This window comes from Agelaius tricolor, unplaced genomic scaffold, assembly GCF_023055355.1.
Source record: "Agelaius tricolor isolate 1412-34295 unplaced genomic scaffold, bAgeTri1.0.p SCAF_49, whole genome shotgun sequence".
Taxonomy (NCBI): Eukaryota; Metazoa; Chordata; class Aves; order Passeriformes; family Icteridae; genus Agelaius; species Agelaius tricolor.
In genome coordinates this window covers 1,109,426-1,248,978 of record NW_027269309.1, presented here as the reverse complement: position 1 = coordinate 1,248,978, position 139,553 = coordinate 1,109,426, and the positions used below count along the sequence as shown (strand labels likewise).

The 139,553-nt window shown below is 54.0% G+C and overlaps 1 protein-coding gene and 1 long non-coding RNA gene across 2 annotated transcripts; both read left to right on the top strand.

The window, feature by feature from the left end:
* Window positions 1-62,614: 62,614 nt before the first annotated feature.
* Window positions 62,615-63,974, top strand: LOC139604341 (uncharacterized). The gene is made up of 3 exons (XR_011683945.1): window positions 62,615-62,744; window positions 62,923-63,092; window positions 63,834-63,974. It is a non-coding gene; the product is annotated as an uncharacterized lncRNA (long non-coding RNA).
* Window positions 63,975-64,308: 334 nt separating this feature from the next.
* LOC139604306 (centrosome-associated protein CEP250-like) lies at window positions 64,309-106,379 on the top strand. The gene is made up of 25 exons (XM_071455431.1): window positions 64,309-64,323; window positions 64,620-64,754; window positions 65,031-65,174; window positions 65,637-65,917; window positions 67,104-67,263; window positions 67,829-68,132; window positions 68,558-68,712; window positions 83,753-83,985; window positions 84,446-84,599; window positions 85,150-85,340; window positions 86,644-86,863; window positions 87,326-87,606; window positions 88,800-88,959; window positions 89,528-89,831; window positions 90,257-90,354; window positions 97,003-97,235; window positions 97,699-97,852; window positions 98,403-98,593; window positions 99,898-100,117; window positions 100,580-100,860; window positions 102,054-102,213; window positions 102,782-103,085; window positions 104,455-104,511; window positions 104,803-104,933; window positions 106,005-106,379. The coding sequence occupies exons 1-25, from the start codon at window positions 64,309-64,311 to the stop codon at window positions 106,377-106,379; spliced, it is 4,941 nt and encodes a 1,646-aa protein (XP_071311532.1).
* Window positions 106,380-139,553: the final 33,174 nt, after the last annotated feature.

Sequence of the window (139,553 nt, the reverse complement as noted above, 5' to 3'; positions counted from 1 at the left end):
GAGAGAGGAGATGTTCCCATATTTCACACAGGACAGAAGCTATCCCTCAGAAATCTCCATCTTGGGAAGCATCCTCAAAGCACCAGCAGTGCAGCTGCTGTTCAGCCCTCAGAACAAAACTGTGCTCACTTTAGTCCATTCCTCAGCTCAGCTGCTCCAGCCCTTGGCATGCCCAAGCCCATGTTGCCTCCCCTTGCATGGGGACAGGAGAAGCAGCTCCCCATGCCCAGCTTTTGGCCTGGAGCTGGTTTGAACAGCAAGCTCCAGAGCTGCATCAGTCATTCCACGTGTGCAGGAAACAATCTGGCAGTCAATGGTGTCAGGCTGGAGCCAGGCAGACAGACAAGGCTGCCTGCTGCAGCCCAGGCTGCTTTACCCAATGGGAGTGACGGGTAGAGACCCACCTCTTCATGGGAAACATCTCTGGAATAATTCAGGACACTGGAGTAGACAAGAAGGTCAAGGCCAGTGCCAGCCTGGATAGAAGACGTTCCCTTCAGGATGTCCAAGTTTTTCTTCAGAGACCCTTTGGAAAGTTCACTCTTGCTCCTTGCAGCACCCAGTACTTGAGCGTTTTCTCTACATTTCTTCAGTGCAGCAGACAGAATTTGAGCATTCTCTCTCCATTTCTTCAAAGCAGCAGCCCCATGCTCCAAATCTTCCTGCATGCCTGCCCTCTCCACTTCCAATTCTTGAGTATTTTCCTTATGATTTCTCATCTCAGGGGCATGCATTTCATTCTCCTTTTCCAGATTTCTCATCTGCTGCTGGTACAATTCCCGTTCATGCTGCCAAAACAGGGAGAAAAAGGCTCCCTGATTCCTTCTCTCACTTTGCTTTTCATACCACATCTGCACTCCTGCAGCAGGGGCTTTCCAGCTTCCCTTCTGCCCTTGCCTGACCTCCTGCAGCTCCACTCCAGGGCTCCTTTGGGGAGGAGCTGCCAGAACTGCAGCCAGGATTTCAAGTGCCCGCTGAGCAGGATTCAGGCAGTGCCACGAGGATGTGCTCTCCATCAGGGAGGAAGGGAAGAGCAAACAGCCGCAGCCTTTCATTCCCTGGGGCTGGGCTGACAGCAGTGCTTTTCCACCTCTCCTGTGTAGAGTTCCCATGGCTCCATGCCCCAGAGCCCCACTGCCCTCTCTGGGAGCAGCAATGGCCAGATCAGTCTGTCATTCTCTGCTGCCACTCAGGACCAGTTCTCCCCTTGCAGGCACACGTCCTGCTGGGGATCAGACCTTGGCTTTCCTCTCCTCTCTCCCCACTGGCTGCTCTCCCATGGCCAAGGCCAAACACCTTTCTATTAACAGCAAACTTGGGACTCTCCCCTGTCCTTCCAGATCCAGATAGTTAGAAATCTGAACATGGGTTTGGACACCAGGAATTCCCCAAACCATGCAATGTCAAGAGGGACACTGAGGACCTTGAGAACTAAAGACATTTCTAGGGCACAGAAGCCCAGCATGGAGGAAAATCAGCAGCCTCAGCATTAACTGGCTTTGCCATGACTACAACATCTTCTCCTCCTTATTCAGAAGAATGCAATTACAAAAGTTAAACTGGGAAAAGGTGCTCTTTAGAACTATGAACACAAGGCCCAAACGTAGCTAGGAAATGGCCCTTTGTGGCATCTGCCAATCTCACCAGCACATCCTTCCTTTCCTTCTCCAGCTTTTCCAATTTCCTCTTCAGAGATGCCACCTCCTGTCGAAGAGCCACAGCCTCTTCCTGCCTTTCAGTGGCCTCTTTCTCCAGGGCGATTTGGTGAGAGATGTGCTTGGCTTCTGCCTGCAACCACTCTGCAGCAGGGAAGGGGAAAGGAAAGGGAAAATGGGAAGGGGAAAAGCAAAGCAAAGGCAAACTGATGTGCATCCTGCAGAGACAACAGCACTGTCTTCTCTACCTGCCTGTGGTTGCCAGGCCCTAAGCCCACAAAGGCTCCAAAGCTGACAGAAATGAAGGAAACTTCCAGGCACAGAAAAAGGTAGGAATGAAAGGGGCAAGGGTTCAGAGGCATAGGAGAGTGTGTTTGTTCTTGGCCTTGTGCAGAGTGAGCAAGCCAAGAGAGACAAAGCACAGGAGATGCCTGTGCAGCCCTGCTCCAGAGAGGCCAATAGCCTGGAGGCTCTGGCAGGGCCTGGAGATTGGGGGGAATGGAGCTGAGGCATCCAGCTACAGCTCCTTAGCACAGACACGGCACCTGAGAGGCACCAGCTGTGCACAGGATCAGCCCTAGCACAGCCAGATGGCACTGCCAGCCACAGCACCTTTCTCAAGAGAAAGCTTTCAGTGGCACTCGGATGGAGAAATCTCCTGCTGGCTGTTTTTCCCTCTCTGCCATTTCAGGCCAGTGCCCTTTTCCTCTGCATGGCATCAGAGATCCCTGCTGGTGAGACAAGATGGGGCAGTGGCTGGGAGAGGAGAAGCTGTACCTTGCTCATATTCCTCCATCTGTTTCTGCAGCTCCTCATTGTGGGCTCTGAGATTGTCCCTCTGAGCCTGTGTCTTCCTCAGCTCCAGCACCACGGCCTTACACTGTGTGGCCATGGCCTCTGCTCTTTCCTCAGAGCTCTGGAGCCTCACACGCAGCTCAGACACCTCCGTTTCCAGCAGCTGCTTCTCTTGACTTGCCTGGTGATCTCTCTTCTCTATCTCTGCCAGCAGCGTGGCCTGCACCTGGAAGATGGATGCACACAACAGCCTCAGGGACAGGGCTGCTCCTGAGGCAGCAGAGTGGGCAGGAGGGAGAGAAACAAAGGAGAAATTATTTCAGGCAAAATCATGCCCAAAACCAGAAGGCACAGAAGCAAGGATTGCAATGGAGGCAAATGGAGAGAAAACAGGGAAAGGGAGGCAATGGGCATCCTTGGGCTGCAGCTCTGAACAGCGGCTGAACTGGCTGTGCTGGAAGTGCCCTGCCCAGCCTGCCACAGCCACCTCTGTGTCCCCACATTGCTCAGTGCCTGGCACAGGCACCAACTCTGTCTGCGACAACACTGCCAACAGAGGGACAGAGAAGCTCCAGAGGAGTCTGCTGCTGCTTCTCCTCCCACATTTCCTGCTGGGACCCGGGAGAGGATGGGGGGGGAAAACTTCTGCAGCAGACACCAGATCCAGGCTCAGCCTCAGGGTGCAGCAGCAGCCCTGGGCAGAACACAGCAGCTGTGGATGCTGCTGGCAGGGGAAAGAGGTTGGGGCCTGCAAGGCAAAGGTGCTGTTGTGTGTCCCTGGAGAAGAGGATGCCACTGCACAGCTTACCTGTGTGTTGACCGCCTGCATTTCTCTTCTCTGCTGAGAACGGAGCAGCTCTGCCTGCTTAAGAGCAGAAAATAACCCAGACACACGATTTTTCAGTGCCAGGTTCTGTTCTTCCAGCGTCCTGAGGCACTGATTCTTCTCCTCCAGAGATAGGATCAGCCTAGAAGGAAAGTATGCAACTCATTGTTACACGGTATCACATTTTAGCAACCCTTAGGACTTGCACCAGCTCAGGGAAAAACTGCTCTGCCTGATGAGGTTTCTCTCAACAACTTGGCTGTTTGTTCCCCCTGCAGTCTCAGCCCAGCATGTGCCTGCTCTGCTTTTATCCCTGAAAGAACAGCGAGTTCCTGCCTCCATGCTCTACCTTCTTTAGGAGATGGGAATGTGAATACAAACCTAACAAAGTCTTGCAATGAAGACATTAGGGGAGAGGAACAATTTTCTTCTGACTAACCAGGCTCCAAAGCGGGGAGGTTTGGTCAGCATGGAAGAGACATTTCCTTCCCCCATCTTACACATCCAGGTAGGAGGAGGAGCAGCACCCTAGAGCCAGGGAATCTCTGGCAAGTTCCCTAAGATTTACCAGCACCCATCCTACTTTCAGCTGGAGAAACAAAGGCCAAAGGGGCAACTGAGACTTGGAGCACAATCTCATGGAAGGCGCAGAAGGCTCCAGGCAAGCAGGAGTGCCCTGCCTTTGCTTTGTCTTCTTCTTGGAGGAAGAATCCTGTGGCACTGAAGCCTGGCAGGACTTGATTGGCTGCAGGAGCCCCCCATAGCTTGGTCCTGTTTCTTGCATTCTTTGCACAGTCAGAAATGCCTGTGACTGTGCAGGGTGGCAGGGACCCTGCTTGACCCCCTGCAGGCAGCGGGGGACATTGGATGAGGAACCATGCAACAGAGACATTCTTGTTTCTGGGCTGCCTCCAAGGCCAAGCTGGCCTAGAGCAGCACTCAGGGCCTTAAGATGGTTCTGCCCAGAAAAAGCATCAGATGCCAGGCTGATCCAGACCCCAAAGGCTTCAAGTTACAGGCCCCAAGGTGGAGCTGATGGATGTATCCAGCTCCTTACAGTGCACCTCGGGCAGTGTCAACACACCCACCTAACAACACAATAACCCCTAGAGGGAAAGGGCTGCCCCCAAAGCCTTTATCTTCAGAAAAACTCTATCTGAAGGCTTGAAAGAAAAGAAAATGAAAGAGAACCTCCAGAAAATGAGACGTGTCTGTACGGAGAGGTCAGAATCTGCCACTTAGGGAATGCTGCCAGAGCCCCTGGCAGGTGCAAAGATGGCAAAGAGGGAATCCATTCACCACATTGCAGAGTCCCCAAGGCTTTCATTTACCTGGTTTTTTCCCTCTCTAGGGCATTGACGGAAGCCAGCAATTCTGAATTTTGCTGAGCCATTTCTTCCCATTTAATCCATTCCCTGTCCAAGTACTCCAGATGAACTTGCAGCTCCTTTTTCTGATGTTCTGCCTCCTCCAGCGTCTTCTGGATCTGCTCAATCTCCAACAGCTTCTGCCTGGACTCTTCCTGAGCCTCCCTCCCATCTTGCTGGGCTCTCTGCCCAGTCTTTTCCTGGCACTCTCGGGAGGCTGCCAGCTGAGATGTCAACTCTGCCACCTCCAGTCAAACAGAACAAAGCAGTCAGAGGCTACAGCCACAGCTTCTCACACTCAGCCACAGCACAGGCTGTGAGCAAAGGTAAAGGACAACTTTCCACTCCTCCCTGTCCTGAGAGCACCAGATGCACAAAGGACATGGGCAACTTGTTTCAGTCTCTAAGTGGCCCACCCGCAAGGGCACCTGAGAAAGCACCTGCCAAAGCAAGGCTAGCAAGAAGAGGCCAGCAGGAATCCATGCTGCTGCTTGCTGGCCAGCAGCACAGAGGACTAGCCCAGCTGTCCAGAGCAGCAGCTGACATTCAGCAGAGCACTGAGTGTCCTTCAGAGCAGCTGCCATGGGGCCCCCAGAGCACGAGACAGCCCCAGGGCTCACCCCAGCAGCTGCTGCTCTGCCATGGAAAAGCAAGAAGGCCACAGACCCCTCGCTGCATGACTGCAGTGCCACTGCTCTTTCACTCACCTGCTTTTGTAGAGCCTCCCTCTGCTCAAGGAGGAGATTCATTTCCTCTTTGAAGTCTTGCAGATCTTCCTCATGCCTTCTCTGAGCTGCCTGGGCTTCTCTGCGAGCTCCCTGCAGCTCCCCTTGCAGCTCTGCCTCCACACGCTTCCAGGTCATCTGCAGCTGAGCCATCTGCTGCTGAGCAGCAAACAGCCTGGATTGCAGGCTCTCCTTTGCTGACCTACAAGTTGCAAATATGGACAGACATGAGTTGCTTGCTCCAGACACCCACAGCCGGTTATTCCAGGACGACGTGGCTCAAGATCCCCATGCCTGAGGATGGAAAATGGGTCAGCTGGAAACTCCTCCTGAGAAGGCACATCTGGGCCATTTCCAGAGCAGAGCAGGGCCTCTGAGGGACTGCCCAGGCCTTCCTTATGGCCTGCCATAGCACAGGCAGCCCAGCCCAACTTGGCCTCAACAGCCAAACCTTCACTTGCTGTTTCTGACCTATGACTCTGGGTAGCTGTGCCCAAACAGGCTGGAGCAACAAGCAAAAGCCCAGCCCCTGCTCACAGCCCTTCTCTCATCAGCACTTCCAAGCTGCTCTGCAGGGGGACAGAACAGACTCTTGTCCTGGCTGACTCCTGACTTTTTAATGCTCTTGATAATGGACAGAAAGGTACATCATCTTCCAGACACCCAGTATTTAATGAGGCTTCAGAACTACTTTGCAGATACAGTAAAATCTCATGATCATGGCAGCACTTGTAAATAATCAGAACAGCCTTTGGTCCAAATTGCAACTACTTGACTGCAGAGACTGCAGTTTCAAGTCTTGCAAGGTCCAGGAGTAGACTTGCTGCCTGTATTTGAGTGTTGCTGAACAAGCAGGCAGTAGCCCAAGGGACTTGTCCTTCCTTACACAGTGAGAGGGACCATCCAAAGGGACCTTGGCAGGTTTGGCAGCTGGGTGCCCATCAACAATCAGCAAGAATGCCCAGAGGCTGTTGAGAATTCCAGAGAGCTTTCCCTGCTGCTCTCTAACCAGCTCTACATCCTGTCCCACACTTCTCAAGAGTGTGCTTGGAAGCAGAAATGTCTCAAGATGGTCAGCAGGAGCCTCTGGCTTCACCCTGAATGGCAGCGTGCTACTCCCAACATGCCAAGGTAAGAGCCTGGAATGCTGAAGATGAAGCTTCCTGGTCTGAAGATCAGGATCATGTCAAGTGACTCGGAAAGGAAGGAGGGATGTTCAATGCCCAGAAGGAGGAACCAAACGTGAGAGAAACTTGAGGTTTCAATCAGCATCTGCATGGTTTAACTACTCCTCAGTTCAGGGCTGGCTGGATTGCTTTTGACATCCCACAGGAGTGTGCTCGGCGGCACAAACAGGAGCCCAAGGCTCACGAGAGCTTTGCTGGCTTTATGTGACAGAAAAATAACCCTCACATTGTGGCTTTTTTTTTTTTTTCTTTTGAGACTCATCCATTTTTTGTCCACGGAATGTAAAAACATCTGAAAAGTTTCAACTCCCTGCCTTTACCTGGTCTCCTCCAGCTGCCTGGCAAGGTCTTGTTGGAGCCCCTCGCTGGCTGCCAGTCGGCCCTCAAGGTCAGCCTTCTGAGCCAGCAGCTCCTCCTCTCGCCACGCCTGGGCCACTTCATGCCCTTGGCCAGAGGATTCCTGGCTCAGCTGCTCCAGACACCAGCCCGATGACTCTTGCTCCTGGGAAACCTGCAAGTGGGACAAGGTACAGCTGGAGCCCTTCCTCGGGAGCCCTGTGCAGAGCCAGCCAGTGCCACCTCACAGGCAGCCAGAGGACAAAGAGCACCTGTGCTCTGTCCTCAAAGATTCACAGCATCTGCCCCATGCAGCTCTGATAGCCTGGCCTGCCAAAAGCCTCTGGCACTGTTCCCTTGGAAGTGCTGTGGCAGGCCCTGCTGCCTTGCCTGGGCCCAGACAGCTCCTTCCCAACAAACATCCCTACTCCAAACTCTGTGTTGCCTCTCAAAACCACTGCATCTTCCACAACCGCCAATACAATTGACTCTATGCACCAGGAGTGCAGTTGCTTTTTCGCCATTGGTCCAAAATTCAGCTGGCTTTAGTCCATCACTCTGCTCATGTCCTCTAGTATTTCCCACACTAAACCCAAACCCCCCGGGGTTGGAGCCCTTTGCATGGGCACAGGAGAAACAGCTCCCCATGCCCAGCTTTTGGCCCGGAGCTGTTTTGAACAGCAAGCTCCAGAGCTGGATCACTCATTCTGGGTGTGCCAGGAATCAATCTGGCAGTCAATGGCCTCTGGCTGGAGCCAGGCAGACAGACAAGGCTCTTTACCCAAGCAGGCCTGCACTGACAGGGATAGAGACCCACCTCTTCATGGGAAACATCATTGGAATAATTCAGGGACACTGGAATAGAATGAAAGTCAATGACAGTGCCTGCCTGGATACAAGTCTTTCTCTTCAGCATGTCCAAATCTTTCTTCAGAGACCCTTTGGAAAGTTCACTCTTGCTCAGTGCAGCACTCAGTACCTGAGTGCTGTCCCTCCATTTCTTCAAAGCAGCAGCCCCATGCTCCAAATCTTCCTGCATGCCTGCCCTCTCCACTTCCAATTCTTGAGTATTTTCCTTATGATTTCTCATCTCAGGGGCATGCATTTCATTCTCCTTTTCCAGATTTCTCATCTGCTGCTGGTACAATTCCCGTTCATGCTGCCAAAACAGGGAGAAAAAGGCTCCCTGATTCCTTCTCTCACTTTGCTTTTCATACCACATCTGCACTCCTGCAGCAGGGGCTTTCCAGCTTCCCTTCTGCCCTTGCCTGACCTCCTGCAGCTCCACTCCAGGGCTCCTTTGGGGTGGAGCTGCCAGAACTGCAGCCAGGATTTCAAGTGCCCGCTGAGCAGGATTCAGGCAGTGCCACGAGGATGTGCTCTCCATCAGGGAGGAAGGGAAGAGCAAACAGCCGCAGCCTTTCATTCCCTGGGGCTGGGCTGACAGCAGTGCTTTTCCACCTCTCCTGTGTAGAGTTCCCATGGCTCCATGCCCCAGAGCCCCACTGCCCTCTCTGGGAGCAGCAATGGCCAGATCAGTCTGTCATTCTCTGCTGCCACTCAGGACCAGTTCTCCCCTTGCAGGCACACGTCCTGCTGGGGATCAGACCTTGGCTTTCCTCTCCTCTCTCCCCACTGGCTGCTCTCCCATGGCCAAGGCCAAACACCTTTCTATTAACAGCAAACTTGGGACTCTCCCCTGTCCTTCCAGATCCAGATAGTTAGAAATCTGAACATGGGTTTGGACACCAGGAATTCCCCAAACCATGCAATGTCAAGAGGGACACTGAGGACCTTGAGAACTAAAGACATTTCTAGGGCACAGAAGCCCAGCATGGAGGAAAATCAGCAGCCTCAGCATTAACTGGCTTTGCCATGACTACAACATCTTCTCCTCCTTATTCAGAAGAATGCAATTACAAAAGTTAAACTGGGAAAAGGTGCTCTTTAGAACTATGAACACAAGGCCCAAACGTAGCTAGGAAATGGCCCTTTGTGGCATCTGCCAATCTCACCAGCACATCCTTCCTTTCCTTCTCCAGCTTTTCCAATTTCCTCTTCAGAGATGCCACCTCCTGTCGAAGAGCCACAGCCTCTTCCTGCCTTTCAGTGGCCTCTTTCTCCAGGGCGATTTGGTGAGAGATGTGCTTGGCTTCTGCCTGCAACCACTCTGCAGCAGGGAAGGGGAAAGGAAAGGGAAAATGGGAAGGGGAAAAGCAAAGCAAAGGCAAACTGATGTGCATCCTGCAGAGACAACAGCACTGTCTTCTCTACCTGCCTGTGGTTGCCAGGCCCTAAGCCCACAAAGGCTCCAAAGCTGACAGAAATGAAGGAAACTTCCAGGCACAGAAAAAGGCAGGAATGAAAGGGGCAAGGGTTCAGAGGCATAGGAGAGTGTGTTTGTTCTTGGCCTTGTGCAGAGTGAGCAAGCCAAGAGAGACAAAGCACAGGAGATGCCTGTGCAGCCCTGCTCCAGAGAGGCCAATAGCCTGGAGGCTCTGGCAGGGCCTGGAGATTGGGGGGAATGGAGCTGAGGCATCCAGCTACAGCTCCTTAGCACAGACACGGCACCTGAGAGGCACCAGCTGTGCATGGGGTCAGCCCTAGCGCAGCCAGATGGCACTGCCAGCCACAGCACCTTTCTCAAGAGAAAGCTTTCAGTGGCACTCGGATGGAGAAATCTCCTGCTGGCTGTTTTTCTCTCTCTGCCATTTCAGGCCAGTGCCCTTTTCCTCTGCATGGCATCAGAGATCCCCGCTGGTGAGACAAGATGGGGCAGTGGCTGGGAGAGGAGAAGCTGTACCTTGCTCATATTCCTCCATCTGTTTCTGCAGCTCCTCATTGTGGGCTCTGAGATTGTCCCTCTGAGCCTGTGTCTTCCTCAGCTCCAGCACCACGGCCTTACACTGTGTGGCCATGGCCTCTGCTCTTTCCTCAGAGCTCTGGAGCCTCACACGCAGCTCAGACACCTCCGTTTCCAGCAGCTGCTTCTCTTGACTTGCCTGGTGATCTCTCTTCTCTATCTCTGCCAGCAGCGTGGCCTGCACCTGGAAGATGGATGCACACAACAGCCTCAGGGACAGGGCTGCTCCTGAGGCAGCAGAGTGGGCAGGAGGGAGAGAAACAAAGGAGAAATTATTTCAGGCAAAATCATGCCCAAAACCAGAAGGCACAGAAGCAAGGATTGCAATGGAGGCAAATGGAGAGAAAACAGGGAAAGGGAGGCAATGGGCATCCTTGGGCTGCAGCTCTGAACAGCGGCTGAACTGGCTGTGCTGGAAGTGCCCTGCCCAGCCTGCCACAGCCACCTCTGTGTCCCCACATTGCTCAGTGCCTGGCACAGGCACCAACTCTGTCTGGGACAACACTGCCAACAGAGGGACAGAGAAGCTCCAGAGGAGTCTGCTGCTGCTTCTCCTCCCACATTTCCTGCTGGGACCTGGGAGAGGATGCGGGAAAACTTCTGCAGCAGACACCAGATCCAGGCTCAGCCTCAGGGTGCAGCAGCAGCCCTGGGCAGAACACAGCAGCTGTGGATGCTGCTGGCAGGGGCAAGAGGCTGGGGCCTCCAAGGCAAAGGTGCTGTTGTGTGTCCCTGGAGAAGAGGATGCCACTGCACAGCTTACCTGTGTGTTGACCGCCTGCATTTCTCTTCTCTGCTGAGAACGGAGCAGCTCTGCCTGCTTAAGAGCAGAAAATAACCCAGACACACGATTTTTCAGCGCCAGGTTCTGTTCTTCCAGCGTCCTGAGGCACTGGTTCTTCTCCTCCAGAGATAGGATCAGCCTAGAAGGAAAGTATGCAACTCATTGTTACACGGTATCACATTTTAGCAACTCTTAGGACTTGCACCAGCTCAGGGAAAAACTGCTCTGCCTGATGAGGTTTCTCTCAACAACTTGGCTGTTTGTTCCCCCTGCAGTCCCAGCCCAGCATGTGCCTGCTCTGCTTTTGTCCCTTAAAGAACAGCGAGTTCCTGCCTCCATGCCCTACCTTCTTTCTGAGATGGGAATGTCAATACAAACCTAACAAAGTCTTGCAATGAAGACATTAGGGGAGAGGAATAATTTTCTTCTGACTAACCAGACTCCAAAGCAGGGAGGTTTGGTCAGCATGGAAGAGACATTTCCTTCCCCCATCTTACACATCCAGGTAGGAGGAGGAGCAGCACCCTAGAGCCAGGGAATCTCTGGCAAGTTCCCTAAGATTTACCAGCACCCATCCTACTTTCAGCTGGAGAAACAAAGGCCAAAGGGGCAACTGAGACTTGGAGCACAATCTCATGGAAGGCGCAGAAGGCTCCAGGCAAGCAGGAGTGCCCTGCCTTTGCTTTGTCTTCTTCTTGGAGGAAGAATCCTGTGGCACTGAAGCCTGGCAGGACTTGATTGGCTGCAGGAGCCCCCCATAGCTTGGTCCTGTTTCTTGCATTCTTTGCACAGTCAGAAATGCCTGTGACTGTGCAGGGTGGCAGGGACCCTGCTTGACCCCCTGCAGGCAGCGGGGGACATTGGATGAGGAACCATGCAACAGAGACATTCTGGTTTCTGGGCTGCCTCCAAGGCCAAGCTGGCCTAGAGCAGCACTCAGGGCCTTAAGATGGTTCTGCCCAGAAAAAGCATCAGATGCCAGGCTGATCCAGATCCCAAAGGCTTCAAGTTACAGGCCCCAAGGTGGAGCTGATGGATGTATGCAGCTCCTTACAGTGCACCTCAGGCAGTGTCAACACACCCACCTAACAACACAATAACCCCTAGAGGGAAAGGGCTGCCCCCAAAGCCTTTGTCTTCAGAAAACTCTATCTGAAGGCTTTAAAGAAAAGAAAATGAAAGAGAACCTCCAGAAAATGAGATGTGTCTGCACGGAGAGGTCAGAATCGGCCACTTAGGGAATGCTGCCAGAGCCCCTGGCAGGTGCAAAGATGGCAAAGAAGGAATCCATTCACCACATTGCAGAGTCCCCAAGGCTTTCATTTACCTGTTTTTTTCCCTCTCTAGGGCATTGACGGAGGCCTGCAATTCTGAATTTTGCTGAGCCATTTCTTCCCATTTAATCCATTCCCTGTCCAAGTACTCCAGATGAACTTGCAGCTCCTTTTTCTGATGTTCTGCCTCCTCCAGCATCTTCTGGATCTGCTCAATCTCCAACAGCTTCTGCCTAGAGTCTTCCTGTGTCTCCCTCCCCTCTTGCTGGGCTCTCTGTGCAGTCCTTTCCTGGCACTCTCGTGAGGCTGCCAGCTGAGATGTCAACTCTGCCACCTCCAGTCAAACAGAACAAAGCAGTCAGAGGCTACAGCCACAGCTTCTCACACTCAGCCACAGCACAGGCTGTGAGCAAAGGTAAAGGACAACTTTCCACTCCTCCCTGTCCTGAGAGCACCAGATGCACAAAGGATATGGGCAACTTGTTTCAGTCTCTAAGTGGCCCACCCGCAAGGGCACCTGAGAAAGCACCTGCCAAAGCAAGGCTAGCAAGAAGAGGCCAGCAGGAATCCATGCTGCTGCTTGCTGGCCAGCAGCACAGAGGACTAGCCCAGCTGTCCAGAGCAGCAGCTGACATTCAGCAGAGCCCCGAGTGTCCTTCAGAGCAGCTGCCATGGGGCCCCCAGAGCACGAGACAGCCCCAGGGCTCACCCCAGCAGCTGCTGCTCTGCCATGGAAAAGCAAGAAGGCCACAGACCCCTCGCTGCATGACTGCAGTGCCACGGCTCTTTCACTCACCTGCTTTTGTAGAGCCTCCCTCTGCTCAAGGAGGAGATTCATTTCCTCTTTGAAGTCTTGCAGATCTTCCTCGTGCCTCCTCTGCGCTGCCTGGGCTTCTCTGCGAGCTCCCTGCAGCTCCCCTTGCAGCTCTGCCTCCACACGCTTCCAGGTCATCTGCAGCTGAGCCATCTGCTGCTGAGCAGCAAACAGCCTGGATTGCAGGCTCTCCTTTGCTGACCTACAAGTTGCAAAGATGGACAGACATGAGTTGCTTGCTCCAGACACCCACAGCCGGTTATTCCAGGACGACGTGGCTCAAGATCCCCACGCCTGAGGATGGAAAATGGGTCAGCTGGAAACTCCTCCTGAGAAGGCACATCTGGGCCATTTCCAGAGCAGAGCAGGGCCTCTGAGGGACTGCCCAGGCCTTCCTTATGGCCTGCCCTAGCACAGACAGCCCAGCCCAACTTGGCCTCAACAGCCAAACCTTCACTTGCTGCTCCTGACCTATGACTCTGGGTAGCTGTGCCCAAACAGGCTGGAGCAACAAGCAAAAGCTCAGCCCCTGCTCACAGCCCTTCTCTCATCAGCACTTCCAAGCTGCTCTGCAGGGGGACAGAACAGACTCTTGTCCTGGCTGACTCCTGACTTTTTAATGCTCTTGATAATGGACATAAAGGCACATCATCTTCCAGACACCTGGTGCCACTGACTAATTTTATAAAAATACTTTTGATCGGACTTTTTCTCCTGAGAAGCTGAGAGGCCTCAGAAATGAAACGTAAACAATAATTATCTGCTGCTGTGCAGATGATTGGTGCATCTTTGATGTCTTTGATTGGCCTCATGTGGTTGGTTTTAATAAATGGCCAATCACAGTCCAGCTGCCTTGGATTCTGTGGTCAGTCGCAAGATTTCATTATCATTCCATTCCTTTCTATTCCTTGCTAGCCTTCTGATGAAATAATTTCTTCTATTCTTTAGTGAAGCTTTAATAAATCATTTTCTTTTAATATAATATATATGAAAAAAAATAAATCAGCCTTCTGATACACGGAGTCAAGATTCTCATCTCTTCTCTCATCCTGGGACCCCTGTGAATACCACTACACACCCGGTATTTAACGAGGCTTCAGAACTACTTTGCAGATACAGTAAAATCTCATGGTCATGGGAGCACTTGTAAATAATCAGAACAGCCTTTTGTCTGAATTGCAACTACTTGACTGCAGAGACTGCAGTTTCAACTCTTGCAAGGTCAAGGAGTAGACTTGCTGCCTTTATTTGAGTGTTGCTGAACACTCAAAGGCAGTAGCCCAAGGGACTTGTCCTTCCTTGCACAGTGAGAGGGACCATCCAAAGGGACCTTGGCAGGTTTGGCAGCTGGGTGCCCATCAACAATCAGCAAGAATGCCCAGAGGCTGTTGAGAATTCCAGAGAGCTTTCCCTGCTGCTCTCTAACCAGCTCTACATCCTGTCCCACACTTCTCAAGGGTGTGCTTGGAAGCAGAAATGCCTCAAGATGGTCAGCAGGAGCCTCTGGCTTCACCCTGAATGGCAGCGTGCTACTCCCAACGTGCCAAGGTAAGAGCCTGGAATGCTGAAGATGAGGCTTCCTGGTCTGAAGGTCAGGATCATGTCAAGCGACTCGGAAAGAAACGAGGGATGTTCAATGCCCAGAAGGAGGAACCAAACGTGAGAGAAACTTGAGGTTTCAATCAGCATCTGCATGGTTTAACTACTCCTCAGTTCAGGGCTGGCTGGATTGCTTTTGACATCCCACAGGAGTGTGCTCGGCGGCACAAACAGGAGCCCAAGGCTGACGAGAGCTTTGCTGGCTTTACATGACAGAAAAATAACCCTCACATTGTGGCTTTTTTTTTTTTTTTTTTTTTTTTGAGACTCATCCATTTTTTGTCCACGGAATGTAAAAACATCTGAAAAGTTTCAACTCCCTGCCTTTACCTGGTCTCCTCCAGCTGCCTGGCAAGGTCTTGTTGGAGCCCCTCGCTGGCTGCCAGTCGGCCCTCAAGGTCAGCCTTCTGGGCCAGCAGCTCCTCCTCTCGCCACACCTGGGCCTCTTCATGCCCTTGGCCAGAGGATTCCTGGCTCAGCTGCTCCAGACACCAGCTCGATGACTCTTGCTCCTGGGAAACCTGCAAGTGGGACAAGGTACAGCTGGAGCCCTTCCTCAGGAGCCCTGTGCAGAGCCAGCCAGTGCCACCTCACAGGCAGCCAGAGGGCTCTGTCCTCAAAGATTCACAGCATCTGCCCCATGCAGCTCTGATAGCCTGGCCTGCCAAAAGCCTCTGGCACTGTTCCCTTGGAAGTGCTGTGGCAGGCCCTGCTGCCTTGCCTGGGCCCAGACAGCTCCTTCCCAACAAACATCCCTACTCCAAACTCTGTGTTGCCTCTCAAAACCACTGCATCTTCCACAACCGCCAATACAATTGACTCTATGCACCAGGAGTGCAGTTGCTTTTTCGCCATTGGTCCAAAATTCAGCTGGCTTTAGTCCATCACTCTGCTCATGTCCTCTAGTATTTCCCACACTAAACCCAAACCCCCCGGGGTTGGAGCCCTTTGCATGGGCACAGGAGAAACAGCTCCCCATGCCCAGCTTTTGGCCCGGAGCTGTTTTGAACAGCAAGCTCCAGAGCTGGATCACTCATTCTGGGTGTGCCAGGAATCAATCTGGCAGTCAATGGCCTCTGGCTGGAGCCAGGCAGACAGACAAGGCTCTTTACCCAAGCAGGCCTGCACTGACAGGGATAGAGACCCACCTCTTCATGGGAAACATCATTGGAATAATTCAGGGACACTGGAATAGAATGAAAGTCAATGACAGTGCCTGCCTGGATACAAGTCTTTCTCTTCAGCATGTCCAAATCTTTCTTCAGAGACCCTTTGGAAAGTTCACTCTTGCTCAGTGCAGCACTCAGTACCTGAGTGCTGTCCCTCCATTTCTTCAAAGCAGCAGCCCCATGCTCCAAATCTTCCTGCATGCCTGCCCTCTCCACTTCCAATTCTTGAGTATTTTCCTTATGATTTCTCATCTCAGGGGCATGCATTTCATTCTCCTTTTCCAGATTTCTCATCTGCTGCTGGTACAATTCCCGTTCATGCTGCCAAAACAGGGAGAAAAAGGCTCCCTGATTCCTTCTCTCACTTTGCTTTTCATACCACATCTGCACTCCTGCAGCAGGGGCTTTCCAGCTTCCCTTCTGCCCTTGCCTGACCTCCTGCAGCTCCACTCCAGGGCTCCTTTGGGGTGGAGCTGCCAGAACTGCAGCCAGGATTTCAAGTGCCCGCTGAGCAGGATTCAGGCAGTGCCACGAGGATGTGCTCTCCATCAGGGAGGAAGGGAAGAGCAAACAGCCGCAGCCTTTCATTCCCTGGGGCTGGGCTGACAGCAGTGCTTTTCCACCTCTCCTGTGTAGAGTTCCCATGGCTCCATGCCCCAGAGCCCCACTGCCCTCTCTGGGAGCAGCAATGGCCAGATCAGTCTGTCATTCTCTGCTGCCACTCAGGACCAGTTCTCCCCTTGCAGGCACATGTCCTGCTGGGGATCAGACCTTGGCTTTCCTCTCCTCTCTCCCCACTGGCTGCTCTCCCATGGCCAAGGCCAAACACCTTTCTATTAACAGCAAACTTGGGACTCTCCCCTGTCCTTCCAGATCCAGATAGTTAGAAATCTGAACATGGGTTTGGACACCAGGAATTCCCCAAACCATGCAATGTCAAGAGGGACACTGAGGACCTTGAGAACTAAAGACATTTCTAGGGCACAGAAGCCCAGCATGGAGGAAAATCAGCAGCCTCAGCATTAACTGGCTTTGCCATGACTACAACATCTTCTCCTCCTTATTCAGAAGAATGCAATTACAAAAGTTAAACTGGGAAAAGGTGCTCTTTAGAACTATGAACACAAGGCCCAAACGTAGCTAGGAAATGGCCCTTTGTGGCATCTGCCAATCTCACCAGCACATCCTTCCTTTCCTTCTCCAGCTTTTCCAATTTCCTCTTCAGAGATGCCACCTCCTGTCGAAGAGCCACAGCCTCTTCCTGCCTTTCAGTGGCCTCTTTCTCCAGGGCGATTTGGTGAGAGATGTGCTTGGCTTCTGCCTGCAACCACTCTGCAGCAGGGAAGGGGAAAGGAAAGGGAAAATGGGAAGGGGAAAAGCAAAGCAAAGACAAACTGATGTGCATCCTGCAGAGACAACAGCACTGTCTTCTCTACCTGCCTGTGGTTGCCAGGCCCTAAGCCCACAAAGGCTCCAAAGCTGACAGAAATGAAGGAAACTTCCAGGCACAGAAAAAGGCAGGAATGAAAGGGGCAAGGGTTCAGAGGCATAGGAGAGTGTGTTTGTTCTTGGCCTTGTGCAGAGTGAGCAAGCCAAGAGAGACAAAGCACAGGAGATGCCTGTGCAGCCCTGCTCCAGAGAGGCCAATAGCCTGGAGGCTCTGGCAGGGCCTGGAGATTGGGGGGAATGGAGCTGAGGCATCCAGCTACAGCTCCTTAGCACAGACACGGCACCTGAGAGGCACCAGCTGTGCATGGGGTCAGCCCTAGCGCAGCCAGATGGCACTGCCAGCCACAGCACCTTTCTCAAGAGAAAGCTTTCAGTGGCACTCGGATGGAGAAATCTCCTGCTGGCTGTTTTTCTCTCTCTGCCATTTCAGGCCAGTGCCCTTTTCCTCTGCATGGCATCAGAGATCCCCGCTGGTGAGACAAGATGGGGCAGTGGCTGGGAGAGGAGAAGCTGTACCTTGCTCATATTCCTCCATCTGTTTCTGCAGCTCCTCATTGTGGGCTCTGAGATTGTCCCTCTGAGCCTGTGTCTTCCTCAGCTCCAGCACCACGGCCTTACACTGTGTGGCCATGGCCTCTGCTCTTTCCTCAGAGCTCTGGAGCCTCACACGCAGCTCAGACACCTCCGTTTCCAGCAGCTGCTTCTCTTGACTTGCCTGGTGATCTCTCTTCTCTATCTCTGCCAGCAGCGTGGCCTGCACCTGGAAGATGGATGCACACAGCCTCAGGGACAGGGCTGCTCCTGAGGCAGCAGAGTGGGCAGGAGGGAGAGAAACAAAGGAGAAATTATTTCAGGCAAAATCATGCCCAAAACCAGAAGGCACAGAAGCAAGGATTGCAATGGAGGCAAATGGAGAGAAAACAGGGAAAGGGAGGCAATGGGCATCCTTGGGCTGCAGCTCTGAACAGCGGCTGAACTGGCTGTGCTGGAAGTGCCCTGCCCAGCCTGCCACAGCCACCTCTGTGTCCCCACATTGCTCAGTGCCTGGCACAGGCACCAACTCTGTCTGGGACAACACTGCCAACAGAGGGACAGAGAAGCTCCAGAGGAGTCTGCTGCTGCTTCTCCTCCCACATTTCCTGCTGGGACCTGGGAGAGGATGCGGGAAAACTTCTGCAGCAGACACCAGATCCAGGCTCAGCCTCAGGGTGCAGCAGCAGCCCTGGGCAGAACACAGCAGCTGTGGATGCTGCTGGCAGGGGCAAGAGGCTGGGGCCTCCAAGGCAAAGGTGCTGTTGTGTGTCCCTGGAGAAGAGGATGCCACTGCACAGCTTACCTGTGTGTTGACCGCCTGCATTTCTCTTCTCTGCTGAGAACGGAGCAGCTCTGCCTGCTTAAGAGCAGAAAATAACCCAGACACACGATTTTTCAGCGCCAGGTTCTGTTCTTCCAGCGTCCTGAGGCACTGGTTCTTCTCCTCCAGAGATAGGATCAGCCTAGAAGGAAAGTATGCAACTCATTGTTACACGGTATCACATTTTAGCAACTCTTAGGACTTGCACCAGCTCAGGGAAAAACTGCTCTGCCTGATGAGGTTTCTCTCAACAACTTGGCTGTTTGTTCCCCCTGCAGTCCCAGCCCAGCATGTGCCTGCTCTGCTTTTGTCCCTTAAAGAACAGCGAGTTCCTGCCTCCATGCCCTACCTTCTTTCTGAGATGGGAATGTCAATACAAACCTAACAAAGTCTTGCAATGAAGACATTAGGGGAGAGGAATAATTTTCTTCTGACTAACCAGACTCCAAAGCAGGGAGGTTTGGTCAGCATGGAAGAGACATTTCCTTCCCCCATCTTACACATCCAGGTAGGAGGAGGAGCAGCACCCTAGAGCCAGGGAATCTCTGGCAAGTTCCCTAAGATTTACCAGCACCCATCCTACTTTCAGCTGGAGAAACAAAGGCCAAAGGGGCAACTGAGACTTGGAGCACAATCTCATGGAAGGCGCAGAAGGCTCCAGGCAAGCAGGAGTGCCCTGCCTTTGCTTTGTCTTCTTCTTGGAGGAAGAATCCTGTGGCACTGAAGCCTGGCAGGACTTGATTGGCTGCAGGAGCCCCCCATAGCTTGGTCCTGTTTCTTGCATTCTTTGCACAGTCAGAAATGCCTGTGACTGTGCAGGGTGGCAGGGACCCTGCTTGACCCCCTGCAGGCAGCGGGGGACATTGGATGAGGAACCATGCAACAGAGACATTCTGGTTTCTGGGCTGCCTCCAAGGCCAAGCTGGCCTAGAGCAGCACTCAGGGCCTTAAGATGGTTCTGCCCAGAAAAAGCATCAGATGCCAGGCTGATCCAGATCCCAAAGGCTTCAAGTTACAGGCCCCAAGGTGGAGCTGATGGATGTATGCAGCTCCTTACAGTGCACCTCAGGCAGTGTCAACACACCCACCTAACAACACAATAACCCCTAGAGGGAAAGGGCTGCCCCCAAAGCCTTTGTCTTCAGAAAACTCTATCTGAAGGCTTTAAAGAAAAGAAAATGAAAGAGAACCTCCAGAAAATGAGATGTGTCTGCACGGAGAGGTCAGAATCGGCCACTTAGGGAATGCTGCCAGAGCCCCTGGCAGGTGCAAAGATGGCAAAGAAGGAATCCATTCACCACATTGCAGAGTCCCCAAGGCTTTCATTTACCTGTTTTTTTCCCTCTCTAGGGCATTGACGGAGGCCTGCAATTCTGAATTTTGCTGAGCCATTTCTTCCCATTTAATCCATTCCCTGTCCAAGTACTCCAGATGAACTTGCAGCTCCTTTTTCTGATGTTCTGCCTCCTCCAGCATCTTCTGGATCTGCTCAATCTCCAACAGCTTCTGCCTAGAGTCTTCCTGTGTCTCCCTCCCCTCTTGCTGGGCTCTCTGTGCAGTCCTTTCCTGGCACTCTCGCGAGGCTGCCAGCTGAGATGTCAACTCTGCCACCTCCAGTCAAACAGAACAAAGCAGTCAGAGGCTACAGCCACAGCTTCTCACACTCAGCCACAGCACAGGCTGTGAGCAAAGGTAAAGGACAACTTTCCACTCCTCCCTGTCCTGAGAGCACCAGATGCACAAAGGATATGGGCAACTTGTTTCAGTCTCTAAGTGGCCCACCCGCAAGGGCACCTGAGAAAGCACCTGCCAAAGCAAGGCTAGCAAGAAGAGGCCAGCAGGAATCCATGCTGCTGCTTGCTGGCCAGCAGCACAGAGGACTAGCCCAGCTGTCCAGAGCAGCAGCTGACATTCAGCAGAGCCCCGAGTGTCCTTCAGAGCAGCTGCCATGGGGCCCCCAGAGCACGAGACAGCCCCAGGGCTCACCCCAGCAGCTGCTGCTCTGCCATGGAAAAGCAAGAAGGCCACAGACCCCTCGCTGCATGACTGCAGTGCCACGGCTCTTTCACTCACCTGCTTTTGTAGAGCCTCCCTCTGCTCAAGGAGGAGATTCATTTCCTCTTTGAAGTCTTGCAGATCTTCCTCGTGCCTCCTCTGCGCTGCCTGGGCTTCTCTGCGAGCTCCCTGCAGCTCCCCTTGCAGCTCTGCCTCCACACGCTTCCAGGTCATCTGCAGCTGAGCCATCTGCTGCTGAGCAGCAAACAGCCTGGATTGCAGGCTCTCCTTTGCTGACCTACAAGTTGCAAAGATGGACAGACATGAGTTGCTTGCTCCAGACACCCACAGCCGGTTATTCCAGGACGACGTGGCTCAAGATCCCCACGCCTGAGGATGGAAAATGGGTCAGCTGGAAAATCCTCCTGAGAAGGCACATCTGGGCCATTTCCAGAGCAGAGCAGGGCCTCTGAGGGACTGCCCAGGCCTTCCTTATGGCCTGCCCTAGCACAGACAGCCCAGCCCAACTTGGCCTCAACAGCCAAACCTTCACTTGCTGCTCCTGACCTATGACTCTGGGTAGCTGTGCCCAAACAGGCTGGAGCAACAAGCAAAAGCTCAGCCCCTGCTCACAGCCCTTCTCTCATCAGCACTTCCAAGCTGCTCTGCAGGGGGACAGAACAGACTCTTGTCCTGGCTGACTCCTGACTTTTTAATGCTCTTGATAATGGACATAAAGGCACATCATCTTCCAGACACCTGGTGCCACTGACTAATTTTATAAAAATACTTTTGATCGGACTTTTTCTCCTGAGAAGCTGAGAGGCCTCAGAAATGAAACGTAAACAATAATTATCTGCTGCTGTGCAGATGATTGGTGCATCTTTGATGTCTTTGATTGGCCTCATGTGGTTGGTTTTAATAAATGGCCAATCACAGTCCAGCTGCCTTGGATTCTGTGGTCAGTCGCAAGATTTCATTATCATTCCATTCCTTTCTATTCCTTGCTAGCCTTCTGATGAAATAATTTCTTCTATTCTTTAGTGAAGCTTTAATAAATCATTTTCTTTTAATATAATATATATGAAAAAAAATAAATCAGCCTTCTGATACACGGAGTCAAGATTCTCATCTCTTCTCTCATCCTGGGACCCCTGTGAATACCACTACACACCCGGTATTTAACGAGGCTTCAGAACTACTTTGCAGATACAGTAAAATCTCATGGTCATGGGAGCACTTGTAAATAATCAGAACGGCCTTTTGTCTGAATTGCAACTACTTGACTGCAGAGACTGCAGTTTCAACTCTTGCAAGGTCAAGGAGTAGACTTGCTGCCTTTATTTGAGTGTTGCTGAACACTCAAAGGCAGTAGCCCAAGGGACTTGTCCTTCCTTGCACAGTGAGAGGGACCATCCAAAGGGACCTTGGCAGGTTTGGCAGCTGGGTGCCCATCAACAATCAGCAAGAATGCCCAGAGGCTGTTGAGAATTCCAGAGAGCTTTCCCTGCTGCTCTCTAACCAGCTCTACATCCTGTCCCACACTTCTCAAGGGTGTGCTTGGAAGCAGAAATGCCTCAAGATGGTCAGCAGGAGCCTCTGGCTTCACCCTGAATGGCAGCGTGCTACTCCCAACGTGCCAAGGTAAGAGCCTGGAATGCTGAAGATGAGGCTTCCTGGTCTGAAGGTCAGGATCATGTCAAGCGACTCGGAAAGAAACGAGGGATGTTCAATGCCCAGAAGGAGGAACCAAACGTGAGAGAAACTTGAGGTTTCAATCAGCATCTGCATGGTTTAACTACTCCTCAGTTCAGGGCTGGCTGGATTGCTTTTGACATCCCACAGGAGTGTGCTCGGCGGCACAAACAGGAGCCCAAGGCTGACGAGAGCTTTGCTGGCTTTACATGACAGAAAAATAACCCTCACATTGTGGCTTTTTTTTTTTTTTTTTTTTTTTTGAGACTCATCCATTTTTTGTCCACGGAATGTAAAAACATCTGAAAAGTTTCAACTCCCTGCCTTTACCTGGTCTCCTCCAGCTGCCTGGCAAGGTCTTGTCGGAGCCCCTCGCTGGCTGCCAGTCGGCCCTCAAGGTCAGCCTTCTGGGCCAGCAGCTCCTCCTCTCGCCACACCTGGGCCTCTTCATGCCCTTGGCCAGAGGATTCCTGGCTCAGCTGCTCCAGACACCAGCTCGATGACTCTTGCTCCTGGGAAACCTGCAAGTGGGACAAGGTACAGCTGGAGCCCTTCCTCAGGAGCCCTGTGCAGAGCCAGCCAGTGCCACCTCACAGGCAGCCAGAGGGCTCTGTCCTCAAAGATTCACAGCATCTGCCCCATGCAGCTCTGATAGCCTGGCCTGCCAAAAGCCTCTGGCACTGTTCCCTTGGAAGTGCTGTGGCAGGCCCTGCTGCCTTGCCTGGGCCCAGACAGCTCCTTCCCAACAAACATCCCTACTCCAAACTCTGTGTTGCCTCTCAAAACCACTGCATCTTCCACAACCGCCAATACAATTGACTCTATGCACCAGGAGTGCAGTTGCTTTTTCGCCATTGGTCCAAAATTCAGCTGGCTTTAGTCCATCACTCTGCTCATGTCCTCTAGTATTTCCCACACTAAACCCAAACCCCCCGGGGTTGGAGCCCTTTGCATGGGCACAGGAGAAACAGCTCCCCATGCCCAGCTTTTGGCCCGGAGCTGTTTTGAACAGCAAGCTCCAGAGCTGGATCACTCATTCTGGGTGTGCCAGGAATCAATCTGGCAGTCAATGGCCTCTGGCTGGAGCCAGGCAGACAGACAAGGCTCTTTACCCAAGCAGGCCTGCACTGACAGGGATAGAGACCCACCTCTTCATGGGAAACATCATTGGAATAATTCAGGGACACTGGAATAGAATGAAAGTCAATGACAGTGCCTGCCTGGATACAAGTCTTTCTCTTCAGCATGTCCAAATCTTTCTTCAGAGACCCTTTGGAAAGTTCACTCTTGCTCAGTGCAGCACTCAGTACCTGAGTGCTGTCCCTCCATTTCTTCAAAGCAGCAGCCCCATGCTCCAAATCTTCCTGCATGCCTGCCCTCTCCACTTCCAATTCTTGAGTATTTTCCTTATGATTTCTCATCTCAGGGGCATGCATTTCATTCTCCTTTTCCAGATTTCTCATCTGCTGCTGGTACAATTCCCGTTCATGCTGCCAAAACAGGGAGAAAAAGGCTCCCTGATTCCTTCTCTCACTTTGCTTTTCATACCACATCTGCACTCCTGCAGCAGGGGCTTTCCAGCTTCCCTTCTGCCCTTGCCTGACCTCCTGCAGCTCCACTCCAGGGCTCCTTTGGGGTGGAGCTGCCAGAACTGCAGCCAGGATTTCAAGTGCCCGCTGAGCAGGATTCAGGCAGTGCCACGAGGATGTGCTCTCCATCAGGGAGGAAGGGAAGAGCAAACAGCCGCAGCCTTTCATTCCCTGGGGCTGGGCTGACAGCAGTGCTTTTCCACCTCTCCTGTGTAGAGTTCCCATGGCTCCATGCCCCAGAGCCCCACTGCCCTCTCTGGGAGCAGCAATGGCCAGATCAGTCTGTCATTCTCTGCTGCCACTCAGGACCAGTTCTCCCCTTGCAGGCACACGTCCTGCTGGGGATCAGACCTTGGCTTTCCTCTCCTCTCTCCCCACTGGCTGCTCTCCCATGGCCAAGGCCAAACACCTTTCTATTAACAGCAAACTTGGGACTCTCCCCTGTCCTTCCAGATCCAGATAGTTAGAAATCTGAACATGGGTTTGGACACCAGGAATTCCCCAAACCATGCAATGTCAAGAGGGACACTGAGGACCTTGAGAACTAAAGACATTTCTAGGGCACAGAAGCCCAGCATGGAGGAAAATCAGCAGCCTCAGCATTAACTGGCTTTGCCATGACTACAACATCTTCTCCTCCTTATTCAGAAGAATGCAATTACAAAAGTTAAACTGGGAAAAGGTGCTCTTTAGAACTATGAACACAAGGCCCAAACGTAGCTAGGAAATGGCCCTTTGTGGCATCTGCCAATCTCACCAGCACATCCTTCCTTTCCTTCTCCAGCTTTTCCAATTTCCTCTTCAGAGATGCCACCTCCTGTCGAAGAGCCACAGCCTCTTCCTGCCTTTCAGTGGCCTCTTTCTCCAGGGCGATTTGGTGAGAGATGTGCTTGGCTTCTGCCTGCAACCACTCTGCAGCAGGGAAGGGGAAAGGAAAGGGAAAATGGGAAGGGGAAAAGCAAAGCAAAGGCAAACTGATGTGCATCCTGCAGAGACAACAGCACTGTCTTCTCTACCTGCCTGTGTTTACCAGGCCCTAAGCCCACAAAGGCTCCAAAGCTGACAGAAATGAAGGAAACTTCCAGGCACAGAAAAAGGTAGGAATGAAAGGGGCAAGGGTTCAGAGGCATAGGAGAGTGTGTTTGTTCTTGGCCTTGTGCAGAGTGAGCAAGCCAAGAGAGACAAAGCACAGGAGATGCCTGTGCAGCCCTGCTCCAGAGAGGCCAATAGCCTGGAGGCTCTGGCAGGGCCTGGAGATTGGGGGGAATGGAGCTGAGGCATCCAGCTACAGCTCCTTAGCACAGACACGGCACCTGAGAGGCACCAGCTGTGCTTGGGGTCAGCCCTAGTGCAGCCAGATGGCACTGCCAGCCACAGCACCTTTCTCAAGAGAAAGCTTTCAGTGGCACTCGGATGGAGAAATCTCCTGCTGGCTGTTTTTCTCTCTCTGCCATTTCAGGCCAGTGCCCTTTTCCTCTGCATGGCATCAGAGATCCCCGCTGGTGAGACAAGATGGGGCAGTGGCTGGGAGAGGAGAAGCTGTACCTTGCTCATATTCCTCCATCTGTTTCTGCAGCTCCTCATTGTGGGCTCTGAGATTGTCCCTCTGAGCCTGTGTCTTCCTCAGCTCCAGCACCATGGCCTTACACTGTGTGGCCATGGCCTCTGCTCTTTCCTCAGAGCTCTGGAGCCTCACACGCAGCTCAGACACCTCCGTTTCCAGCAGCTGCTTCTCTTGACTTGCCTGGTGATCTCTCTTCTCTATCTCTGCCAGCAGCGTGGCCTGCACCTGGAAGATGGATGCACACAACAGCCTCAGGGACAGGGCTGCTCCTGAGGCAGCAGAGTGGGCAGGAGGGAGAGAAACAAAGGAGAAATTATTTCAGGCAAAATCATGCCCAAAACCAGAAGGCACAGAAGCAAGGATTGCAATGGAGGCAAATGGAGAGAAAACAGGGAAAGGGAGGCAATGGGCATCCTTGGGCTGCAGCTCTGAACAGCGGCTGAACTGGCTGTGCTGGAAGTGCCCTGCCCAGCCTGCCACAGCCACCTCTGTGTCCCCACATTGCTCAGTGCCGGGCACAGGCACCGACTCTGTCTGCGACAACACTGCCAACAGAGGGACAGAGAAGCTCCAGAGGAGTCTGCTGCTGCTTCTCCTCCCACATTTCCTGCTGGGACCCGGGAGAGGATGCGGGAAAACTTCTGCAGCAGAGACCAGATCCAGGCTCAGCCTCAGGGTGCAGCAGCAGCCCTGGGCAGAACACGGCAGCTGTGGATGCTGCTGGCAGGGGAAAGAGGCTGGGGCCTCCAAGGCAAAGGTGCTGTTGTGTGTCCCTGGAGAAGAGGATGCCACTGCACAGCTTACCTGTGTGTTGACCTCCTGCACTTCTCTTCTCTGTTGAGTACAGAGCTGCTCTGCCTGCTTAAGAGCAGAAAATAACCCAGACACACGATTTTTCAGTGCCAGGTTCTGTTCTTCCAGCGTCCTGAGGCACTGGTTCTTCTCCTCCAGAGATAGGATCAGCCTAGAAGGAAAGTATGCAACTCATTGTTACACGGTATCACATTTTAGCAACTCTCAGGACTTGCACCACCTCAGGGAAAAACTGCTCTGCCTGATGAGGTTTCTCTCAACAACTTGGCTGTTTGTTCCCTCTGCAGTCTCAGCCCAGCATGTGCCTGCTCTGCTTTTGTCCCTTAAAGAACAGCGAGTTCCTGCCTCCATGCCCTACCTTCTTTCTGAGATGGGAATGTCAATACAAACCTAACAAACTCTTGCAATGAAGACATTAGGGGAGAGGAATAATTTTCTTCTGACTAACCAGGCTCCAAAGCAGGGAGGTTTGGTCAGCATGGAAGAGACATTTCCTTCCCCCATCTTACACATCCAGGTAGGAGGAGGAGCAGCACCCTAGAGCCAGGGCATCTCTGGCAAGTTCCCTAAGATTTACCAGCACCCATCCTACTTTCAGCTGGAGAAACAAAGGCCAAAGGGGCAACTGAGACTTGGAGCACAATCTCATGGAAGGCGCAGAAGGCTCCAGGCAAGCAGGAGTGCCCTGCCTTTGCTTTGTCTTCTTCTTGGAGGAAGAATCCTGTGGCACTGAAGCCTGGCAGGACTTGATTGGCTGCAGGAGCCCCCCATAGCTTGGTCCTGTTTCTTGCATTCTTTGCACAGTCAGAAATGCCTGTGACTGTGCAGGGTGGCAGGGACCCTGCTTGACCCCCTGCAGGCAGCGGGGCACATTTGATGAGGAACCATGCAACAGGGACATTCATGTTTCTGGGCTGCCTCCAAGGCCAAGCTGGCCTAGAGCAGCACTCAGAGCCTTAAGATGGTTCTGCCCAGAAAAAGCATCAGATGCCAGGCTGATCCAGACCCCAAAGGCTTCAAGTTACAGGCCCCAAGGTGAAGCTGATGGATGTATGCAGCTCCTTACAGTGCACCTCGGGCAGTGTCAACACACCCACCTAACAACACAATAACCCCTAGAGGGAAAGGGCTACCCCCAAAGCCTTTGTCTTCAGAAAAACTCTATCTGAAGGCTTTAAAGAAAAGAAAATGAAAGAGAACCTCCAGAAAATGAGATGTGTCTGCACGGAGAGGTCAGAATCGGCCACTTAGGAACTGCTGCCAGAGCCCCTGGCAGGTGCAAAGATGGCAAAGAGGGAATCCATTCACCACATTGCAGAGTCCCCAAGGCTTTCATTTACCTGGCTTTTTCCCTCTCTAGGGCATTGACGGAGGCCTGCAATTCTGAATTTTGCTGAGCCATTTCTTCCCATTTAATCCATTCCCTGTCCAAGTACTCCAGATGAACTTGCAGCTCCTTTTTCTGATGTTCTGCCTCCTCCAGCATCTTCTGGATCTGCTCAATCTCCAACAGTTTCTGTCTGGACTCTTCCTGGGCCTCCTTCCCCTCTTGCTGGGCTCTCTGCGCAGTCCTGTCCTGGCACTCTCGCGAGGCTGCCAGCTGAGATGTCAACTCTGCCACCTCCAGTCAAACAGAACAAAGCAGTCAGAGGCTACAGCCACAGCTTCTCACACTCAGCCACAGCACAGGCTGTGAGCAAAGGTAAAGGACAACTTTCCACTCCTCCCTGTCCTGAGAGCACCAGATTCACAAAGGATATGGGCAACTTGTTTCAGTCTCTAAGTGGCCCACCCGCAAGGGCACCTGAGAAAGCACCTGCCAAAGCAAGGCTAGCAAGAAGAGGCCAGCAGGAATCCATGCTGCTGCTTGCTGGCCAGCAGCACAGAGGACTAGCCCAGCTGTCCAGAGCAGCAGCTGACATTCAGCAGAGCCCCGAGTGTCCTTCAGAGCAGCTGCCATGGGGCCCCCAGAGCACGAGACAGCCCCAGGGCTCACCCCAGCAGCTGCTGCTCTGCCATGGAAAAGCAAGAAGGCCACAGACCCCTCGCTGCATGACTGCAGTGCCACGGCTCTTTCACTCACCTGCTTTTGTAGAGCCTCCCTCTGCTCAAGGAGGAGATTCATTTCCTCTTTGAAGTCTTGCAGATCTTCCTCGTGCCTCCTCTGCGCTGCCTGGGCTTCTCTGCGAGCTCCCTGCAGCTCCCCTTGCAGCTCTGCCTCCACACGCTTCCAGGTCATCTGCAGCTGAGCCATCTGCTGCTGAGCAGCAAACAGCCTGGATTGCAGGCTCTCCTTTGCTGACCTACAAGTTGCAAAGATGGACAGACATGAGTTGCTTGCTCCAGACACCCACAGCCGGTTATTCCAGGACGACGTGGCTCAAGATCCCCACGCCTGAGGATGGAAAATGGGTCAGCTGGAAAATCCTCCTGAGAAGGCACATCTGGGCCATTTCCAGAGCAGAGCAGGGCCTCTGAGGGACTGCCCAGGCCTTCCTTATGGCCTGCCCTAGCACAGACAGCCCAGCCCAACTTGGCCTCAACAGCCAAACCTTCACTTGCTGCTCCTGACCTATGACTCTGGGTAGCTGTGCCCAAACAGGCTGGAGCAACAAGCAAAAGCTCAGCCCCTGCTCACAGCCCTTCTCTCATCAGCACTTCCAAGCTGCTCTGCAGGGGGACAGAACAGACTCTTGTCCTGGCTGACTCCTGACTTTTTAATGCTCTTGATAATGGACATAAAGGCACATCATCTTCCAGACACCTGGTGCCACTGACTAATTTTATAAAAATACTTTTGATCGGACTTTTTCTCCTGAGAAGCTGAGAGGCCTCAGAAATGAAACGTAAACAATAATTATCTGCTGCTGTGCAGATGATTGGTGCATCTTTGATGTCTTTGATTGGCCTCATGTGGTTGGTTTTAATAAATGGCCAATCACAGTCCAGCTGCCTTGGATTCTGTGGTCAGTCGCAAGATTTCATTATCATTCCATTCCTTTCTATTCCTTGCTAGCCTTCTGATGAAATAATTTCTTCTATTCTTTAGTGAAGCTTTAATAAATCATTTTCTTTTAATATAATATATATGAAAAAAAATAAATCAGCCTTCTGATACACGGAGTCAAGATTCTCATCTCTTCTCTCATCCTGGGACCCCTGTGAATACCACTACACACCCGGTATTTAACGAGGCTTCAGAACTACTTTGCAGATACAGTAAAATCTCATGGTCATGGGAGCACTTGTAAATAATCAGAACAGCCTTTTGTCTGAATTGCAACTACTTGACTGCAGAGACTGCAGTTTCAACTCTTGCAAGGTCAAGGAGTAGACTTGCTGCCTTTATTTGAGTGTTGCTGAACACTCAAAGGCAGTAGCCCAAGGGACTTGTCCTTCCTTGCACAGTGAGAGGGACCATCCAAAGGGACCTTGGCAGGTTTGGCAGCTGGGTGCCCATCAACAATCAGCAAGAATGCCCAGAGGCTGTTGAGAATTCCAGAGAGCTTTCCCTGCTGCTCTCTAACCAGCTCTACATCCTGTCCCACACTTCTCAAGGGTGTGCTTGGAAGCAGAAATGCCTCAAGATGGTCAGCAGGAGCCTCTGGCTTCACCCTGAATGGCAGCGTGCTACTCCCAATGTGCCAAGGTAAGAGCCTGGAATGCTGAAGATGAAGCTTCCTGGTCTGAAGGTCAGGATCATGTCAAGCGACTCGGAAAGAAACGAGGGATGTTCAATGCCCAGAAGGAGGAACCAAACGTGAGAGAAACTTGAGGTTTCAATCAGCATCTGCATGGTTTAACTACTCCTCAGTTCAGGGCTGGCTGGATTCTTTTGACATCCCACAGGAGTGTGCTCGGTGGCACAAACAGGAGCCCAAGGCTCACGAGAGCTTTGCTGGCTTTACATGACAGAGAAATATCCCTCACATTGTGGCTTTTTTTTTTTTTTTTGAGACTCATCCATTTTTTGTCCACGGAATGTAAAAACATCTGAAAATTTCAACTCCCTGCCTTTACCTGGTCTCCTCCAGCTGCCTGGCAAGGTCCTGTCGGAGCCCCTCGCTGGCTGCCAGTCGGCCCTCAAGGTCAGCCTTCTGGGCCAGCAGCTCCTCCTCTCGCCACGCCTGGGCCACTTCATGCCCTTGGCCAGAGGATTCCTGGCTCAGCTGCTCCAGACACCAGCTCGATGACTCTTGCTCCTGGGAAACCTGCAAGTGGGACAAGGTACAGCTGGAGCCCTTCCTCGGGAGCCCTGTGCAGAGCCAGCCAGTGCCACCTCACAGGCAGCCAGAGGGCTCTGTCCTCAAAGATTCACAGCATCTGCCCCATGCAGCTCTGATAGCCTGGCCTGCCAAAAGCCTCTGGCACTGTTCCCTTGGGAGTGCTGTGGCAGGCCCTGCTGCCTTGCCTGGGACCAGACAGCTCCTTCCCAACAAACACGTCTCCTCCAAACTCTGTGTTGTCTGTCGCTGTCGAGGCGGTCACGACATAAAGCAGAGACTACAAGCAGTCTCAGTTGGCAACACTTTATTATTGAACGTGGCTGACTTTTATACACTTTCTAATTTTTTATGCTTCTTCTCTCTTTACTATTGACTACAATAAATCAACAAAATACAATTGGTGAGAAGTTATTGTGACTTAAGTAACTTTCTAAAAATGCTTTGTCTAGCTGCAAAGTTCTTTTATCTTTCTTCTCTCGGTCTCCTTGGTTACAGCCTTGGAGAGATCTCGTTATCAGCTTCTTACTTCTCAGCTTCTTCTCGCTCCTTTAGCTGACAAGCCTACTGTTAGCCTCTTCCACAGTTGTCTCTCAAAACCACTACATCTTCCACAACTGCCACTTGGCTAACAAAATTGCTATCTGGATCTCTTTCAATGCTGGACATTTTCAGGAAGGTTTGGGAAAACAAATTTGCTTGCTGAATCAAGGGAAAATATACAGGATTTCTCCTTTCAAAAACAAAACCCACATCAAAGTGTCACCTCCTCACATATTCCAAGCAACTCTCTGCAACAAGAGGATGCTTGGCAGGGAAATGGCTCTTGTGCTGAGCAGACATTTAGTGACTGATGGATGTCTGGCTGATGTGGCCAAAGCAAAACCTCTGCTGTGCATTTGCCAAACCTACCACAATTCCCAGACCTGAGAGTGTCTGACAGAGACCCTCTGAAACACAGCCTTCTCTTGAAGCTATCCTGTAACACCCAATCCAAACCTCCCCTGCCACAGCTTGGGGCTGTTTCCTCTTCGCCTGTCCCTTGTTCCCTGGAAGCAGAGCCTGACCCTCACCTGGCTGCAGCTTCCTGTCACAGGGACTTGGAGAGAGCAAGAAGGTGCCCCCTGAGCCTCCTTTTCTCCAGGCTGAGCCCCCCCAGCTCCTTCAGGCACTCCCAGTCACACTTGTGCTCCAGACCCTTCCCCAGCTCCCTTCCCTCTTTTAGAGGCTCTGTGGCTGCCCAAAGCAACACATTTTGCAGAAGCATGCAACACTTTGCTGATGAACATGCACATCCCTGGCTAAGAAATGCGTGTGCCCTCTTGGGCCAGGTGTGCACAGCACTGTGCCTGTCTTCTAGTGCCAGAAAGAGCATGTGGCTGATCTGGCTGCCACAACTCCCACTGCCACAGGTGCTGCCTAGCAATAAGGTGTTCAGAGCCCTGCTACCATCATCCCTCCCTTGCTCCAGCACATCCCTCTGAAGCTGCAATTCCTCCAAAGTCTGCCTCTTGACTTCCAGCTGCCTCTGCAAGGATGGCCCTTCTCCCTCGAGTGCAGCCAAGTCCTCCACTGTACAAGAAGGGGCAAGACGACTTTTCAAGGGAAAACCAGTCTCATTTCCAAAACCAACCTCCATCCTGTCCTGCTGTTCTGCCTCTTCTGCCTGGGCTGACGCTTCCTTCCGCTCTGGAGCTCTGGAGGAACGTCCCTGGTGAGAAAGCCCTCGAGCTCCCTGCAAGTGCACAGGGAAGAGCACACTCAGACTGCATGGCTGCCCCTCAGGCAGTTGCCTCTAAGTGCTTCCCAGCCTGTCCCAGAGCACAGCACTTCCAGCTGAGCTCCTCCTCCCCTTCTTGGCAATATTTTCAGCCCAGGAGTTTGACAGCAGTGCAAAACAACATGCTGCAAGGTGTCTGATCACTTCTAAGAACACCAGAAGGGGAGCTGCCCAGAGCCCAATCCAACCTGGCCATGAACACTCCCAGGGATCCAGGGGCAGCCACAGCTTTTCTGGCACCCTCAGAGGGCAGAATTCCCTCCCAATATCCCATCCATCGTTGCCATGTCTGGCTGGGAAGCCTTGTCCTGTCCCTGCAGTTCCTTTGCTTAAGTCCCTCTCCAGCTCTCTTGCAGCCCTTTCATGCATTGGAAGGGACTCTAAGGTCACCCTGGAACCTTCTCTAGCCAGGACAACCCCAACTCTTGCATCCTTTTCCCTTGGCACAGGTGCTCCAGCCCTTGCAGCATCTTCCTATCATCCTTGTGACCTCCTCTGGGCTACTGGGGATCATTTTGGAGATGTCAGGGAGAAACTCATTCTTGACTCTGGGAAGTGCTGAGGCTGCGCTGTAATTTGGGTGAGGGGAAGGCAATGAAAAGCTGCTCCCTTGTTTGTGCCCACGGCCTCCAGTGGGACAAGGAGAGTGGAGGAGATGTGGCTGCGCTCTGGGATAGCCAGGAGCCCCCCATTCCCTCCCAGGCCTGTCCCCAGGGCAAGCACCCCAGCTGCTGCCAGCTCTGGAACAGCCAACAGTTAATCCCTTGCAGATCCCAAAGGGAACTGTTCCCCGAGGCACAGCCCAGGCCCACCCAGGTCGCTGCTGGGCTTGGCACAAGGAGAGCAGCGGCTTTGTCACTCACCCTCCGGGTCTCCATCTGCCCCTCGCACGAAGAGAGAGAGAGAATATCAGTGGCCAAAGGCCCTTGGTCTTTGCAGGGTCTAAACCCCGATATCCAAAGACCCTTGGCCTTTGTAGGGTCCAAACCCCAGTGCCCAAAGGCCCTTGGCCTTCACACGGTCTACACCCAGATATACAAAGGCCCTTGGCCTTTGCAGGGTGGAAACACCAATATCCAAAGGCCCTTGGCCTTTGCAGGGTGGAAACACCAATATCCAAAGGCCCTTGGCCTTTGCAGGGTGTAAACACCAATATTCAAAGGTTCTTGGCCTTTGCAGGGTCACTAGCACCCAATCAAAGTGCTGTTGGCCTTTGCAAGGTCCAAGCCCCAAAGTTCACGAGCTGTTGACAGCTCCAGGGTCCAAACCCCAATAGCCAGGAGCTGTTGTTTGTTGCCAGGATCCAACCCCCAGCATTCCATGGCCTTTGTGACACTTGCCAGGGTCATACCCCCAATGTTCCATGGCCTTTGTGATGGCTGCCAGGGCCCAAAGCCCAGCATTCCAGGGGCTGTTGGGAGGCCCTCCCTGGCTCTCCCCCCATCCCTGCTCCCTGCTGGTCCTGGCACTGGCCCTGCCTCCCCCATATCCCCAGAGCCCTCCTGGGCAGCTGGGCAGGGACCTGCCTCAGAAGTCAGTTTTAAGGCTCAGCATTCTCAAGACCTGCAGGCTCTTTAAGGATGTACTTCATTCCCGAGTCACAGGAATTCTTCTGTCTTCCCTGACAAAGGGGACGTGTAATGAAAAGCCTAAAAAGATTCTTGGTGTTACAAATATTCATGGAAAGAAAAGCTTTGTGTTTAGAACAGACACATGAGGAGGAAAAATGTTGTTTCAGGGGCTTTTCAAAATTCTACAGAGAAATGCCAAGAGCTGCAGTGTTTAAGGCTCACAAAATAGATTAAGAATTCTGAGACAGACATGAGTGCATTTTTTTCTCTGCTCTCTGTTTGGCAATGTATGACAAGATCTTGTAGGCAGAAGAAAAGTCTTGCTGCTTCCATCAAAGATTCCTCACTAGGAACAACCTTCAAGAACCAAATGGATCTGCTTGCAGAAGCTTTGGCAGCTACTTTTTGCCCTCCTCTTTGACAGTGTTCATCTGTGTCCTAGGGAGGATTTTTGTGCCCCTGTTGACAGGAATTGACTTCTGAGCAGGGCACAAATCCTGCGTGGAAGAGAAGAACTGCAGCTGCCTTCTGTAAGGCCTGTCTCTCCAGAGAGACACACGGCCCAAGGATGTCACTGCCAAGTTAAGGTTCAGAGAGCGATGCAGCTTCAAGTCTCTGCTTCCACAAGAGCAGCTTTGGGCTCCTTGCACAGCTGCAAAGGAGCAGCACAGCTCCTGGTGAAGGTCTGACAGCTCCTGCCTGGTCCTTGCACAGCTCTCAGTGGAGTTCTGCCACTGCTGTCGCTCTTGGGCCAGCTGTGACTGCAGCAGGGACACCTGAAAGAGGCACAAGGCCCGGCTCAGACAAGCCCACGCTGGCAGGAGCACCTGCAGCCCCACGGTACCGGCTCTCGGGGCAGACACAGCCTCCAACTCCAGCCCTCACCAACACTCTGCCCTTGGGCAAGGGCAAAGGAACAGGCTCCCAGACACAACAGAGCTCAGAGCACCAACAAGTCCACTTCCAGGCTGCCAAACCATTCCCACATACATCCCTCAGCCACCACAGGTCTATTACAGACACTTCCAACGGGATTTAGGAACCCAGCTCTGATTTCCAAAGCACACATTTGGGCCACTGACCCCTTTCTCCACAGGCTGTGCCTCAGCACGAGGGCTGCTGCTCCTCTGAGCTCCTGGAGGACTCTTCTACTTGAGCTGCTGGACCAGCAGCCCAGGCATGAGGGGAATGTGGTGCTTGGGGTTTTTTGGTGCTTTCTTGAGGCAATTGAACACCCCAAGCCTCATTTGACATGTCCCCATTTTTTACCTAGTTGTTAATTATGGCTTTAATTGATTTATATTTATTCATATTTCTTATGCTTCTACTCAATTTTACTTAATTTTGAGGGATTCTTAAAGGGGCTTTAGGGTTTTTCTTGGTTTTGCCACATTTTAGTGCACAGTCTACCTTTTGAACACTCTATTGCTTAAGTGTAACTAAAATATAGCCCTAAATATTTCATTCTTCTAATTTATTCCATTTTGGTCAGTTTTGTGTAAATTTCGAGGAGGTTTTGAAGTTTTTGGGGGTCATTTTGTGGAGCCTGAGGGGAGCTGGGCTGGGGCGGGCACTGCCCACGCCCCGCCCCTGTCCCGCCCAGCCAATCGCTGAGGGCACTTTTCCCCGCCCGCGCTTTGGGCGGGAGCCGCGGCCCGGTGTCAATCCCTGAGGGGGGTTCGGCTGAGGCGGGAACTTCTCCCCGCCCTCCCCTGGCCGATCCCTCCTGGCCCTGCCCTGCCTCGCTGCCCGTGGGCCCTTGTGCCCCTGAGCTTGCCCCAGCTGCCCCAGCAGCCTGGGCTGCTTTGTCGTGGTTCATTCTCCCCCTCTTCAGGTAGTGGAGCTCCAGCGCCCCCCACCCCCCGGAGCGGAACATTCGCGTCGCTAGAGGGTCCTGTCCACAAAGGAGACACAGGAGTCCTGTAAAAGTGCCTTGATAGGAACAAAGGGAGAGAGTCCATCAGGCGTGTGCCCAACGGGGTCTCTCTCAATCCCTTTGGATCAAGTAGCCTTCTTTGCTCCTTTCCCGGCTGCATTTTCTCCTTATTCCCTTTCCCCCTTGGCTGATGTGAAAAATGGGTATTTTATGATTGGCTTTTTACAAATATTAAAATGAATATTATATTTAGTTATGTTAGAAAGTGATGCTGTATTAATTTTCTTAAGTAGTGTGTTAAATATAGTTTTGGGTTATAACATAATGTTAAAATGGAAACTATGCTATGTAAGTTTTTTTTTAAAGAGAGGACTCACAGCAGATAGCAGCTACAGGACACCAAAATCTTTCAGAGAAAAAGAATTTATTGCTCTCTCATCAAGTTCTTCCCAACTCACTCAGCCCTGAAGATGCCGCTAGGATTAAGAGGAAGAAGTTGACACTGACCAGACAGAATCCTTTATTTGAATGGAATTTATGCATCATGTATGAGGTGTATGAATATACAACAGGCTATTTCTTTTAAGGGTTATTCTTCTGTCAACGTGTGTCCTTTTTCGGGCTTATTTTGCCCAGAAAGAGGTACTCAGACTGTCCATAATAACAATTAATAACAATTTTATTACTATTAAACTTTTAAAATTTTAAAAAACGTGATTGGTGTTATTCATTGCTGAGCTACTTGGGAGGCTCTTGGGACTTCCCGATCCGCCTATGCATGTCCCCCTTATTATGTGCCCTCTGTAAGACATACAAGCCATGATCATTGCAATCAGCTGAATCCATTAATATATTTTAGAAAGCTTTACTAATTGACATGGACTTCTTCTCGGGGAAGAAGAATAAAGACTTAATTGGATTTTGAATATTAACTTTATGAGAAATTATGCTCACTTTTAAAATTTCAAAGGTTTATTAAACCTTAACAAAATTACAACAAAAGACTGTGTAAAATGACTACATCATATTTGGCTTTTGCATTTATGTATTAGCTGTTGCCTGTTGTCAGTGATTATAAGTATTTAGAAACAGTACCAATTGTAACTCTTTTTATCTGCTTGTGAATATAATATAAACTATCAGCTTAAGTATGCACTGTATTGCTCATAGAAATAGTAGTGTAATGAATATAATATCTATGTATCGCTTATGGAGTATTGTCCTATAGAAAAGGCTTCTGTGTAACTAAGAACAGTGTAGGGCCATTCACTGACCGACCTGTCCAAGTGGTAAGATAACCGTGACACAAACCAGAGCACCTGAGGACAATTAGAGAATACCATGCTAAATTTAAGGAGGACATACTAAATCCTTATCAGGGGATGTAAAACAGCAGGATGGAGACACAAGAAAAAAAAAAATATTGACCTGATACCCAGGATGTCATGCAGATAAGCCGGAGTGAGAAGAAATCAAACAAAGGAGTTCCCAAAACATCAGAAAGTCCAAAGGAATGTTTGAATATGTACAAAACACCTGAATATGCATGTATCTCAGTGATGTAACTGTATAAAGATAACACTGTCTGTATATACCAGTGTGTTCTTTGGCTGTTGGCCAGTAGCACCCCAGCACTGGATTTTTGTCTCCTATTTTATCCCTTATTAAACTTTACAAAAAATTCTTTATCCTCAACTCTGTTTCTCACAAGACTGAATAAGGAAAAATTGCAGAGCTGGGAGCATGGAACCAAACTGCCATGTGCTCATCTACAAATATTTCTGTTCCTGGGGGTTGCGTCAGCCAGTCCTGGCCCCTCCTCTCTGGGGAGGTTTTGGGGGTCTGGGGAAGGTGACACAGGAGTTTGGGGGGGTTCTGATTTTAGCTTTAAGTTGACTCTGGGTGGAGAAGTTGTTATAGATGGGTAGCACGATGAATTGGCTTTCACAACTAAGAGATGAAAATTGTATATACATTAAAAGATATGTATTAATGTTATCATAGTCTTGTTGTTTAGACATCCTAGAACTAGAAGCAACTCTGTTTCTAATGCTTCCTTCTTCCTTCCTTCCCCAAACCTTGCTGCACTGGTGGATGAGTGACTCTATGTGTTTGGAGGTGGGGAGGGGGCTCGGGGGGTCCTGGGTGAATCCTAGGGGGATTTGGGGCAACTACAAGACCAGGGCACATGGGGAGTTTGGGGGAGTCAGGGAAAATTCAGAATGGGGGCAAGATAGTGGCGTCTGGGAGGCTGGGGTTGGCAGCTCTAATGATTTGAGGTCAGGAGGAGCCCTGAGGGGAGTTCTAGGGGGGGTTTAGGGAAAGTTTTGGGGTTCTACAGGACAGAGGGGGGCTAGGGGGTTGGAGGTGCTGGAGGAATGTGGGGAGGGGTGGTTGTGTGGTTTCCAGGGGCTGGGAGACAACTAGGTCTGCTTGTTTGGAGATGGGGAGGAGCTTCAGGGAGTTTGAGGGGAGGTCTGGGGAACTTTGAGGGGGGCTAAATGGGCTGGGAGACCTTCAGGGGATCTGGAGGGCTGGAGGAAATTTGGAATAGGGGAGATATGGGAGGCCTGGGGTGGCTGGTGGACGACTTGCTCTGTATCTTTGGAGGTGGGGAGGGGGCTGGGGAGGCTGATTTTGGGGCCCCTCCTGATTTTTGGGGGGAGACCACAGAGCTGAGGCCATTTTCTCCTTTCCTCTGGGTGGGGGCTTCAGGGGGCCCAGCTTCTTAGGGTGCAGGGTCCCTTCCTGATTTTGGGGACCCCTTAATTTTGGGGTCCCCTCCCCAGGTTGCACATCTGTGAACGTTTTCTCCTCAGAGATGTTCCAGTTCCTGCTGTGAAGGGGGGCGTGTGAGAGTCTGTCCGAATTTTCTCTCATCTGCCTCACGATCGTCATTTGAGGACCACTGAAGAGAAGACCCCTCCTGTCTAGAATCTCTGGCTCTGAAGGAGAAAGTCACATGCCAACAAGGCCCTTAGATCTGAGAGCATTGCTAAGTTATTGTTTTCACAGGTGTTGTTTGCTGTATGCTACACTGAGCCCAATGAGAAGAAGGGGGCACTGTGCCCTTTTTGCAACAATAGCCTTGGAAGCTGTCCCACCTCTCAGCCTGGGTGGAGTGCTCCTGAGTTCTGGGTGGTCATCCACAGAAGACCCTCACCTGTTTTACAACCACCGTGACTGACAGACTGAGATGTCAGAAGCCTCTCCATCAAGGACTGAGACATGAAACCCCCATGTGAAAAGGCCCCTCTCCTCCTTCCATGGACTGGGACTGAAACCCCTAAACCAGGGGAGGTGTGTGGGGGAGGCAAGCTGACCAAACCGAGATGTTTGCCTGCAGGTTGTGACCACTGGACCAAGAAAACAATGGCTCTCGTTTACTGTTGAGAACATGGACTACGTGTTACATCTATTCCTTATTGTATCTGTTCCCCCTCCTCCCTCACAATTTTCAAGAGAATTATCATAATAAAAACCTCTGAGTTACCTAGAGATTTTGAGATCTCCCCGACATAACAAGCGAATCCTCAACTGGACTGGACCAAAGGACTTCGTCTCTACGTTTGGTAGCTATACCCCCCTCTTTCTCTCTCTCTCTTTTCTCTCTTTCTCTATTTTTTTTCTCTCCCTTAATCTCTCTCTATCGCATTTTGCTGTGGTCATTAGATAAAGGTGCATTTGTTTTGATTATTACTGCAAATCCCCTGTGCTGTGTCGGTTTTTTGCACCCTGAGATCAGTCCACGAACCATCACGAAACCCGTCTGTGAGGACAGATCGTGACAGGGCCCTCGGGTGTGGTTGGGGCTTGGGGGAGGGGGAAGCCCCCTGCCCACCGCAGATACTCCATGGTCTTCCACCCCCCTCCCACACCCTCGTCCTGTGTGGGTGGCACTCCACTGCTGGGGGGGATCTGGGGAGGATCCTGGGGCTCTGGGGGGGTGATATGGGGAACACTGGCTCTCCACCATCAGGTACAAGTCATCCTGGAGCAGTCCTGGGGCAGGGCCAGGCAAATCTGGGACTATCTGGAGGGGGCTGAGGGGGTTCTTCAGGGGTCTAGTAGGGGAAATAAGGGGAGATATGGGGGGAATATGAGGGGATACAGGAAGCTAGGGGGTCCCAAGGGATATGGGTGGGGATATGGGTGGGGATATGGGTGGAGAAATTGGGGATGATACAGGGGGTACTGGCTCCTGGGGTGTCATGGAAGGGAGATATGGGATATGACAGACACAGGGAGCTGAGGACTCCTTGGGAGGTTTCAGGCAGTCCTGGAGGGGTTGGGAAGAGATATATGAGAGGCATATGGGTAGTACAGAGTCCTGGGTTGTGGGAAATCGGCGGAAGAAATGTGGCACTCAATATGAGTGATCAGCAAGTCTCGAAGTTTATTGATAGTTCACACATATTTATATTGGTGTTAATGAAGCTTATACATATTGCAAAGCTGAGCTCATTATTGGTTAATTACTTATCGGCCAACCACGCCTACTTCTATATTCTTATGGTTATTTTGTTACTACTTCTACATTCTTGTGGTTATTCTGATGAAACTGTCCTCATATTTTTGGCAAAAGATCCTCTCCTCTATCCTGTTGTTGCACCAAGGGCACAATGTCCTTGTCAGTGGTTGGACATTGACTGCTGAATCCTAGACTTGTCTCCTTCTAACTTAACCAATGGTATCATGTCTATGTGACCTTTCTCAGCTAGCCAACTGTCCACAAAGCTCTCCACATTTCCCCTGTTTTTCTGTTGAACAAGCATGGTCTGGTTAAATGCAGCAGATATCATCTTTTGCACCATGTTCTGTAGGCATATGCAAAAGCATGGCAAAATTAATACTACTAACAAAGCTATAATGCCCACTATAATGCTAACCTTAACAATAGAGCGTAACCATGATCCCAGGCCTAAAGATTTGAGCCATTCATCAATACCAAAGCCTGATTCTACCTGTAAGTTTCCAGTTAACCTCCACAACTCAGAGAGCTGGGAGTGAATGGATCGTGAATGGTCAGAAGGATTCATACAAGACATGCCCTCAAATTCTTCACAGCCATGGCCTTGTGCAAAGTAAAAGAAAATAAATTGCAGCTCTGTTTTTAAGCATTGCATGGCGAATAGAATCAACATCAAGCAAAAGGCTAGAAAGTGCCAAAGAGGTGGCATTGGTTTGCTTAGCAAGCCAACATCCCAACTTATTTAAAAGAGCATGAGCACCTGCTGCTGATACCCCTGGAGTCAAGAAAGATGCTGCAACTATGGACTCGGGACCAGAATTTTACATCGTCCCTGCAGTCTGCAGCAAATGCATGAGCCATTCATTTATTTTGATGATGGTAGGGGCTCATGTTTAGTATCATGCACCTGTTGGGTGTAAGAAGAGACAGCCGTCCAATTGTAATGGTCCCCCGCGCAGCATTGATGGGATACTGGACCAAGCACAGTCCCCACATATTAGGAAGTATCCTGCTGGCAATTGAATAAGGTCATTTAATGAGATTGACACTTTCTTTGTGGTATAATTGCACCAGGCTGTTGCATTATGGTAGACAGCCATGCTGGAAGTTACAACATTGGAATGGTTCTTGGCTGGCAGCTGGCTTCTATGGTTGAAATTAAGACATGCATCTGCCATCACTGAACCTAACAGCTCCAATTCTTGGGGTTCCTGTGGTGCTATGGGAAAAAAGGAAACCCACTGGTCCCAATTATCTACACTTGCCCTAGCATTGTTGGTCCTACAGGTGGGTACATGTGAGGGGCATGGCCAGGGATCCACTGGTAACCCAACCAAACAGGTTGTAAATGGATTACCAGGAGAAGATAATGACAGGCAAATAGCCTCCTGGTTGGTTAAGTTTTCCAGGGTGACCCAGATGTTAGTCTTGAGCTGAAATGGGGCCCATACTTGATGGGTTTCCACTCCTCCAGCAACATCTGTACTGTCTATTAAGAGGGTGAAGATTAGTAAAACAGCAGCATAAGTTTGCCACGTCACCCTGATCTTCCCAGGCACTGCTTTTTAATAACAAAGATAGGGGTATTCCATGGACTTGTTTACAACTGTAAATGACCTTGCTTATATTGTTTGTGTACTAGTATATGAGCTTGTTCCAGACTTTCCCTTTTTAACGGCCATTGCTTAACCCACACTGGAACGTCCGTGGTCCAAATTAGCGGGATTGGGAAAGTCCACGCAATGGCCATTAGCCTAAAGGTGCTCATTTGTCAGCACCACCCCTATTTGAGCCAAAATGTCCTGACCAATAAGGCACTGTACAGTAGGGGGCAAAGGTACAATTGAGAAAACACTCCGAAAAGGTTTTCCATTAATAGTTACAGATAACATGGGTGATTTTCTTGCAAGTGTTAGGCCTCCAACCCCGGTAACTGTCACTGTGGTTGGCTGTAATGGCCAGTTGTGGGGCCAGAAATCCGGACTAACAATGCTGGAGTCCGTGCCAGTATCCAATAAAATCCTTCCAAGGTTTGCCTCCCACCCCGATACTCCATTATTACAGTGCACTTTGGTCGATCGTTCAGGTTCATTGTTAATAGAGTGAGTCCTCCAGTGGAACCAAATCCTCGTTCCCCTCTCCACTGTGATTGACGAGGGGGTAAAGTTTTAGCCATTTGTTCCATTGGAACCAATTGAGCTATCCTTTGTCCTTTCTTGATTTGTATAGGCGGAAAAAGAGTATGCACCATAACACAAATTTCCCCTGTATAATCGGCGTCTGTTACCCCAGGTAAAACAAATAATCCCATCATGGTGGCCAATGATCGTCCCAGAAGCAAAGCTCCCATAGGTTGTCCATCAATGATGATTGGTCCCATTATTCCAGTCAGAACCTTTTCCGGTTGAGTGGTCATCAAGGTTACTGCTGCTGCGGCTGCCACATCCAATCCGAGGCTCCCGGTGGTGGCTGGTTGAAGGGAAGCTGTGCTGAGGTGTTGACAGCAGCTACTTGTGTCTGGGCGCAGCGGCTGGTGGACACGCTGGCTTTCCCATTTCCCGAGCGGCGTTGGCAGGCTCCGGTGTTGTGGGTATCCAAGCGACAATTTTGGCACCAGATGCTGGCTGCTTGACAAGCCCATCGTGTATGTCCTATGCCTCCACACTGGTAACATTTGAATCGGCCAGCAGATAGAGCCCGTGGAGTATTTATTGCTGCTGCTTGTAGGGGCGCAAGAGCAGCTAACACCTGACTCTGTGAGGCTTCTGCCTGTTTTTGTAATCTTACTCTTAACTCCTTAATAGCATCTACTAACATCACTTGATTCCCTATGGGCACATTCGCCAATCATTCTAAAGCTTCTTCTATAGACCAATTAGCTCCTAGGGTATTCAATACGTTCTTTGTAGCCTGATTACAGTTCTGGAGTGCACATTGTTTTAACAAAGTACCCTTCATGAAATCAGGGACTCCTGCCTGCTCAATAGCGTTGGCTACCTTATCTATAAAAGATCCGAATGACTCATCTCTTCCTTGCTTTATTCCCATATAAGAGGGAATCCCCCCGGCTCTTTTATCCTATCTATAGCCAACCGCACCAGACGCATTGCCTCCCGACATTTATCAGGGACGATTAATGCCTGTGCTTCTGTCCGAAGAAAAGGCCCTTGACCCATTAACTCCTCTAGGGTTATTCTGTGCAATGGGTCGCCTGGCTGCCATGCTACTGCTACACATTCCTGACAGAGTGACTGCCAGTGTGCATTAAACAAGAGCTGCTGATGCTGAGTGAAGATAAGTTTCGCTATTCCTCTGCAATCAGCTGGCAGCAAAACCTGAGTCCCCCAGATATAATCAAGCATTTGTTTTGTGGGCTCATCGGTTACCCCAAATTGACTAACTGTGGACTGTAATTGTGACAACACCTTCCAGTCTAGAGCAGTTATTGTTGCTTGAAACCCACCCCCTGTCACAGGTGAATATATCTCCGGACAAGCAACATCCATAGCTGCTTTTATAGCCTCTTCATCCCCCGTATCCACGATATCTTTTGCTACCGCTGCCCATGCCTCCCTTCGCCCCCGTGCAATGGCCCCTGCTAGGTCACTCTCTGACCCAGGGATCGGCTCATTACCAGGAGGAGGAGATGGAGGGTTTGACACAGGTGGCGCGGATGGTGCTGTTGTAGCACACGCGGGGGGTGAGCTGCTGCTTGAAGCAGGAGCTGATGTTGGTGGCAAAATGACTGTAGATATGGCAGGGGGTAATGGACAATTAAACCAGTCCCCATAACCCTTATTCTTCTCATGCGCCACGCTAGCTTGCTGAGCATCCTTCTTTTCTGCCTGATATTGTAATAACTCATCATGTACAGCTCGCCATAGCTTTCCCAACTTTTTTGCAGTTTTATCGTCATCTATGACTGCCTCCCACAGCTTGTCCCCAAATTTACGCCACTCCGTTAATTCATTTACTGTATGAGGGTTTTGAAAAACTCCCTGTGCATACCCCTAAGCTAACAACCCAGGAAGCTCTTTCTGCAAATCTATGGCCTTAACCTGACGCTTTTGTAAAAAGCAAGTAAATAAATCATATGCTGCTTGCCTTTCTCTATCCATTTTAAAAACGTCAGCGCTGTTGCAGCCCTACAAGGTCTCGGCAGCACGTATCGGCCGGGCTCTTCGTTGAGGTCACCCAGGGCGCGGCACCTACCCTTTTTCAGCAGTGCTTCTTCGCTGTCCTTGCTGCGACAGGACCCGAACTCCTACACTGATCCACTGTGGTTGCCGTTGCCGGTATCACATCGGGGTCACCATTCGTTGGATCAGCGGAAGAAATGCAGCACTCAATATGAGTGATCAGCAAGTCTCGAAGTTTATTGATAGTTCACACATATTTATATTGGTGTTAATGAAGCTTATACATATTGCAAAGCTGAGCTCATTATTGGTTAATTACTTATCGGCCAACCACGCCTACTTCTATATTCTTATGGTTATTTTGTTACTACTTCTACATTCTTGTGGTTATTCTGATGAAACTGTCCTCATATTTTTGGCAAAAGATCCTCTCCTCTATCCTGTTGTTGCACCAAGGGCACAATGTCCTTGTCAGTGGTTGGACACTGACTGCTGAATCCTAGACTTGTCTCCTTCTAACTTAACCAATGGTATCATGTCTATGTGACCTTTCTCAGCTAGCCAACTGTCCACAAAGCTCTCCACACTGGGTGGGAGATATAGGAGGGTAGATGGTCCTGGGAGGGTCCTGGGTGGCTCTGGGAGGTCCTGGGGGTTTCGGGGCGGATTGTGGGAGGAGATTGGGCAGGGACATATGGAGGGAAAATGCTTGGATGCAGTTTGGCCTGGTTTGGAGGAAGCACAAGCAAGGCCTTAGGAGTAAACTCTTTATTGATGGAACAAGGGTGTGAAGTTTGCTGTCTAGAGGCCCTTCAGCTCTCCTGCCACATGCCTCACTCGCCTCAGACAAATGTTAGGTGCACTGATCTGCACTGTGCTCTGGCCTGGGCAGGGGGCTTTGGACCCTCCGGAGGGATGGGCTGTTGGGAAAACTGTGGATCCACAGAGGGGAGGCTGTCCTCAGCAGCACAGCTCTCCTCTCCGCCTTGGGATGTGGCTGGGCTTGGGACAGGTCACTGGAAATTGTGTCTGCAGGTTGGTACAGGCCTATGCTGAACAACCCGCCCTAATACAGAGTGAACGATCCCATCTGCCATGGTCCTTATGTCCAAAGTGTTGCCTGAAATTGCTGGATTCCTTTCTCTCACCAAGCTCTCGTTCACCATTGCAGGATTCTCCGGCTCCATGGTTTTGGCATATCCAGTCCCTTTTGCATGAAGCTGTGGTCCTAAGGCAGGCAGCTTTACTCCTGCGCTTGCTTTCTGGCTCTGTTCTTCGGATGATGCAGGAAATCCTGGCTGCATCTGTCTGTTGGAGACCTTACCCTTGGGAAGCTTCAGGATTTCGACGTACTCACAGCTGGAGTCTTCTCCAAACTGAAAAGCTATCATGGATTTCAAGAGGCTATGAACATTCTTAACAACTTGGATGGTGAGATCATCAAGGCAAGCATGTATACGTTCTCTGCATGTTTCAGCTTCCTTGCATGTGTCTGCTTGGGCGGCTCCTCCATCAACAGGCTGCTCCTTCTGCCTGGCTGCCCTCCCTGGCTCAGAAGCTTTGGTCTCCACAAGGTCCCCCAAGATCTCCAACACTGTCGCTACAAGTTCCTTGGCCACTATTTCCAGTTCTTGACGGTGGTCTAGAGGTGTCTCTGCAGGCTCTGTTCTCACGGAGCTGCCAAAACCACTTCCTCTGATCCCCTGAGCGGCGTTCCTTAAAAAGCTGACACGCTGGTCCCCAGGAACCTTCAGCCTTGCAAACACTTTGTACACAACAGTCTTAACCAGCTCTTGGAGCTTCTGCACTTCTGCTGCGGTCAGCTGCTCAAAGACAGCTTTAAAGAGGCTGTCAGCAGTGTTGTCTGGCTTCTGCTGGGAGTCAGCAGCTCTGCTGGCATCTTCCTCACCCAGCTTAGCTGTGGAGCTGGTATGGCCCTCATCCAAAGGCATTTTCATTCTTCTGAATCTCCCTGATTTCAGGGAGGTGTCCTTGCTTTTCTGTGGAGGTGGGCAAGAAGGTTTCTGAGGCTGCAGCTGCCACTCTGCCCAGCTGGAAGTGTCAGTGGTTCCCGGCAGTTTGGAGCCATCCTTTAATGTGGCCAAAAGTGGCAGAAACCCTTCCTGAAAGGTGACACCAGCTTGTGGGTCATGGTGTCTGGACAAGCACTCAGCCCCTGCGTGCTGAGGATTCCCGCAGGCCCAGGCCGGAACCCTGCTTCAGCCAGGCCACGAGGGCCATGAGGGCCGGGGAGAAGGGCTTCCCTCAGCACGGTGTGTGCCTGCACGTGGCCCTGCTGCCCGTGCCCAGCTCAGTGCCCTGTGCTGGCTCAGCTCCCAGCCGTGGAGTCCTTTCCCCGCCACAGCGCCCGGCCCAGCAGCACCGCCCTGCACAGTCCCATGCCCCTGAACACAATGCTTTGCCTACCTCTTGCTGCCCCAAGATCTGCTCTGACTGCATTTTGGTCCTGGTCAGGTACTGCCTGTACTCGTTGAACTCCTTCACAGTGCAAATCACCTATGGAGGGTGAGGGCAGAATGCCCCAAAAACTGTCAAGCCATGCAGTCGGCCTTCCCCACAACAGCCCGAGCCCAGTGGGAGAGGAGCTGCCCCCAAGCCCTACCCCCATACCCTGGTGTTGGGGTCACTGCTGTGCCCCCAGCCAGGGCTGAACAGGCAGCGTGGGGCAGGCTGAGAAGGGCAGGACTGGGGCTTGCCAGGGGGATGTTGGCGCTGCTTCTGCTCCCAGGGACACCAACGCACAGCCCTGTCCTCTGGCAGCAGCAGCTGCAGCAAGGGCTGTGGGAGCCCTGCTTGAAGAGGGCTGCTCTTGATCAGCCCAATGTCCAAACCTACCTTGTTTTCTCTGGTGACACAGCCCTGTTTCTTCAGCATCCGCAGGATGTCCTTGCGCTTGTGGTAGTCCTGAAGGTGGGGGTCATGCAGGCAGTTGTATTGCAGGTTCAGGTGGTGCATGTAGGGGTCGTCCAGATTGAAAGAAGGACATTGCCAGTGAAGCTATAAGAGACATTTCCCAGAGTATGAAGGAGGCAGGAGAGCAGCAAAGGGGTGCCATGCGGTACTTGTGAGAAGAGCAAGGTACTTTGAAGACCAACACTCTTCTCTGTCCTTCTGAAGACACAGAGACCCTCACAGAAAGGCTGCAGGGCTGTGCTGGACCAGGCTGGGCTGTGATGGGATGGGCTGAGGGACAGAAGACAAACCCCAGCAGCAAACAGACACCTTAGGCCATCAGGAGGAACTGCTGACCCACCCACAACTGAAAAGGTCAGGCCCAGTGCTTCAAATGCAGCCAGTGGAGAGTGGATGAAACCAGTCTCCTCAGGTTAGGCAGGCTCAAGGGCTGTGTCAGCTGCCTCTGCCTTGGCCCCTGACAAGTCTCTGCCTTGGGAAGGTGCAGTGCAAGCTGGAGGAGGAGGAGGAGGAGGAGGAGGACAGTGTGTGCATTCCCCAGCCAGGAAAACCCAAGCTCTTCAGAATAAGCAGGAGAAGGTGGAAGTGTCCCTCAAAGGTGCACCAGAGCCTGACTCGACATGGCAGGATCAGCTGGAGGGACTCATTGCCCTGGCACCAGGACAAACACAGGTGCCTACTGCAGGCAGGGACCCAGCCACATACATGCACAGTGCCAGAAACCAGTGAGGAGACTGACAAGTGCTTCTTCTCTGTGTTCCAGGGAACCTGGAGCTTCCCTCTTCTGCCCAGCCCTGCCTGACTGTAGGGCTGCAGCCCTTGCTGTAGAGGAGGTGGCCACAAGAACTCTGTGCATGATGGGGACCCCATGAAAGAGGAGAGCTTTTCTGCACTCTTTTACTTCCTTTACCTTTTCCCCCAGCTTTTCCCTGCAGAAGACAGACTTGGACTTGGGCTTCACATAGATCTTGACTCCAAGTGGGAGGTCCAGCAGGTCAGGATCCATCAGCCTGGTGGCTCAGTCTCCCAGGTGTGGAGTTCTGGGGCTGAGCTGGGAAGACACAGACACTTGGGCAGTAGCTCAATAAGCCTCCTGCACAGCAGGTGCAAGAGAAGGAGCTGAGAGTCTTGAGGATCCCTGGAGCAGACCCCCAAGCCCCAGGCCCCCCAGCTAAGCTCTCTCTCTCAGCCCACTGCTCTCCTCCCTGTAATTGCCAGTGCACTCAGCAGTGCCTCTGCCTTTTGGCAGGACACCAGCAGTGAGATGGAGCTCCACAGCTCCTTCCAAGAGCTCTCATGGTGCTGTGATGCTGGGCGGTGCTCCTTCCAAGAGCTCTCGTGGTGCTGCAATCCCACGCTGACTCCTCGTGCTCCAGAGGTTTCCCAGCGATGGGGCATTGTTCCATCATGGTGATGTCACATCCCCGCATTGTCACATCACCGTGCTGACATTGTGTCACGTGGAAGCTGCCCACCAAGCCTGGGGGGAGGGGGGGCCACCTGGAGGCTCCTTTGGACAGCCCTGTGGGCCACCCCCTTCGTGTGACCCAGCTGTGGGAGCTCCTGTCCACAGGCCCCTTCCCCCCTCCCCTGTTGTGTCATTCTGTCAGGCAGAGCCTCCTCACCAACAGGAAGGAATGGGAGGAATTGCCTCTCCAAAGATGCCCAGTTTGGGGGCTGCTTTCCCCTTTTTAGACCTTCTTCCTTGTCATGGCCAAACAGCCACAACTGGGTAAATTGCAGCACACTGCATATTTGGCCCATCCCTGGCAACATGAGATTCCTTGGTCATGTTTTGAGAAACAGAAGAGAAGCATGGGCTGAGGGAAAGCCCTCTTCCCCCCCTTTCCTCAGGATCCCCTTCAGCCCAGACATCTCTCTGCCGCCTTCCTGACCTCCCCTCCCCTTCTGCTGCTCCTGTCTGCTCTTGTTATGAATGTTTTGATCAAATAGTCAGATAATATAAAAGGGTTAGCTAGGATTATAAGTAGACAATTGTGAAATATGAGGTATAGAAATATCAGGAGTCATGCTTACCAGTAACACTGCTGGGAAACCACTATCCTTCCCATCTTGATTTTAATATTAAGGATTCCAGTCAGTAGATCTCAGGAGAGATGACCAATGATTGTTTTAAGAATAAGAATATTGATGAAGTTATTAACTATTAGAACCAATGTAAAGGTTAAATTTAAGAGAGGGCATAGTATGCGTAATATGTAAAAGAACGCAGGTAATGATGATTCAGCAGAAAAAGTATATAAAATGGATGGGTTTTGTTGCTTCAGTGGAACACATTTCCAGAGGAGTTATCCCTGTGTTCCCAGCACCTGAATAAAGAAGTGTCTGCTTATTCACATCAAATTGGTATTGGATAAGTTTCTTTTTTCCTGTTTGGTGACACTCTCACTTCCTACCCCTTCTTGGCTGGATTTGGTGAGATCTCTGGTGCCCCGTTCCTCCAGCCTGTCTGGTTCCTTGGGGCAGCTTTTACACTGCAGAGCCCTGCCAGCCTCGCTCTTTGCACAAAGGCAAGAGACAGGCAGAGCAATCTGTTGGAGGTGCAGTGATTGATCACCACGGGGCTCTTGGGAAACAGCGAGGGGCGCAGCTCAGGGACGGTGTTCCTGGGCTCCCAAAGCCCTTTCTGGCACACGCTCCAGCTGCAGCTCTTCTCCATCTTGGCCAGGGGAGGAGCAGCATCGGCTGTGCCCCAGCTTCCCTGTGCCCCAGGTCCTGCTCAGCCCCGGGGCCGTGAGCCCCCGGCGCGTTCACAGCACCCGCACCTGGGGCAGGGCTCAGGCAGCTCCGGCAGCTCCAGCGTGCGGTCCCGGAGGCCGAGCAGGAGGCCCTGTGTGCAGTTCAGTGCTGTGTGCAGTGCAGGTGCTGAGGAATACACCTGGTGCAGGTAGCTCAGGGTGCAGCTGCACTGCCAGCTCCAGCCTGAGCTCTGGCTGGCAGGAGCTCGAGGGAAGAGCCCATGACCTGCTGACCCTTGGCAGGACAAAGAGCCCGAGGACCTGTGGCACGGCCAGGTCAGCGGCCACTCAGAGACAGGGCAGATGCCAAGCCCTGGGAGGAAGAGCTGAGACTTTGCTGTGCTCAGACTGTCAAGGCATAACAGCCCAGGGGTTCAAAGTCCCTCCCTGGAGGCACCGGCTCAAGCTGTTTCTGTGTTCTTGCACCGCAAATGAATTGTTTTGTGGAATGAGACACGTTAGACTCTGCTGTGGGAAACCTCGTCTGACTGTGTGAGAGTGGGGCGAGTGCGAGGAGTCAGTGGGGCCCCCCCTTCAGCTCACCTGAGCCACCCACTGCAAAGGGGATTTGGGTCCCCGCAGGAACAGTCTGGTAGTGGGAGTGTGACTGCCAGAGTGCCTTGGGGATGCTCAGACAGGGAAGTTTCCTTAACAACAGGGCTGCCTGAGAGCTGGAGCAGAGTCCAGGCCATGCTCTGCCTGTAAGAAACCGGGCAAGGTGCAGCAGGGTGCCCTGGTGTGGCAGGGCATCTCCCCTGCCACAAGAGCTTATCTATTGCTTGTTCTTGCTAATTGGTGGCATAACTCTCTAAAGACCGCTTGTCTCGTCAGGTGCCATGGAAGTGACACTTGTAGCTGACAGTAAATCTCTTGCTGTGGAAGCAAGATGTGGAAAGATAAGATGCAATTTGTGACTGGCAATCACACTGTTTTTCAAACTATGAAAGCTACATCAAACTTTCACATAGCAGAAGTTTTCTGCACATTCCCTGGAAATGTGTGGGGGTCTCTACCCAGAGATGGGATGCCACCTTGCAGTTACTCCTTTGAGGGTTGAGTGAAAGGACTCTGTGAACACCATCATCAATTTGGTGGTAAATTACATTGAGTCATAATCTATACTATTTCTTTGCTAGTATAATATAGGTACCTGTCTGGTTTGAAAAGACAGGTGTCTGTTAAGGAAGGCAGGAGCCTTCCTGAAACGGAAAATGCAAACCCCCTCCCTCCAAATTATTATAATTTTGAAATTAAGGGGCTCTCAGGAAAGATATGGGAGTAGGAATAACAGTTCTTTTTTAGGGGAAAAAATTAAAAGAACATATAAAAATAAAAACGCAGTAATACAAAACAGCACTGACAGAGTCAGAATACGACCTGACACCCTGTGGGTCAGGGTGTCGGCAGCAGTCTGATTGAATGGTGGCTGCAGTCCTCCTGCAATGCCAGCTGTGGTTCTGTCAGAGCAGTGATCCTGTAGAAGGGTGAACTTTTCCTCTGAAGTTCTAGTGGTGGTGTAGATGGGCCTGGTCTTCCTCTGGAAATGCAGGGGAGAAGAAAGCTGCTCCTCTGGGAATGCAGTGGAAAAAGACTGCTGTGATGTTTCAAATTTCAGATTATATCTAGGTAGAAATGCTTGGCTCCTCCTCTCGGGTCAAGCTTCTCACACAGGGATGATGTAATTTTATCAGTCATGCAGTGACACTCACTGGCCCACGAACAGAAGATATTTTCTGAAGGGAGGATTGGTTGCGGAAGAGATAAAGAAAACTGCCCCACCTGGATTTACCAGGTGACCTAATTAACAGAAGACAACTGCCCCACGTCTATCAGATGGCAATAGAACACACACCTGCCAGTTCTTTTGCATCTCAATTGCCCCATGGGAAATACATTCCTCACGGGCTGGTGTCAACTGCCCTCTCCTCGCCACATCCCCCCTTTCAAGTAACAAATGAGAGAAAATTCACCAAAAAACCACCCCAAACACACAACATTTTCCACCCTGACTTTTTTCCCATACCAACATGTTACATCAAACTTTGACTTTTAAACTATATACATCCATACATTATCCCAATTATATACATACATAGATACACAGATGCAGATATGGATACAGGCACAGTGTCTTGGGCAATTCACCCCACAAACAAGGTCCCCTGGAGATGTCCATTGTGTTGATCCATCTTTCTGCATCACCCACCAAGTCCAATCCAGTCCCTGAGCAAAGACAGGTGGGTTTGTCTTTGCTCGAGGCAGAATTAATCCCAACAGTCTTTCCTAGCACACCTCTCATGTGCATCACCAGAACTTTGTCCCCACCCGCTGTGCACAGGGCTTCGCATTGGGCATGGCCAGCTTGGTTGGTGGAATCTCTGCTATTAACTAACCATGCAGCCTTTGCCAAATGCAGCTCCCACTGCTTGAGGGTCCCATCCCCCCATTGCCTTCAATATGTTTGTGAAGAGTTCATTGCACTGCTGACCTTTCCTGGCCGCTGGTGCACGGTAGGGAATGTGATATACCCACTCAGTGCCAGGTTCTCTAGCCCAGGTGTTGATCAGGCTGTCCTTGAGATGAGTCCCTTTGTTGGTCTCAATTCTCTCACAGGTACTGTGCCTCCAAAGGACCTGTTTTTCAAGGCCCAGCATGGTGTTCTGGGCAGTGCCATGAGGCACAGGGTAGGTCTCCAACCATCCAGTGGTGGCTTCTACCATTGGGAGCATGTAGCACTTGCCTTGGCGGGCTTGAGGCAGCGTGATGTAGTCAATCTGCCAGGCCTCGCCATACTTCTGTTTGAACCATGGCCCCCATACCAGAGGGGCTTCATCTGCTTAGCTTGCTTGATGGCAGCTCACGTCTCACAATCATGGATAACCTGGGAGATGCTGCCCATGGTTACATCCAGCCCTGGCTCTCGTGCCCACCTAGAGGTGGCATCTCAGCCCCGATGGCCTGAGGCACCATGGGCCCATCGAGCTGGGAACAACTGTCCCTTGTGTTGCCAATCCAAACCTATCTGTAACACCTCGATTTTTGCAGCCTGATGCACCTCTTCATTCTTTCAGTGCTCCTCATTAGCTCAACTCTGGGGCACGTGGGCATCCACATGACAGACTTTCACAGGCAGCTTCTCTACCCGCCTGGCAATGTCTTGCCATTCGTCTGCAGCCCAGATTGCTTTTCCCCTATGCTGCCAATTGGCCTTTTTCCACCTTTCCAGCCAGGAAAGGCCTCCACAGAGCATTGTCTGGCATCCATGAGTCAGTGTAGAGAGACAGTGCTGGCCTCTTCTCTCCCTTAGCAATGTCCAGGGCCAAATGGAAGGCTTTGAGTTCAGCAAGTTGGCTCCATCCACCCTCTCCTTCAGTAGCTTCTGCAACCTGTGCCGTGGGGCTCCATTCAGCCGCTTTGCACTTTCAGTTTGTCCTTCCAATGTGACAGGAACTGTCAGTGAAAAGAGCACAGCGTGTTTCACCTTGTGGCGGTTGGTTCTAAGGTGGAGCTTCCTCAGCACACGACACCTGTTCCTGCCCCTCTTCTTCCAGTAGATCAAAGTTGTCCCCTTCAGGCCAATTCCTAATTATCTCCAAGACCCAACAGCAATTTGTGTATCCAATACTGGAGTACTGTGTGATGAGGGCAATCCATTTGCACCTGTGCCATGTGTTGCTGTACCTGGACAGCCCACAGGAGTCCCTGTGGCAGGCGGCCATCAGGTTCATCTATGAGCCACGAGCCTGGGCTTCCCCTACCCCAACCTACCTCATCCTGCCCCACCTGGCTCTGCCCCGCCCTGCCCAACCCAACCCCTCCCTGCCGCACCCAGCTCCACCCAACGCTGGCCTGCCACACCAAACCCCACTCCTCCCTTCCCTACCTCACCTTGTCCCACCCCATCCCAGCCCCACTCCGGCCCATCCCAGGCCTGCCCTACCATGCCCCACTCTGCCTCCCCCAGCCGTGCCCTGCCCTGTCAAACCCTGTCCCACCCTGCCCTGCTCCGCCCTGCTCCGCCCAAGCCTGTTCCTCCTCACCCCGCCGCAGCTCGGCCCCGGCCCCGGCTGCTGCCCCGGCAGCGCCATCCGTGCCCGGCGCCGTGGAGCCCCGCCTGGCCTCGGCGCTGCTGCCACCCTCTGGCAGCCGTGCCCTTGGGCGGCAGCGTGCGGCAAGGGCCCGGCCCGAGCCCTGCCGGGGCCAGGAGGCCGTGTGGCCACAGGGCTGGCAGCGCCGCTGGGCTGGCAGGGAGCTGTGCCGCTGGCGCCCTGACAGGCTCTGTGTTCTCAGGGATGGCCGGGCGGCACCTCAGGGGCTGCAAGCGACAGCTCCGCCACATCTGTCAGGGTGAGTGAGGCCAGCGGGCTGCCAGCCCCGGCTGCCGGGGGCAGCTGCAATCCCTGCCCCGCAGCCCATGGCTCTACTCCCTGTGCGCAGCAGGGCTGCCGTGGCCACAGCACACGCACCCATTTCAGGCCCACGTGGGGCAACAGTGTCCGCTAACTTCGGGCTCATCCCTTGCTCCCTGCTCCCTCCTGGCCATGGCCAGAGCCGGCTGGCATGGCCCTGCCTCGGGGGTCTCCTCGGCTCCCCAAAGATCCGGGATCTGACCGTGCCTCTGTTCCTCTCTCCCACAGCCCTTGAAGACAAGGCAGAGGACATCAGCCCTGCCACCAGAAGCCTGGCTCTCAAAAGAGCCTTTGTCCTCTGGGCTGTGGAGAGAGCTCCGGGCTCCATCTTGCAGAAGCTGCAAGATCAACTTCGCAGGGCCCGCAAAAAACGGCCTTGTCCCTGGGGCCAGAGCTGGCTGTGCTGCTGGAGCTCTGAGGAGAGCTGATTTGAGAGGCTCTCTGTCTGCTGGGACCTTCTGAGCTGGGGGGATTTTTCTTTTCTTTAAGATTGTTTTATTCCTTCTTTTTCTTTGTTCTTTAGGATATAAATATAGAATGTGTTCTAATAGCCAGACTCCCAGGAGCTCTCTTTGGTGCCCAGAGTCAACAGGGCACGGGGGAAGAGGGGAAAAGGGGTCCTTGTGCCAAGCGAGCAGCCCTGGTGTGTGGAGTGGGGAAGGAGAAATGGCCAGAAGCCCCTTGGCCTTGGGTGGTTCTGCTGAAGCCTTTGTGCTGGTGACAGAGCAGCCAGGCAGGGGCCGGAGCTGCAGGGATCCCTGCTGGACTGGTGCCTGGAGATGGCCACAAGCCCTCCTGCCCAGCCAGGAAGGGCCATGTGTGTCCTCCTGCCCGTGTCTTGCTGGCTGCATTGCTGACGCCTCTGAGGTGCCTCTCGATGCTGCTCCTCTGGAGCTCCCTCGGGCCTGCGCCGCTGCCGGGCAGCTTGGCCGGGCTGGGGGAGATCCTGAGGGGACGATGGGGCACTGGGAGGCCGTGAAGGGATGAGGTGCTGCGGAGGCCCTGACGGGACAAGGAGCTGGGAAGGCACGAGGGCCCTGTGGGAGGGAGTGGCTGGCAGGAGGCTCCAAAGGGACAGGAGGCCCCTGAGGGGCCGGGCTGCTGGGAAGCCCTGAGGAATTGGGTGTCAGCCTTGTTTCTGACAGCCGGGCGCTTCCCCAGAGAGGCTCCCACGCCTGGGGCAGAAGCCCTGGTGGCTGGGCCTCAGCAGGAGGGTGGGGACCCCCCGAGGTGTCCAGACTGGCCTGGCTGGGGACAAGGAGGGCAAGGGGGCCCTGCCGGGGCACGGTCACTGCTTGCTGCCAGGGCAGTGGGCAGAGCAGGGCTGGCGGCCAGCCCAGGCCCCCGCAGCTGCCCAGGCCATGGTGCTGAGGATGAGGCCCTGCTGACACAGAGCTCTGGGCCCACAGAGCTTCTGCCTCTGTGGCCAGGGCGGCGATGTCTCCTCAAGCAGGGCTGCTGAGTCGCTGCTGCCAAAGCGACTCTGGACACCACAGAAACAGCACCAGAGCGCACACAGGAACAGCAGCAGCCCCAACGCCGGCACCTGCTCCAGGAGGCGTCTGCACCAGCCGCCATTCCAAAGGGGCCATATTCTGGGCGCTATTGCATGTGATTTAGCAAAAGGCTTCAGCGCACTCGGCCACAATGGCTTTCTCTTGGCTTGCCAGCCTCACGGCAATGCTTGGCAGCTGCCGCTGCAGCCTGTGCCCCTGACTGACTACAGTGACTGTGCTTGAGGGCAGACTCGCCTTCCACTGGCAGGCGTCCCAAGGCAGCGGCATTGATGCCATCATGAGAGGGAAATGAGGCTGCACAGAAGCTGCCGTCCCTCTCCTTTTTGCAGGCACCTTAAAAACACCCGCATGAACTTCTAGAGCAAATCCTGGACTGGTCTGGAACAAAGGAAGCAGCAGCAGGCGCTGAAGAAAGGCAGGCACTTGTGGCCAACATTCAGGTCTGAAGGGAAAAACTTTGGTGTCTGCTGAGGACATGGCTCGTTTCACAAGCTCAGGCTTTGCTGCTGGAAGATCCTGCTTTGCTCTTGCTGGAGCCCGTTCCCTACCAATGCAGGGGCTTCCATCGTTCCCGGATCAAGTCTGGTGGACCTGTGGGCAACAAGTCTGTCCCGTGTGCATCTGAGAGCAGAAAAGAGCAGGACATGGCTGCTTCCAGCACTTGTCTTAGCCGTCCTTCAGGGGGCTGGCAGCATCATCAAAGACACAGAACAGCTTCTCCTGCCAGAGTTATCCCTATCCTCTGCACTTCCCCAGGTGTCTGTCTTGATGTTCACCGGGGACCTCCCTGTTTGTGGCCGTCCTTTGCCATGCTCAGCAGGCAGCCAGTTGTGTTTGCACATGAGCTGCCACAGGAAGACACACAGTAAGTGGAGTGTTGAATAGCAGAGGCTGGGCCAATTCTTTCTCTTTCCGAGTGCAAGAAGGACAGAAAAGCACAAGGAAACATGAGAGTGTTTTGGTGGAGTCTCTTTCTCCTGTGAAATTCTGTAGCTACTGGTCTTTCTGTGCTACTGCTAATCCCTTCCTTGAAAAGATCATTCCAGGACGGAGCAACATCATCTGACACGTACCAAGTGTTGCCACCAGTTGCTCCAGGTGCTCCTACCAAGAGCCCCTGTAGGATGGAGCCCAGGCCCCAGTGCACAAAGTCGGCTTTGGCTGCCCTCTGGCAGAGAAGCCCTCTGGAGGCACAGGTCCCTGGGGCAGGAGATGGGCACCAGCGCTGCCAGGGCCTCAGGGGGACTCTGCTTTGGCAGGGACTCTGCCACACCTGCTGATATCAGGGCTCCCTGGGCCCCAAGGCTCAGAGCAGCATTTGTGTCCTGGCTCACACATTCCTTGTCTCTGTCACACGGTCACACTTATCACCAGTGTCACTGAGTCCTGTTCAGACGATGTCTTTGCCTTTCAGAGTCACTTTGCATTGGCATGTGGGGCACTGATATGTAATACATTGTTTCCAAAATTTCTGCCGGACCCCTGTGGAACCAAACCCCCACCCCTCTGTTCACCTATCAGGGGTGCAGATATGGGTGCTGTTGGGGAAAGGATTGTTATAAATACATATTATAATATTGGCTTTTTGCAAATATTAAGATGGATTCTATATGTATATTAGAGTAACTTTGCTATAAAAATATAGGAGTTTTTCTGTTCTTAACTAAACCTTGACATAGTAGAGAAATAGGTGATATAGGATGCTTGTGTTAAACTGCCTGCTTGGTTGGGATAACATTCAATGAACATATGATGGAGACCCCTGCTGCTGACATGCCAATTATCAGCACCCTCTGTCTATAGAAAAATGGACCAAAGGCCAAACAGGAGGTGATAATAGGGGGGGACTAAAACCACAGCCATGAAATGCACATGCTCTGAAAAGGTGGATCCGAGGAGGAGCCATGCTAAACAATTCTTGGAACATGTAAACTAGTTTGGGGAAAAGTTTAAATATGCATGATTGGTTATGACTCTGCAGTAGACTGATGCAATCGAAAGGGTATGGAAAGGACATCTCTGAAATAGCAGGTGTGCTCTGGGCTGAATGCCAAGCATCTGGATGAAAAAACTTGGCTATAGTCTCTTTGTCTCTTATTGTCCTTTATTCAACTTTTAAATTTTTACTGGAGACTGAACCTCATTTTTCACAGTGGGGATGTGTAAAATGGGGCTTGGGGTGCTCAAATGCCTCAAGAAAGCACCAAAAAAACCCAAACACCACACTCCCCTCATGCCTGGGCTGCTGGTCCAGCAGCTCAAGTAGAAGAGTCCTCCAGGAGCTCAGGGAAGCAGCAGCCCTCGTGCTGAGGCACAGCCTGTGGAGAAAGGGGTCAGTGGCCCAAATGTGTGCTCTGGAAATCAGAGCTGGGTTCCTAAATCCCATTGGAAGTGTCTGTAAAAGACCTGTGGTGGCTGAGGGATGTACGTGGGAAGGGTTTGGCAGCCTGGAAGTGGACTTGTTGGTGCTCTGAGCTCTGTTGTGTCTGGGAGCCTGTTCCTTTGCCCTTGCCCAAGGGCAGAGTGTTGGTGAGGGCTGGAGTTGGAGGCTGTGTCTGCCCCGAGAGCCGGTACCGTGGGGCTGCAGGTGCTCCTGCCAGCGTGGGCTTGTCTGAGCCGGGCCTTGTGCCTCTTTCAGGAGCTTGGATGGGAGTTGAGCCAGGGAGGGCCTCTCCAACAGCCCCTGGAATGCTGGGCTTTGGGCCCCGGCAGCCATCACAAAGGCCGTGGAACGTTGTGGGTATGACCCTGGCAAGTGTCACAAAGGCCATGGAATGCTGGGGGTTGGATCCTGGCAACAATCAACAGCTCCTGGCTATTGGGGTTTGGACCCTGGAGCTGTCAACAGCTCGTGAACTTTGGGGCTTGGACCTTGCAAAGGCCAACGGCACTTTGATTGTGTGCTATTGACCCTGCAAAGGCCAAGAACCTTTGGAAATTGGTGTTTGCATCCTGCAAAGGCCAAGGGCCTTTGGATATCTGGGTGTAGACCCTGCAAAGGCCAAGGGCCTTTGGTCGCTGCTGTTTCCTCACTGCTGGTGCCAAGGGGCAGATGGAGACCCGGAGGGTGAGTGACAAAGCCACTGCTCTCCTTGTGCCAAGCCCAGCAGCGACCTGGGTGGGCCTGGGCTGTGCCTCGGGGAACAGTTCCCTTTGGGATCTGCAAGGGATTAACTGTTGGCTGTTCCAGAGCTGGCAGCAGCTGGGGTGCTTGCCCTGGGAACAGGCCTGGGAGGGAATGGGGGGCTCCTGGCTATCCCAGAGCGCAGCCACATCTCCTCCACTCTCCTTGTCCCACTGGAGGCCGTGGGCACAAACAAGGGAGCAGCTTTTCATTGCCTTCCCCTCACCCAAATTACAGCGCAGCCTCAGCGCTTCCCAGAGTCAAGAATGAGTTTCTCCCTGACATCTCCAAAATGATCCCCAGTAGCCCAGAGGAGGTCACAAGGATGATAGGAAGATGCTGCAAGGGCTGGAGCACCTGTGCCAAGGGAAAAGGATGCAAGAGTTGGGGTTGTCCTGGCTAGAGAAGGTTCCAGGGTGACCTTAGAGTCCCTTCCAATGCATGAAAGGGCTGCAAGAGAGCTGGAGAGGGACTTAAGCCTGGGGCCTGCAGGGACAAGACAAGGCTTCCCAGCCAGACATGGCAAGGATGGATGGGATATTGGGAGGGGATTCTGCCCTCTGAGGGTGCTGAGGCCGTGGCACAGGTTGCCCAGAGAATCATTGGCTGCCCCTGGATCCCTGGGAGTGTTCATGGCCGGGTTGGAATGGGCTCTGGGCAGCTCCCCTTCTGGTGTTCTTAGAAGTGATCAGACACCTTGCAGTATGTTGGTTTGTGGTGCTGTCAAACTCCTGGGCTGAAAATATTGCCAAGAAGCGGAGGAGGAGCTCAGCTGGAAGTGCTGTGCTCTGGGACAGGCTGGGAAGCACTTAGAGGCAACTGCCTCAGGGGCAGCCATGCAGTCTGAGTGTGCTCTTGCCTGTGCACTTGCAGGGAGCTCGAGGGCTTTCTCACCAGGGACGTTCCTCCAGAGCCCCTCAGGTGAGTAAACTGTGCTGAGCTGGCTGGCCTTTTGAAACTGGTTCTCCATGAATGGACACTGGTTCTTGTGGGATCAGAGGAGGCATCTCAGTGCTACTTTGGAACAGGAACAGAATACCTGACTAACAGCTGGATGTGGCCTTTCAGGTGCTGGTAGACGGCGGTGACAGCATGGCCAATTCCATCATCTGCACCGACAATCCTGGGAACATCCTCTCAACTCTGACATCCACTGATGAACAGCATCCCTTTGACTTGGCTCGGGAAGCTACAGAGAATTGTGAGCGCATGTGGCAACAGTTTGATCAAGTAGAGGAGAGAACCCAGAGGATCAGAAGCCAATACCAGCTCATAGACTCTCTGTTAGCAGAAATCAGAAGGTGAGCATTTCCTCCTCCTCCTCCTCCTCCTGCATTCCAGAGGCAATCTGCTTCCAGGTCTGGGAGGTCAGAGGTGTCCTGGGTGAAGAAATCACCTGCCTACCATGTGTAGGCCTCAGTGTGGCTCTCGAGCATTGTCCTGTCTGGGTTTTTCATGCTCTACTGGGACTCCCAAGGCTGTCTGCGAGATGCAGAGACATGTTGGAATAGAATATTCCTTCTTCTCATTGTGCTGCTTCCTTGAATTCTGTTCTTTGCGTGCCCCTGCCCAGCCACTGCTTGTCACTGAAGGAAGGAAAAATCCTGCCTTCCTTTCCCTTTGCCTCTGGAGGTTTCCTTGGGAGGGAAAGAGCAAGGTCTTCCTTAGCCCACTGCCCCCAGCTCCATCCTGGAGTGCTGAAAATGGCATTGCTGACTCTACAGGCCTCTTGCTTCTTCTGACTGGGCCTTGTCTCCGCAGTGACTGTGCAAAGTTTGAGAAGTCCAAGGAAATGCTGCTGCAATGCACTGGAATCCCGGAGACAGCAGCCTTTTGTCTGCAGCAGCAGAACACCAAGCAGCAGAAGGAAGCGTCAGCCCAGGCAGAAGAGGCAGAGCAGCAGGACTGGATGGAGGTTGGTTTTGGAAATGAGATGGTTTTCCCTTGAAAAGTCGTCTTGCCCCTTCTTGTACAGTGGAGGACTTGGCTGCACTCGAGGGAGAAGGGCCATCCTTGCAGAGGCAGCTGGAAGTCAAGAGGCAGACTTTGGAGGAATTGCAGCTTCAGAGGGATGTGCTGGAGCAAGGGAGGGATGATGGTAGCAGGGCTCTGAACACCTTATTGCTAGGCAGCACCTGTGGCAGTGGGAGTTGTGGCAGCCAGATCAGCCACATGCTCTTTCTGGCACTAGAAGACAGGCACACTGCTGTGCACACCTGGCTCAAGAGGGCACACGCATTTCTTAGCCAGGGATATGCAAGTTCATCAGCAAAGTGTGGCATGCTTCTGCAAAATGTGTTGCTTTGGGCAGCCACAGAGCCTCTAAAAGAGGGAAGGGAGCTGGGGAAACTTTGAGGCCAGAGCACAGGTGCTCCTTGTCCTCTGGCTGCCTGAGAGATGGCACTGGCTGGCTCTGCACAGGGCTCCCGAGGAAGGGCTCCAGCTGTACCTTGTCCCACTTGCAGGTTTCCCAGGAGCAAGAGTCATCGAGCTGGTGTCTGGAGCAGCTGAGCCAGGAATCCTCTGGCCAAGGGCATGAAGTGGCCCAGGCGTGGCGAGAGGAGGAGCTGCTGGCCCAGAAGGCTGACCTTGAGGGCCGACTGGCAGCCACCGAGTGGCTCCGACAAGACCTTGCCAGGCAGCTGGAGGAGACCAGGTAAAGGCAGGGAGTTGAAACTTTTCAGATGATTTTACATTCCATGGACACAAAATGGAAGAGTCTCAAGGAAAAAAAAAAAAAAAGCCACCATGTGAGGGTCATTTTTCTGGCACCAAAACCAGCAAAGCTCTTGTGAGCCTTGGGCTCCTGTTTGTGCCGCCGAGCACACTCCTGTGGGATGTCAAAAGCAATCCAGCCAGCCCTGAACTGAGGAGTAGTTGAACCATGCAGATGCTGATTGAAACCTCAAGTTTCTCTTGCATTTGGTTCCTCCTTCTGGGCATTGAACATCCCTCGTTCCTTTCCAAGTCACTTGACATGATCCTGACCTTCAGACCAGGAAGCTTCATCTTCATCATTCCAGGCTCTTACCTTGGCACATTGGGAGTAGCACGCTGCCATTCAGGGTGAAGCCAGAGGCTCCTGCTGACCATCTTGAGGCATTTCTGCTTCCAAGCACACTCTTGAGAAGTGTGGGACAGGATGTAGAGCCTGGTTAGAGAGCAGCAGGGAAAGCTCTCTGGAATTCTCAACAGCCTCTGGGCATTCTTGCTGATTGTTGATGGGCACCCAGCTGCCAAACCTGCCAAGGTTCCTTTGGATGGTCCCTCTCACTGTGCAAGGAAGGACAAGTCCCTTGGGCTACTGCCTGCTTGTTCAGCAACACTCAAATAAAGGCAGCAAGTCTACTCCTGGACCTTGCAAGAGTTGAAACTGCAGTCTCTGCATTCAGGTAGTTGCAATTTGGACAAAAGGCTGTTCTGATTATTTACAAGTGCTGCCATGACCATGAGATTTTACTGTATCTGCAAAGTAGTTCTGAAGCCTCGTTAAATACCGGGTGTCTGGAAGATGATGTACCTTTATGTCCATTATCAAGAGCATTAAAACGTCAGGAGTCAGCCAGGACAAGAGTCTGTTCTGTCCCCCTGCAGAGCAGCTTGGAAGTGCTGATGAGAGAAGGGCTGTGAGCAGGGGCTGGGCTTTTGCTTGTTGCTCCAGCCTGTTTGGGCACAGCTACCCAGAGTCATAGGTCAGGAGCAGCAAGTGAAGGTTTGGCTGTTGAGGCCAAGTTGGGCTGGGCTGCCTGTGCTATGGCAGGCCATAAGGAAGGCCTGGGCAGTCCCTCAGAGGCCCTGCTCTGCTCTGGAAATGGCCCAGATGTGCCTTCTCTGGACGAGTTTCCAGCTGACCCATTTTCCATCCTCAGGCGTGGGGATCTTGACCACGTCGTCCTGGAATAACCGGCTGTGGGTGTCTGGAGCAAGCAACTCATGTCTGTCCATCTTTGCAACTTGTAGGTCAGCAAAGGAGAGCCTGCAATCCAGGCTGTTTGCTGCTCAGCAGCAGATATCACAGCTGGAAGTCACCAGGAACCATCTGGAGGCTCAAGTGCTCACAGTCACACAGGCCAAGGAGGTGATAGAAGGTGAGAACCTCGTGTGCTTTGTTTGTGCTGCTGCACCTGACTGGAGAAGCTGAACACCCTGTAAAGGTGTCTCTGTCCACAGAACTTCTGAGGAGTGGTGGGGCTGGAGGCACTGAAAGGGCCTGAGGTCAGTAAAGTCAGTCAAGAACGTGAATCTTGCTGTTGGTCATGTTTGCAGGAGAAGTGAAGTGCCTGCAAGGTGAGCTGGAAGCAGAGAGAGCTCTCAGGAGGCAGGAACAGGAAGACACAGCTCAACAGCTCTTGCAGGCAGAGCAGCAGCCTCAGGAAAGCCTCAGGCTCCAGGGAACTGCTCAGCAACTGGAAATAAAGAAGCTCCTGCAAGACCTGGTAGGGGACAATATGCTTCTGAATTGTCCAAGCCAGCCCTGTGGGTTGGTGCAGCACAAGCAGAGGCTGAGGGTGTGAAAGGGCAGCAATCCTCTGCCAGAGGCCTCTCGCTGCTGGGCCGGGCAGCAGAGCCAGCAGCTGAGACTTGGAGGAGTGTGAAGGCCCCCAGGATGGTGCTGGGACAGTAAATGCAGCCATGGCTTCAGTGATGGTGTAAGAGGAGTTCCAGAGCAGGTTGGGCAGTGCCCACCCAAAGCGTGGCAGCCCAGGGCAGGATCATCCCCGAGTGCCACCTGCCACAGAGCAGATGCCAGCGTGGAGCAGATGCCAACAGTGCTGCTGGCTGCAGGCGTGGGAACTCGTTTCCTTTCTCCCTGTGCTTCCATGGTGGACAGAGGGATTAGCTTTGGTCCTGAAGCAAATGGAACAGGCCCCTTGTTCCTGGTCCTTCAGTCCTTGTGACTGGGGCATCAGAGAGGGGAAGGTGACACCTCCTTCTCTGAGTGCTTGGACTCGGTGCTTGGGAAGGTCTTTGCCAGCAGAAGAGATTCCACAAGTCTGTGATTCTTGCACCTGCTAAGCCTCCTTTTGAATTCCCTGACAGGACACAGCTTCTGGAGTGCAGAAAGCCAGTGCTGTTGTCTTTTCCAGTTGGGGGTTGTGGGAGGGATGGAGCTTCACATCTTTCAGCCAGGAGCTTGCCTGGGGCTTCATCTTGCAAATTTTTCCTCCTCTCCTCAGGCAAGTGAGCGTGAAAGGCACCGTGCAGAGATGGAGGAGACGCTGGAGCAATGGGAAAAAGAGAAGGCAGAGAGAGAGCAGGAGCACAAGAAGGTGCTGTTTGAGATGAGGCAGAAAGTTGCCACCCTGCTGGCCCAACAAGAAGAGCTAAAGAGATTTGAGAATGCCAAGCAAGAGGTAATGATTGTGAGAGGAGAGCTGGTGTGATTTTTTGCAAGGCTGGAGCTGTGGGAGATGGCAGGATATGGGGCTGTGTGGAGCATGCCCTCTGTGTCTCCTGCATTGAATTAGGGGAGGTGAAAGCTGAATGGGGCTGTCTTTGGCCCCAGGAATGAGCCCTCTCATAGGAAGCCAGGCAGAAACATCAGCTGTCAGCTGAGATTTTTGTGCTGCTCTTGTGCTCTGTTGTTCTAAGATGCACCTCAGGGTATCTTCACTGTTCTCCTTCTGCTGCCCTTTTGGTGTGTACTGGTAGATGTTCATGGCCAAGGTGAGTTTGTAGGACTTTTCTTTTGTGGGCATGGGAAGGGTGCAGCAGGAATGCTGACAAGAGAAAAATCTTTTAAAAGGCTTGCCTGGAGTATTTCTGAACAGTAACGCAGAGATGTCTTCTGGGCTGTGTTTTAAGTCACTTCCTGGGAAGCTGTGTCTCCCCCAGGGCAGGCAGTGGCCCAGGGGAGCAGCAGCCAAGTGCTCTGAGAGCACGTGAGCCCATCAGTCTTTGCCCATTGCCACATGCATGCTGCAGGAGGAGCGTGAAGCCTTCTGCTCTTTCCTCCTGTGCAGGTCCTGCTGGAAGAGCAGAAGGAGAAGAGTGCTTTATCAGAGGCACTGCTCCAAACTCAGGGAGAGCTCAGCCGAGCCCGCCAGCAGGTGCAGCAGCTCAGGCAGGAGGTGACAGAGCAGCAGGAGAAGGGGCAGGTAAGTGTGAGTAGGCAGGCAACAGAGGGCAGGGCAGTGACAAGGGCACAAAAGGCAGCTCCTGGGACTGAGGAAGCAAGGGCTCCTTCTGGACCTGGGAGCACAGAGCCTGGTAAGCTCCAGAGCTCAGCCCCAGGAAGGAAGGCTTGCAGTAGAAGCAGAGCTGGGTAGAGCAGCCAAAAGAAGCAGCTGAGGGAATGGGATTTCGAGGCAGCAAGTGGAAAAAGCTGAGCCTGAGGGTAGGTCCCAGGAGGTTGCTCTGCATTTTGTTGCCAGACCATCAAGGCAAATCTGCAAGATGAGCTGCAGGGAGCTCGCAGAGAAGCCCAGGCAGCTCAGAGGAGGCACAAGGAAGAGCTACAAGGCCTCAAAGAGGAAAGGAATCTCCTCCTTGAGCAGAGGGAGGCTCTACAAAAGCAGGTGAGTGAAAGGGCAGTGGCACTGCAGTCATGCAGCGAGGGGTCTGTGGCCTTCTTGCTTTTCCATGGCAGAGCAGCAGCTGCTGGGGTGAGCCCTGGGGCTGTCTCGTGCTCTGGGGGCTCCATGGCAGCTGCTCTGAAGGACACTCAGTGCTCTGCTGAATGTCAGCTGCTGCTCTGGACAGCTGGGCTAGTCCTCTGTGCTGCTGGCCAGCAAGCAGCAGCATGGATTCCTGCTGGCCTCTTCTTGCTAGCCTTGCTTTGGCAGGTGCTTTCTCAGGTGCCCTTGCGGGTGGGCCACTTAGAGACTGAAACAAGTTGTCCATATCCTTTGTGAATCTGGTGCTCTCAGGACAGGGAGGAGTGGAAAGTTGTCCTTTACCTTTGCTCACAGCCTGTGCTGTGGCTGAGTGTGAGAAGCTGTGGCTGTAGCCTCTGACTGCTTTGTTCTGTTTGACTGGAGGTGGCAGAGTTGACATCTCAGCTGGCAGCCTCCCGAGAGTGCCAGGAAAGGACTGCACAGAGAGCCCAGCAAGAGGGGAGGGAGACACAGGAAGAGTCCAGACACAAACTGATGGAGATTGAGCAGATCCAGAAGATGCTGGACGAGGCAAAACATCAGAACAAGGAGCTGCAAGTGCATCTGCAGAACTTGGAGAGGGAAAGGAGTCAATGGGAAGAAGTGGCACAGCCAAATTCAGAATTGCAGGCTTCCGTCAATGCCCTAGAGAGGGAAAAGGCCAGGTAAATGAAAGCCTGTGGGACTCTGCATTGTGGTGAATGGATTCCCTCTTTGCCATCTTTGCACCTGCCAGGGGCTCTGGCAGCAGTTCCTAAGTGGCAGATTCTGAACTCTCCATGTAGACAGATCTCACTGTCTGGATGTTGAGTTTCATTTTCTTTTCTTTTAAGCCTTCAGATAGAGTTTTTCTGAAGATAAAGGCTTTGGGGGTAGCCCTTTCCCTCTAGGGGTTATTGTGTTGTTAGGTGGGTGTGTTGACACTGCCCGAGGTGCACTGTAAGGAGCTGCATACATCCATCAGCTCCACCTTGGGGCCTGTAACTTGAAGCCTTTGGGGTCTGGATCAGCCTGGCATCTGATGCTTTTTCTGGGCAGAACCATCTTAAGGCCCTGAGTGCTGCTCTAGGCCAGCTTGGCCTTGGAGGCAGCCCAGAAACCAGAATGTCTCTGTTGCATGGTTCCTCATCAAATGTCCCCTGCTGCCTGCAGGGGGTCAAGCAGGGTCCCTGCCACCCTGCACAGTCGCAGGCATTTCTGACTGTGCAAAGAATGCAAGAAACAGGACCAAGCTATGGGGGGCTCCTGCAGCCAATCAAGTCCTGCCAGGCTTCAGTGCCACAAGATTCTTCCTCCAAGAAGAAGACAAAGCAAAGGCAGGGCACTCCTGCTTGCCTGGAGCCTTCTGCGCCTTCCATGAGATTGTGCTGTAAGCCTCAGTTGCCCCTTTAGCCTTTGTTTCTCCAGCTGAAAGTAGGATGGGTGCTGGTAAATCTTTGGGAACTTGCCAGAGATGCCCTGGCTCTAGGGTGCTGCTCCTCCTACCTGGATGTGTAAGATGGGGGAAGGAAATGTCTCTTCCATGCTGACCAAACCTCCCTGCTTTGGAGCCTGGTTAGTCAGAGGAAAATTGTTCCTCTCCCCTAATGTCTTCATTGCAAGACTTTGTTAGGTTTGTATTCACATTCCCATCTCAAGAAGAAGGTAGGGCATGGAGGCAGGAACTCGCTGTTCTTTCTGAGACAAAAGCAGAGCAGGCACATGCTGGGCTGGGACTGCAGAGGGAACAAACAGCCAAGTTGTTGAGAGAAACCTCATCAGGCAGAGCAGTTTTTCCCTGAGGTGGTGCAAGTCCTAAGAGTTTCTAAAATGTGCTATCCTTTAGTAATGAGTTGCTTGCTTCCCTTCTAGGCTGATTCTGTCTCTGGAGGAAAAGGATGTGTGCTTCAGAACGCTGGAAGAACAGAACCTGGCACTGAACCATCAGGTGTCTCAGTGTCAATCTGCTCTTCAGCAGGCCAAACAGATCTCCTCAAACCGCGCTGGACAACTGCGGGAGCTCAACACACAGGTAAGCTGTGCAGTGGCATCCTCTTCTCCAGGGACACACAACAGCACCTTTGCCTTGGAGGCCCCAACCTCTTTCCCCTGCCAGCAGCATCCACAGCTGCCGTGTTCTGCCCAGGGCTGCTGCTGCACCCTGAGGCTGAGCCTGGATCTGGTCTCTGCTGCAGAAGTTTTCCCCCATTCTCTCCCGGGTCCCAGCAGGAAATGTGGGAGGAGAAGCAGCAGCAGACTCCTCTGGAGCTTCTCTGTCCCTCTGTTGGCAGTGTTGTCGCAGACAGAGTCGGTGCCTGTGCCCGGCACTGAGCAATGTGGGGACACAGAGGTGGCTGTGGCAGGCTGGGCAGGGCACTTCCAGCACAGCCAGTTCAGCCGCTGTTCAGAGCTGCAGCCCAAGGATGCCCATTGCCTCCCTTTCCCTGTTTTCTCTCCATTTGCCTCCATTGCAATCCTTGCTTCTGTGCCTTCCGGTTTTGGCTTGAAGTAATTTCTCCTTCATTGCGCTCCCTGCGGCCCACTCTGCTGCCTCAGGAGCAGCCCTGTCCCTGAGGCTCTGTGCATCCATCTTCCAGATCCGGGCCCTGCAGGACGCAGTGCTGCAGATGGAGGCTTCCCAGGCAACTCAACAGAAGCAGCTGCTGAAGGAGCTGGAGGAGTCTCGAGCAGGAGAACGCTCTGTGAGGGACTCTGTGCACGTGCTGCAGGCTGAGGTGTCTGAGCTGCGTGTGAGGCTCCAGAGCTCTGATGACAAAGCTCTTGCCTTGGCCATACAGTGTGAGGCTGTGGAGCTGGAGCTGAGGAAGACACAAGCTCAGAGAGACAACCTCAGAGCCCGCAACCTGGAGCTGCAGAAGGAGTTGGAGGAAATTGAGCAAGGTACAGCTTCTCCTCTGCCACTCACTGCCCCATGCTGTCTCACCAGCTGAGGAGCTGTAGCTGGATGCCTCAGCTCCATTCCCCCAAACTCCAGGCCCTGCCAGAGCCTCCAGACTATTGGCCTCTCTGGAGCAGGGCTGCACAGGCATCCCCTGTGCTTTGTCTCTCTTGAGTTGCTCACTCTGCACAAGGCCAAGAGCAAACACACTCTCCTATCCCTCTGAACCTTGCTCCTTTCATTCCTGCCTTTTTCTGTGCCTGGAAGTTTCCTTCATTTCTGTCAGCTTTGGAGCCTTTGTGGGCTTAGGGCCTGGCAACCACAGGCAGGTAGAGAAGACAGTGCTCTTGTTTCTGCAGGATGCACATCAGTTTGCCTTTCCTTTGCTTGCCTCTTTCTCCTTCTCCTTTCCCCTTTCCTGCTGCAGATTGGTGGAAGGAGGAAGTCAAGCACATTTCTCGAGAAACTGCCTTGGAGAAAGAGGCCACCGAAAGGCAGGAAGAGGCTGTGGCTCTTCGACAGGAGGTGGCATCTCTGAGGAGAAAATTGGAAAAGCTGGAGAAGGAAAGGAAGGATGTGCTGGTGAGATTGGCAGATGCCACAAAGTGCCATTTCCTAGCTATGTGTTTGGGCCTTCTGTTAATAGTTCTAAGGAGCAGCTTTTCCCAGTTTAACTTTTCTAATTGCAATCTTCTGAATAAGGCGGAGAAGATGTTGTAGTCATGGCAAAGCCAGTTAATGCTGAGGCTGCTGATTTTCCTCCATGCTGGGCTTCTGTGCCCTAGAAATGTCTTTACTTCTCAAGGTCCTCAGTGTCCCTACTGACATTGCATGGTTTGGGGAATTCCTGGTGTCCAAAGCCATGTTCAGATTTCTAACTATCTGGATCTGGAAGGACAGGGGAGAGTCCCAAGTTTGCTGTTAATAGAAAGGTGTTTGGCCTTGGCCATGGGAGAGCAGCCAGTGGGGAGAGAGGAGAGGAAAGCCAAGTGCTGATCCCCAGCAGGACGTGTGCCTGCAAGGGGAGAACTGGTCCTGAGTGGCAGCAGAGAATGACAGACTGATCTGGCCATTGCTGCTCCCAGAGAGGGCAGTGGGGCTCTGGGGCATGGAGCCATGGGAACTCTACACAGGAGAGGTGGAAAAGCACTGCTGTCAGCCCAGCCCCAGGGAATGAAAGGCTGCGGCTGTTTGCTCTTCCCTTCCTCCCTGATGGAGAGCACATCCTCATGGCACTGCCTGAATCCTGCTCAGCGGGCACTTGAAATCCTGGCTGCAGTTCTGGCAGCTCCTCCCCAAAGGAGCCCTGGAGTGGAGCTGCAGGAGGTCAGGCAAGGGCAGAAGGGAAGCTGGGACTGGCTGAGTGAGCTGGGAAAGATGCAGCATCAAGGAGGGCCCAGCAAAGCTCTGCAGCATCCTGAGAGGCAGAGAGAGGGGCAGCCTGTGCCTGCCCCTGCAGCAGGAGTGCAGATCTGGTTTGAAAAGCAAAGTGAGAGAGGGAATCAGGGAGCCTTTTTCTCCCTGTTTTGGCAGCATGAACAGGAATTGTACCAGCAGCAGATGAGATATCTGGAAAAGAAGAATAAAATGGATGCACTCAACATGCAAAGTCAGCAGGAAAGATTTCAACACTTGGACAGTGAAAAGGAAACCATGCAGGAACATTTGGAGCATGGGGCTGCTGTTTTGAAGGAAGGAAGAGGGAGCACTCTGAGTGCTGCACTGGCCAAGTTGAAAATTGCCAAAGTGGCTCTGCAAAAACGCTTGGCCTCCCTGAAGGGAAAGACTTCTATCCAGTCTTGCACTGGCATTGATCTTCAGTCCACTGCAACATGCCTGAATTATTCCAGAGATGTTTCCCATGAAGAGGTGGGTCTCTATCCCTGTCAGTCCCGTTGGGTAAAGCAGCCTGGGCTGCAGCAGGCAGCCTTGTCTGTCTGCCTGGCTCCAGCCAGACACCATTGACTGCCAGATTGTTTCCTGGTATGCTGGAATGACTGATCCAGCTCTGGAGCTTGCTGTTCAAACCAGCTCCAGACCAAAAGCTGGGCATGGGGAGCTGCTTCTCCTGTGCCCACACATGAAGAGGCAATACATGGGGGTTTGGAATTGCGTATGGGAGGGAATAGAGCAGCTGAGCAGAGTGATGAACTAAACCCTGCTGAGTTTTGTACCGAGAGGGCTGAACAGCAGCTGCACTGCTGGTGCTTCGAGGATGCTTCCTGAGATGGAGATTTCTGAGGGACAGCTTCTGTGGTGTTTGAAATATGGGCATCATCTCCTCTCTGAACACCCAGCAGGCTGTTGGAGCACAAGAGGAGGAGCTGTTAGGTGGCTCAAGGACCAGCCTGGAATCTAAGGAACCACTTGCATCAGCAGAGAAGGAGGAGAGGCCTGAATTATCCACTGTGCCCAGGAGAAGTGGCCAGCAGGTAAACTGGGCTTTCACTGCCTCTGCAGAGCCTCATGCTCCTCTGGAACAGAAGCCTGTGGTGTCAGGAAAGAAGAGTTAGAGGAGTTTCAAGGCCTCAGCATTGCTTGAAGGTTCATTCTTCCCCTGGGCTTGGTTTCCCACATTGTGCTCTGCTCCATGTGGAATGTTATCATGTTTGGGAGAGGGAGAATTTGCTCCCTGACCTTGGGCTGCCTTTGCAGGACCATGCTGATCAAACATCTCCAGGCCAAAGCTGGGCATGGGGAGCTGCTTCTCCTGTGCCCACAAAAGGGGAGGCAACACGTGGGGGTTCGGATTCTGTGTGCAAAGGAATGGAGCAGGTGAGCAGAGTGATGAACTAAACCCCAATGAGTTTTGTACTGAGAGGGCTGAACAGCAGCTGCACTGCTGGTGCTTCGAGGATGCTGCCTGAGACTGAGATTTCTGAGGGACAGCTTCTGTGGTGCTTGAAATATGGGCATCATCTCCTCTCTCAACACCCAGCAGGCTGTTGGAGCACAAGAGGAGGAGCTGTTAGGTGGCTCAAGGACCAGTCTGGAATCTAAGAAACCACTTGCATCAGCAGAGAAGGAGAAGGGAGAGAGGCCTGAATTATCCACCGTGCCCAGAAGTGGTGAGCAGGTAAATTGGGCTTTGGCTGCTTCTGCAGAGCCTCAGGCTCCTCTGGAACTCTGCACCTTAGCTCAGGCAGTACTTTGGAGACCTCTGCTTGTTGCCTTGCCTCTCCCTGTCCCTGCTGTGGCACACCCCTTTGTTTGTTCTCTCTCTTGTGGCAGCCCATGGCTTTCACAAGGGCACCTTCACTGTGCTGCCTCCCTCCCTGGCCCCGTGTCCCTGCACACACACACTGGCCTCTCTTGCACAGCCTCCAGCGAGAGCTTTTTGCCCCCACTGTTGTCTGGTGCACTTCAGGGTCTCAGAGCAGGGATCTCCTTGCCTTGATGTCCAGAGGTCCTTTTGCTCCATGTTTGCTGGCAGGTTTCTGTGACCCTCTCTACCATCCAATGTGCAGGTGGACCCTGAAAGAAGAAGAATCAGAACTTTTAGGAGAGTGTTCCCCCCAGACTACTTTACCTTGCCTATCCATGAGTCTGCCGATCGAAATTGGTTGACTTTTGAAATAGAAGAGTCCTCCAGTATCTCAGAGGAGCAGCAGCCCTCATACTGAGGCACAGCCTGTGGAGAAAGGGGTCAGTGGCCCAAATGTGTGCTTTGGAAATCAGAGCTGGGTTCCTAAATCCCATTGGAAGTGTCTGTAATAGACCTGTGGTGGCTGAGGGATGTACGTGGGAAGGGATTGGCAGCCTGGAAGTGGACTTGTTGGTGCTCTGAGCTCTGTTGTGTCTGGGAGCCTGTTCCTTTGCCCTTGCCCAAGGGCAGAGTGTTGGTGAGGGCTGGAGTTGGAGGCTGTGTCTGCCCCGAGAGCCGGTACCGTGGGGCTGCAGGTGCTCCTGCCAGCGTGGGCTTGTCTGAGCCGGGCCTTGTGCCTCTTTCAGGTGTCCCTGCTGCAGTCACAGCTGGCCCAAGAGTGACAGCACCACCTGGAGAGCTGTGCAGGGAGCAGGCAGGAGACACAAGGTGCAGAAGGGACCTCCTTGCTTCCTGAACGTCTCAGAGAGGAGCCAGGCTGCAGCTGGATGCACTCTTAGACTTAGTCAGTAGTTTATGTTTAAAGGATGGTATAGGTGTAATTGAACCTTTATACAACTGTGTTCCATAGGATAAAGGATATATTTATAGGAAAATAAAGAGTTTATTATGATCATGATTAAACTAAAAGATCTTTATCAGGGTTATTTACTCCCCAGTGCAGAGACTGATAACTTCCAGTATAGTGCATTATATCTGAAGTAGCATTGAAGCAATCCCAGTCCAGCCAGCAAAAACCAAGTCTTAATTAAAGATTGATGCTACTCACCCAAACCAATGACCATAGGCAAACATTTCTCTCAGCCTCAAGGCGTGACCTTGAGGAGCATCCTGACTCCAGGGAGGAAGCTGCAGAAGGCAGACATGTGCCATGAACCACTTTGGTGAGGGCAGGAGAAACCTGCCATGTGTGGAGCTTTTTCATTTGTCCTCAGGAAGCTGCAGCCTGTTTGTTCTCAGAGTCACAGAATCTCAGGCTGGGGGAGGCTGGAGGCACCTCTGGAGGTCACCTTGTCCAGGCCCTGCTCCATCAGGGCCACCCAGAGCCGGCTGCCCAGGATGTGTCCAGGTGGCTTTTGAGTCTCTGCAGGGATGGAGACTCCCCCAGCTCCCCGGGCACCTGCGGCAGTGCTCGGCCACCCTCCCAGTGCAGAAGTGTCTCCTGAGCTCGGAGGGCCCCTCCTGTGGGTCACTTTGTGCCCGAGGCCCCCGGGGCTGTCCCTGGCCCTGTCCCCCCCTTCAGCCTCCCCCTGGCTTTTCATCCACAGGGATGAGATGCCCTGAGCCTGCTCTGCTCCAGGCTGGGCAGGGCCAGCTCTCTCAGCCTCTGCTCATGGCAGAGACGCTCCAGTCCCTCCATCAGCTTCATGGCCCTGTGCTGGACTCTGTCCAGTCTGTCCCTGTGTCCCGTCCTGGACAGCCCAGCTCTGGGCCCAGCACTCCAGGGCTGGCCTCACTGGTGTGGAGCAGAGGGAAAGGATCCCCTCCCTCTGCCAGCTGTGACACAGCTCCCAGTGCAGCCCAGGACGCTGTTCTGCATTGCTGCAGGAGCACATTGCTGGCCCATGGGCATCCTGGTGTTCAGCAGAACCCGCACAAACTTCAGTTTTCCAACTGGGTGGCCCCCAGCAGTCACCGCTGCCTGTGGTTGTTCCCTGCAAAGGACAGGACTCAGCACTTGTCATTGGACTGTCCCCCTTGCTGAACTGTCCCTCTGCATGGCAGCACTTGTCTCTGGCAGATCAGCCACTGCTCCTGGTTTGTGGGAAGGCACAGCCTGGCCCCCTCACCCAGTTTACTGACAAAGGACTCAGGAAGGACTGGGCTCAGCATTGTCCTTCCAGGGTCCACCGCTAGACTCTGTGCCACTGATCACCAGGGATCCAAGAAGGTAGAGTCTGCACAAGGCATCTTGGCTTGTATGTACTTATTCAGAAAGATTTGGCAGGATTTACAACAGAGATTTCTGCTCCATATCTTATGTGGGAAAAAATGGAATGATCCATGCTCCCTTTCAGTGGTGGTGGGTAAAGTGGTCCTTTTGTTGGTGGCAGTGGATGTCACCTGCACGGGAACTGTGCCAGACTGGTGTGACATACTGTGGGAAGGAGCACTCTGAGGCAGGTAAAAGCTGGGCTGTAGAGATCATTCAAAGACTATTCTTCAAGCCGTGGAAGCCCCTGTTTTGTGAAGATCAGGAACAATTCCTTGGCATGGGCTGAAGCTGCATATCTGTGAGTTCCTTTACCTCCTAGGTCTATTTCTCCATTAATGATAGCAGATTGTCCTGGTTGAAAAGACAGATGTCTTCCAAGGAAGCTGGGAATCTTCCTGGAATGGAGAGATAGCCCCCTCCCTCCAAATCATTATAACTTGAAATTGCAGGGCTTCCAGGCAAAGATATGGGAAGAGAAATATCACTTCTTCACTAGAATATACATATATATATATAGATATATATATATATATATATATATAGGTGAGGAAGAGAGAAGAAGCAGCAGCGCCCCCAAAGCAATGCCAGACTCTTCCCACCCGCTGAGCAGTTCTGCCTTTGCTGTAGTTCTGACCACAGCCGGCAGAGGGCACTGTGAGCTGAGGCCAGGCAGAGTGGCTGCAGTGACTCTGCCCTGGCTCCAGGGGGCGCTGTCGGCCCAGGCGGCTTCAGGGGCCACGGCTGCGAGCCCTGAGCCAGCCCAGGGGTTAACGGCAGCCTCGGGGACACAGGGAAGCTGGGGCTCTGCTTTTCCCAGCTTCTCACCTGGCTCTTGCAGTATCCTGGCCATGCCAGCTCTGCTCTGGTTCCAGCCAAGCAGCCCCTGGGGCTCTCTCTCTCCAGAGAGAGAGAGAGAATAGGTGGGGTGGTCCCATTTCCCCTCAAGCACCCACGCAGATGGTGAGGATCTTCCTTGGTGATGGCGAGTGTGGAAAAGTCCCCGTCAACCAGCAGCTGCAGCAACCAATGGGCTCACCTATGGATGGCAAGGAGAATTCTGAAGCAGTGCTGGGACCAGCACAAGTGCTGCCCAAAGTGCCCTGCTCCTAGCGTGGCCAGCTGGTTCTTCCCTTGGCAAGCCAGTGCCCAACCCTGCCCTCCCTCCCTGGAAGCTTCCAGTGGAATGGGAGAGTCATTTGCCAGTTCTTTTGAATCTTAGTTGCCCCATTGGCATAAACTGCCCTCTCCTCGCCACATATCCCGTTTCAGGTAACTATGGGTATACCCCTCATTGGGCCCTAGGGGCTGCCATGATGAGGGAAAACCTACTTTAAAAGTTCTATGCCAGGATTGAGAGATGCACGGGACTTTTTTTGGTCTTCAGGTTGCTGTTACTTTTATCTGAAACTTGGCATGCTGTCTGCCGCAGACTTAGGACGCCAGAAAGTTCAGCAAAAATGGTCACAAGATGTACTGTTTCAAGGTCTTTTAAAGCTGTTTTAGCCAATTAACTCTTAAAATGTACTTTATTTCTACCTTTCTACCAATAACTCATCCTTTGTCTGTCCACGTAACCTCTGCACTGCGGCTTCCCATGGCAAATCACACCCTCTGCCACCAACACTACAGAAAATGGAATAGATGAAGAAGAAGCTCGAGACAACATCCAAAATCCTCCATCTTGCTTCCTATCTACCTCCTTACTAAAATCCCAAAACTCTAAATTTCTCACCCTGTGACAAACTACATTATTCTCTATTCTCTATTTCACACACTTCTGGACTCCAATCCATCCCAAGTCTTGGAAGCCTTCTGCATGGGCAGAGGTTAAAAGCAGTGCTTCCCTGGGGGCCAGGACCCCTCAGGGCAAGCAGAGAAATACTCCCTGTGCCCTGGGTTCCAACAGGTAACGAATGGCAGAAAATTCACAAATTGCCCCCCACAAACAAACAAAAACCCTGAATTTTTCCCCATACCAACATGTTGCATTAAACCTTGACTTTTAAACTATATATATCCATGTATTATCCTACTTATATACATACATACATACATGCAGATATGGATACAGGCACAGTGTCTTGGGCAATTCACCCCAGAAACAAGGTCCCCTGGAGATGTCCATTGTGTTGATCCATCTTTCTGCATCACCCACCAAGTCCAATCCAGTCCCTGAGCAAAGACAACCCCACAGGTGGGTTTGTCTTTGCTCGAGGCAGAATTAATCCCAACAGTCTTTCCTAGCACACCTCTCATGTGCACCACCAGAACTTTGTCCCCACCTGCTGTGCACAGGGCTTCGCATTGGGCATGGCCAGCTGTTGGTTGGTGGAATCTCTGCTATTAACTAACCATGCAGCCTTTGCCAAATGCAGCTCCCACTGCTTGAGGGTCCCATCCCCCCATTGCCTTCAATGTGTTTGTGAAGAGTTCATTGCACTGCTGACCTTTCCTGGCCGCTGGTGCACGGTAGGGAATGTGCTATACCCACTCAGTGCCAGGTTCTCTAGCCCAGGTGTTGATAAGGATGTCCTTGAAATGAGTCCCTTTGTTGGACTCAATTCTCTCACAGGTACTGTGCCTCCAAAGGACCTGCTTTTCAAGGCCCAGCATGGTGTTCTGGGCAGTGCCATGAGGCACAGGGTAGGTCTCCAACCTTCCAGTGGTGGCTTCTACCATTGGGAGCATGTAGCACTTGCCTTGGCAGGCTTGAGGCAGCGTGATGTAGTCAATCTGCCAGGCCTCACCATATTCTGTTTGAACCATGGCCCCCATACCAGGGGGGCTTCATCTGCTTAGCTTGCTTGATGGCAGCTCACGTCTCACAATCATGGATAACCTGGGAGATGCTGCCCATGGTTACATCCAGCCCTGGCTCTCGTGCCCACCTAGAGGTGGCATCTCAGCCCCGATGGCCTGAGGCACCATGGGCCCATCGAGCTGGGAACAACTGTCCCTTGTGTTGCCAATCCAAACCTATCTGTAACACCTCGATTTTTGCAGCCTGATGCACCTCTTCATTCTTTCAGTGCTCCTCATTAGCTCAACTCTGGGGCACGTGGGCATCCACATGACAGACTTTCACAGGCAGCTTCTCTACCCGCCTGGCAATGTCTTGCCATTCGTCTGCAGCCCAGATTGCTTTTCCCCTATGCTGCCAATTGGCCTTTTTCCACCTTTCCAGCCAGGAAAGGCCTCCACAGAGCATTGTCTGGCATCCATGAGTCAGTGTAGAGAGACAGTGCTGGCCTCTTCTCTCCCTCAGCAATGTCCAGGGCCAAATGGAAGGCTTTGAGTTCAGCAAGTTGGCTCCATCCACCCTCTCCTTCAGTAGCTTCTGCAACCTGTGCCGTGGGGCTCCATTCAGCCGCTTTGCACTTTCAGTTTGTCCTTCCAATGTGACAGGAACTGTCAGTGAAAAGAGCACAGCGTGTTTCACCTTGTGGCGGTTGGTTCTAAGGTGGAGCTTCCTCAGCACACAACACCTGTTCCTGCCCCTCTTCTTCCAGTAGATCAAAGTTGTCACCTTCAGGCCAATTCATAATTATCTCCAAGACCCAACAGCAGTTTTTGTATCCAATACTGGAGTACTGTGTGATGAGGGCAATCCATTTGCACCTGTGCCATGTGTTGCTGTACCTGGACAGCCCACAGGAGTCCCTGTGGCAGGCGGCCATCAGGTTCATCTATGAGCCACGAGCCTGGGCTTCCCCTACCCCAACCTACCCCATCCTGCCCCACCTGGCTCTGCCCCGCCCTGCCCAACCCAACCCCTCCCTGCCGCACCCAGCTCCACCCAACCCTGGCCTGCCACACCAAACCCCACTCCTCCCTTCCCTACCTCACCTTGTCCCACCCCATCCCAGCCCCACTCCGGCCCATCCCAGGCCTGCCCTACCATGCCCCACTCTGCCTCCCCCAGCTGTGCCCTGCCCTGTCAAACCCTGTCCCACCCTGCCCTGCTCCGCCCTGCTCCGCCCAAGCCTGTTCCTCCTCACCCCGCCGCAGCTCGGCCCCGGCCCCGGCTGCTGCCCCGGCAGCGCCATCCGTGCCCGGCGCCGTGGAGCCCCGCCTGGCCTCGGCGCTGCTGCCGCCCTCTGGCAGCCGTGCCCTTGGGCGGCAGCGTGCGGCAAGGGCCCGGCCCGAGCCCTGCCGGGGCCAGGAGGCCGTGTGGCCACAGGGCTGGCAGCGCTGCTGGGCTGGCAGGGAGCTGTGCCGCTGGCGCCCTGACAGGCTCTGTGTTCTCAGGGATGGCCGGGCGGCACCTCAGGGGCTGCAAGCGACAGCTCCGCCACATCTGTCAGGGTGAGTGAGGCCAGCGGGCTGCCAGCCCCGGCTGCCGGGGGCAGCTGCAATCCCTGCCCCGCTGCCCATGGCTCTGCTCCCTGTGCGCAGCAGGGCTGCCGTGGCCACAGCACACGCTCCCATTTCAGGCCCACGTGGGGCAATAGTGTCCGCTAGCTTCGGGCTCATCCCCTTGCTCCCTGCTCCCTTCTGGCCATGGCCAGAGCCGGCTGGCATGGCCCTGCCTCGGGGGTCTCCTCGGCTCCCCAAAGATCCGGGATCTGACCGTGCCTCTGTTCCTCTCTCTCACAGCCCTTGAAGACAAGGCAGAGGATATCAGCCCTGCCACCAGAAGCCTGGCTCTCAAAACAGTCTTTGTCCTCTGGCCTGTGAAGAGAGCTCCGGGCTCCATCTTGCAGAAGCTGAGAGATCAACTTCACAGGGCCCGCAAAAAACGGCCTTGTCCCTGGGGCCAGAGCTGGCTGTGCTGCTGGAGCTCTGAGGAGAGCTGATTTGAGAGGCTCTCTGTCTGCTGGGGCCTTCTGAGCCGGGGGGGATTCTTCTTTTCTTTAAGATTGTTTTATTCCTTCTTTTTCTTTGTTCTTTAGGATATAAATGTAGAATGTGTTCTAATACCCAGACTCCCAGGAGCTCTCTTTGGTGCCCAGGGTCCACAGGGCACAGGGGAAGAGGGGAAAAGGGGTCCTTGTGCCAAGCGAGCAGCCCTGGTTTGTGGAGTGGGGAAGGAGAAATGGCCAGAAGCCCCTTGGCCTTGGGTGGTTCTGCTGAAGCCTTTGTGCTGGCGACAGAGCGGCCAGGCAGGGACCGGAGCTGCAGGGATCCCTGCTGGACTGGTGCCTGGAGATGGCCACAAGCCCTCCTGCCCAACCAGGAAGGGCCATGTGTGTCCTCCTGCCCGTGTCTTGCTGGCTGCATTGCTGACGCCTCTGAGGTGCCTCTCGATGCGGCTCCTCTGGAGCTCCCTCGGGCCTGCGCCGCTGCCGGGCAGCTTGGCCGGGCTGGGGGAGATCCTGAGGGGACGATGGGGCACTGGGAGGCCATGAAGGGATGAGGTGCTGCGGAGGCCCTGACGGGACAAGGAGCTGGGAAGGCACGAGGGCCCTGTGGGAGGGAGTGGCTGGCAGGAGGCTCCAAAGGGACAGGAGGCCCCTGAGGGGCCGGGCTGCTGGGAAGCCCTGAGGAATTGGGTGTCAGCCTTGTTCCTGACAGCCGGGCGCTTCCCCAGAGAGGCTCCCACGCCTGGGGCAGAAGCCCTGGTGGCTGGGCCTCAGCAGGAGGGTGGGGACCCCCCGAGGTGTCCAGACTGGCCTGGCTGGGGACAAGGAGGGCAAGGGGGCCCTGCCGGGGCACGGTCACTGCTTGCTGCCAGGGCAGTGGGCAGAGCAGGGCTGGCGGCCAGCCCAGGCCCCCGTGGCTGCCCAGGCCATGGTGCTGAGGATGAGGCCCTGCTGACACAGAGCTCTGGGCCCACAGAGCTTCTGCCTCTGTGGCCAGGGCGGCGATGTCTCCTCAAGCAGGGCTGCTGAGTCGCTGCTGCCAAAGCGGCTCTGGACGCCACAGAAACAGCACCAGAGCGCGCACAGGAACAGCAGCAGCCCCAACGCCGGCACCTGCTCCAGGAGGCGTCTGCACCAGCCGCCATTCCAAAGGGGCCATACTCTGGACACTATTGCGTGTGATTTAGTAAAAGGCTTCAACGCACCCGGCCACAATGGCTTTCCCTTGGCTTGCCAGCCTCACGGCAATGCTTGGCAGCTGCCGCTGCAGCCTGTGCCCCTGACTGACTACAGTGACTGTGCTTGAGGGCAGACTCGCCTTCCACTGGCAGGCGTCCCAAGGCAGCGGCATTGATGCAATCATGAGAGGGAAATGAGGCTGCACAGAAGCTGCCGTCCCTCTCCTTTTTGCAGGCACCTTAAAAACACCCACATGAGCTTCTAGAGCAAATCCTGGACTGGTCTGGAACAAAGGAAGCAGCAGCAGGCGCTGAAGAAAGGCAGGCACTTGTGGCCAACATTCAGGTCTGAAGGGAAAAACTTTGGTGTCTGCTGAGGACATGGCTCGCTTCACAAGCTCAGGCCTTGCTGCTGGACGATCCTGCTTTGCTCTTGCTGGAGCCCATTCCCTACCAATGCAGGGGCTTCCATCGTTCCCGGATCAAGTCTGGTGGACCTGTGGGCAACAAGTCTGTCCCGAGTGCATCTGAGAGCAGAAAAGAGCAGGACATGGCTGCTTCCAGCACTTGTCTTGGCCGTCCTTCAGGGGGCTGGCAGCATCATCAGAGACACAAAAAAGCTTCTCCTGCCAGAGTTATCCCTATCCTCTGCACTTCCCCAGGTGTCTGTCTTGATGTTCACCGGGGACCTCCCTGTTTGTGGCCGTCCTTTGCCATGCTCAGCAGGCAGCCAGTTGTGTTTGCATGTGAGCTGCCACAGGAAGACACACAGTAAGTGGAGCGTTGAATAGCAGAGGCTGGGCCAATTCTTTCTCTTTCCGAGTGCAAGAAAGACAGAAAAGCACACGGAAACATGACAGTGTTTTGGTGGTCTCTTTCTCCTGTGAAATTCTGTAGCTACTGGTCTTTCTGTGCTACTGCTAATCCCTTCCTTGAAAAGATCATTCCAGGACGGAGCAACATCATCTGACACGTACCAAGTGTTGCCACCAGTTGCTCCAGGTGCTCCTACCAAGAGCCCCTGTAGGATGGAGCCCAGGCCCCAGTGCACAAAGTCGGCTTTGGCTGCCCTCTGGCAGAGAAGCCCTCTGGCAGAGAAGCCCTCTGGAGGCACAGGTCCCTGGGGCAGGAGATGGGCACCAGCGCTGCCAGGGGCTCAGGGGGACTCTGCTTTGGCGGGGACTCTGCCACACCTGCTGATATCAGGGCTCCCTGGGCCCCAGGGCTCAGAGCAGCATTTGTGTCCTGGCACACACATTCCTTGTCTCTGTCACACGGTCACACTTATCACCAGTGTCACTGAGTCCTGTTCAGACGATGTCTTTGCCTTTCAGAGTCACTTTGCATTGGCATGTGGGGCACTGATATGTAATACATTGTTTCCAAAATTTCTGCCGGACCCCTGTGGAACCAAACCCCCACCCCTCTGTTCACCTATCAGGGGTGCAGATATAGGTGCTGTTGGGGAAAGGATTGTTATAAATACATATTATAATATTGGCTTTTTGCAAATATTAAGATGGATTCTATATGTATATTAGAGTAACTTTGCTATAAAAATATAGGAGTTTTTCTGTACCTTGACATAGTAGAGAAATAGGTGATATAGGATGCTTGTGTTAAACTGCCTGCTTGGTTGGGATAACATTCAATGAACATATGATGGAGACCCCTGCTGCTGACATGCCAATTATCAGCACCCTCTGTCTATAGAAAAATGGACCAAAGGCCAAACAGGAGGTGATAATAGGGGGGGACTAAAACCACAGCCATGAAATGCACATGCTCTGAAAAGGTGGATCTGAGGAGGAGCCATGCTAAACAATTCTTGGAACATGTAAACTAGTTTGGGGAAAAGTTTAAATATGCATGATTGGTTATGACTCTGCAGTAGACTGATGCAATCGAAAGGGTATGGAAAGGACATCTCTGAAATAGCAGGTGTGCTCTGGGCTGAATGCCAAGCATCTGGATGAAAAAACTTGGCTATAGTCTCTTTGTCTCTTATTGTCCTTTATTCAACTTTTAAATTTTTACTGGAGACTGAACCTCATTTTTCACAGTGGGGATGTGTAAAATGGGGCTTGGGGTGCTCAAATGCCTCAAGAAAGCAACAAAAAAACCCAAGCACCACATTCCCCTCATGCCTGGGCTGCTGGTCCAGCAGCTCAAGTAGAAGAGTCCTCCAGGAGCTCAGGGAAGCAGCAGCCCTCGTGCTGAGGCACAGCCTGTGGAGAAAGGGGTCAGTGGCCCAAATGTGTGCTCTGGAAATCAGAGCTGGGTTCCTAAATCCCATTGGAAGTGTCTGTAAAAGACCTGTGGTGGCTGAGGGATGTACGTGGGAAGGGTTTGGCAGCCTGGAAGTGGACTTGTTGGTGCTCTGAGCTCTGTTGTGTCTGGGAGCCTGTTCCTTTGCCCTTGCCCAAGGGCAGAGTGTTGGTGAGGGCTGGAGTTGGAGGCTGAGTCTGCCCCGAGAGCCGGTACCGTGGGGCTGCAGGTGCTCCTGCCAGCGTGGGCTTGTCTGAGCCGGGCCTTGTGCCTCTTTCAGGAGCTTGGATGGGAGTTGAGCCAAGGAGGGCCTCTCCAACAGCCCCTGGAATGCTGGGCTTTGGGCCCTGGCAGCCATCACAAAGGCCGTGGAACCTTGTGGGTATGACCCTGGCAAGTGTCACAAAGGCCATGGAATGCTGGGGGTTGGATCCTGGCAACAATCAACAGCTCCTGGCTATTGGGGTTTGGACCCTGGAGCTGTCAACAGCTCGTGAACTTTGGGGCTTGGACCTTGCAAAGGCCAACGGCACTTTGATTGTGTGCTATTGACCCTGCAAAGGCCAAGAACCTTTGGAAATTGGTGTTTGCATCCTGCAAAGGCCAAGGGCCTTTGGATATCTGGGTGTAGACCCTGCAAAGGCCAAGGGCCTTTGGTCGCTGCTGTTTCCTCACTGCTGGTGCCAAGGGGCAGATGGAGACCCGGAGGGTGAGTGACAAAGCCACTGCTCTCCTTGTGCCAAGCCCAGCAGCGACCTGGGTGGGCCTGGGCTGTGCCTCGGGGAACAGTTCCCTTTGGGATCTGCAAGGGATTAACTGTTGGCTGTTCCAGAGCTGGCAGCAGCTGGGGTGCTTGCCCTGGGAACAGGCCTGGGAGGGAATGGGGGGCTCCTGGCTATCCCAGAGCGCAGCCACATCTCCTCCACTCTCCTTGTCCCACTGGAGGCCGTGGGCACAAACAAGGGAGCAGCTTTTCATTGCCTTCCCCTCACCCAAATTACAGCGCAGCCTCAGCGCTTCCCAGAGTCAAGAATGAGTTTCTCCCTGACATCTCCAAAATGATCCCCAGTAGCCCAGAGGAGGTCACAAGGATGATAGGAAGATGCTGCAAGGGCTGGAGCACCTGTGCCAAGGGAAAAGGATGCAAGAGTTGGGGTTGTCCTGGCTAGAGAAGGTTCCAGGGTGACCTTAGAGTCCCTTCCAATGCATGAAAGGGCTGCAAGAGAGCTGGAGAGAGACTTAAGCCAGGGGCCTGCAGGGACAAGACAAGGCTTCCCAGCCAGACATGGCAAGGATGGATGGGATATTGGGAGGGGATTCTGCCCTCTGAGGGTGCTGAGGCCCTGGCACAGGTTGCCCAGAGAAGCTGTGGCTGCCCCTGGATCCCTGGCAATGTTCATGGCCAGGTTGGATTGGGCTCTGGGCAGCTCCCCTTCTGGTGTTCTTAGAAGTGATCAGACACCTTGCAGCATGTTGGTTTGCACTGCTGTCAAACTCCTGGGCTGAAAATATTGCCAAGAAGCGGAGGAGGAGCTCAGCTGGAAGTGCTGTGCTCTGGGACAGGCTGGGAAGCACTTAGAGGCAACTGCCTGAGGGGCAGCCATGCAGTCTGAGTGTGCTCTTGCCTGTGCACTTGCAGGGAGCTCGAGGGCTTTCTCACCAGGGATGTTCCTCCAGAGCCCCTCAGGTGAGTAAACTGTGCTGAGCTGGCTGGCCTTTTGAAACTGGTTCTCCATGAATGGACACCGGTTCTTGTGGGATCAGAGGAGGCATCTCAGTGCTACTTTGGAACAGGAACAGAATACCTGACTAACAGCTGGATGTGGCCTTTCAGGTGCTGGTAGACGGCGGTGACAGCATGGCCAATTCCATCATCTGCACCGACAATCCTGGGAACATCCTCTCAACTCTGACATCCACTGATGAACAGCATCCCTTTGAACTGGCTCGGGAAGCTACAGAGAATTGTGAGCGCATGTGGCAACAGTTTGATCAAGTAGAGGAGAGAACCCAGAGGATCAGAAGCCAATACCAGCTCATAGACTCTCTGTTAGCAGAAATCAGAAGGTGAGCATTTCCTCCTCCTCCTCCTCCTCCTGCATTCCAGAGGCAATCTGCTTCCAGGTCTGGGAGGTCAGAGGTGTCCTGGGTGAAGAAATCACCTGCCTACCATGTGTAGGCCTCAGTGTGGCTCTCGAGCATTGTCCTGTCTGGGTTTTTCATGCTCTACTGGGACTCCCAAGGCTGTCTGGGAGATGCAGAGCCACGTTGGAATAGAAGACTCCTTCTTTTCGCCGTGCTGCTTCCTTGAATTCTGTTCTTTGCATGCCCCTGCCCAGCCACTGCTTGTCACTGAAGGAAGGCAAAATCCTGCCTACCTTTCCCTTTGCCTCTGGAGGTTTCCTTGGGAGGGAAAGAGCAAGGTCTTCCTTAGCCCACTGCCCCCAGCTCCATCCTGGAGTGCTTAAAATGGCATTGCTGACTCTACAGGCCTCTTGCTTCTTCTGACTGGGCCTTGTCTCTGCAGTGACTGTGCAAAGTTTGAGAAGTCCAAGGAAATGCTGCTGCAATGCACTGGAACCCCGGAGACAGGAGCCTTTTGTCTGCAGCAGCAGAACACCAAGCAGCAGAAGGAAGCGTCAGCCCAGGCAGAAGAGGCAGAGCAGCAGGACTGGATGGAGGTTGGTTTTGGAAATGAGATGGTTTTCCCTTGAAAACTCGTCTTGCCCCTTCTTGTACAGTGGAGGACTTGGCTGCACTCGAGGGAGAAGGGCCATCCTTGCAGAGGCAGCTGGAAGTCAAGAGGCAGACTTTGGAGGAATTGCAGCTTCAGAGGGATGTGCTGGAGCAAGGGAGGGATGATGGTAGCAGGGCTCTGAACACCTTATTGCTAGGCAGCACCTGTGGCAGTGGGAGTTGTGGCAGCCAGATCAGCCACATGCTCTTTCTGGCACTAGAAGACAGGCACACTGCTGTGCACACCTGGCTCAAGAGGGCACACGCATTTCTTAGCCAGGGATATGCAAGTTCATCAGCAAAGTGTAGCATGCTTCTGCAAAATGTGTTGCTTTGGGCAGCCACAGAGCCTCTAAAAGAGGGAAGGGAGCTGGGGAAACTTTGAGGCCAGAGCACAGGTGCTCCTTGTCCTCTGGCTGCCTGTGAGGTGGCACTGGCTGGCTCTGCACAGGACTCCTGAGGAAGGGCTCCAGCTGTACCTTGTCCCACTTGCAGGTTTCCCAGGAGCAAGAGTCATCGAGCTGGTGTCTGGAGCAGCTGAGCCAGGAATCCTCTGGCCAAGGGCATGAAGTGGCCCAGGCGTGGCGAGAGGAGGAGCTGCTGGCCCAGAAGGCTGACCTTGAGGGCCGACTGGCAGCCACCGAGTGGCTCCGACAAGACCTTGCCAGGCAGCTGGAGGAGACCAGGTAAAGGCAGGGAGTTGAAACTTTTCAGATGATTTTACATTCAGTGTACACAATAAGGAAGTCTCAAGGAAAAAAAAAAAAAAAAGCCACCATGTGAGGGTCATTTTTCTGGCACCAAAACCAGCAAAGCTCTCGTGAGCATTGGGCTCCTGTTTGTGCCACCGAGCACACTCCTGTGGGATGTCAAAAGCAATCCAGCCAGCCCTGAACTGAGGAGTAGTTGAACCATGCAGATGCTGAGTGAAACCACAAGTTTCTCTTGGGTTTGCTTCCTCCTTCTGGGCATTGAACATCCCTCCTTCCTTTCCGAGTCACTTGACATGATCCTGACCTTCAGACCAGGAGGCTTCATCTTCAGCATTCCAGGCTCTTACCTTGGCACATTGGGAGTAGCACGCTGCCATTCAGGGTGAAGCCAGAGACTCCTGCTGACCATCTTGAGGCATTTCTGCTTCCAAGCACACCCTTGAGAAGTGTGGGACAGGATGTAGAGCTGGTCAGAGAGCAGCAGGGAAAGCTCTCTGGAATTCTCAACAGCCTCTGGACATTCTTGCTGATTGTTGATGGGCACCCAGCTGCCAAACCTGCCAAGGTCCCTTTGGATGGTCCCTCTCACTGTGCAAGGAAGGACAAGTCCCTTGGGCTACTGCCTGCTTGTTCAGCAACACTCAAATAAAGGCAGCAAGTCTACTCCTGGACCTTGCAAGAGTTGAAACTGCAGTCTCTGCATTCAGGTAGTTGCAATTTGGACCAAAGGCTGTTCTGATTATTTACAAGTGCTGCCATGACCATGAGATTTTACTGTATCTGCAAAGTAGTTCTGAAGCCTCGTTAAATACTGGGTGTCTGGAAGATGATGTACCTTTATGTCCATTATCAAGAGCATTAAAAAGTCAGGAGTCAGCCAGGACAAGAGTCTGTTCTGTCCCCCTGCAGAGCAGCTTGGAAGTGCTGATGAGAGAAGGGCTGTGAGCAGGGGCTGAGCTTTTGCTTGTTGCTCCAGCCTGTTTGGGCACAGCTACCCAGAGTCATAGGTCAGGAGCAGCAAGTGAAGGTTTGGCTGTTGAGGCCAAGTTGGGCTGGGCTGTCTGTGCTAGGGCAGGCCATAAGGAAGGCCTGGGCAGTCCCTCAGAGGCCCTGCTCTGCTCTGGAAATGGCCCAGATGTGCCTTCTCTGGACGAGTTTCCAGCGGAGCCATTTTCCATCCTCAGGCGTGGGGATCTTGAGCCACGTCGTCCTGGAATAACCGGCTGTGGGTGTCTGGAGCAAGCAACTCATGTCTGTCCATCTTTGCAACTTGTAGGTCAGCAAAGGAGAGCCTGCAATCCAGGCTGTTTGCTGCTCAGCTGCAGATGGCTCAGCTGCAGATGACCTGGAAGTGTGTGGAGGCAGAGCTGCAAGGGGAGCTGCAGGGAGCTCGCAGAGAAGCCCAGGCAGCGCAGAGGAGGCACAAGGAAGAGCTACAAGGCCTCAAAGAGGAAATGCATCTCCTCCTTGAGCAGAGGGAGGCTCTACAAAAGCAGGTGAGTGAAAGAGCAGTGGCTCTGCAGTCATGCAGTGAGGGGTCTGTGGCCTTCTTGCTTTTCCATGGCAGAGCAGCAGCTGCTGGGGTGAGCCCTGGGGCTGTCTCGTGCTCTGGGGGCTCCATGGCAGCTGCTCTGAAGGACACTCAGTGCTCTGCTGAATGTCAGCTGCTGCTCTGGACAGCTGGGCTAGTCCTCTGTGCTGCTGGCCAGCAAGCAGCAGCATGGATTCCTGCTGGCCTCTTCTTGCTAGCCTTGCTTTGGCAGGTGCTTTCTCAGGTGCCCTTGCGGGTGGGCCACTTAGAGACTGAAACAAGTTGCCCATATCCTTTGTGCATCTGGTGCTCTCAGGACAGGGAGGAGTGGAAAGTTGTCCTTTACCTTTGCTCACAGCCTGTGCTGTGGCTGAGTGTGAGAAGCTGTGGCTGTAGCCTCTGACTGCTTTGTTCTGTTTGACTGGAGGTGGCAGAGTTGACATCTCAGCTGGCAGCCTCCCGAGAGTGCCAGGAAAGGACTGCGCAGAGAGCCCAGCAAGATGGGAGGGAGGCCCAGGAAGAGTCCAGGCAGAAGCTGTTGGAGATTGAGCAGATCCAGAAGATGCTGGAGGAGGCAAAACATCAGAACAAGGAGCTTCAAATGCATCTGGACTATCTGGAGAGGGGATGGATTCAATGTGAAGAAATGGCAGAGCAAAATTCAGACTTGCAGGCTTCCGTCAATGCCCTAGAGAGGGAAAAGGCCAGGTAAATGAAAGCCTGTGAGACTCTGCATTGTGGTGAATGGATTCCCTCTTTGCCATCATTGCACCTGCCAGGGGCTCTGGCAGCAGTTCCTAAGTGGCAGATTCTGAACTCTCCATGTAGACACTTCTCATTGTCTGGATGTTGAGTTTCATTTTCTTTCCTTTAAAGCCTTCCGATAGAGTTTTTCTGAAGATAAAGGCTTTGGGGGTAGCCCTTTCCCTCTAGGGGTCATTGTGTTGTTAGGTGGATGTGTTGACACTGCCCGAGGTGCACTGTAAGGAAGGAGCTGCATACATCCATCAGCTCCACCTTGGGGCCTGTAACTTGAAGCCTTTGGGGTCTGGATCAGCCTGGCATCTGATGCTTTTTCTGGGCAGAACCATCTTAAGGCCCTGAGTGCTGCTCTAGGCCAGCTTGGCCTTGGAGGCAGCCCAGAAACAAGAATGTCTCTGTTGCATGGTTCCTCATCAAATGTCCCCCACTGCCTGCAGGGGGTCAAGCAGGGTCCCTGCCACCCTACACAGTCACAGGCATTTCTGACTGTGCAAAGAATGCAAGAAACAGGACCAAGCTATGGGGGGCTCCTGAAGCCAATCAAGTCCTGCCAGGCTTCAGTGCCACAGGATTCTTCCTCCAAGAAGAAGACAAAGCAAAGGCAGGGCACTCCTGCTCTCCTGGAGCCTTCTGCATCTTCCATCAGGTTGTGCTGTAAGCCTCAGTTGCCCCTTTGGCCTTTGTTTCTCCAGCTGAAAGTAGGATGGGTGCTGGTAAATCTTTGGGAACTTGCCAGAGATGCCCTGGCTCTAGGGTGCTGCTCCTCCTCCTACCTGGATGTGTAAGATGGGGGAAGGAAATGTCTCTTCCATGCTGACCAAACCTCCCTGCTTTGGAGCCTGGTTAGTCAGAAGAAAATTGTTCCTCTCCCCTAATGTCTTCATTGCAAGACTTTGTTAGGTTTGTATTCACATTCCCATCTCAAGAAGAAGGTAGGGCATGGAGGCAGGAACTCGCTGTTCCTTCTGGGACAAAAGCAGAGCAGGCACATGCTGGGCTGGGACTGCAGAGGGAACAAACAGCCAAGTTGTTGAGAGAAACCTCATCAGGCAGAGCAGTTTTTCCCTGAGGTGGTGCAAGTCCTGAGAGTTGCTAAAATGTGCTATCCTTTAGTAATGAGTTGCTTGCTTCCCTTCTAGGCTGATTCTGTCTCTGGAGGAAAAGAATGTGTGCCTCAGAATGCTGGAAGAACAGAACCTGGCACTGAACAATCAGGTGTCTCAGTGTCAATCTGCTCTTCAGCAGGCCAAACAGCTCTCCTCAAACCGCGCTGGACAACTGCGGGAGCTCAACACACAGGTAAGCTGTGCAGTGGCATCCTCTTCTCCAGGGACACACAACAGCACCTTTGCCTTGGAGGCCCCAACCTCTTTCCCCTGCCAGCAGCATCCACAGCTGCCGTGTTCTGCCCAGGGCTGCTGCTGCACCCTGAGGCTGAGCCTGGATCTGGTGTCTGCTGCAGAAGTTTTCCCCCCCCATCCTCTCCTGGGTCCCAGCAGGCAATTTGGGAGGAGAAGCAGCAGCAGACTCCTCTGGAGCTTCTCTGTCCCTCTGTTGGCAGTGTTGTCCCAGACAGAGTTGGTGCCTGTGCCAGGCACTGAGCAATGTGGGGACACAGAGGTGGCTGTGGCAGGCTGGGCAGGACACTTCCAGCACAGCCAGTTCAGCCGCTGTTCAGAGCTGCAGCCCAAGGATGCCCATTGCCTCCCTTTCCCTGTTTTCTCTCCATTTGCCTCCATTGCAATCTTTCCTTCTGTGCCTTCTGGTTTTGGCTTGAAGTAATTTCTTCTTTGTGGCTCTCCCTGCGGCCCACTCTGCTGCCTCAGGAGCAGCCCTGTCCCTGAGGCTCTGTGCATCCATCTTCCAGATCCGGGCCCTGCAGGACGCAGTGCTGCAGATGGAGGCTTCCCAGGCAACTCAACAGAAGCAGCTGCTGAAGGAGCTGGAGGAGTCTCGAGCAGGAGAACGCTCTTTGAGGGACTCTGTGCACGTGCTGCAGGCTGAGGTGTCTGAGCTGCGTGTGAGGCTCCAGAGCTCTGATGACAAAGCTCTTGCCTTGGCCATACAGTGTGAGGCTGTGGAGCTGGAGCTGAGGAAGGCACAGGCTCAGAGAGACAACCTCAGAGCCCGCAACCTGGAGCTGCAGAAGGAGTGGGAGGAAATTGAGCAAGGTACAGCTTCTCCTCTGCCACTCACTGCCCCATGCTGTCTCACCAGCTAAGGAGCTGTAGCTGGATGCCTCAGCTCCATTCCCCCAAACTCCAGGCCCTACCAGAGCCTCCAGGCTATTGGCCTCTCTGGAGCAGGGCTGCACAGGCATCCCCTGTGCTTTGTCTCTCTTGAGTTGCTCACTCTGCACAAGGCCAAGAACAAACACACTCTCCTATCCCTCTGAACCCTTGCCCCTTTCATTCCTGCCTTTTTCTGTGCCTGGAAGTTTCCTTCATTTCTGTCAGCTTTGGAGCCTTTGTGGGCTTAGGCCTGGCAACCACAGGCGGGTAGAGAAGACAGTGCTCTTGTCTCTGCAGGATGCACATCAGTTTGCTTTGCTTTTCCCCTTCCCATTTTCCCTTTCCTTTGCCCTCCCCTGCTGCAGATTGCGTGCAGGCAGAAGCCAAGCACATCTGTCACCAAATTGCCCTGGAGAAAGAGGCCACTGAAAGGCAGGAAGCGGCTGTGGCTCTTCGACAGGAGGTGGCATCTCTGAGGAGAAAATTGGAAAAGCTGGAGAAGGAAAGGATTTGCTGGTGAGATTGGCAGTTGGTTCTAAGGTGGAGCTTCCTCAGCACACGACACCTGTTCCTGCCCCTCTTCTTCCAGTAGATCAAAGTTGTCCCCTTCAGGCCAATTCCTAATTATCTCCAAGACCCAACAGCAATTTGTGTATCCAATACTGGAGTACTGTGTGATGAGGGCAATCCATTTGCACCTGTGCCATGTGTTGCTGTACCTGGACAGCCCACAGGAGTCCCTGTGGCTGGCAGCCATCAGGTTCATCTAGGAGCCACGAGCCTGGGCTTCCCCTGCCCCAGCCTGCCCCGCCCTGCCCAACCCAACCCCTCCCTGCCGCACCCAGCTCCACCCAACGCTGGCCTGCCACACCAAACCCCACTCCTCCCTTCCCTACCCCACCTTGTCCCACCCCATCCCAGCCCCACTCCGGCCCATCCCAGGCCTGCCCTACCATGCCCCGCTCTGCCTCCCCCAGCCGTGCCCTGCCCTGTCAAACCCTGTCCCACCCTGCCCTGCTCCGCCCTGCTCCGCCCAAGCCTGTTCCTCCTCACCCCGCCGCAGCTCGGCCCCCGCCCCGGCCCCGGCTGCTGCCCCGGCAGCGCCATCCGTGCCCGGCGCCGTGGAGCCCCGCCTGGCCTCGGCGCTGCTGCCGCCCTCTGGCAGCCGTGCCCTTGGGCGGCAGCGTGCGGCAAGGGCCCGGCCCGAGCCCTGCCGGGGCCAGGAGGCCGTGTGGCCACAGGGCTGGCAGCGCTGCTGGGCTGGCAGGGAGCTGTGCCGCTGGCGCCCTGACAGGCTCTGTGTTCTCAGGGATGGCCGGGCGGCACCTCAGGGGCTGCAAGCGACAGCTCCGCCACATCTGTCAGGGTGAGTGAGGCCAGCGGGCTGCCAGCCCCGGCTGCCGGGAGCAGCTGCAATCCCTGCCCCGCTGCCCATGGCTCTGCTCCCTGTGCGCAGCAGGGCTGCCGTGGCTACAGCACACGCTCCCATTTCAGGCCCACGTGGGGCAATAGTGTCCGCTAGCTTCGGGCTCATCCCCTTGCTCCCTGCTCCCTCCTGGCCATGGCCAGAGCCGGCTGGCATGGCCCTGCCTCGGGGGTCTCCTCGGCTCCCCAAAGATCCGGGATCTGACCGTGCCTCTGTTCCTCTCTCTCACAGCCCTTGAAGACAAGGCAGAGGATATCAGCCCTGCCATCAGAAGCCTGGCTCTCAAAACAGCCTTTGTCCTCTGGGCTGTGGAGAGAGCTCCGGGCTCCATCTTGCAGAAGCTGCAAGATCAACGTCGCAGGGCCCGCAAGAAACGGCCTTGTCCCTGGGGCCAGAGCTGGCTGTGCTGCTGGAGCTCTGAGGAGAGCTGATTTGAGAGGCTCTCTGTCTGCTGGGGCCTTCTGAGCTGGGGGGATTTTTCTTTTCTTTAAGATTGTTTTATTCCTTCTTTTTCGTTGTTCTTTAGGATATAAATATAGAATGTGTTCTAATAGCCAGACTCCCAGGAGCTCTCTTTGGTGCCCAGGGTCAACAGGGCACGGGGGAAGAGGGGAAAAGGGGTCCTTGTGCCAAGCGAGCAGCCCTGGTGTGTGGAGTGGGGAAGGAGAAATGGCCAGAAGCCCCTTGGCCTTGGGTGGTTCTGCTGAAGCCTTTGTGCTGGTGACAGAGCGGCCGGGCAGGGGCCGGAGCTGCAGGGGTCCCTGCTGGACCGGTGCCTGGAGATGGCCACAAGCCCTCCTGCCCAGCCAGGAAGGGCCATGTGTGTCCTCCTGCCCGTGTCTTGCTGGCTGCATTGCTGACACCTCTGAGGTGCCTCTCGATGCGGCTCCTCTGGAGCTCCCTCGGGCCTGCGCCGCTGCCGGGCAGCTTGGCCGGGCTGGGGGAGATCCTGAGGGGACGATGGGGCACTGGGAGGCCGTGAAGGGATGAGGTGCTGCGGAGGCCCTGACGGGACAAGGAGCTGGGAAGGCACGAGGGCCCTGTGGGAGGGAGTGGCTGGCAGGAGGCTCCAAAGGGACAGGAGGCCCCTGAGGGGCCGGGCCGCTGGGAAGCCCTGAGGAATTGGGTGTCAGCCTTGTTCCTGACAGCTGGGCGCTTCCCCAGAGAGGCTCCCACGCCTGGGGCAGAAGCCCTGGTGGCTGGGCCTCAGCAGGAGGGTGGGGACCCCCCGAGGTGTCCAGACTGGCCTGGCTGGGGACAAGGAGGGCAAGGGGGCCCTGCCGGGGCACGGTCACTGCTTGCTGCCAGGGCAGTGGGCAGAGCAGGGCTGGCGGCCAGCCCAGGCCCCCGCGGCTGCCCAGGCCATGGTGCTGAGGATGAGGCCCTGCTGACACAGAGCTCTGGGCCCACAGAGCTTCTGCCTCTGTGGCCAGGGCGGCGATGTCTCCTCAAGCAGGGCTTCTGAGTCGCTGCTGCCAAAGCGGCTCTGGACGCCACAGAAACAGCACCAGAGCGCACACAGGAACAGCAGCACCCCCAACGCCGGCACCTGCTCCAGGAGGCGTCTGCACCAGCCGCCATTCCAAAGGGGCCATACTCTGGGCACTATTGCGTGTGATTTAGCAAAAGGCTTCAACGCACCCGGCCACAATGGATTTCCCTTGGCTTGCCAGCCTCACGGCAATGCTTGGCAGCTGCTGCTGCAGCCTGTGCCCCTGACTACAGTGACTGTGCTTGAGGGCAGACTCGCCTTCCACTGGCAGGCGTCCCAAGGCAGCGGCATTGATGCCATCATGAGAGGGAAATGAGGCTGCACAGAAGCTGCCGTCCCTCTCCTTTTTGCAGGCACCTTAAAAACACCCGCATGAACTTCTAGAGCAAATCTTGGACTGGTCTGGAACAAAGGAAGCAGCAGCAGGCGCTGAAGAAAGGCAGGCACTTGTGGCCAACATTCAGGTCTGAAGGGAAAAACTTTGGTGTCTGCTGAGGACATGGCTCGCTTCACAAGCTCAGGCTTTGCTGCTGGAAGATCCTGCTTTGCTCTTGCTGGAGCCCGTTCCCTACCAATGCAGGGGCTTCCATCGTTCCCGGATCAAGTCTGGTGGACCTGTGGGCAACAAGTCTGTCCCGAGTGCATCTGACAGCAGAAAAGAGCAGGACATGGCTGCTTCCAGCACTTGTCTTGGCCGTCCTTCAGGGGGCTGGCAGCATCATCAGAGACACAGAACAGCTTCTCCTGCCAGAGTTATCCCTATCCTCTGCACTTCCCCAGGTGTCTGTCTTGATGTTCACCAGGGACCTCCCTGTTTGTGGCCGTCCTTTGCCATGCTCAGCAGGCAGCCAGTTGTGTTTGCATGTGAGCTGCCACAGGAAGACACACAGTAAGTGGAGCATTGAATAGCAGAGGCTGGGCCAATTCTTTCTCTTTCTGAGTGCAAGAAAGACAGAAAAGCACACGGAAACATGACAGTGTTTTGGTGGAGTCTCTTTCTCCTGTGAAATTCTGTAGCTACTGGTCTTTCTGTGTACTGCTAATCCCTTCCTTGAAAAGATCATTCCAGGATGGAGCAACATCATCTGACACGTACCAAGTGTTGCCACCAGTTGCTCCAGGTGCTCCTACCAAGAGCCCCTGTAGGGTGGAGCCCAGGCCCCAGTGCACAAAGTCGGCTTTGGCTGCCCTCTGGCAGAGAAGCCCTCTGGAGGCACAGGTCCCTGGGGCAGGAGATGGGCACCAGCGCTGCCAGGGGCTCAGGGGGACTCTGCTTTGGCAGGGACTCTGCCACACCTGCTGATATCAGGGCTCCCTGGGCCCCAAGGCTCAGAGCAGCATTTGTGTCCTGGCACACACATTCCTTGTCTCTGTCACACGGTCACACTTATCACCAGTGTCACTGAGTCCTGTTCAGACGATGTCTTTGCCTTTCAGAGTCACTTTGCATTGGCATGTGGGGCACTGATATGTAATACATTGTTTCCAAAATTTCTGCCGGACCCCTGTGGAACCAAACCCCCACCCCTCTGTTCACCTATCAGGGGTGCAGATGGGGAAAGTATTGTTATAAATACATATTATAATATTGGCTTTTTGCAAATATTAAGATGGATTCTATATGTATATTAGAGTAACTTTGCTATAAAAATATAGGAGTTTTTCTGTACCTTGACATAGTAGAGAAATAGGTGATATAGGATGCTTGTGTTAAACTGCCTGCTTGGTTGGGATAACATTCAATGAACATATGATGGAGACCCCTGCTGCTGACATGCCAATTATCAGCACCCTCTGTCTATAGAAAAATGGACCAAAGGCCAAACAGGAGGTGATAATAGGGGGGGACTAAAACCACAGCCATGAAATGCACATGCTCTGAAAAGGTGGATCCGAGGAGGAGCCATGCTAAACAATTCTTGGAACATGTAAACTAGTTTGGGGAAAAGTTTAAATATGCATGATTGGTTATGACTCTGCAGTAGACTGATGCAATCGAAAGGGTATGGAAAGGACATCTCTGAAATAGCAGGTGTGCTCTGGGCTGAATGCCAAGCATCTGGATGAAAAAACTTGGCTATAGTCTCTTTGTCTCTTATTGTCCTTTATTCAACTTTTAAATTTTTACTGGAGACTGAACCTCATTTTTCACAGTGGGGATGTGTAAAATGGGGCTTGGGGTGCTCAAATGCCTCAAGAAAGCACCAAAAAAACCCAAGCACCACATTCCCCTCATGCCTGGGCTGCTGGTCCAGCAGCTCAAGTAGAAGAGTCCTCCAGGAGCTCAGGGAAGCAGCAGCCCTCGTGCTGAGGCACAGCCTGTGGAGAAAGGGGTCAGTGGCCCAAATGTGTGCTCTGGAAATCAGAGCTGGGTTCCTAAATCCTATTGGAAGTGTCTGTAATAGACCTGTGGTGGCTGAGGGATGTACGTGGGAAGGGTTTGGCAGTCTGGAAGTGGACTTGTTGGTGCTCTGAGCGCTGTTGTGTCTGGGAGCCTGTTCCTTTGCCCTTGCCCAAGGGCAGAGTGTTGGTGAGGGCTGGAGTTGGAGGCTGTGTCTGCCCCGAGAGCCGGTACCGTGGGGCTGCAGGTGCTCCTGCCAGCGTGGGCTTGTCTGAGCCGGGCCTTGTGCCTCTTTCAGGAGCTTGGATGGGAGTTGAGCCAGGGAGGGCCTCTCCAACAGCCCCTGGAATGCTGGGCTTTGGGCCCTGGCAGCCATCACAAAGGCCGTGGAACGTTGGGGGTATGACCCTGGCAAGTGTCACAAAGGCCATGGAATGCTGGGGGTTGGATCCTGGCAACAATCAACAGCTCCTGGCTATTGGGGTTTGGACCCTGGAGCTGTCAACAGCTCGTGAACTTTGGGGCTTGGACCTTGCAAAGGCCAACGGCACTTTGATTGTGTGCTATTGACCCTGCAAAGGCCAAGAACCTTTGGAAATTGGTGTTTACATCCTGCAAAGGCCAAGGGCCTTTGGATATCTGGGTGTAGACCCTGCAAAGGCCAAGGGCCTTTGGTCACTGCTGTTTCCTCACTGCTGGTGCCAAGGGGCAGATGGAGACCCGGAGGGTGAGTGACAAAGCCGCTGCTCTCCTTGTGCCAAGCCCAGCAGCGACCTGGGTGGGCCTGGGCTGTGCCTCGGGGAACAGTTCCCTTTGGGATCTGCAAGGGATTAACTGTTGGCTGTTCCAGAGCTGGCAGCAGCTGGGGTGCTTGCCCTGGGAACAGGCCTGGGAGGGAATGGGGGGCTCCTGGCTATCCCAGAGCGCAGCCACATCTCCTCCACTCTCCTTGTCCCACTGGAGGCCGTGGGCACAAACAAGGGAGCAGCTTTTCATTGCCTTCCCCTCACCCAAATTACAGCGCAGCCTCAGCGCTTCCCAGAGTCAAGAATGAGTTTCTCCCTGACATCTCCAAAATGATCCCCAGTAGCCCAGAGGAGGTCACAAGGATGATAGGAAGATGCTGCAAGGGCTGGAGCACCTGTGCCAAGGGAAAAGGATGCAAGAGTTGGGGTTGTCCTGGCTAGAGAAGGTTCCAGGGTGACCTTAGAGTCCCTTCCAATGCATGAAAGGGCTGCAAGAGAGCTGTAGAGAGACTTAAGCCAGGGGCCTGCAGGGACAAGACAAGGCTTCCCAGCCAGACATGGCAAGGATGGATGGGATATTGGGAGGGGATTCTGCCCTCTGAGGGTGCTGAGGCCCTGGCACAGGTTGCCCAGAGAAGCTGTGGCTGCCCCTGGATCCCTGGCAATGTTCATGGCCAGGTTGGATTGGGCTCTGGGCAGCTCCCCTTCTGGTGTTCTTAGAAGTGATCAGACACCTTGCAGCATGTTGGTTTGCACTGCTGTCAAACTCCTGGGCTGAAAATATTGCCAAGAAGGGGAGGAGGAGCTCAGCTGGAAGTGCTGTGCTCTGGGACAGGCTGGGAAGCACTTAGAGGCAACTGCCTCAGGGGCAGCCATGCAGTCTGAGTGTGCTCTTGCCTGTGCACTTGCAGGGAGCTCGAGGGCTTTCTCACCAGGGATGTTCCTCCAGAGCCCCTCAGGTGAGTAAACTGTGCTGAGCTGGCTGGCCTTTTGAAACTGGTTCTCCATGAATGGACACCGGTTCTTGTGGGATCAGAGGAGGCATCTCAGTGCTACTTTGGAACAGGAACAGAATACCTGACTAACAGCTGGATGTGGCCTTTCAGGTGCTGGTAGACGGCGGTGACAGCATGGCCAATTCCATCATCTGCACCGACAATCCTGGGAACATCCTCTCAACTCTGACATCCACTGATGAACAGCATCCCTTTGAATTGGCTTGGGAAGCTACAGAGAATTGTGAGCGCATGTGGCAACAGTTTGATCAAGTAGAGGAGAGAACCCAGAGGATCAGAAGCCAATACCAGCTCATAGACTCTCTGTTAGCAGAAATCAGAAGGTGAGCATTTCCTCCTCCTCCTCCTCCTCCTCCTGCATTCCAGAGGCAATCTGCTTCCAGGTCTGGGAGGTCAGAGGTGTCCTGGGTGAAGAAATCACCTGCCTACCATGTGTAGGCCTCAGTGTGGCTCTCGAGCATTGTCCTGTCTGGGTTTTTCATGCTCTACTGGGACTCCCAAGGCTGTCTGCAAGATGCAGAGACATGTTGGAATAGAAGACTCCTTCTTCTCGCCGTGCTGCTTCCTTGAATTCTGTTCTTTGCGTGCCCCTGCCCAGCCACTGCTTGTCACTGAAGGAAGGAAAAATCCTGCCTTCCTTTCCCTTTGCCTCTGGAGGTTTCCTTGGGAGGGAAAGAGCAAGGTCTTCCTTAGCCTACTGCCCCCAGCTCCATCCTGGAGTGCTGAAAATGGCATTGCTGACTCTACAGACCTCTTGCTTCTTCTGACTGGGCCTTGTCTCCGCAGTGACTGTGCAAAGTTTGAGAAGCCCAAGGAAATGCTGCTGCAATGCACTGGAATCCTGGAGACAGGAGCCTTTTGTCTGCAGCAGCAGAACACCAAGCAGCAGAAGGAAGCGTCAGCCCAGGCAGAAGAGGCAGAGCAGCAGGACTGGATGGAGGTTGGTTTTGGAAATGAGATGGTTTTCCCTTGAAAACTCGTCTTGCCCCTTCTTGTACAGTGGAGGACTTGGCTGCACTCGAGGGAGAAGGGCCATCCTTGCAGAGGCAGCTGGAAGTCAAGAGGCAGACTTTGGAGGAATTGCAGCTTCAGAGGGATGTGCTGGAGCAAGGGAGGGATGATGGTAGCAGGGCTCTGAACACCTTATTGCTAGGCAGCACCTGTGGCAGTGGGAGTTGTGGCAGCCAGATCAGCCACATGCTCTTTCTGGCACTAGAAGACAGGCACACTGCTGTGCACACCTGGCTCAAGAGGGCACACGCATTTCTTAGTCAGGGATATGCATGTTCATCAGCAAAGTGTGGCATGCTTCTGCAAAATGTGTTGCTTTGGGCAGCCACAGAGCCTCTAAAAGAGGGAAGGGAGCTGGGGAAACTTTGAGGCCAGAGCACAGGTGCTCCTTGTCCTCTGGCTGCCTGTGAGGTGGCACTGGCTGGCTCTGCACAGGACTCCTGAGGAAGGGCTCCAGCTGTACCTTGTCCCACTTGCAGGTTTCCCAGGAGCAAGAGTCATCGAGCTGGTGTCTGGAGCAGCTGAGCCAGGAATCCTCTGGCCAAGGGCATGAAGTGGCCCAGGCGTGGCGAGAGGAGGAGCTGCTGGCCCAGAAGGCTGACCTTGAGGGCCGACTGGCAGCCACCGAGTGGCTCCGACAAGACCTTGCCAGGCAGCTGGAGGAGACCAGGTAAAGGCAGGGAGTTGAAACTTTTCAGATGATTTTACATTCCATGGACACAAAATGGAAGAGTCTCAAGGAAAAAAAAAAAAAAAGCCACAATGTGAGGGTCATTTTTCTGGCACCAAAACCAGCAAAGCTCTCGTGAGCCTTGGGCTCCTGTTTGTGCCACCGAGCACACTCCTGTGGGATGTCAAAAGCAATCCAGCCAGCCCTGAACTGAGGAGTAGTTGAACCATGCAGATGCTGAGTGAAACCTCAAGTTTCTCTTGGGTTTGCTTCCTCCTTCTGGGCATTGAACATCCCTCCTTCCTTTCCGAGTCACTTGACATGATCCTGACCTTCAGACCAGGAGGCTTCATCTTCAGCATTCCAGGCTCTTACCTTGGCACGTTGGGAATAGCACGCTGCCATTCAGGGTGAAGCCAGAGGCTCCTGCTGACCATCTTGAGGCATTTCTGCTTCCAAGCACACCCTTGAGAAGTGTGGGACAGGATGTAGAGCTGGTCAGAGAGCAGCAGGGAAAGCTCTCTGGAATTCTCAACAGCCTCTGGACATTCTTGCTGATGGTTGATGGGCACCCAGCTGCCAAACCTGCCAAGGTTCCTTTGGATGGTCCCTCTCACTGTGCAAGGAAGGACAAGTCCCTTGGGCTACTGCCTGCTTGTTCAGCAACACTCAAATAAAGGCAGCAAGTCTACTCCTGGACCTTGCAAGAGTTGAAACTGCAGTCTCTGCATTCAGGTAGTTGCAATTTGGACCAAAGGCTGTTCTGATTATTTACAAGTGCTGCCATGACCATGAGATTTTACTGTATCTGCAAAGTAGTTCTGAAGCCTCGTTAAATACCGGGTGTCTGGAAGATGATGTACCTTTATGTCCATTATCAAGAGCATTAAAACGTCAGGAGTCAGCCAGGACAAGAGTCTGTTCTGTCCCCCTGCAGAGCAGCTTGGAAGTGCTGATGAGAGAAGGGCTGTGAGCAGGGGCTGGGCTTTTGCTTGTTGCTCCAGCCTGTTTGGGCACAGCTACCCAGAGTCATAGGTCAGGAGCAGCAAGTGAAGGTTTGGCTGTTGAGGCCAAGTTGGGCTGGGCTGCCTGTGCTAGGGCAGGCCATAAGGAAGGCCTGGGCAGTCCCTCAGAGGCCCTGCTCTGCTCTGGAAATGGCCCAGATGTGCCTTCTCTGGACGAGTTTCCGGCTGACCCATTTTCCATCCTCAGGCATGGGGATCTTGAGCCACGTCGTCCTGGAATAACCGGCTGTGGGTGTCTGGAGCAAGCAACTCATGTCTGTCCATCTTTGCAACTTGTAGGTCAGCAAAGGAGAGCCTGCAATCCAGGCTGTTTGCTGCTCAGCTGCAGATGGCTCAGCTGCAGATGACCTGGAAGCGTGTGGAGGCAGAGCTGCAAGGGGAGCTGCAGGGAGCTCGCAGAGAAGCCCAGGCAGCGCAGAGGAGGCACAAGGAAGAGCTACAAGGCCTCAAAGAGGAAATGCATCTCCTCCTTGAGCAGAGGGAGGCTCTACAAAAGCAGGTGAGTGAAAGAGCAGTGGCACTGCAGTCATGCAGCGAGGGGTCTGTGGCCTTCGTGCTTTTCCATGGCAGAGCAGCAGCTGCTGGGGTGAGCCCTGAGGCTGTCTCGTGCTCTGGGGGCTCCATGGCAGCTGCTCTGAAGGACACTCAGGGCTCTGCTGAATGTCAGCTGCTGCTCTGGACAGCTGGGCTAGTCCTCTGTGCTGCTGGCCAGCAAGCAGCAGCATGGATTCCTGCTGGCCTCTTCTTGCTAGCCTTGCTTTGGCAGGTGCTTTCTCAGGTGCCCTTGCTGGTGGGCCACTTAGAGACTGAAACAAGTTGTCCATGTCCTTTGTGCATCTGGTGCTCTCAGGACAGGGAGGAGTGGAAAGTTGTCCTTTACCTTTGCTCACAGCCTGTGCTGTGGCTGAGTGTGAGAAGCTGTGGCTGTAGCCTCTGACTGCTTTGTTCTGTTTGACTGGAGGTGGCAGAGTTGACATCTCAGCTGGCAGCCTCCCGAGAGTGCCAGGAAAGGACTGCGCAGAGAGCCCAGCAAGAGGGGATGGAGGCCCAGGAAGAGTCCAGGCAGAAGCTGTTGGAGATTGAGCAGATCCAGAAGATGCTGGAGGAGGCAGAACATCAGAACAAGGAGCTTCAAATGCATCTGGACTATCTGGAGAGGGGATGGATTCAATGTGAAGAAATGGCAGAGCAAAATTCAGACTTGCAGGCTTCCGTCAATGCCCTAGAGAGGGAAAAGGCCAGGTAAATGAAAGCCTGTGAGACTCTGCATTGTGGTGAATGGATTCCCTCTTTGCCATCATTGCACCTGCCAGGGGCTCTGGCAGCAGTTCCTAAGTGGCAGATTCTGAACTCTCCATGTAGACACTTCTCATTGTCTGGATGTTGAGTTTCATTTTCTTTCCTTTAAAGCCTTCCGATAGAGTTTTTCTGAAGATAAAGGCTTTGGGGGTAGCCCTTTCCCTCTAGGGGTCATGGTGTTGTTAGGTGGATGTGTTGACACTGCCCGAGGTGCACTGTAAGGAAGGAGCTGCATACATCCATCAGCTCCACCTTGGGGCCTGTAACTTGAAGCCTTTGGGGTCTGGATCAGCCTGGCATCTGATGCTTTTTCTGGGCAGAACCATCTTAAGGCCCTGAGTGCTGCTCTAGGCCAGCTTGGCCTTGGAGGCAGCCCAGAAACAAGAATGTCTCTGTTGCATGGTTCCTCATCAAATGTCCCCCACTGCCTGCAGGGGGTCAAGCAGGGTCCCTGCCACCCTGCACAGTCACAGGCATTTCTGACTGTGCAAAGAATGCAAGAAACAGGACCAAGCTATGGGGGGCTCCTGAAGCCAATCAAGTCCTGCCAGGCTTCAGTGCCACAGGATTCTTCCTCCAAGAAGAAGACAAAGCAAAGGCAGGGCACTCCTGCTCTCCTGGAGCCTTCTGCATCTTCCATCAGGTTGTGCTGTAAGCCTCAGTTGCCCCTTTGGCCTTTGTTTCTCCAGCTGAAAGTAGGATGGGTGCTGGTAAATCTTTGGGAACTTGCCAGAGATGCCCTGGCTCTAGGGTGCTGCTCCTCCTCCTACCTGGATGTGTAAGATGGGGGAAGGAAATGTCTCTTCCATGCTGACCAAACCTCCCTGCTTTGGAGCCTGGTTAGTCAGAAGAAAATTGTTCCTCTCCCCTAATGTCTTCATTGCAAGACTTTGTTAGGTTTGTATTCACATTCCCATCTCAAGAAGAAGGTAGGGCATGGAGGCAGGAACTCGCTGTTCCTTCTGGGACAAAAGCAGAGCAGGCACATGCTGGGCTGGGACTGCAGAGGGAACAAACAGCCAAGTTGTTGAGAGAAACCTCATCAGGCAGAGCAGTTTTTCCCTGAGGTGGTGCAAGTCCTGAGAGTTGCTAAAATGTGCTATCCTTTAGTAATGAGTTGCTTGCTTCCCTTCTAGGCTGATTCTGTCTCTGGAGGAAAAGAATGTGTGCCTCAGAATGCTGGAAGAACAGAACCTGGCACTGAACAATCAGGTGTCTCAGTGTCAATCTGCTCTTCAGCAGGCCAAACAGCTCTCCTCAAACCGCGCTGGACAACTGCGGGAGCTCAACACACAGGTAAGCTGTGCAGTGGCATCCTCTTCTCCAGGGACACACAACAGCACCTTTGCCTTGCAGGCCCCAGCCTCTTGCCCCTGCCAGCAGCATCCACAGCTGCCGTGTTCTGCCCAGGGCTGCTGCTGCACCCTGAGGCTGAGCCTGGATCTGGTGTCTGCTGCAGAAGTTTTCCCCCCCCATCCTCTCCCGGGTCCCAGCAGGCAATTTGGGAGGAGAAGCAGCAGCAGACTCCTCTGGAGCTTCTCTGTCCCTCTGTTGGCAGTGTTGTCGCAGACAGAGTTGGTGCCTGTGCCAGGCACTGAGCAATGTGGGGACACAGAGGTGGCTGTGGCAGGCTGGGCAGGACACTTCCAGCACAGCCAGTTCAGCCGCTGTTCAGAGCTGCAGCCCAAGGATGCCCATTGCCTCCCTTTCCCTGTTTTCTCTCCATTTGCCTCCATTGCAATCTTTCCTTCTGTGCCTTCTGGTTTTGGCTTGAAGTAATTTCTTCTTTGTGGCTCTCCCTGCGGCCCACTCTGCTGCCTCAGGAGCAGCCCTGTCCCTGAGGCTCTGTGCATCCATCTTCCAGATCCGGGCCCTGCAGGACGCAGTGCTGCAGATGGAGGCTTCCCAGGCAACTCAACAGAAGCAGCTGCTGAAGGAGCTGGAGGAGTCTCGAGCAGGAGAACGCTCTTTGAGGGACTCTGTGCACGTGCTGCAGGCTGAGGTGTCTGAGCTGCGTGTGAGGCTCCAGAGCTCTGATGACAAAGCTCTTGCCTTGGCCATACAGTGTGAGGCTGTGGAGCTGGAGCTGAGGAAGGCACAGGCTCAGAGAGACAACCTCAGAGCCCGCAACCTGGAGCTGCAGAAGGAGTGGGAGGAAATTGAGCAAGGTACAGCTTCTCCTCTGCCACTCACTGCCCCATGCTGTCTCACCAGCTAAGGAGCTGTAGCTGGATGCCTCAGCTCCATTCCCCCAAACTCCAGGCCCTACCAGAGCCTCCAGGCTATTGGCCTCTCTGGAGCAGGGCTGCACAGGCATCCCCTGTGCTTTGTCTCTCTTGAGTTGCTCACTCTGCACAAGGCCAAGAACAAACACACTCTCCTATCCCTCTGAACCCTTGCCCCTTTCATTCCTGCCTTTTTCTGTGCCTGGAAGTTTCCTTCATTTCTGTCAGCTTTGGAGCCTTTGTGGGCTTAGGCCTGGCAACCACAGGCGGGTAGAGAAGACAGTGCTCTTGTCTCTGCAGGATGCACATCAGTTTGCTTTGCTTTTCCCCTTCCCATTTTCCCTTTCCTTTGCCCTCCCCTGCTGCAGATTGCGTGCAGGCAGAAGCCAAGCACATCTGTCACCAAATTGCCCTGGAGAAAGAGGCCACTGAAAGGCAGGAAGCGGCTGTGGCTCTTCGACAGGAGGTGGCATCTCTGAGGAGAAAATTGGAAAAGCTGGAGAAGGAAAGGATTTGCTGGTGAGATTGGCAGTTGGTTCTAAGGTGGAGCTTCCTCAGCACACGACACCTGTTCCTGCCCCTCTTCTTCCAGTAGATCAAAGTTGTCCCCTTCAGGCCAATTCCTAATTATCTCCAAGACCCAACAGCAATTTGTGTATCCAATACTGGAGTACTGTGTGATGAGGGCAATCCATTTGCACCTGTGCCATGTGTTGCTGTACCTGGACAGCCCACAGGAGTCCCTGTGGCTGGCAGCCATCAGGTTCATCTAGGAGCCACGAGCCTGGGCTTCCCCTGCCCCAGCCTGCCCCGCCCTGCCCAACCCAACCCCTCCCTGCCGCACCCAGCTCCACCCAACGCTGGCCTGCCACACCAAACCCCACTCCTCCCTTCCCTACCCCACCTTGTCCCACCCCATCCCAGCCCCACTCCGGCCCATCCCAGGCCTGCCCTACCATGCCCCGCTCTGCCTCCCCCAGCCGTGCCCTGCCCTGTCAAACCCTGTCCCACCCTGCCCTGCTCCGCCCTGCTCCGCCCAAGCCTGTTCCTCCTCACCCCGCCGCAGCTCGGCCCCCGCCCCGGCCCCGGCTGCTGCCCCGGCAGCGCCATCCGTGCCCGGCGCCGTGGAGCCCCGCCTGGCCTCGGCGCTGCTGCCGCCCTCTGGCAGCCGTGCCCTTGGGCGGCAGCGTGCGGCAAGGGCCCGGCCCGAGCCCTGCCGGGGCCAGGAGGCCGTGTGGCCACAGGGCTGGCAGCGCTGCTGGGCTGGCAGGGAGCTGTGCCGCTGGCGCCCTGACAGGCTCTGTGTTCTCAGGGATGGCCGGGCGGCACCTCAGGGGCTGCAAGCGACAGCTCCGCCACATCTGTCAGGGTGAGTGAGGCCAGCGGGCTGCCAGCCCCGGCTGCCGGGGGCAGCTGCAATCCCTGCCCCGCTGCCCATGGCTCTGCTCCCTGTGCGCAGCAGGGCTGCCGTGGCTACAGCACACGCTCCCATTTCAGGCCCACGTGGGGCAATAGTGTCCGCTAGCTTCGGGCTCATCCCCTTGCTCCCTGCTCCCTCCTGGCCATGGCCAGAGCCGGCTGGCATGGCCCTGCCTCGGGGGTCTCCTCGGCTCCCCAAAGATCCGGGATCTGACCGTGCCTCTGTTCCTCTCTCTCACAGCCCTTGAAGACAAGGCAGAGGATATCAGCCCTGCCACCAGAAGCCTGGCTCTCAAAACAGCCTTTGTCCTCTGGGCCGTGGAGAGAGCTCCGGGCTCCATCTTGCAGAAGCTGCAAGATCAACGTCACAGGGCCCGCAAGAAACGGCCTTGTCCCTGGGGCCAGAGCTGGCTGTGCTGCTGGAGCTCTGAGGAGAGCTGATTTGAGAGGCTCTCTGTCTGCTGGGGCCTTCTGAGCTGGGGGGATTTTTCTTTTCTTTAAGATTGTTTTATTCCTTCTTTTTCTTTGTTCTTTAGGATATAAATATAGAATGTGTTCTAATAGCCAGACTCCCAGGAGCTCTCTTTGGTGCCCAGGGTCAACAGGGCACGGGGGAAGAGGGGAAAAGGGGTCCTTGTGCCAAGCGAGCAGCCCTGGTTTGTGGAGTGGGGAAGGAGAAATGGCCAGAAGCCCCTTGGCCTTGGGTGGTTCTGCTGAAGCCTTTGTGCTGGTGACAGAGCGGCCGGGCAGGGGCCGGAGCTGCAGGGGTCCCTGCTGGACCGGTGCCTGGAGATGGCCACAAGCCCTCCTGCCCAGCCAGGAAGGGCCATGTGTGTCCTCCTGCCCGTGTCTTGCTGGCTGCATTGCTGACGCCTCTGAGGTGCCTCTCGATGCGGCTCCTCTGGAGCTCCCTCGGGCCTGCGCCGCTGCCGGGCAGCTTGGCCGGGCTGGGGGAGATCCTGAGGGGACGATGGGGCACTGGGAGGCCGTGAAGGGATGAGGTGCTGCGGAGGCCCTGACGGGACAAGGAGCTGGGAAGGCACGAGGGCCCTGTGGGAGGGAGTGGCTGGCAGGAGGCTCCAAAGGGACAGGAGGCCCCTGAGGGGCCGGGCTGCTGGGAAGCCCTGAGGAATTGGGTGTCAGCCTTGTTCCTGAGAGCCGGGCGCTCCCCCAGAGAGGCTCCCACGCCTGGGGCAGAAGCCCTGGTGGCTGGGCCTCAGCAGGAGGGTGGGGACCCCCCGAGGTGTCCAGACTGGCCTGGCTGGGGACAAGGAGGGCAAGGGGGCCCTGCCGGGGCACGGTCACTGCTTGCTGCCAGGGCAGTGGGCAGAGCAGGGCTGGCGGCCAGCCCAGGCCCCCGCGGCTGCCCAGGCCATGGTGCTGAGGATGAGGCCCTGCTGACACAGAGCTCTGGGCCCACAGAGCTTCTGCCTCTGTGGCCAGGGCGGCGATGTCTCCTCAAGCAGGGCTTCTGAGTCGCTGCTGCCAAAGCGGCTCTGGACGCCACAGAAACAGCACCAGAGCGCACACAGGAACAGCAGCACCCCCAACGCCGGCACCTGCTCCAGGAGGCGTCTGCACCAGCCGCCATTCCAAAGGGGCCATACTCTGGGCACTATTGCGTGTGATTTAGCAAAAGGCTTCAACGCACCCGGCCACAATGGATTTCCCTTGGCTTGCCAGCCTCACGGCAATGCTTGGCAGCTGCTGCTGCAGCCTGTGCCCCTGACTACAGTGACTGTGCTTGAGGGCAGACTCGCCTTCCACTGGCAGGCGTCCCAAGGCAGCGGCATTGATGCCATCATGAGAGGGAAATGAGGCTGCACAGAAGCTGCCGTCCCTCTCCTTTTTGCAGGCACCTTAAAAACACCCGCATGAACTTCTAGAGCAAATCTTGGACTGGTCTGGAACAAAGGAAGCAGCAGCAGGCGCTGAAGAAAGGCAGGCACTTGTGGCCAACATTCAGGTCTGAAGGGAAAAACTTTGGTGTCTGCTGAGGACATGGCTCGCTTCACAAGCTCAGGCTTTGCTGCTGGAAGATCCTGCTTTGCTCTTGCTGGAGCCCGTTCCCTACCAATGCAGGGGCTTCCATCGTTCCCGGATCAAGTCTGGTGGACCTGTGGGCAACAAGTCTGTCCCGAGTGCATCTGACAGCAGAAAAGAGCAGGACATGGCTGCTTCCAGCACTTGTCTTGGCCGTCCTTCAGGGGGCTGGCAGCATCATCAGAGACACAGAACAGCTTCTCCTGCCAGAGTTATCCCTATCCTCTGCACTTCCCCAGGTGTCTGTCTTGATGTTCACCAGGGACCTCCCTGTTTGTGGCCGTCCTTTGCCATGCTCAGCAGGCAGCCAGTTGTGTTTGCATGTGAGCTGCCACAGGAAGACACACAGTAAGTGGAGCATTGAATAGCAGAGGCTGGGCCAATTCTTTCTCTTTCTGAGTGCAAGAAAGACAGAAAAGCACACGGAAACATGACAGTGTTTTGGTGGAGTCTCTTTCTCCTGTGAAATTCTGTAGCTACTGGTCTTTCTGTGTACTGCTAATCCCTTCCTTGAAAAGATCATTCCAGGATGGAGCAACATCATCTGACACGTACCAAGTGTTGCCACCAGTTGCTCCAGGTGCTCCTACCAAGAGCCCCTGTAGGGTGGAGCCCAGGCCCCAGTGCACAAAGTCGGCTTTGGCTGCCCTCTGGCAGAGAAGCCCTCTGGAGGCACAGGTCCCTGGGGCAGGAGATGGGCACCAGCGCTGCCAGGGGCTCAGGGGGACTCTGCTTTGGCAGGGACTCTGCCACACCTGCTGATATCAGAGCTCCCTGGGCCCCAAGGCTCAGAGCAGCATTTGTGTCCTGGCACACACATTCCTTGTCTCTGTCACACGGTCACACTTATCACCAGTGTCACTGAGTCCTGTTCAGACGATGTCTTTGCCTTTCAGAGTCACTTTGCATTGGCATGTGGGGCACTGATATGTAATACATTGTTTCCAAAATTTCTGCCGGACCCCTGTGGAACCAAACCCCCACCCCTCTGTTCACCTATCAGGGGTGCAGATGGGGAAAGTATTGTTATAAATACATATTATAATATTGGCTTTTTGCAAATATTAAGATGGATTCTATATGTATATTAGAGTAACTTTGCTATAAAAATATAGGAGTTTTTCTGTACCTTGACATAGTAGAGAAATAGGTGATATAGGATGCTTGTGTTAAACTGCCTGCTTGGTTGGGATAACATTCAATGAACATATGATGGAGACCCCTGCTGCTGACATGCCAATTATCAGCACCCTCTGTCTATAGAAAAATGGACCAAAGGCCAAACAGGAGGTGATAATAGGGGGGGACTAAAACCACAGCCATGAAATGCACATGCTCTGAAAAGGTGGATCCGAGGAGGAGCCATGCTAAACAATTCTTGGAACATGTAAACTAGTTTGGGGAAAAGTTTAAATATGCATGATTGGTTATGACTCTGCAGTAGACTGATGCAATCGAAAGGGTATGGAAAGGACATCTCTGAAATAGCAGGTGTGCTCTGGGCTGAAGGCCAAGCATCTGGATGAAAAAACTTGGCTATAGTCTCTTTGTCTCTTATTGTCCTTTATTCAACTTTTAAATTTTTACTGGAGACTGAACCTCATTTTTCACAGTGGGGATGTGTAAAATGGGGCTTGGGGTGCTCAAATGCCTCAAGAAAGCACCAAAAAAACCCAAGCACCACATTCCCCTCATGCCTGGGCTGCTGGTCCAGCAGCTCAAGTAGAAGAGTCCTCCAGGAGCTCAGGGAAGCAGCAGCCCTCGTGCTGAGGCACAGCCTGTGGAGAAAGGGGTCAGTGGCCCAAATGTGTGCTCTGGAAATCAGAGCTGGGTTCCTAAATCCTATTGGAAGTGTCTGTAATAGACCTGTGGTGGCTGAGGGATGTACGTGGGAAGGGTTTGGCAGTCTGGAAGTGGACTTATTGGTGCTCTGAGCTCTGTTGTGTCTGGGAGCCTGTTCCTTTGCCCTTGCCCAAGGGCAGAGTGTTGGTGAGGGCTGGAGTTGGAGGCTGTGTCTGCCCCGAGAGCCGGTACCGTGGGGCTGCAGGTGCTCCTGCCAGCGTGGGCTTGTCTGAGCCGGGCCTTGTGCCTCTTTCAGGAGCTTGGATGGGAGTTGAGCCAGGGAGGGCCTCTCCAACAGCCCCTGGAATGCTGGGCTTTGGGCCCTGGAAGCCATCACAAAGGCCGTGGAACGTTGGGGGTATGACCCTGGCAAGTGTCACAAAGGCCATGGAATGCTGGGGGTTGGATCCTGGCAACAATCAACAGCTCCTGGCTATTGGGGTTTGGACCCTGGAGCTGTCAACAGCTCGTGAACTTTGGGGCTTGGACCTTGCAAAGGCCAACGGCACTTTGATTGTGTGCTATTGACCCTGCAAAGGCCAAGAACCTTTGGAAATTGGTGTTTGCATCCTGCAAAGGCCAAGGGCCTTTGGATATCTGGGTGTAGACCCTGCAAAGGCCAAGGGCCTTTGGTCACTGCTGTTTCCTCACTGCTGGTGCCAAGGGGCAGATGGAGACCCGGAGGGTGAGTGACAAAGCCGCTGCTCTCCTTGTGCCAAGCCCAGCAGCGACCTGGGTGGGCCTGGGCTGTGCCTCGGGGAACAGTTCCCTTTGGGATCTGCAAGGGATTAACTGTTGGCTGTTCCAGAGCTGGCAGCAGCTGTGGTGCTTGCCCTGGGAACAGGCCTGGGAGGGAATGGGGGGCTCCTGGCTATCCCAGAGCACAGCCACATCTCCTCCACTCTCCTTGTCCCACTGGAGGCCGTGGGCACAAACAAGGGAGCAGCTTTTCATTGCCTTCCCCTCACCCAAATTACAGCGCAGCCTCAGCGCTTCCCAGAGTCAAGAATGAGTTTCTCCCTGACATCTCCAAAATGATCCCCAGTAGCCCAGAGGAGGTCACAAGGATGATAGGAAGATGCTGCAAGGGCTGGAGCACCTGTGCCAAGGGAAAAGGATGCAAGAGTTGGGGTTGTCCTGGCTAGAGAAGGTTCCAGGGTGACCTTAGAGTCCCTTCCAATGCATGAAAGGGCTGCAAGAGAGCTGGAGAGAGACTTAAGCCAGGGGCCTGCAGGGACAAGACAAGGCTTCCCAGCCAGACATGGCAAGGATGGATGGGATATTGGGAGGGGATTCTGCCCTCTGAGGGTGCTGAGGCCCTGGCACAGGTTGCCCAGAGAAGCTGTGGCTGCCCCTGGATCCCTGGCAATGTTCATGGCCAGGTTGGATTGGGCTCTGGGCAGCTCCCCTTCTGGTGTTCTTAGAAGTGATCAGACACCTTGCAGCATGTTGGTTTGCACTGCTCTCAAATTACTGGGCTGAAAATATTGCCAAGAAGGGGAGGAGGAGCTCAGCTGGAAGTGCTGTGCTCTGGGACAGGCTGGGAAGCACTTAGAGGCAACTGCCTCAGGGGCAGCCATGCAGTCTGAGTGTGCTCTTGCCTGTGCACTTGCAGGGAGCTCGAGGGCTTTCTCACCAGGGACGTTCCTCCAGAGCTCCTCAGGTGAGTAAACTGTGCTGAGCTGGCTGGCCTTTTGAAACTGGTTCTCCATGAATGGACACTGGTTCTTGTGGGATCAGAGGAGGCATCTCAGTGCTACTTTGGAACAGGAACAGAATACCTGACTAACAGCTGGATGTGGCCTTTCAGGTGCTGGTAGACGGCGGTGACAGCATGGCCAATTCCATCATCTGCACCGACAATCCTGGGAACATCCTCTCAACTCTGACATCCACTGATGAACAGCATCCCTTTGAATTGGCTCGGGAAGCTACAGAGAATTGTGAGCGCATGTGGCAACAGTTTGATCAAGTAGAGGAGAGAACCCAGAGGATCAGAAGCCAATACCAGCTCATAGACTCTCTGTTAGCAGAAATCAGAAGGTGAGCATTTCCTCCTCCTCCTCCTCCTCCTCCTGCATTCCAGAGGCAATCTGCTTCCAGGTCTGGGAGGTCAGAGGTGTCCTGGGTGAAGAAATCACCTGCCTACCATGTGTAGGCCTCAGTGTGGCTCTCGAGCATTGTCCTGTCTGGGTTTTTCATGCTCTACTGGGACTCCCAAGGCTGTCTGCAAGATGCAGAGACATGTTGGAATAGAAGACTCCTTCTTCTCGCCGTGCTGCTTCCTTGAATTCTGTTCTTTGCGTGCCCCTGCCCAGCCACTGCTTGTCACTGAAGGAAGGAAAAATCCTGCCTTCCTTTCCCTTTGCCTCTGGAGGTTTCCTTGGGAGGGAAAGAGCAAGGTCTTCCTTAGCCTACTGCCCCCAGCTCCATCCTGGAGTGCTGAAAATGGCATTGCTGACTCTACAGACCTCTTGCTTCTTCTGACTGGGCCTTGTCTCCGCAGTGACTGTGCAAAGTTTGAGAAGCCCAAGGAAATGCTGCTGCAATGCACTGGAATCCTGGAGACAGGAGCCTTTTGTCTGCAGCAGCAGAACACCAAGCAGCAGAAGGAAGCGTCAGCCCAGGCAGAAGAGGCAGAGCAGCAGGACTGGATGGAGGTTGGTTTTGGAAATGAGATGGTTTTCCCTTGAAAACTCGTCTTGCCCCTTCTTGTACAGTGGAGGACTTGGCTGCACTCGAGGGAGAAGGGCCATCCTTGCAGAGGCAGCTGGAAGTCAAGAGGCAGACTTTGGAGGAATTGCAGCTTCAGAGGGATGTGCTGGAGCAAGGGAGGGATGATGGTAGCAGGGCTCTGAACACCTTATTGCTAGGCAGCACCTGTGGCAGTGGGAGTTGTGGCAGCCAGATCAGCCACATGCTCTTTCTGGCACTAGAAGACAGGCACACTGCTGTGCACACCTGGCTCAAGAGGGCACACGCATTTCTTAGTCAGGGATATGCATGTTCATCAGCAAAGTGTGGCATGCTTCTGCAAAATGTGTTGCTTTGGGCAGCCACAGAGCCTCTAAAAGAGGGAAGGGAGCTGGGGAAACTTTGAGGCCAGAGCACAGGTGCTCCTTGTCCTCTGGCTGCCTGTGAGGTGGCACTGGCTGGCTCTGCACAGGACTCCTGAGGAAGGGCTCCAGCTGTACCTTGTCCCACTTGCAGGTTTCCCAGGAGCAAGAGTCATCGAGCTGGTGTCTGGAGCAGCTGAGCCAGGAATCCTCTGGCCAAGGGCATGAAGTGGCCCAGGCGTGGCGAGAGGAGGAGCTGCTGGCCCAGAAGGCTGACCTTGAGGGCCGACTGGCAGCCACCGAGTGGCTCCGACAAGACCTTGCCAGGCAGCTGGAGGAGACCAGGTAAAGGCAGGGAGTTGAAACTTTTCAGATGATTTTACATTCCATGGACACAAAATGGAAGAGTCTCAAGGAAAAAAAAAAAAAAAGCCACCATGTGAGGGTCATTTTTCTGGCACCAAAACCAGCAAAGCTCTCGTGAGCATTGGGCTCCTGTTTGTGCCACCGAGCACACTCCTGTGGGATGTCAAAAGCAATCCAGCCAGCCCTGAACTGAGGAGTAGTTGAACCATGCAGATGCTGAGTGAAACCACAAGTTTCTCTTGGGTTTGCTTCCTCCTTCTGGGCATTGAACATCCCTCCTTCCTTTCCGAGTCACTTGACATGATCCTGACCTTCAGACCAGGAGGCTTCATCTTCAGCATTCCAGGCTCTTACCTTGGCACGTTGGGAATAGCACGCTGCCATTCAGGGTGAAGCCAGAGGCTCCTGCTGACCATCTTGAGGCATTTCTGCTTCCAAGCACACCCTTGAGAAGTGTGGGACAGGATGTAGAGCTGGTCAGAGAGCAGCAGGGAAAGCTCTCTGGAATTCTCAACAGCCTCTGGACATTCTTGCTGATGGTTGATGGGCACCCAGCTGCCAAACCTGCCAAGGTTCCTTTGGATGGTCCCTCTCACTGTGCAAGGAAGGACAAGTCCCTTGGGCTACTGCCTGCTTGTTCAGCAACACTCAAATAAAGGCAGCAAGTCTACTCCTGGACCTTGCAAGAGTTGAAACTGCAGTCTCTGCATTCAGGTAGTTGCAATTTGGACCAAAGGCTGTTCTGATTATTTACAAGTGCTGCCATGACCATGAGATTTTACTGTATCTGCAAAGTAGTTCTGAAGCCTCGTTAAATACCGGGTGTCTGGAAGATGATGTACCTTTATGTCCATTATCAAGAGCATTAAAACGTCAGGAGTCAGCCAGGACAAGAGTCTGTTCTGTCCCCCTGCAGAGCAGCTTGGAAGTGCTGATGAGAGAAGGGCTGTGAGCAGGGGCTGGGCTTTTGCTTGTTGCTCCAGCCTGTTTGGGCACAGCTACCCAGAGTCATAGGTCAGGAGCAGCAAGTGAAGGTTTGGCTGTTGAGGCCAAGTTGGGCTGGGCTGCCTGTGCTAGGGCAGGCCATAAGGAAGGCCTGGGCAGTCCCTCAGAGGCCCTGCTCTGCTCTGGAAATGGCCCAGATGTGCCTTCTCTGGACGAGTTTCCGGCTGACCCATTTTCCATCCTCAGGCATGGGGATCTTGAGCCACGTCGTCCTGGAATAACCGGCTGTGGGTGTCTGGAGCAAGCAACTCATGTCTGTCCATCTTTGCAACTTGTAGGTCAGCAAAGGAGAGCCTGCAATCCAGGCTGTTTGCTGCTCAGCTGCAGATGGCTCAGCTGCAGATGACCTGGAAGCGTGTGGAGGCAGAGCTGCAAGGGGAGCTGCAGGGAGCTCGCAGAGAAGCCCAGGCAGCGCAGAGGAGGCACAAGGAAGAGCTACAAGGCCTCAAAGAGGAAATGCATCTCCTCCTTGAGCAGAGGGAGGCTCTACAAAAGCAGGTGAGTGAAAGAGCAGTGGCACTGCAGTCATGCAGCGAGGGGTCTGTGGCCTTCGTGCTTTTCCATGGCAGAGCAGCAGCTGCTGGGGTGAGCCCTGGGGCTGTCTCGTGCTCTGGGGGCTCCATGGCAGCTGCTCTGAAGGACACTCAGGGCTCTGCTGAATGTCAGCTGCTGCTCTGGACAGCTGGGCTAGTCCTCTGTGCTGCTGGCCAGCAAGCAGCAGCATGGATTCCTGCTGGCCTCTTCTTGCTAGCCTTGCTTTGGCAGGTGCTTTCTCAGGTGCCCTTGCTGGTGGGCCACTTAGAGACTGAAACAAGTTGTCCATGTCCTTTGTGCATCTGGTGCTCTCAGGACAGGGAGGAGTGGAAAGTTGTCCTTTACCTTTGCTCACAGCCTGTGCTGTGGCTGAGTGTGAGAAGCTGTGGCTGTAGCCTCTGACTGCTTTGTTCTGTTTGACTGGAGGTGGCAGAGTTGACATCTCAGCTGGCAGCCTCCCGAGAGTGCCAGGAAAGGACTGCGCAGAGAGCCCAGCAAGAGGGGATGGAGGCCCAGGAAGAGTCCAGGCAGAAGCTGTTGGAGATTGAGCAGATCCAGAAGATGCTGGAGGAGGCAGAACATCAGAACAAGGAGCTTCAAATGCATCTGGACTATCTGGAGAGGGGATGGATTCAATGTGAAGAAATGGCAGAGCAAAATTCAGACTTGCAGGCTTCCGTCAATGCCCTAGAGAGGGAAAAGGCCAGGTAAATGAAAGCCTGTGAGACTCTGCATTGTGGTGAATGGATTCCCTCTTTGCCATCATTGCACCTGCCAGGGGCTCTGGCAGCAGTTCCTAAGTGGCAGATTCTGAACTCTCCATGTAGACACTTCTCATTGTCTGGATGTTGAGTTTCATTTTCTTTCCTTTAAAGCCTTCCGATAGAGTTTTTCTGAAGATAAAGGCTTTGGGGGTAGCCCTTTCCCTCTAGGGGTCATGGTGTTGTTAGGTGGATGTGTTGACACTGCCCGAGGTGCACTGTAAGGAAGGAGCTGCATACATCCATCAGCTCCACCTTGGGGCCTGTAACTTGAAGCCTTTGGGGTCTGGATCAGCCTGGCATCTGATGCTTTTTCTGGGCAGAACCATCTTAAGGCCCTGAGTGCTGCTCTAGGCCAGCTTGGCCTTGGAGGCAGCCCAGAAACAAGAATGTCTCTGTTGCATGGTTCCTCATCAAATGTCCCCCACTGCCTGCAGGGGGTCAAGCAGGGTCCCTGCCACCCTGCACAGTCACAGGCATTTCTGACTGTGCAAAGAATGCAAGAAACAGGACCAAGCTATGGGGGGCTCCTGAAGCCAATCAAGTCCTGCCAGGCTTCAGTGCCACAGGATTCTTCCTCCAAGAAGAAGACAAAGCAAAGGCAGGGCACTCCTGCTCTCCTGGAGCCTTCTGCATCTTCCATCAGGTTGTGCTGTAAGCCTCAGTTGCCCCTTTGGCCTTTGTTTCTCCAGCTGAAAGTAGGATGGGTGCTGGTAAATCTTTGGGAACTTGCCAGAGATGCCCTGGCTCTAGGGTGCTGCTCCTCCTCCTACCTGGATGTGTAAGATGGGGGAAGGAAATGTCTCTTCCATGCTGACCAAACCTCCCTGCTTTGGAGCCTGGTTAGTCAGAAGAAAATTGTTCCTCTCCCCTAATGTCTTCATTGCAAGACTTTGTTAGGTTTGTATTCACATTCCCATCTCAAGAAGAAGGTAGGGCATGGAGGCAGGAACTCGCTGTTCCTTCTGGGACAAAAGCAGAGCAGGCACATGCTGGGCTGGGACTGCAGAGGGAACAAACAGCCAAGTTGTTGAGAGAAACCTCATCAGGCAGAGCAGTTTTTCCCTGAGGTGGTGCAAGTCCTGAGAGTTGCTAAAATGTGCTATCCTTTAGTAATGAGTTGCTTGCTTCCCTTCTAGGCTGATTCTGTCTCTGGAGGAAAAGAATGTGTGCCTCAGAATGCTGGAAGAACAGAACCTGGCACTGAACAATCAGGTGTCTCAGTGTCAATCTGCTCTTCAGCAGGCCAAACAGCTCTCCTCAAACCGCGCTGGACAACTGCGGGAGCTCAACACACAGGTAAGCTGTGCAGTGGCATCCTCTTCTCCAGGGACACACAACAGCACCTTTGCCTTGCAGGCCCCAGCCTCTTGCCCCTGCCAGCAGCATCCACAGCTGCCGTGTTCTGCCCAGGGCTGCTGCTGCACCCTGAGGCTGAGCCTGGATCTGGTGTCTGCTGCAGAAGTTTTCCCCCCCCATCCTCTCCCGGGTCCCAGCAGGCAATTTGGGAGGAGAAGCAGCAGCAGACTCCTCTGGAGCTTCTCTGTCCCTCTGTTGGCAGTGTTGTCGCAGACAGAGTTGGTGCCTGTGCCAGGCACTGAGCAATGTGGGGACACAGAGGTGGCTGTGGCAGGCTGGGCAGGACACTTCCAGCACAGCCAGTTCAGCCGCTGTTCAGAGCTGCAGCCCAAGGATGCCCATTGCCTCCCTTTCCCTGTTTTCTCTCCATTTGCCTCCATTGCAATCTTTCCTTCTGTGCCTTCTGGTTTTGGCTTGAAGTAATTTCTTCTTTGTGGCTCTCCCTGCGGCCCACTCTGCTGCCTCAGGAGCAGCCCTGTCCCTGAGGCTCTGTGCATCCATCTTCCAGATCCGGGCCCTGCAGGACGCAGTGCTGCAGATGGAGGCTTCCCAGGCAACTCAACAGAAGCAGCTGCTGAAGGAGCTGGAGGAGTCTCGAGCAGGAGAACGCTCTTTGAGGGACTCTGTGCACGTGCTGCAGGCTGAGGTGTCTGAGCTGCGTGTGAGGCTCCAGAGCTCTGATGACAAAGCTCTTGCCTTGGCCATACAGTGTGAGGCTGTGGAGCTGGAGCTGAGGAAGGCACAGGCTCAGAGAGACAACCTCAGAGCCCGCAACCTGGAGCTGCAGAAGGAGTGGGAGGAAATTGAGCAAGGTACAGCTTCTCCTCTGCCACTCACTGCCCCATGCTGTCTCACCAGCTAAGGAGCTGTAGCTGGATGCCTCAGCTCCATTCCCCCAAACTCCAGGCCCTACCAGAGCCTCCAGGCTATTGGCCTCTCTGGAGCAGGGCTGCACAGGCATCCCCTGTGCTTTGTCTCTCTTGAGTTGCTCACTCTGCACAAGGCCAAGAACAAACACACTCTCCTATCCCTCTGAACCCTTGCCCCTTTCATTCCTGCCTTTTTCTGTGCCTGGAAGTTTCCTTCATTTCTGTCAGCTTTGGAGCCTTTGTGGGCTTAGGCCTGGCAACCACAGGCGGGTAGAGAAGACAGTGCTCTTGTCTCTGCAGGATGCACATCAGTTTGCTTTGCTTTTCCCCTTCCCATTTTCCCTTTCCTTTGCCCTCCCCTGCTGCAGATTGCGTGCAGGCAGAAGCCAAGCACATCTGTCACCAAATTGCCCTGGAGAAAGAGGCCACTGAAAGGCAGGAAGAGGCTGTGGCTCTTCGACAGGAGGTGGCATCTCTGAGGAGAAAATTGGAAAAGCTGGAGAAGGAAAGGATTTGCTGGTGAGATTGGCAGTTGGTTCTAAGGTGGAGCTTCCTCAGCACACGACACCTGTTCCTGCCCCTCTTCTTCCAGTAGATCAAAGTTGTCCCCTTCAGGCCAATTCCTAATTATCTCCAAGACCCAACAGCAATTTGTGTATCCAATACTGGAGTACTGTGTGATGAGGGCAATCCATTTGCACCTGTGCCATGTGTTGCTGTACCTGGACAGCCCACAGGAGTCCCTGTGGCTGGCAGCCATCAGGTTCATCTAGGAGCCACGAGCCTGGGCTTCCCCTGCCCCAGCCTGCCCCGCCCTGCCCAACCCAACCCCTCCCTGCCGCACCCAGCTCCACCCAACGCTGGCCTGCCACACCAAACCCCACTCCTCCCTTCCCTACCCCACCTTGTCCCACCCCATCCCAGCCCCACTCCGGCCCATCCCAGGCCTGCCCTACCATGCCCCGCTCTGCCTCCCCCAGCCGTGCCCTGCCCTGTCAAACCCTGTCCCACCCTGCCCTGCTCCGCCCTGCTCCGCCCAAGCCTGTTCCTCCTCACCCCGCCGCAGCTCGGCCCCCGCCCCGGCCCCGGCTGCTGCCCCGGCAGCGCCATCCGTGCCCGGCGCCGTGGAGCCCCGCCTGGCCTCGGCGCTGCTGCCGCCCTCTGGCAGCCGTGCCCTTGGGCGGCAGCGTGCGGCAAGGGCCCGGCCCGAGCCCTGCCGGGGCCAGGAGGCCGTGTGGCCACAGGGCTGGCAGCGCTGCTGGGCTGGCAGGGAGCTGTGCCGCTGGCGCCCTGACAGGCTCTGTGTTCTCAGGGATGGCCGGGCGGCACCTCAGGGGCTGCAAGCGACAGCTCCGCCACATCTGTCAGGGTGAGTGAGGCCAGCGGGCTGCCAGCCCCGGCTGCCGGGGGCAGCTGCAATCCCTGCCCCGCTGCCCATGGCTCTGCTCCCTGTGCGCAGCAGGGCTGCCGTGGCTACAGCACACGCTCCCATTTCAGGCCCACGTGGGGCAATAGTGTCCGCTAGCTTCGGGCTCATCCCCTTGCTCCCTGCTCCCTCCTGGCCATGGCCAGAGCCGGCTGGCATGGCCCTGCCTCGGGGGTCTCCTCGGCTCCCCAAAGATCCGGGATCTGACCGTGCCTCTGTTCCTCTCTCTCACAGCCCTTGAAGACAAGGCAGAGGATATCAGCCCTGCCACCAGAAGCCTGGCTCTCAAAACAGCCTTTGTCCTCTGGGCCGTGGAGAGAGCTCCGGGCTCCATCTTGCAGAAGCTGCAAGATCAACGTCACAGGGCCCGCAAGAAACGGCCTTGTCCCTGGGGCCAGAGCTGGCTGTGCTGCTGGAGCTCTGAGGAGAGCTGATTTGAGAGGCTCTCTGTCTGCTGGGGCCTTCTGAGCTGGGGGGATTTTTCTTTTCTTTAAGATTGTTTTATTCCTTCTTTTTCGTTGTTCTTTAGGATATAAATATAGAATGTGTTCTAATAGCCAGACTCCCAGGAGCTCTCTTTGGTGCCCAGGGTCAACAGGGCACGGGGGAAGAGGGGAAAAGGGGTCCTTGTGCCAAGCGAGCAGCCCTGGTGTGTGGAGTGGGGAAGGAGAAATGGCCAGAAGCCCCTTGGCCTTGGGTGGTTCTGCTGAAGCCTTTGTGCTGGTGACAGAGCGGCCGGGCAGGGGCCGGAGCTGCAGGGGTCCCTGCTGGACCGGTGCCTGGAGATGGCCACAAGCCCTCCTGCCCAGCCAGGAAGGGCCATGTGTGTCCTCCTGCCCGTGTCTTGCTGGCTGCATTGCTGACGCCTCTGAGGTGCCTCTCGATGCGGCTCCTCTGGAGCTCCCTCGGGCCTGCGCCGCTGCCGGGCAGCTTGGCCGGGCTGGGGGAGATCCTGAGGGGACGATGGGGCACTGGGAGGCCGTGAAGGGATGAGGTGCTGCGGAGGCCCTGACGGGACAAGGAGCTGGGAAGGCACGAGGGCCCTGTGGGAGGGAGTGGCTGGCAGGAGGCTCCAAAGGGACAGGAGGCCCCTGAGGGGCCGGGCTGCTGGGAAGCCCTGAGGAATTGGGTGTCAGCCTTGTTCCTGAGAGCCGGGCGCTCCCCCAGAGAGGCTCCCACGCCTGGGGCAGAAGCCCTGGTGGCTGGGCCTCAGCAGGAGGGTGGGGACCCCCCGAGGTGTCCAGACTGGCCTGGCTGGGGACAAGGAGGGCAAGGGGGCCCTGCCGGGGCACGGTCACTGCTTGCTGCCAGGGCAGTGGGCAGAGCAGGGCTGGCGGCCAGCCCAGGCCCCCGCGGCTGCCCAGGCCATGGTGCTGAGGATGAGGCCCTGCTGACACAGAGCTCTGGGCCCACAGAGCTTCTGCCTCTGTGGCCAGGGCGGCGATGTCTCCTCAAGCAGGGCTTCTGAGTCGCTGCTGCCAAAGCGGCTCTGGACGCCACAGAAACAGCACCAGAGCGCGCCCAGGAACAGCAGCAGCCCCAACGCCGGCACCTGCTCCAGGAGGCGTCTGCACCAGCCGCCATTCCAAAGGGGCCATACTCTGGGCACTATTGCGTGTGATTTAGCAAAAGGCTTCAACGCACCCGGCCACAATGGATTTCCCTTGGCTTGCCAGCCTCACGGCAATGCTTGGCAGCTGCTGCTGCAGCCTGTGCCCCTGACTACAGTGACTGTGCTTGAGGGCAGACTCGCCTTCCACTGGCAGGCGTCCCAAGGCAGCGGCATTGATGCCATCATGAGAGGGAAATGAGGCTGCACAGAAGCTGCCGTCCCTCTCCTTTTTGCAGGCACCTTAAAAACACCCGCATGAACTTCTAGAGCAAATCTTGGACTGGTCTGGAACAAAGGAAGCAGCAGCAGGCGCTGAAGAAAGGCAGGCACTTGTGGCCAACATTCAGGTCTGAAGGGAAAAACTTTGGTGTCTGCTGAGGACATGGCTCGCTTCACAAGCTCAGGCTTTGCTGCTGGAAGATCCTGCTTTGCTCTTGCTGGAGCCCGTTCCCTACCAATGCAGGGGCTTCCATCGTTCCCGGATCAAGTCTGGTGGACCTGTGGGCAACAAGTCTGTCCCGAGTGCATCTGACAGCAGAAAAGAGCAGGACATGGCTGCTTCCAGCACTTGTCTTGGCCGTCCTTCAGGGGGCTGGCAGCATCATCAGAGACACAGAACAGCTTCTCCTGCCAGAGTTATCCCTATCCTCTGCACTTCCCCAGGTGTCTGTCTTGATGTTCACCAGGGACCTCCCTGTTTGTGGCCGTCCTTTGCCATGCTCAGCAGGCAGCCAGTTGTGTTTGCATGTGAGCTGCCACAGGAAGACACACAGTAAGTGGAGCATTGAATAGCAGAGGCTGGGCCAATTCTTTCTCTTTCTGAGTGCAAGAAAGACAGAAAAGCACACGGAAACATGACAGTGTTTTGGTGGAGTCTCTTTCTCCTGTGAAATTCTGTAGCTACTGGTCTTTCTGTGTACTGCTAATCCCTTCCTTGAAAAGATCATTCCAGGATGGAGCAACATCATCTGACACGTACCAAGTGTTGCCACCAGTTGCTCCAGGTGCTCCTACCAAGAGCCCCTGTAGGGTGGAGCCCAGGCCCCAGTGCACAAAGTCGGCTTTGGCTGCCCTCTGGCAGAGAAGCCCTCTGGAGGCACAGGTCCCTGGGGCAGGAGATGGGCACCAGCGCTGCCAGGGGCTCAGGGGGACTCTGCTTTGGCAGGGACTCTGCCACACCTGCTGATATCAGAGCTCCCTGGGCCCCAAGGCTCAGAGCAGCATTTGTGTCCTGGCACACACATTCCTTGTCTCTGTCACACGGTCACACTTATCACCAGTGTCACTGAGTCCTGTTCAGACGATGTCTTTGCCTTTCAGAGTCACTTTGCATTGGCATGTGGGGCACTGATATGTAATACATTGTTTCCAAAATTTCTGCCGGACCCCTGTGGAACCAAACCCCCACCCCTCTGTTCACCTATCAGGGGTGCAGATGGGGAAAGTATTGTTATAAATACATATTATAATATTGGCTTTTTGCAAATATTAAGATGGATTCTATATGTATATTAGAGTAACTTTGCTATAAAAATATAGGAGTTTTTCTGTACCTTGACATAGTAGAGAAATAGGTGATATAGGATGCTTGTGTTAAACTGCCTGCTTGGTTGGGATAACATTCAATGAACATATGATGGAGACCCCTGCTGCTGACATGCCAATTATCAGCACCCTCTGTCTATAGAAAAATGGACCAAAGGCCAAACAGGAGGTGATAATAGGGGGGGACTAAAACCACAGCCATGAAATGCACATGCTCTGAAAAGGTGGATCCGAGGAGGAGCCATGCTAAACAATTCTTGGAACATGTAAACTAGTTTGGGGAAAAGTTTAAATATGCATGATTGGTTATGACTCTGCAGTAGACTGATGCAATCGAAAGGGTATGGAAAGGACATCTCTGAAATAGCAGGTGTGCTCTGGGCTGAAGGCCAAGCATCTGGATGAAAAACTTGGCTATAGTCTCTTTGTCTCTTATTGTCCTTTATTCAACTTTTAAATTTTTACTGGAGACTGAACCTCATTTTTCACAGTGGGGATGTGTAAAATGGGGCTTGGGGTGCTCAAATGCCTCAAGAAAGCACCAAAAAAACCCAAGCACCACATTCCCCTCATGCCTGGGCTGCTGGTCCAGCAGCTCAAGTAGAAGAGTCCTCCAGGAGCTCAGGGAAGCAGCAGCCCTCGTGCTGAGGCACAGCCTGTGGAGAAAGGGGTCAGTGGCCCAAATGTGTGCTCTGGAAATCAGAGCTGGGTTCCTAAATCCTATTGGAAGTGTCTGTAATAGACCTGTGGTGGCTGAGGGATGTACGTGGGAAGGGTTTGGCAGTCTGGAAGTGGACTTATTGGTGCTCTGAGCTCTGTTGTGTCTGGGAGCCTGTTCCTTTGCCCTTGCCCAAGGGCAGAGTGTTGGTGAGGGCTGGAGTTGGAGGCTGTGTCTGCCCCGAGAGCCGGTACCGTGGGGCTGCAGGTGCTCCTGCCAGCGTGGGCTTGTCTGAGCCGGGCCTTGTGCCTCTTTCAGGAGCTTGGATGGGAGTTGAGCCAGGGAGGGCCTCTCCAACAGCCCCTGGAATGCTGGGCTTTGGGCCCTGGAAGCCATCACAAAGGCCGTGGAACGTTGGGGGTATGACCCTGGCAAGTGTCACAAAGGCCATGGAATGCTGGGGGTTGGATCCTGGCAACAATCAACAGCTCCTGGCTATTGGGGTTTGGACCCTGGAGCTGTCAACAGCTCGTGAACTTTGGGGCTTGGACCTTGCAAAGGCCAACGGCACTTTGATTGTGTGCTATTGACCCTGCAAAGGCCAAGAACCTTTGGAAATTGGTGTTTACATCCTGCAAAGGCCAAGGGCCTTTGGATATCTGGGTGTAGACCCTGCAAAGGCCAAGGGCCTTTGGTCACTGCTGTTTCCTCACTGCTGGTGCCAAGGGGCAGATGGAGACCCGGAGGGTGAGTGACAAAGCCGCTGCTCTCCTTGTGCCAAGCCCAGCAGCGACCTGGGTGGGCCTGGGCTGTGCCTCGGGGAACAGTTCCCTTTGGGATCTGCAAGGGATTAACTGTTGGCTGTTCCAGAGCTGGCAGCAGCTGTGGTGCTTGCCCTGGGAACAGGCCTGGGAGGGAATGGGGGGCTCCTGGCTATCCCAGAGCACAGCCACATCTCCTCCACTCTCCTTGTCCCACTGGAGGCCGTGGGCACAAACAAGGGAGCAGCTTTTCATTGCCTTCCCCTCACCCAAATTACAGCGCAGCCTCAGCGCTTCCCAGAGTCAAGAATGAGTTTCTCCCTGACATCTCCAAAATGATCCCCAGTAGCCCAGAGGAGGTCACAAGGATGATAGGAAGATGCTGCAAGGGCTGGAGCACCTGTGCCAAGGGAAAAGGATGCAAGAGTTGGGGTTGTCCTGGCTAGAGAAGGTTCCAGGGTGACCTTAGAGTCCCTTCCAATGCATGAAAGGGCTGCAAGAGAGCTGGAGAGAGACTTAAGCCAGGGGCCTGCAGGGACAAGACAAGGCTTCCCAGCCAGACATGGCAAGGATGGATGGGATATTGGGAGGGGATTCTGCCCTCTGAGGGTGCTGAGGCCCTGGCACAGGTTGCCCAGAGAAGCTGTGGCTGCCCCTGGATCCCTGGCAATGTTCATGGCCAGGTTGGATTGGGCTCTGGGCAGCTCCCCTTCTGGTGTTCTTAGAAGTGATCAGACACCTTGCAGCATGTTGGTTTGCACTGCTCTCAAATTACTGGGCTGAAAATATTGCCAAGAAGGGGAGGAGGAGCTCAGCTGGAAGTGCTGTGCTCTGGGACAGGCTGGGAAGCACTTAGAGGCAACTGCCTCAGGGGCAGCCATGCAGTCTGAGTGTGCTCTTGCCTGTGCACTTGCAGGGAGCTCGAGGGCTTTCTCACCAGGGACGTTCCTCCAGAGCTCCTCAGGTGAGTAAACTGTGCTGAGCTGGCTGGCCTTTTGAAACTGGTTCTCCATGAATGGACACTGGTTCTTGTGGGATCAGAGGAGGCATCTCAGTGCTACTTTGGAACAGGAACAGAATACCTGACTAACAGCTGGATGTGGCCTTTCAGGTGCTGGTAGACGGCGGTGACAGCATGGCCAATTCCATCATCTGCACCGACAATCCTGGGAACATCCTCTCAACTCTGACATCCACTGATGAACAGCATCCCTTTGAATTGGCTCGGGAAGCTACAGAGAATTGTGAGCGCATGTGGCAACAGTTTGATCAAGTAGAGGAGAGAACCCAGAGGATCAGAAGCCAATACCAGCTCATAGACTCTCTGTTAGCAGAAATCAGAAGGTGAGCATTTCCTCCTCCTCCTCCTCCTCCTCCTGCATTCCAGAGGCAATCTGCTTCCAGGTCTGGGAGGTCAGAGGTGTCCTGGGTGAAGAAATCACCTGCCTACCATGTGTAGGCCTCAGTGTGGCTCTCGAGCATTGTCCTGTCTGGGTTTTTCATGCTCTACTGGGACTCCCAAGGCTGTCTGCAAGATGCAGAGACATGTTGGAATAGAAGACTCCTTCTTCTCGCCGTGCTGCTTCCTTGAATTCTGTTCTTTGCGTGCCCCTGCCCAGCCACTGCTTGTCACTGAAGGAAGGAAAAATCCTGCCTTCCTTTCCCTTTGCCTCTGGAGGTTTCCTTGGGAGGGAAAGAGCAAGGTCTTCCTTAGCCTACTGCCCCCAGCTCCATCCTGGAGTGCTGAAAATGGCATTGCTGACTCTACAGACCTCTTGCTTCTTCTGACTGGGCCTTGTCTCCGCAGTGACTGTGCAAAGTTTGAGAAGCCCAAGGAAATGCTGCTGCAATGCACTGGAATCCTGGAGACAGGAGCCTTTTGTCTGCAGCAGCAGAACACCAAGCAGCAGAAGGAAGCGTCAGCCCAGGCAGAAGAGGCAGAGCAGCAGGACTGGATGGAGGTTGGTTTTGGAAATGAGATGGTTTTCCCTTGAAAACTCGTCTTGCCCCTTCTTGTACAGTGGAGGACTTGGCTGCACTCGAGGGAGAAGGGCCATCCTTGCAGAGGCAGCTGGAAGTCAAGAGGCAGACTTTGGAGGAATTGCAGCTTCAGAGGGATGTGCTGGAGCAAGGGAGGGATGATGGTAGCAGGGCTCTGAACACCTTATTGCTAGGCAGCACCTGTGGCAGTGGGAGTTGTGGCAGCCAGATCAGCCACATGCTCTTTCTGGCACTAGAAGACAGGCACACTGCTGTGCACACCTGGCTCAAGAGGGCACACGCATTTCTTAGTCAGGGATATGCATGTTCATCAGCAAAGTGTGGCATGCTTCTGCAAAATGTGTTGCTTTGGGCAGCCACAGAGCCTCTAAAAGAGGGAAGGGAGCTGGGGAAACTTTGAGGCCAGAGCACAGGTGCTCCTTGTCCTCTGGCTGCCTGTGAGGTGGCACTGGCTGGCTCTGCACAGGACTCCTGAGGAAGGGCTCCAGCTGTACCTTGTCCCACTTGCAGGTTTCCCAGGAGCAAGAGTCATCGAGCTGGTGTCTGGAGCAGCTGAGCCAGGAATCCTCTGGCCAAGGGCATGAAGTGGCCCAGGCGTGGCGAGAGGAGGAGCTGCTGGCCCAGAAGGCTGACCTTGAGGGCCGACTGGCAGCCACCGAGTGGCTCCGACAAGACCTTGCCAGGCAGCTGGAGGAGACCAGGTAAAGGCAGGGAGTTGAAACTTTTCAGATGATTTTACATTCCATGGACACAAAATGGAAGAGTCTCAAGGAAAAAAAAAAAAAAAGCCACAATGTGAGGGTCATTTTTCTGGCACCAAAACCAGCAAAGCTCTCGTGAGCATTGGGCTCCTGTTTGTGCCACCGAGCACACTCCTGTGGGATGTCAAAAGCAATCCAGCCAGCCCTGAACTGAGGAGTAGTTGAACCATGCAGATGCTGAGTGAAACCACAAGTTTCTCTTGGGTTTGCTTCCTCCTTCTGGGCATTGAACATCCCTCCTTCCTTTCCGAGTCACTTGACATGATCCTGACCTTCAGACCAGGAGGCTTCATCTTCAGCATTCCAGGCTCTTACCTTGGCATGTTGGGAATAGCACGCTGCCATTCAGGGTGAAGCCAGAGGCTCCTGCTGACCATCTTGAGGCATTTCTGCTTCCAAGCACACCCTTGAGAAGTGTGGGACAGGATGTAGAGCTGGTCAGAGAGCAGCAGGGAAAGCTCTCTGGAATTCTCAACAGCCTCTGGACATTCTTGCTGATGGTTGATGGGCACCCAGCTGCCAAACCTGCCAAGGTTCCTTTGGATGGTCCCTCTCACTGTGCAAGGAAGGACAAGTCCCTTGGGCTACTGCCTGCTTGTTCAGCAACACTCAAATAAAGGCAGCAAGTCTACTCCTGGACCTTGCAAGAGTTGAAACTGCAGTCTCTGCATTCAGGTAGTTGCAATTTGGACCAAAGGCTGTTCTGATTATTTACAAGTGCTGCCATGACCATGAGATTTTACTGTATCTGCAAAGTAGTTCTGAAGCCTCGTTAAATACCGGGTGTCTGGAAGATGATGTACCTTTATGTCCATTATCAAGAGCATTAAAACGTCAGGAGTCAGCCAGGACAAGAGTCTGTTCTGTCCCCATGCAGAGCAGCTTGGAAGTGCTGATGAGAGAAGGGCTGTGAGCAGGGGCTGGGCTTTTGCTTGTTGCTCCAGCCTGTTTGGGCACAGCTACCCAGAGTCATAGGTCAGGAGCAGCAAGTGAAGGTTTGGCTGTTGAGGCCAAGTTGGGCTGGGCTGCCTGTGCTAGGGCAGGCCATAAGGAAGGCCTGGGCAGTCCCTCAGAGGCCCTGCTCTGCTCTGGAAATGGCCCAGATGTGCCTTCTCTGGACGAGTTTCCGGCTGACCCATTTTCCATCCTCAGGCGTGGGGATCTTGAGCCACGTCGTCCTGGAATAACCGGCTGTGGGTGTCTGGAGCAAGCAACTCATGTCTGTCCATCTTTGCGACTTGTAGGTCAGCAAAGGAGAGCCTGCAATCCAGGCTGTTTGCTGCTCAGCTGCAGATGGCTCAGCTGCAGATGACCTGGAAGCGTGTGGAGGCAGAGCTGCAAGGGGAGCTGCAGGGAGCTCGCAGAGAAGCCCAGGCAGCGCAGAGGAGGCACAAGGAAGAGCTACAAGGCCTCAAAGAGGAAATGCATCTCCTCCTTGAGCAGAGGGAGGCTCTACAAAAGCAGGTGAGTGAAAGAGCAGTGGCACTGCAGTCATGCAGCGAGGGGTCTGTGGCCTTCGTGCTTTTCCATGGCAGAGCAGCAGCTGCTGGGGTGAGCCCTGGGGCTGTCTCGTGCTCTGGGGGCTCCATGGCAGCTGCTCTGAAGGACACTCAGGGCTCTGCTGAATGTCAGCTGCTGCTCTGGACAGCTGGGCTAGTCCTCTGTGCTGCTGGCCAGCAAGCAGCAGCATGGATTCCTGCTGGCCTCTTCTTGCTAGCCTTGCTTTGGCAGGTGCTTTCTCAGGTGCCCTTGCTGGTGGGCCACTTAGAGACTGAAACAAGTTGTCCATGTCCTTTGTGCATCTGGTGCTCTCAGGACAGGGAGGAGTGGAAAGTTGTCCTTTACCTTTGCTCACAGCCTGTGCTGTGGCTGAGTGTGAGAAGCTGTGGCTGTAGCCTCTGACTGCTTTGTTCTGTTTGACTGGAGGTGGCAGAGTTGACATCTCAGCTGGCAGCCTCCCGAGAGTGCCAGGAAAGGACTGCGCAGAGAGCCCAGCAAGAGGGGATGGAGGCCCAGGAAGAGTCCAGGCAGAAGCTGTTGGAGATTGAGCAGATCCAGAAGATGCTGGAGGAGGCAGAACATCAGAACAAGGAGCTTCAAATGCATCTGGACTATCTGGAGAGGGGATGGATTCAATGTGAAGAAATGGCAGAGCAAAATTCAGACTTGCAGGCTTCCGTCAATGCCCTAGAGAGGGAAAAGGCCAGGTAAATGAAAGCCTGTGAGACTCTGCATTGTGGTGAATGGATTCCCTCTTTGCCATCATTGCACCTGCCAGGGGCTCTGGCAGCAGTTCCTAAGTGGCAGATTCTGAACTCTCCATGTAGACACTTCTCATTGTCTGGATGTTGAGTTTCATTTTCTTTCCTTTAAAGCCTTCCGATAGAGTTTTTCTGAAGATAAAGGCTTTGGGGGTAGCCCTTTCCCTCTAGGGGTCATGGTGTTGTTAGGTGGATGTGTTGACACTGCCCGAGGTGCACTGTAAGGAAGGAGCTGCATACATCCATCAGCTCCACCTTGGGGCCTGTAACTTGAAGCCTTTGGGGTCTGGATCAGCCTGGCATCTGATGCTTTTTCTGGGCAGAACCATCTTAAGGCCCTGAGTGCTGCTCTAGGCCAGCTTGGCCTTGGAGGCAGCCCAGAAACAAGAATGTCTCTGTTGCATGGTTCCTCATCAAATGTCCCCCACTGCCTGCAGGGGGTCAAGCAGGGTCCCTGCCACCCTGCACAGTCACAGGCATTTCTGACTGTGCAAAGAATGCAAGAAACAGGACCAAGCTATGGGGGGCTCCTGAAGCCAATCAAGTCCTGCCAGGCTTCAGTGCCACAGGATTCTTCCTCCAAGAAGAAGACAAAGCAAAGGCAGGGCACTCCTGCTCTCCTGGAGCCTTCTGCATCTTCCATCAGGTTGTGCTGTAAGCCTCAGTTGCCCCTTTGGCCTTTGTTTCTCCAGCTGAAAGTAGGATGGGTGCTGGTAAATCTTTGGGAACTTGCCAGAGATGCCCTGGCTCTAGGGTGCTGCTCCTCCTCCTACCTGGATGTGTAAGATGGGGGAAGGAAATGTCTCTTCCATGCTGACCAAACCTCCCTGCTTTGGAGCCTGGTTAGTCAGAAGAAAATTGTTCCTCTCCCCTAATGTCTTCATTGCAAGACTTTGTTAGGTTTGTATTCACATTCCCATCTCAAGAAGAAGGTAGGGCATGGAGGCAGGAACTCGCTGTTCCTTCTGGGACAAAAGCAGAGCAGGCACATGCTGGGCTGGGACTGCAGAGGGAACAAACAGCCAAGTTGTTGAGAGAAACCTCATCAGGCAGAGCAGTTTTTCCCTGAGGTGGTGCAAGTCCTGAGAGTTGCTAAAATGTGCTATCCTTTAGTAATGAGTTGCTTGCTTCCCTTCTAGGCTGATTCTGTCTCTGGAGGAAAAGAATGTGTGCCTCAGAATGCTGGAAGAACAGAACCTGGCACTGAACAATCAGGTGTCTCAGTGTCAATCTGCTCTTCAGCAGGCCAAACAGCTCTCCTCAAACCGCGCTGGACAACTGCGGGAGCTCAACACACAGGTAAGCTGTGCAGTGGCATCCTCTTCTCCAGGGACACACAACAGCACCTTTGCCTTGCAGGCCCCAGCCTCTTGCCCCTGCCAGCAGCATCCACAGCTGCCGTGTTCTGCCCAGGGCTGCTGCTGCACCCTGAGGCTGAGCCTGGATCTGGTGTCTGCTGCAGAAGTTTTCCCCCCCCATCCTCTCCCGGGTCCCAGCAGGCAATTTGGGAGGAGAAGCAGCAGCAGACTCCTCTGGAGCTTCTCTGTCCCTCTGTTGGCAGTGTTGTCGCAGACAGAGTTGGTGCCTGTGCCAGGCACTGAGCAATGTGGGGACACAGAGGTGGCTGTGGCAGGCTGGGCAGGACACTTCCAGCACAGCCAGTTCAGCCGCTGTTCAGAGCTGCAGCCCAAGGATGCCCATTGCCTCCCTTTCCCTGTTTTCTCTCCATTTGCCTCCATTGCAATCTTTCCTTCTGTGCCTTCTGGTTTTGGCTTGAAGTAATTTCTTCTTTGTGGCTCTCCCTGCGGCCCACTCTGCTGCCTCAGGAGCAGCCCTGTCCCTGAGGCTCTGTGCATCCATCTTCCAGATCCGGGCCCTGCAGGACGCAGTGCTGCAGATGGAGGCTTCCCAGGCAACTCAACAGAAGCAGCTGCTGAAGGAGCTGGAGGAGTCTCGAGCAGGAGAACGCTCTTTGAGGGACTCTGTGCACGTGCTGCAGGCTGAGGTGTCTGAGCTGCGTGTGAGGCTCCAGAGCTCTGATGACAAAGCTCTTGCCTTGGCCATACAGTGTGAGGCTGTGGAGCTGGAGCTGAGGAAGGCACAGGCTCAGAGAGACAACCTCAGAGCCCGCAACCTGGAGCTGCAGAAGGAGTGGGAGGAAATTGAGCAAGGTACAGCTTCTCCTCTGCCACTCACTGCCCCATGCTGTCTCACCAGCTAAGGAGCTGTAGCTGGATGCCTCAGCTCCATTCCCCCAAACTCCAGGCCCTACCAGAGCCTCCAGGCTATTGGCCTCTCTGGAGCAGGGCTGCACAGGCATCCCCTGTGCTTTGTCTCTCTTGAGTTGCTCACTCTGCACAAGGCCAAGAACAAACACACTCTCCTATCCCTCTGAACCCTTGCCCCTTTCATTCCTGCCTTTTTCTGTGCCTGGAAGTTTCCTTCATTTCTGTCAGCTTTGGAGCCTTTGTGGGCTTAGGCCTGGCAACCACAGGCGGGTAGAGAAGACAGTGCTCTTGTCTCTGCAGGATGCACATCAGTTTGCTTTGCTTTTCCCCTTCCCATTTTCCCTTTCCTTTGCCCTCCCCTGCTGCAGATTGCGTGCAGGCAGAAGCCAAGCACATCTGTCACCAAATTGCCCTGGAGAAAGAGGCCACTGAAAGGCAGGAAGAGGCTGTGGCTCTTCGACAGGAGGTGGCATCTCTGAGGAGAAAATTGGAAAAGCTGGAGAAGGAAAGGATTTGCTGGTGAGATTGGCAGTTGGTTCTAAGGTGGAGCTTCCTCAGCACACGACACCTGTTCCTGCCCCTCTTCTTCCAGTAGATCAAAGTTGTCCCCTTCAGGCCAATTCCTAATTATCTCCAAGACCCAACAGCAATTTGTGTATCCAATACTGGAGTACTGTGTGATGAGGGCAATCCATTTGCACCTGTGCCATGTGTTGCTGTACCTGGACAGCCCACAGGAGTCCCTGTGGCTGGCAGCCATCAGGTTCATCTAGGAGCCACGAGCCTGGGCTTCCCCTGCCCCAGCCTGCCCCGCCCTGCCCAACCCAACCCCTCCCTGCCGCACCCAGCTCCACCCAACGCTGGCCTGCCACACCAAACCCCACTCCTCCCTTCCCTACCCCACCTTGTCCCACCCCATCCCAGCCCCACTCCGGCCCATCCCAGGCCTGCCCTACCATGCCCCGCTCTGCCTCCCCCAGCCGTGCCCTGCCCTGTCAAACCCTGTCCCACCCTGCCCTGCTCCGCCCTGCTCCGCCCAAGCCTGTTCCTCCTCACCCCGCCGCAGCTCGGCCCCCGCCCCGGCCCCGGCTGCTGCCCCGGCAGCGCCATCCGTGCCCGGCGCCGTGGAGCCCCGCCTGGCCTCGGCGCTGCTGCCGCCCTCTGGCAGCCGTGCCCTTGGGCGGCAGCGTGCGGCAAGGGCCCGGCCCGAGCCCTGCCGGGGCCAGGAGGCCGTGTGGCCACAGGGCTGGCAGCGCTGCTGGGCTGGCAGGGAGCTGTGCCGCTGGCGCCCTGACAGGCTCTGTGTTCTCAGGGATGGCCGGGCGGCACCTCAGGGGCTGCAAGCGACAGCTCCGCCACATCTGTCAGGGTGAGTGAGGCCAGCGGGCTGCCAGCCCCGGCTGCCGGGGGCAGCTGCAATCCCTGCCCCGCTGCCCATGGCTCTGCTCCCTGTGCGCAGCAGGGCTGCCGTGGCTACAGCACACGCTCCCATTTCAGGCCCACGTGGGGCAATAGTGTCCGCTAGCTTCGGGCTCATCCCCTTGCTCCCTGCTCCCTCCTGGCCATGGCCAGAGCCGGCTGGCATGGCCCTGCCTCGGGGGTCTCCTCGGCTCCCCAAAGATCCGGGATCTGACCGTGCCTCTGTTCCTCTCTCTCACAGCCCTTGAAGACAAGGCAGAGGATATCAGCCCTGCCACCAGAAGCCTGGCTCTCAAAACAGCCTTTGTCCTCTGGGCCGTGGAGAGAGCTCCGGGCTCCATCTTGCAGAAGCTGCAAGATCAACGTCACAGGGCCCGCAAGAAACGGCCTTGTCCCTGGGGCCAGAGCTGGCTGTGCTGCTGGAGCTCTGAGGAGAGCTGATTTGAGAGGCTCTCTGTCTGCTGGGGCCTTCTGAGCTGGGGGGATTTTTCTTTTCTTTAAGATTGTTTTATTCCTTCTTTTTCTTTGTTCTTTAGGATATAAATATAGAATGTGTTCTAATAGCCAGACTCCCAGGAGCTCTCTTTGGTGCCCAGGGTCAACAGGGCACGGGGGAAGAGGGGAAAAGGGGTCCTTGTGCCAAGCGAGCAGCCCTGGTTTGTGGAGTGGGGAAGGAGAAATGGCCAGAAGCCCCTTGGCCTTGGGTGGTTCTGCTGAAGCCTTTGTGCTGGTGACAGAGCGGCCGGGCAGGGGCCGGAGCTGCAGGGGTCCCTGCTGGACCGGTGCCTGGAGATGGCCACAAGCCCTCCTGCCCAGCCAGGAAGGGCCATGTGTGTCCTCCTGCCCGTGTCTTGCTGGCTGCATTGCTGACGCCTCTGAGGTGCCTCTCGATGCGGCTCCTCTGGAGCTCCCTCGGGCCTGCGCCGCTGCCGGGCAGCTTGGCCGGGCTGGGGGAGATCCTGAGGGGACGATGGGGCACTGGGAGGCCGTGAAGGGATGAGGTGCTGCGGAGGCCCTGACGGGACAAGGAGCTGGGAAGGCACGAGGGCCCTGTGGGAGGGAGTGGCTGGCAGGAGGCTCCAAAGGGACAGGAGGCCCCTGAGGGGCCGGGCTGCTGGGAAGCCCTGAGGAATTGGGTGTCAGCCTTGTTCCTGAGAGCCGGGCGCTCCCCCAGAGAGGCTCCCACGCCTGGGGCAGAAGCCCTGGTGGCTGGGCCTCAGCAGGAGGGTGGGGACCCCCCGAGGTGTCCAGACTGGCCTGGCTGGGGACAAGGAGGGCAAGGGGGCCCTGCCGGGGCACGGTCACTGCTTGCTGCCAGGGCAGTGGGCAGAGCAGGGCTGGCGGCCAGCCCAGGCCCCCGCGGCTGCCCAGGCCATGGTGCTGAGGATGAGGCCCTGCTGACACAGAGCTCTGGGCCCACAGAGCTTCTGCCTCTGTGGCCAGGGCGGCGATGTCTCCTCAAGCAGGGCTTCTGAGTCGCTGCTGCCAAAGCGGCTCTGGACGCCACAGAAACAGCACCAGAGCGCACACAGGAACAGCAGCACCCCCAACGCCGGCACCTGCTCCAGGAGGCGTCTGCACCAGCCGCCATTCCAAAGGGGCCATACTCTGGGCACTATTGCGTGTGATTTAGCAAAAGGCTTCAACGCACCCGGCCACAATGGATTTCCCTTGGCTTGCCAGCCTCACGGCAATGCTTGGCAGCTGCTGCTGCAGCCTGTGCCCCTGACTACAGTGACTGTGCTTGAGGGCAGACTCGCCTTCCACTGGCAGGCGTCCCAAGGCAGCGGCATTGATGCCATCATGAGAGGGAAATGAGGCTGCACAGAAGCTGCCGTCCCTCTCCTTTTTGCAGGCACCTTAAAAACACCCGCATGAACTTCTAGAGCAAATCCTGGACTGGTCTGGAACAAAGGAAGCAGCAGCAGGCGCTGAAGAAAGGCAGGCACTTGTGGCCAACATTCAGGTCTGAAGGGAAAAACTTTGGTGTCTGCTGAGGACATGGCTCGCTTCACAAGCTCAGGCTTTGCTGCTGGAAGATCCTGCTTTGCTCTTGCTGGAGCCCGTTCCCTACCAATGCAGGGGCTTCCATCGTTCCCGGATCAAGTCTGGTGGACCTGTGGGCAACAAGTCTGTCCCGAGTGCATCTGACAGCAGAAAACAGCAGGACATGGCTGCTTCCAGCACTTGTCTTGGCCGTCCTTCAGGGGGCTGGCAGCATCATCAGAGACACAGAACAGCTTCTCCTGCCAGAGTTATCCCTATCCTCTGCACTTCCCCAGGTGTCTGTCTTGATGTTCACCAGGGACCTCCCTGTTTGTGGCCGTCCTTTGCCATGCTCAGCAGGCAGCCAGTTGTGTTTGCATGTGAGCTGCCACAGGAAGACACACAGTAAGTGGAGCATTGAATAGCAGAGGCTGGGCCAATTCTTTCTCTTTCTGAGTGCAAGAAAGACAGAAAAGCACACGGAAACATGACAGTGTTTTGGTGGAGTCTCTTTCTCCTGTGAAATTCTGTAGCTACTGGTCTTTCTGTGTACTGCTAATCCCTTCCTTGAAAAGATCATTCCAGGATGGAGCAACATCATCTGACACGTACCAAGTGTTGCCACCAGTTGCTCCAGGTGCTCCTACCAAGAGCCCCTGTAGGGTGGAGCCCAGGCCCCAGTGCACAAAGTCGGCTTTGGCTGCCCTCTGGCAGAGAAGCCCTCTGGAGGCACAGGTCCCTGGGGCAGGAGATGGGCACCAGCGCTGCCAGGGGCTCAGGGGGACTCTGCTTTGGCAGGGACTCTGCCACACCTGCTGATATCAGAGCTCCCTGGGCCCCAAGGCTCAGAGCAGCATTTGTGTCCTGGCACACACATTCCTTGTCTCTGTCACACGGTCACACTTATCACCAGTGTCACTGAGTCCTGTTCAGACGATGTCTTTGCCTTTCAGAGTCACTTTGCATTGGCATGTGGGGCACTGATATGTAATACATTGTTTCCAAAATTTCTGCCGGACCCCTGTGGAACCAAACCCCCACCCCTCTGTTCACCTATCAGGGGTGCAGATGGGGAAAGTATTGTTATAAATACATATTATAATATTGGCTTTTTGCAAATATTAAGATGGATTCTATATGTATATTAGAGTAACTTTGCTATAAAAATATAGGAGTTTTTCTGTACCTTGACATAGTAGAGAAATAGGTGATATAGGATGCTTGTGTTAAACTGCCTGCTTGGTTGGGATAACATTCAATGAACATATGATGGAGACCCCTGCTGCTGACATGCCAATTATCAGCACCCTCTGTCTATAGAAAAATGGACCAAAGGCCAAACAGGAGGTGATAATAGGGGGGGACTAAAACCACAGCCATGAAATGCACATGCTCTGAAAAGGTGGATCCGAGGAGGAGCCATGCTAAACAATTCTTGGAACATGTAAACTAGTTTGGGGAAAAGTTTAAATATGCATGATTGGTTATGACTCTGCAGTAGACTGATGCAATCGAAAGGGTATGGAAAGGACATCTCTGAAATAGCAGGTGTGCTCTGGGCTGAAGGCCAAGCATCTGGATGAAAAACTTGGCTATAGTCTCTTTGTCTCTTATTGTCCTTTATTCAACTTTTAAATTTTTACTGGAGACTGAACCTCATTTTTCACAGTGGGGATGTGTAAAATGGGGCTTGGGGTGCTCAAATGCCTCAAGAAAGCACCAAAAAAACCCAAGCACCACATTCCCCTCATGCCTGGGCTGCTGGTCCAGCAGCTCAAGTAGAAGAGTCCTCCAGGAGCTCAGGGAAGCAGCAGCCCTCGTGCTGAGGCACAGCCTGTGGAGAAAGGGGTCAGTGGCCCAAATGTGTGCTCTGGAAATCAGAGCTGGGTTCCTAAATCCTATTGGAAGTGTCTGTAATAGACCTGTGGTGGCTGAGGGATGTACGTGGGAAGGGTTTGGCAGTCTGGAAGTGGACTTATTGGTGCTCTGAGCTCTGTTGTGTCTGGGAGCCTGTTCCTTTGCCCTTGCCCAAGGGCAGAGTGTTGGTGAGGGCTGGAGTTGGAGGCTGTGTCTGCCCCGAGAGCCGGTACCGTGGGGCTGCAGGTGCTCCTGCCAGCGTGGGCTTGTCTGAGCCGGGCCTTGTGCCTCTTTCAGGAGCTTGGATGGGAGTTGAGCCAGGGAGGGCCTCTCCAACAGCCCCTGGAATGCTGGGCTTTGGGCCCTGGAAGCCATCACAAAGGCCGTGGAACGTTGGGGGTATGACCCTGGCAAGTGTCACAAAGGCCATGGAATGCTGGGGGTTGGATCCTGGCAACAATCAACAGCTCCTGGCTATTGGGGTTTGGACCCTGGAGCTGTCAACAGCTCGTGAACTTTGGGGCTTGGACCTTGCAAAGGCCAACGGCACTTTGATTGTGTGCTATTGACCCTGCAAAGGCCAAGAACCTTTGGAAATTGGTGTTTACATCCTGCAAAGGCCAAGGGCCTTTGGATATCTGGGTGTAGACCCTGCAAAGGCCAAGGGCCTTTGGTCACTGCTGTTTCCTCACTGCTGGTGCCAAGGGGCAGATGGAGACCCGGAGGGTGAGTGACAAAGCCGCTGCTCTCCTTGTGCCAAGCCCAGCAGCGACCTGGGTGGGCCTGGGCTGTGCCTCGGGGAACAGTTCCCTTTGGGATCTGCAAGGGATTAACTGTTGGCTGTTCCAGAGCTGGCAGCAGCTGTGGTGCTTGCCCTGGGAACAGGCCTGGGAGGGAATGGGGGGCTCCTGGCTATCCCAGAGCACAGCCACATCTCCTCCACTCTCCTTGTCCCACTGGAGGCCGTGGGCACAAACAAGGGAGCAGCTTTTCATTGCCTTCCCCTCACCCAAATTACAGCGCAGCCTCAGCGCTTCCCAGAGTCAAGAATGAGTTTCTCCCTGACATCTCCAAAATGATCCCCAGTAGCCCAGAGGAGGTCACAAGGATGATAGGAAGATGCTGCAAGGGCTGGAGCACCTGTGCCAAGGGAAAAGGATGCAAGAGTTGGGGTTGTCCTGGCTAGAGAAGGTTCCAGGGTGACCTTAGAGTCCCTTCCAATGCATGAAAGGGCTGCAAGAGAGCTGGAGAGAGACTTAAGCCAGGGGCCTGCAGGGACAAGACAAGGCTTCCCAGCCAGACATGGCAAGGATGGATGGGATATTGGGAGGGGATTCTGCCCTCTGAGGGTGCTGAGGCCCTGGCACAGGTTGCCCAGAGAAGCTGTGGCTGCCCCTGGATCCCTGGCAATGTTCATGGCCAGGTTGGATTGGGCTCTGGGCAGCTCCCCTTCTGGTGTTCTTAGAAGTGATCAGACACCTTGCAGCATGTTGGTTTGCACTGCTCTCAAATTACTGGGCTGAAAATATTGCCAAGAAGGGGAGGAGGAGCTCAGCTGGAAGTGCTGTGCTCTGGGACAGGCTGGGAAGCACTTAGAGGCAACTGCCTGAGGGGCAGCCATGCAGTCTGAGTGTGCTCTTGCCTGTGCACTTGCAGGGAGCTCGAGGGCTTTCTCACCAGGGACGTTCCTCCAGAGCTCCTCAGGTGAGTAAACTGTGCTGAGCTGGCTGGCCTTTTGAAACTGGTTCTCCATGAATGGACACTGGTTCTTGTGGGATCAGAGGAGGCATCTCAGTGCTACTTTGGAACAGGAACAGAATACCTGACTAACAGCTGGATGTGGCCTTTCAGGTGCTGGTAGACGGCGGTGACAGCATGGCCAATTCCATCATCTGCACCGACAATCCTGGGAACATCCTCTCAACTCTGACATCCACTGATGAACAGCATCCCTTTGAATTGGCTCGGGAAGCTACAGAGAATTGTGAGCGCATGTGGCAACAGTTTGATCAAGTAGAGGAGAGAACCCAGAGGATCAGAAGCCAATACCAGCTCATAGACTCTCTGTTAGCAGAAATCAGAAGGTGAGCATTTCCTCCTCCTCCTCCTCCTCCTCCTGCATTCCAGAGGCAATCTGCTTCCAGGTCTGGGAGGTCAGAGGTGTCCTGGGTGAAGAAATCACCTGCCTACCATGTGTAGGCCTCAGTGTGGCTCTCGAGCATTGTCCTGTCTGGGTTTTTCATGCTCTACTGGGACTCCCAAGGCTGTCTGCAAGATGCAGAGACATGTTGGAATAGAAGACTCCTTCTTCTCGCCGTGCTGCTTCCTTGAATTCTGTTCTTTGCGTGCCCCTGCCCAGCCACTGCTTGTCACTGAAGGAAGGAAAAATCCTGCCTTCCTTTCCCTTTGCCTCTGGAGGTTTCCTTGGGAGGGAAAGAGCAAGGTCTTCCTTAGCCTACTGCCCCCAGCTCCATCCTGGAGTGCTGAAAATGGCATTGCTGACTCTACAGACCTCTTGCTTCTTCTGACTGGGCCTTGTCTCCGCAGTGACTGTGCAAAGTTTGAGAAGCCCAAGGAAATGCTGCTGCAATGCACTGGAATCCTGGAGACAGGAGCCTTTTGTCTGCAGCAGCAGAACACCAAGCAGCAGAAGGAAGCGTCAGCCCAGGCAGAAGAGGCAGAGCAGCAGGACTGGATGGAGGTTGGTTTTGGAAATGAGATGGTTTTCCCTTGAAAACTCGTCTTGCCCCTTCTTGTACAGTGGAGGACTTGGCTGCACTCGAGGGAGAAGGGCCATCCTTGCAGAGGCAGCTGGAAGTCAAGAGGCAGACTTTGGAGGAATTGCAGCTTCAGAGGGATGTGCTGGAGCAAGGGAGGGATGATGGTAGCAGGGCTCTGAACACCTTATTGCTAGGCAGCACCTGTGGCAGTGGGAGTTGTGGCAGCCAGATCAGCCACATGCTCTTTCTGGCACTAGAAGACAGGCACACTGCTGTGCACACCTGGCTCAAGAGGGCACACGCATTTCTTAGTCAGGGATATGCATGTTCATCAGCAAAGTGTGGCATGCTTCTGCAAAATGTGTTGCTTTGGGCAGCCACAGAGCCTCTAAAAGAGGGAAGGGAGCTGGGGAAACTTTGAGGCCAGAGCACAGGTGCTCCTTGTCCTCTGGCTGCCTGTGAGGTGGCACTGGCTGGCTCTGCACAGGACTCCTGAGGAAGGGCTCCAGCTGTACCTTGTCCCACTTGCAGGTTTCCCAGGAGCAAGAGTCATCGAGCTGGTGTCTGGAGCAGCTGAGCCAGGAATCCTCTGGCCAAGGGCATGAAGTGGCCCAGGCGTGGCGAGAGGAGGAGCTGCTGGCCCAGAAGGCTGACCTTGAGGGCCGACTGGCAGCCACCGAGTGGCTCCGACAAGACCTTGCCAGGCAGCTGGAGGAGACCAGGTAAAGGCAGGGAGTTGAAACTTTTCAGATGATTTTACATTCCATGGACACAAAATGGAAGAGTCTCAAGGAAAAAAAAAAAAAAAGCCACAATGTGAGGGTCATTTTTCTGGCACCAAAACCAGCAAAGCTCTCGTGAGCATTGGGCTCCTGTTTGTGCCACCGAGCACACTCCTGTGGGATGTCAAAAGCAATCCAGCCAGCCCTGAACTGAGGAGTAGTTGAACCATGCAGATGCTGAGTGAAACCACAAGTTTCTCTTGGGTTTGCTTCCTCCTTCTGGGCATTGAACATCCCTCCTTCCTTTCCGAGTCACTTGACATGATCCTGACCTTCAGACCAGGAGGCTTCATCTTCAGCATTCCAGGCTCTTACCTTGGCATGTTGGGAATAGCACGCTGCCATTCAGGGTGAAGCCAGAGGCTCCTGCTGACCATCTTGAGGCATTTCTGCTTCCAAGCACACCCTTGAGAAGTGTGGGACAGGATGTAGAGCTGGTCAGAGAGCAGCAGGGAAAGCTCTCTGGAATTCTCAACAGCCTCTGGACATTCTTGCTGATGGTTGATGGGCACCCAGCTGCCAAACCTGCCAAGGTTCCTTTGGATGGTCCCTCTCACTGTGCAAGGAAGGACAAGTCCCTTGGGCTACTGCCTGCTTGTTCAGCAACACTCAAATAAAGGCAGCAAGTCTACTCCTGGACCTTGCAAGAGTTGAAACTGCAGTCTCTGCATTCAGGTAGTTGCAATTTGGACCAAAGGCTGTTCTGATTATTTACAAGTGCTGCCATGACCATGAGATTTTACTGTATCTGCAAAGTAGTTCTGAAGCCTCGTTAAATACCGGGTGTCTGGAAGATGATGTACCTTTATGTCCATTATCAAGAGCATTAAAACGTCAGGAGTCAGCCAGGACAAGAGTCTGTTCTGTCCCCATGCAGAGCAGCTTGGAAGTGCTGATGAGAGAAGGGCTGTGAGCAGGGGCTGGGCTTTTGCTTGTTGCTCCAGCCTGTTTGGGCACAGCTACCCAGAGTCATAGGTCAGGAGCAGCAAGTGAAGGTTTGGCTGTTGAGGCCAAGTTGGGCTGGGCTGCCTGTGCTAGGGCAGGCCATAAGGAAGGCCTGGGCAGTCCCTCAGAGGCCCTGCTCTGCTCTGGAAATGGCCCAGATGTGCCTTCTCTGGACGAGTTTCCGGCTGACCCATT

Excerpts from the sequence above, each read along its gene's own strand:
- LOC139604306 (XM_071455431.1), top strand. Across the intron at positions 67,264-67,828 it reads TGCGGGAGCTCAACACACAG|ATCCGGGCCCTGCAGGACGC; the intron begins GTAAGCTGTGCA and ends TCCATCTTCCAG. Across the intron at positions 97,853-98,402 it reads AGCAGCAGGACTGGATGGAG|GTTTCCCAGGAGCAAGAGTC; the intron begins GTTGGTTTTGGA and ends TCCCACTTGCAG.